The sequence below is a fragment of the Scardinius erythrophthalmus genome (assembly GCF_964197995.2).
Source record: "Scardinius erythrophthalmus genome assembly, chromosome: 14".
In the NCBI taxonomy this organism is placed as follows: Eukaryota; Metazoa; Chordata; class Actinopteri; order Cypriniformes; family Leuciscidae; genus Scardinius; species Scardinius erythrophthalmus.
The window spans coordinates 25,991,819-26,135,997 of NC_138234.1; the positions used below are offsets into that span (position 1 = coordinate 25,991,819).

At 37.8% G+C, this 144,179-nt stretch overlaps 9 protein-coding genes across 15 annotated transcripts in view; 4 read left to right on the forward strand and 5 right to left on the reverse strand.

Annotated features, from left to right (window-relative positions):
• Nucleotides 1-36,463: 36,463 nt before the first annotated feature.
• Nucleotides 36,464-70,979, forward strand: b3galt2 (UDP-Gal:betaGlcNAc beta 1,3-galactosyltransferase, polypeptide 2). Of its 3 annotated transcripts, XR_014031562.1 has the most exons (5): nucleotides 36,464-37,211; nucleotides 46,263-47,900; nucleotides 69,267-69,363; nucleotides 69,451-69,724; nucleotides 70,283-70,979. XR_014031562.1 is itself a non-coding variant. In XM_081384702.1 (2 exons), the coding sequence occupies exon 2, from the start codon at nucleotides 46,523-46,525 to the stop codon at nucleotides 47,834-47,836; it is 1,314 nt and encodes a 437-aa protein (XP_081240828.1). In that variant the 5' UTR covers nucleotides 36,464-37,211; nucleotides 46,263-46,522; the 3' UTR covers nucleotides 47,837-49,874. The 3 variants fall into 3 exon arrangements, 2 of the variants coding, with proteins under 2 accessions (XP_081240828.1, XP_081240829.1); XM_081384702.1 differs by lacking the exons at nucleotides 69,267-69,363; nucleotides 69,451-69,724; nucleotides 70,283-70,979 and having other exon boundaries at nucleotides 46,263-49,874; XM_081384703.1 differs by lacking the exons at nucleotides 69,267-69,363; nucleotides 69,451-69,724; nucleotides 70,283-70,979 and having other exon boundaries at nucleotides 36,499-37,077; nucleotides 46,263-49,868.
• A 13,151-nt stretch (nucleotides 70,980-84,130) lies between these two features.
• On the forward strand, nucleotides 84,131-87,022 carry glrx2 (glutaredoxin 2). 3 transcript variants are annotated; one of them, XM_081384355.1, is made up of 4 exons: nucleotides 84,131-84,178; nucleotides 84,791-84,854; nucleotides 86,141-86,317; nucleotides 86,462-87,022. In XM_081384355.1, exons 2-4 carry the CDS (start codon nucleotides 84,792-84,794, stop codon nucleotides 86,627-86,629), a joined length of 408 nt encoding a protein of 135 aa, XP_081240481.1. In that variant the 5' UTR covers nucleotides 84,131-84,178; nucleotide 84,791; the 3' UTR covers nucleotides 86,630-87,022. The 3 variants fall into 3 exon arrangements, with proteins under 3 accessions (XP_081240481.1, XP_081240480.1, XP_081240482.1); XM_081384354.1 differs by lacking the exon at nucleotides 84,131-84,178 and adding an exon at nucleotides 84,182-84,348; XM_081384356.1 differs by lacking the exon at nucleotides 84,131-84,178 and adding an exon at nucleotides 84,560-84,566 and having other exon boundaries at nucleotides 86,462-86,766.
• Nucleotides 87,023-87,299: 277 nt separating this feature from the next.
• On the forward strand, nucleotides 87,300-95,367 carry uchl5 (ubiquitin carboxyl-terminal hydrolase L5). The gene is made up of 11 exons (XM_081384342.1): nucleotides 87,300-87,548; nucleotides 91,435-91,498; nucleotides 91,586-91,691; nucleotides 91,762-91,887; nucleotides 91,964-92,025; nucleotides 92,111-92,241; nucleotides 92,318-92,381; nucleotides 92,458-92,560; nucleotides 92,637-92,750; nucleotides 93,900-93,998; nucleotides 94,546-95,367. The coding sequence occupies exons 1-11, from the start codon at nucleotides 87,473-87,475 to the stop codon at nucleotides 94,588-94,590; spliced, it is 990 nt and encodes a 329-aa protein (XP_081240468.1). The 5' UTR covers nucleotides 87,300-87,472; the 3' UTR covers nucleotides 94,591-95,367.
• A 4,821-nt stretch (nucleotides 95,368-100,188) lies between these two features.
• Nucleotides 100,189-102,455, reverse strand: rgs2 (regulator of G protein signaling 2). The gene is made up of 5 exons (XM_081384956.1): nucleotides 102,337-102,455; nucleotides 102,163-102,249; nucleotides 101,911-101,972; nucleotides 100,990-101,156; nucleotides 100,189-100,910 (listed from the first exon to the last, which is right to left on the reverse strand). Exons 1-5 carry the CDS (start codon nucleotides 102,420-102,422, stop codon nucleotides 100,731-100,733), a joined length of 582 nt encoding a protein of 193 aa, XP_081241082.1. The 5' UTR covers nucleotides 102,423-102,455; the 3' UTR covers nucleotides 100,189-100,730.
• A 5,655-nt stretch (nucleotides 102,456-108,110) lies between these two features.
• rgs13b (regulator of G protein signaling 13b) lies at nucleotides 108,111-111,295 on the reverse strand. Of its 2 annotated transcripts, none has more exons than XM_081384958.1 (5): nucleotides 110,831-111,295; nucleotides 110,635-110,694; nucleotides 110,460-110,521; nucleotides 110,141-110,307; nucleotides 108,111-109,019 (listed from the first exon to the last, which is right to left on the reverse strand). In XM_081384958.1, exons 1-5 carry the CDS (start codon nucleotides 110,905-110,907, stop codon nucleotides 108,831-108,833), a joined length of 555 nt encoding a protein of 184 aa, XP_081241084.1. In that variant the 5' UTR covers nucleotides 110,908-111,295; the 3' UTR covers nucleotides 108,111-108,830. The 2 variants fall into 2 exon arrangements, with proteins under 2 accessions (XP_081241084.1, XP_081241083.1); XM_081384957.1 differs by having other exon boundaries at nucleotides 110,460-110,524; nucleotides 110,831-111,065.
• Nucleotides 111,296-114,276: 2,981 nt separating this feature from the next.
• LOC308701921 (regulator of G-protein signaling 21) lies at nucleotides 114,277-118,404 on the reverse strand. Its single transcript, XM_081384400.1, has 5 exons — nucleotides 118,277-118,404; nucleotides 118,086-118,172; nucleotides 117,685-117,737; nucleotides 116,152-116,318; nucleotides 114,277-115,850 (listed from the first exon to the last, which is right to left on the reverse strand). Exons 1-5 carry the CDS (start codon nucleotides 118,351-118,353, stop codon nucleotides 115,671-115,673), a joined length of 564 nt encoding a protein of 187 aa, XP_081240526.1. The 5' UTR covers nucleotides 118,354-118,404; the 3' UTR covers nucleotides 114,277-115,670.
• Nucleotides 118,405-119,354: 950 nt separating this feature from the next.
• Nucleotides 119,355-122,160, reverse strand: LOC308701920 (uncharacterized protein). Its single transcript, XM_081384399.1, has 2 exons — nucleotides 122,095-122,160; nucleotides 119,355-121,765 (listed from the first exon to the last, which is right to left on the reverse strand). Exon 2 carries the CDS (start codon nucleotides 121,754-121,756, stop codon nucleotides 119,834-119,836), a length of 1,923 nt encoding a protein of 640 aa, XP_081240525.1. The 5' UTR covers nucleotides 121,757-121,765; nucleotides 122,095-122,160; the 3' UTR covers nucleotides 119,355-119,833.
• Nucleotides 122,161-122,786: 626 nt separating this feature from the next.
• Nucleotides 122,787-124,287, reverse strand: uts2d (urotensin 2 domain containing). Its single transcript, XM_081384410.1, has 5 exons — nucleotides 123,902-124,287; nucleotides 123,701-123,805; nucleotides 123,557-123,594; nucleotides 123,148-123,241; nucleotides 122,787-123,034 (listed from the first exon to the last, which is right to left on the reverse strand). The coding sequence occupies exons 1-5, from the start codon at nucleotides 124,065-124,067 to the stop codon at nucleotides 123,009-123,011; spliced, it is 429 nt and encodes a 142-aa protein (XP_081240536.1). The 5' UTR covers nucleotides 124,068-124,287; the 3' UTR covers nucleotides 122,787-123,008.
• A 5,479-nt stretch (nucleotides 124,288-129,766) lies between these two features.
• ccdc50a (coiled-coil domain containing 50a) overlaps nucleotides 129,767-144,179 on the forward strand; it is a 24,543-nt gene continuing 10,130 nt past the window's right edge. The window contains exons 1-3 of one of the 2 annotated variants that reach the window (XM_081384962.1): nucleotides 129,767-130,160; nucleotides 140,541-140,603; nucleotides 143,398-143,527. In XM_081384962.1, the coding sequence (XP_081241088.1) occupies nucleotides 130,112-130,160; nucleotides 140,541-140,603; nucleotides 143,398-143,527 (242 nt within the window). In that variant the 5' untranslated portion in view covers nucleotides 129,767-130,111. The remainder of the gene's footprint in view (nucleotides 130,161-140,540; nucleotides 140,604-143,397; nucleotides 143,528-144,179) is intronic. The other variant, XM_081384963.1, reaches the window with a different exon arrangement.

A 144,179-nucleotide genomic window follows, 5' to 3' on the forward strand; every position in this document is an offset into this window, starting at 1 on the left:
AGACTCCCTCTGTGACTGTTCTGGTGGATCCAGTGCCGGTGGTCCCAGTGCCGGTGGTCCCAGTGCCGGTGGTCCCAGTGCCGGTGGTCCCAGTGCCGGTGGTCCCAGTTCTGGTGGTCCCGAAACAGAGGAGAAGAAAGACTCCCTCCGTGACTGTACCAGTGGATCCAGTGCCGGTGGTCCCAGTGCCGGTGGTCCCAGTTCCAGGGGTTCCAGTGCCAGTGGTCCCAGTTCCGGTGGTTGTCCCCGAACAGCCCGCTATCGTCCCAGAGGCCGTGCCCGAACAGCTCGCTGTTCTCCAGGAGGCCGTGCCCGAGCAGCCCGCTGTTGCCATAACGGCTGAAAAACTCTTGGATTATTTTTCGACGCTATTCAAGATCCTAGAGTTTCCCAGGAGTATTCACGTCACGTCTGCCGAGTCTGTGTCTTTGGACAGGATGGCCGCCGCCGAGGCTGTTCACGTCACGACTGCCGAGCCTGTGTCCCCTGACAAGATGGTCGCAGTCGAGCCAGTGTCTGTTCCTGAGCCGGAGCCAGTGTCTGTTCCTGAGCCGGAGCCAGTGTCTGTTCCTGAGCCGGAGCCAGTGTCTGTTCCTGAGCCGGAGCCAGTGTCTGTTCCTGAGCCTGAGCCGGCGGCGTCCGTTCCAGTTCCTGAGCCGGCGGCGTCCGTTCCAGTTCCTGAGCCGGCGGCGTCCGTTCCAGTTCCTGAGCCGGCGGCGTCCGTTCCAGTTCCTGAGCCGGCGGCGTCCGTTCCAGTTCCTGAGCCGGCGGCGTCCGTTCCAGTTCCTGAGCCGGCGGCGTCCGTTCCAGTTCCTGAGCCGGCGGCGTCCGTTCCAGTTCCTGAGCCGGCGGCGTCCGTTCCAGTTCCTGAGCCGGCGGCGTCCGTTCCAGTTCCTGAGCCGGCGGCGTCCGTTCCTCCGCCCTGGCCGCCCGAGGGGTCGTCGTCTCCGCCCTGGCCGCCCGATGGACTGTCGTCTCCGCCCTGGCCTCCCGAACTGTCCATTTTCCCTGCCCTACCCTGGTCTGTCCTTCCTGTACCCCCTGTTTCTCCCTGGTCTGTCCCCCCCGTCCCTCCCTGGTCTGTCCCCCCCGTCCCTTCCTGGTCTGTCCCCCCCTGTCCCTAGTGGAGCGTCTGGTAGCCGCTCCTTAAGGAGGGGGTAATGTCACATGCCTGTCCTGTCTCGTGTAGCACATGTGGTGTTTGTGTTTCTGTCTCTGTTTTGACCCCACCCACCTTGTTATCTCATCATTGGTTTCATTTGCCCCACCTGTTGTTCCCTCATCACCTGCCTGATTTGTCACCTTTATAAGTTCCTTTGTGTTTGCAGTCTGTGTCGGATCGTGTGTCTTGTCTACGTTTTTCCCAGTGTTATGTTCCTGACTTCTGCCTGCCTTGTTTTCCCCCACGGGGAGTTTTTGTTCATAGTTTTATTTTGTTTATCATTTAATAAATATCCTTACCTGCACTTGGATCCTTGCTTCACTTTTTGACGAACCGTGACACCAACGCAGACTTGAAGAAATTTCAGATCCACCCTGAAAAAATAAACTGTACAAGTCAATGAAATGATGTTCTTTTTTTCTGCATAATTTATACAAAAATAAATGAATAAAAACATCAAATGTTTCATGATAAGAATGTTTTTTTTTATTTCTAAAATAAATTCATCTTGATATTTGTGGGAGGCATAAAGTCAAAATGTGAAAGCAAAATACATTTTGAAATATATTTTTATAAATTTAACAAAATACATGTTGTAGTGCTATTTTAAGTATTTCATTTACGTTTCTTTTTTTTTAGGTTTAGTTCAATTAATGAAAATAATGTTTAGTTTCAGTTAAAGATAACAACACGAGGTCAAGTATCTTAAAATATCAGATTTGATATGAAAATTTGTCCTTTTTATGACAAGGTTACTTCAGGTTGTAAAATGTGGTGTGGTTTGACTCCTCAAACAATTCATAATATTCATTATATATTTGAGTCCAGAATAAATGTTGTGATGTTATTTCCATCAAAAGGTGCATCAAGTTTTGATCAAGATCTTGTATTGTCAATGCACTGTCTGGAAATGAATTGCTCTTATATTTGCACCGGTTGCCATAGTGGTAGGGATGGCATGCTTCTGTTTGAGGAGTCAAATGAGTGACTGTTACAGGCTGATGAAACAAGCAAACACACCGGTTCATTATCAGGCAGGATGGAAGGGCAGTGGTGCGGGTTAAACTGGGTGAAAGGGTGGCAGTACAGAAAGGAAGAGTGCTGACTTTTCACCCACGATACACACTAAAGAGCATGAATTGGTATTTGCTGGGCTGCGGAAATTCGTCCCAGTGGTTTGTCGTTATTTGAGATGGCAGCACTGCATACTCAAATGCGAAATTCCGCTTTGCATAATGTCTGGTCTGAGAAGAAAAACGGAAACATTTCCAGAGTTTTCCAGCAATTTCATAATTTTTTATAATAAACTTTGGGAATTCTTACACATTCCTCAGGAGTATAAATGGAGAAAAATGTGCAGAGCTTGCAAAGATGGTGTTATTTATGGAGTTGTATTGAAACCGGCTGTTTACAATAAGTTACGTTTAAAATTGCTTAAAGGGATGGTTCAGAGTAATTTCAACCTAGGGTCCTTTGCACCATGACCTCGAGCCAAACAAGGCCTTTGTTTGGCATCTTGTTCTATCTTTTAAATCACGCTGCAGTAGTCTGAGGTAACTGTGTCTGACTATCTCACAACAATCCTCTGCTCAGTCACGTCAACAAAGTCAACAAAGTTTCATACGAGAGTATAAAAACGTTTCGCAGAGTTTTATAAATGCTTGTATTTTCAGATCAACACTTAAAATGTATTTCGAATATCATCCAGTTATCAATCAATTTCTATGGAGTGTTAAATTCACTAGCTTTTCCCTTACACTTGTGAGTTAGGCAAAGGACTTTTGCAGGGTTTTCCCCAAATCACAGAAGTGACCTCGACGTCCGGGTTAGCGGTAGCATAAGTGAATGGGCGTGGCTTCTGGCTATATAAGCGGACCATTTCGCCATAGGAATCAGGTTTAAATCAACTGAAGCGACAACACCTGTACCAAGCGTAATAGCACGGCAGGGTACGCAATACGCTTTCCCTTACTCTCAGGGAACCGAGGTTACGTTAGTAACCGAGTACGTTCCCTTTCGAGAATAGTCTCTCGTATTGCGTAGCTATATGCTATGGGAATCCATTTTAAAATGCCATGCTATCAGCTTAACACTTCGCCCCTTAACTATCACCTAGGGCTCGAAGCCTGAGGTTAATATTAGAGCTAAAGTCAAATCCAATGGGGGCTGGACCATGTCACCTTTTGCCTGCATTAGGAGGTCCTTCTTCAGCAGTATTGGCCAAGGAGCTGTTTCCAGCAGCTGCGTTATCTCAGGGAAACAGACCTGGGTCTTCCAGAGAGGGGCTATTAGGAGGACAGCACTCTTGCTCTTCCTGATCCATTCGATGACCTGAGGGAGTATCGAGACCGGAGGGAATGCATAAAGAGGGCGGCTGGGCCAGTCGTGGGCCAGCGCGTCCCTGTCTTTGGAAAAGAAGATTGGGCATTGGGAGTTGCCTTCTGAGGCAAAGATGTCGACCTCTGCCTCGCCGAAAACACTCCAGATCAGCTGAACTGTCAAGGGGTGAAGAGACCATTCCCCCGGGGGAACGTTGTCTCTGGATAGCATATCCGCACCCTGGTTCAGAATGCCTGGCACATGCACCGCTCTCAGCGAGCGCAGGTTGGCGTGTGCCCATAAGTGGAGGAGTTTGGCCATGGTTTGTAGGTTGTTCGACCTGAGACCACCCCGGTGATTTATATAAGATACCACTGACATATTGTCTGTCTGGACTAAGATGTGGTGCCCGCCAGGTTTGGGAGGAAGGCTTTTAAGGCCAGAAAAAAACACTCTCATTTCAAGGCAGTTGATATGTAATCGCCTTTCCGGGCTCAACCAGAGGCCGGAAACAGGCCTGCCCTCGAACAGGGCTCCCCAACCTAGGTTGGAGGCATTTGTTGAAATCACTTTCCTCCTCGAGACCACTCCCATGTCCACGCCTGATTGTTACCAGTCGGCTATTTTCCAAGGAGCCAGGGCTCTGAAACAGCCGTGGTTCACCTTGATGCGCAAGTGGCATGAACGCCATGCATGAGCCTGTACTCTGGGCTTTAGCCAGCGCTGCAGGGGACACATGTGCAGTAGGCCCAGTTGGAGTACTGATGATGCTGAGGCCATAAGGCCCAGAATCCTCTGAAATGCGCTCGGAGAAGCCCTTCACAGCAGGACCGAAGAGGCCAGTGTTAGAGACTGGGGAGTCCAGAAAGGCAGTCTTGTCTGCATCCTTAATCTCCATCAGGTTTAGCCAGAGGTGGCGCTCTAGCACAATCAAACTGGCCATACTCCTTCCAATAGCCTGGGCGGCGGTTTTAGTGGCACGCTGGGCTAGATCAGTGGCGCTGCGCAGGTCCCTAAAAACCTTGGGGTTAGGTCCAGACTCATCCATGGAGCGGAAGAGTTTAGCTTGGAACACCTGGAGGACCGCCATGCTGTGCAGGGCCGATGCAGCTTGGCCAGTGGCGGTGTAAGCTTGGCCGGCGAGAGCTGGAGGTCGGGAGGCTGCCGTCCGCTGAGCTGCTTGCTGCAGGTCGCTCGTTCCGCTGCAGGGGCTTATCAACAGCCATTCTGGCGGGCTTCGGTGCGCGCAAGACGCGAAGCACCATGATTGGCTCGCGCGCATCAGGCGCTTTGCCATAGGTTCATGCAGTTCCCGCAGCACAGAACAATGAGTGCGCTAGTCAGCTCTGTGCGTTTTAAAATAAAGGCTTCAATATTCTTGAGAAAAGGAGTTTTCCCATATATAGCGTCTAGCTACACAATGCGAGAGAAGGGAACCTATTTGTACTACTGTAGAAGTTTGGTACCAGTCCGGGCATTATTAATGGGGTCATTTATGAGATACAGCCTTGGATCCATTAGTGCATGCACTAAGCCATTCGTCTGATATCTCTAAATAAGCTCTGACTTTAATTATGTTCGACCAAGGGAAAAAAAGCTTCTGGGGGGTGCTTGGCTCGAGGTCATGGTGGACCCTAGGTTGAAATTACTCCGAACCATCCCTTTAACTTATTTTGATGAGTTAAAGCAATGTAAAAACATATGTTGTCATTACTTATTGATCATATAATTTTTTACGGTGTAGTTGCTTATTAGCATATATATATATACATGTATGCTGTTTATTAGTATTAAACCTAACAACTACCTCTAAAGTGCGACCAATTTGGGTATCTTTAAGTTTCTTAAATGTTTTTTTTTTTTCACATTTTCCTTTTCAAAAAAGTTTCTCACAACATCTCCTTTGTGTTCCACGGAAGAAATAAAGTCATAGGGGTTCGCAACAACATGAGGTTGAACAAATTATGTCAGAATAAAATTTTTGAGTGAACTATCCACAAACTGTAGTTCACACTTTACCATTGGAACAGAACGTCTGCAGTCCACACTATAATCGAATCCTTCACACGGGCCAGCTTTAAGCAAACAGAGTGAAAGATGTCTTTCCAGGGAAGGCTAGAATTGCAGTACTGAGTGATACCTTTTAAGCTACTTAATTCTTGATGAAAATCGATGCTCATTGGTGTCAGAGTGGAAAATGGATGAAAAGTGAAACCACTGAAACAGAAAAGGCAGGGATGCTAAAATGATACAAGTATCCATCTAGTACTATCTTCAGATTAATAGCTTCATACTGACCAAGAACTTTTGACTTAGGAAATTCTAACCTTTTACGAAATGTTCTGTCTCTCGCCAAAACCATTTCATTTGAATATTGAGCTTTTAGCAGGTAATTCTAGTTTTTCTTGCCATTTGTAACAGCCTTTGCAATTACGCAGTAATGAGCGGCTCAAAAAAGGCATCTAATTTCCCTCCATTAAAATTTCTCTCATTGTGCCCTGACACTAACCCTCTTATAAGAGCGATGTTTCGGAAAATCGTGCCTTGTTAGTTGTCATTTCCACATATAGATCAGGCCGGTTATTGAATTCTGTTAGATTGCCTTCTCCATTAAAGAATGTGTAGTAAGAAAAAGTATAGCACTTACTTAATGCAAACCCAACACAATATATTTAGAGTTTACCATCATTTGCGATGAATATAAATAGTCAAAGGATGCCACAAAAACTCTATAATCTTTTATATATAGTTTTGTGCACACTTAGCATCTTAACCTTAAGATGCTAAGTGTGCACATCTTAGAATCACGCCTTAATCACATGTCCTCATGTGGTTTTAGCTGTTGCAAGTACACATCCTGTTTTTGTCAATGTACAAACTGTATCTAAAATGAATGCAATATATAACAGCATGCAGGTTTTCATTGCTCTCTCATTGTTTCTGAATTCCCCTGAGCTTATATTGGATGATATAGGGCCATTCTATGGATGACATAGGGCCATTCTGTGTCAACTCATCCAGTGGTCTCTGGTTACATTTTTTTAATTTTGTTAAAGATAAATTAGCATTACATGTTGTTATTTGGCAAGCTTGATGTATAGGGGATTGTAAAGGCATGTTACTGTAAGCTTTGTGTGACAGCAGTTTTGACTTGTTTAATAAACAGCAGTGTTTATTTAAAGGGTGTAGGAGTACGTCAAACCATATGGCCTAAATAGACTTTCAGACATTTCAGATCCACCCTGAAAAAATAAACTGTACAAGTCAATGAAATTATGCTCTTTTTTCTGCATCTATTCATTTATACAAAAAAAAAAAATGACTAAAAAATAAAACCAACAAATTACTATACTTAATGCAACTGTTTTTATATATTTTGGGGGGCATAAAGTCAAAATGTAAAATTACATTTTGAAATATATTGATAAAAATAAAAATAATGCATATTTTGGAATGGGTGCTATTTTTTATATTTTATTTAATATTTGTTTCATTTTATTTCAGATTTAGTTCAATTAATGAAAATAATGTTTAGTTGTAGTTTAAGGTAACAACAATGTCAAATATCTTAAAATATCAGATTTGTCCTTTCTATGACAAGGTTATATATCTGAGTTCAGAATAAATATTGTTATGTAGAAATGAAAAGCTACACACTCCATATATTAGGGTTAAAAGAACTGTTTCCAAACATATAACATGCTAGAAACATAATAATCACTAATGATCCAATCATAGACTCTTTTTTTTTCTTTTTTCTTTTTCTTTTGCCGGGCAGTGTACTGTACGTGACCTAATGAAGAAATGAGGAACATGGCAATAGAAGAAAACAGAAGGCAAACACAAATGACAACAAACTAAGTCCTTGAAAACAAAACAAAAAAACACCACAGATTGTGAGACTGGCACACTTCCTTTTTTAAAAGATTTTGACTTGATGATGTCATTGACCCATAACCTCCCCCACAGTCAGTAACCGTGAACTTCCGTTGCACTGTCTTGAAATGAATTTCTCTTATATTTGCACCGGTTGCCACAGTGGCAGGGATGGCATGCTTCTTTTTGAGGAGTCGAATGAGTGACTGTTACAGGCTGATGAAACAAGCAAACACACCGGTTCATTATCAGGCATGATGGAAGGGCAGTGGTGCGGGTTAAACTGGGTGAAAGGGTGGCAGTACAGGAAGGAAGGGCGGATGCAACACACACATGCTTCAAACGTTCAGAGTGACTGACTTTTCACCCGCAATACACGTCTGCTGCCATGAATTGCATAATGTGATTTTTTGTCATTCAGTGAATTTTGTTATCTTGAATTTTGTTCATATTTTCTGAAGAAATGCTATATATAATGCTATGTTATAAGTAATGAAAGGCAAAATATTAAATCCCATTTACTGAGTAATCCACTATTTTGTAAGCAAATTTACAGGGGTACTACTTATCGGTTCAAAAAACCACCCACAAAACCTCTCACAATACAACTTTAACATAGTAGGATGTCCTGTTACTTCATCCTCTACAGTAAAAGACCTGGGTGTTATATTAGACTGCAACCTGTCTTTTGAAAATCATATTTCATATGTTACAAGAACAGCCTTTTTCCACCTTAGAAACATTGCTAAGCTACGTAATATGCTATCAGTTTCTGACGCAGAAAAGTTAGTTCATGCATTCATGACCTCGAGACTAGATTACTGTAATGCGTTATTAGCCGGTTGTCCTGCATCCTTAATAAACAAGCTACAGTTAGTCCAAAATGCCGCCGCTAGAGTTCTAACTAGATCAAGAAAATATGATCATATAACACCGATTTTATCATCCCTACATTGGTTACCTATAAAGTCCCGTATTAATTACAAGGTATTGCTACTGACTTATAAAGCCCTAAACGGCTTAGCTCCAGTCTATCTAACCGATCTTCTATCGCCCTATAATCCATCGCGCTCTTTAAGGTCACTAAATTCGAGGCTTTTGGTCATACCTAGGATATCCAGATCCACCAAAGGAGGGAGAGCATTTTCACATTTAGCACCAAAACTCTGGAATAGTCTTCCGGATACTGTTCGTTGCTCAGACTCGCTCTCCCAGTTTAAAACTAGATTAAAGACGCATCTCTTCAGCCAGGCATTCATATAATACTTTTAATCCTACAGTTAAATCCGACCTCTAGTTCATAAACGCCAGAGGAGAACTGGCCCCCGACTGAGCCCGGGTTCTCCCAAGGTTTTTTTTTTTTTTTTTTTTTTTTTTTTTTTTCTCCATTAGGTCACCTGATGGAGTTTTTCGGTTCCTTGCCACTGTTGCCTTTGGCTTGCTCAGTTGGGGATATTTGGGGATATTTAATTGAATTAATCAATCAACGATACTATTGATCAGCATTACCGAACGTAGACGTTCCACTAGAAACAAACATTGATGTATTGTTCTAATTTATTACTGTGAAGCTGCTTTGATACAACCTGTGTTGTGAAAAGCGCTATATAAATAAACTTGACTTGACTTGACTTGACAGGGGCGAGAAAATAACTTTAGAAAGATGGAAACATCATTATTTTATTTTTCAGCATAGATAGGTAGGTCTGTAAGTAAATTATGTTGTCGTAAGCAATACTTGTTGCATTATGTGCCAATGGTGACATTTCAAAAATGGGAAGAAGCACTTTTCATGATTTGTCCAAAGTTTGCATGCCTGCAACTCAAGAAGTGTTAAAGATACATATATGCATACATAAATACATACATGACATTTAATATTTTGGCATTTATCGCTTTTGATGTTTGCCTAAATCAAACAAAATCAAATATTTTTGCCGCAGGGAAGGGAAGTTTCCAAAAATGTGGTTGATTTGACACGGAATGACCCTTTACTCTTCCTCTCAAAGTGGTTATTTATTAGAAATATACATTTCTTGTATTTCATTTGTATATAGGCCTATTTGAATTAAAATATATAGATTGTACTGAATGTCACCTTGCTTATTTTGCTCAAGATAAGGATTTATTAAGTCCACATGTCATACAAACAAGATACTATGCTTCTAACCACAGGTTTAAAGCTGTCGTTTCCAACCACACAACTTTGAAATGCTGTTTGCCAATTTCCTTTGGAACTATGGTTTTGGTGAACACCGACTTGTTGAACTATGCTGACAGCGGTGGAACTTGCGACCACAGTTGGTTTACTATGCTTTTGGGAAACGCACCTCTGAGCCGTGTGAAACATGGTTGGGTGAAATATATTTCGCAACAATTTCAAGTAGGGAAAAAAAGGTAAAGAAAGGGCTGGTCCAACTCTTCATCTCATTTCCAAAGAGTAATTTATTCTTCTTTTGAGAAGTTCTCTAAGGGCATGTGCCTCTATCCTTTGATAGCATTACAGTGATCACAGTGTTACTGTACTTCCCCATGAACGCTTGAATGAGATTGGTCTTCACCGCTGGCGCAGTCAATCCGAACAGACCTCTAATAAAATGAAAGCCGAAGAGAGGAGCCCTTGCTGGCTGTTAAAGGACCAATTAAGAGAATATGCCTTTAGAAAAACGAAAGGGTGAGCGAGCGGGAGAGAGATGGGCTCTTTTTTCATCTTTAATTCATTAATTTGAGGCATGTGGCAGCTTCAGAGCATGTACCCTTTCAAGCTCTCACCAATTATAGATCCCTTCGCTTTCTGTCTTTCTAGAGGTAAATGTGAGGTGGGAAAGAGGGACTGTTTTTTCCCTCTGTGACTCTCCTTGCTATGCTAACGTAGTATGCTACAAAAAACATGTCTATAAAGCCACCATTACCCTTTGACATTGTAGTCCATGGTGCATATCACAGGGTCCGCAGAGTGCCTAGTAACATTTATAGATCTGACATTGACCTTAACTGATGCAAAACAAGGAGCCTTGAGCGTTTCTTAAAGTATTAGCACATCGGAGTTTGAGCAGTGAAGTGGGTGGATAGAGGCATTCAACCAATCCAACTGTGAAAAAAGAGTGAGCTGAGAGATGCAGCACAAGTCGGCATAACAGATATACTTTAGACTCCAGTGGCTGAAACATGATTGATTTTTGTGTGTAAGTGTTCCATGATCATTTAGATGCCACATGCTAATGCAACAATGCAGCGATTCACAAATGGGTTCTTGGAAAGTTTTCAACACCAAGGACAATAAATATCTTTCAGTCATGAAACTCTAGAGGGCACATGGCTGATAGGTTCTTTACATGCAATCTGCAAGCAATCACATTATTACGGCATGACACAAGCTGATTGGCTTCTGCTGATCCTGCAGCCAATGAGATTGCTTGGTCAACATTTAAATTGTCTGGTTCAGTGTTTGCTGTAATCTAGTCCTGCAGTGTGTTATCAGAGGTCCTCTTAACCCCTCTTAACATGGCTGCCGCCATTGTATGTATTCTGAATGCCAGATTCTACGCTTACGAGAATACTTGATTAGTTGGTGGAAGTAATTACACATGAATGAGCACATATCATTTTGAAAGAACAAAGTGTTCTTGCTAAGAACCAACTTAAAATGACACAGTGTAGCTTTAATGTTGACACTAGTTACCATTCTTGGTGCGAACAGGTCTTTAGTCAAAATGTAATTTAATTTGACCCTATTTTTGCTTTATTAATGCAAGTTCCTGGTCTCGTTTACGTATACGTCGTACACATGGAGTTCATGATGAGGTAGCGAAGGAGACGGAAGGAGTGCCCTCTGGTGGTGATCATTGGCACTTCAGCTGGCGGACGTGACAGCTAACAAATATTAATTTATTTAACATCTTAGACATTCCCTGATAACAGAGGTAGTGTCACTAATAGAGAGGTGTTAAACGATGTTTTATTAACAAAGTTAGGGAGGAACACATTCAGAAAATTAACCTAATTAACACGGGAGGAGCTCATTCGGTTAACCACTTCAATTAGCATCAAGAGGTATTTCTACAGCAGACTTACCTCTGTTCTATGATCGTTTTCTGATCCCTCCACCACCACTAATAAACTAGGCTATTCCTATCCCAATGGGATGTGGGGGCGTACTCTGGGTTCAGGCCAAATTCCGAGCTCGGAGCCCTCCACTCAGCAAGCAAAAATGCATAAGCTTTACTCTATTTAGTTATATGTAAGTGTGAACTCGTGAAATGAGCTGTCTCGTGAAGGCTGCATCCTCCAAAGGCCGTTTTTGAAGGCCGATTGCATCACAGCGGCGCGACGAAGGATGTCCCAATTCAAAGGCTGCACCCTTGGATAGTCGCATTTGAAGGCCGATTGTGTCACCGCGGCGTGATGAAGGCTGTCCCAATTCAATTCTGCATCCTTCGAAGGCCGGTTGCGTCATCGCAGCGTGACGAAGGCTACCCTGATTCAAAAGTGACGCCAAATGCACCCTTCATTTCCCCGTGAAAGGAAGGATACATAAATGGATCCTTAGCAGCCTATCCTACCCTATCCTACCCCAAAAGTCATTTTAATAAAAAAAAAATTGCGGCCGAGAGTTCGGTGGTGGACAGCAAATTCACATATGTAAGTATTATGTTTTCATTTACTCATAGCAAGCGAAACCACAGTTAAAAGCCACACGTTTTTCTTTCTTCAAAACTTCATCTTAACTCCTTCGTCACCATTGCGTGGCTTCACTTGTCCGGTGGTTTGAGGCAAAACTTGTGCTAATATTAGTTGAATAATTGTTTCAGGGAGCAAAGAGCAGACAGCTCAATTTATTAAATTGCGGTCTGAAAATGATCATTTCTTTACGGGGGCAAGACAACAACCTATTTGTAATATTTTCACTAGTCTGTCTCACTTGTGCATTATAAGAAATATCACTCACCCCATAAAGCCCACAACAATAAGAAAAGCAGTAGATAAGGCAATGGGGTTTCACTTTTATGTGTTTTTGTAGTGCTGTCATGCAAGCTATGTCTACAAAGGTATTTGAGTATCCAGAAAAATGATTTCTGAAGTATTTTGTATGCATGTCCTGATATGTCATATTTTGCAGTGTTAACAATGCACTAATGTTAAGATTGCACCCCTGTGTTAATATTTTTTAGAGTACCCTTTTCTGCTTTTTTAGAGCAATTCTGGAGAAAATGGGTCTGCTGGGGAAGGGTAACTCCCATACAGGCAAAAAAAAAAAAAAAAAAGTAAGAAAGTTAATACACACATCTTTGCTGAAATGTATTGTGCTGTTGTTGTTTACAAGCCATGGTTAATTTGCTCTGCCTTAGGATTGCAAGTGTCCTGAGCAGGGACGGATTATGACTTGTAAAGGCCCTGGGGCCAGTTATCTCCAAAGGCCCTGTTTTCAGGCTATATGCAGGGGCGTTTCTAGGGTTTAAAAACATCAGGGGCTGGGGTTATAAGATAACATGATTAACTCAGCCCTGGCACTGTAGCCACACCAGCCCACGAAGTTGGTTTCAGCAACCAATCTTTAATGTTAATATATAAATTGCTCATTTGCCTCTGGACACAAAAAGATTGCACTGGTGTTAACATCTATGCAAAATAATCCTTGAAAGATTTCTCATTTAAGGCCATTCCTGTTTGGAATATGTGATTGTGTATTGTCAACAATAAGCAGAAGCATTCTGCATTTCCATTTTGTACTGTGGATCATTCATTACAACATTTATCCTCATTCTCATGGTTACAAATCTGTTATCTGCTTGACAAATAATTTATGCTACTGCCCACTGACATGCTTTTAAAGCTATTGTTATCCATTTTTTTTTGGCCTTCAAACACCTAAAATGCACATATGCAGGTCCGAGAAATCCAAATTGTAGAACCCCCCTAATACCTCACATTTCAATGTGCGTGTTTGTGTGGTAGTGGGCTGGTGTGGCTACAGTGCCAGGGCTGAATTTTTTAACCAGTCTGCCCCCTGCATATCGAATCATGTTATCTTATAACCCCAGCCCCTGACGTTTCGGGCTCAGCCCCTGATGTTTTTAAAACCTAGAAATGCCCCTGCTTTTGATATGAAACATAGTCTCAGCGGGTTTTGGCGGGTCAAAGCTCTTCTTTAGTTAGTAAATAAATTTGAATGAACTATGTTGGAAGATACAGTAACTTGCTGAAATGTATCACGTCTCATGTAATCACTCAATCAGTGCTTCAACCACGAAAATAGGTCAATAAAACTACTGGAGAACAATATGTCACGTAGCGTAACATTTACCTCGGAAAAGCCATGACCACAGCATATAGCTAGAAAAATTAACATGTAGCTATATACGGTACCTGATATTTATCCAAATTAATTGTTGTAAACATTGTTACATGTTGTTACTAAACTTAATGAAATTCTGTTTGGTCAGCAAATGATTTGAGAATAACAATACACTTGTGATGAAATTTTTAAACAAGGGAATTGTTTAATTTGGACGATGGGGAATTGTTTTAATTTGGACTCTGTGCATGCTCTTTGAGCCAGTGACCATAGACCTGCATTAAATGACTGACAGACAAGAACGGTTTGACCTAAAAATATCAAAATTGAAACTACTGCGGAAAAAAAGACACCTACATCTTGGATGCCCTTGAGGTAAGCTTAAACATACCAAAATTTAATTTCAAAGTGAACTATCCCTTTAACTTATAGAGAGAACAGGACTGGCCGAAATCTCTTGCTGGAAACTTTGATTAACAGCTGATATCATCATCATAACCTTAAATGCTAAATTCAATGTGCTCTACCTTAGTTTTTCATGTTATGTTAACATAAGATCAGCAGATCTTATACAGATTCTTAAATTTGTAACTCCACAGGGCCTTCATATTCACATAGGGCCCAACAGTAAGTTCCAGGGAGCCCTTATAGTCCAAGAGCCTTGTTTAAGAGGCCTTGTGTAGGCTATGGGACACATATATTACAGCATTAATAAACATTTGTTTTCATTGTTAATGGGTTTTCTGAGCCAAACTGGATTGCGTGGCCTTAAACCCCAGGGCCCCCCCCCCCCGGGCTTCTGGTAGTCAAGGGCCCCTGGGCACTGGCCCCTAGGCCCGGTCAGTAATCCATCCCTGGTCCTGAGACATGTGAGGGTGTGAGTGGGAAACCCACTGCTGAAACTTGGCCCTGGTTTGTCCTCATGGATGAGGTGTTGGGACAGAGGCATTGCACCAACCCCCCTGTCCTCATTGCCTCAATCGCTCAATCCCTGAGGACACACCAGGGCAGAGTTCAACAGTGGGTGCCCATGGTAAGGAGGAGCCAGAGGGAGCAGCACCAGCACCAGCACCACCACCACCAGCAGGAGCACCAGCAGCAGCAGGAGCAGCAGGAGCAGGAAGGCAGCGAGACAGAGAGGACGAGTTTTTGGACTTGATCAGAGAAGACATGCAACTACAAAGAGGGCAGAGGTGAGGAGAGCACAGGAGAGTAGGGAGAGGATGGACAGGCTGTTTTCTCTTCTTGAGAGAATGATTGAATAATAAATTTTTTTTATATATATATATTCTTGTTTAACTTTTTTTTCACTTATTTTTTAAAAGGAAAGAAAAATTCTGTGCATTATTTACTTTTATGCAACTTTAAATGTGTAAATAAAAGAGAATGAATTGTTCTGGACATTGTTTATTTTTTGAAATGACAGTCATACTTTCTACATGAAACAGATTATTCTATACTTTCTTTTTTTTTATAAAATTGGTAAATGAAAATCATTTGTTCTATAGGCCACATAAAAGTACTTTTTCCAACTATTTACAACATACGTTAAACATATCAAAATAAACATTTAAATTTACAGTACATAAAATAAGAAAAAAATGATGTAGACTTGTATTGGGCTGAGCAGGGGGACCCTGGTCGTGCCGCTGGACCGGGATGGACTCCACAATAAATACCCTGGTAAGGCCTCTCTGCTGGTGGGACATCATCTGGGATGCTCTCCAGAGTGTTTGAGTGCATATTTCCACTATCCACTAAGTTGTCTAACAACAGGTTTGCAGGGCTGACTCAATCGACGGCAGCCGTGTCACTGATTTTTTTTTTTCAGAAAGAGAAAAAATACTTTTTTTATATTTCTGAAAAAAAGTAATTTTAATAACTATTAATACCGCATTGGGGAAAAACTACAGCTGTGTCCCATATCAAAGAGCACATCTGAAGCGCTCGGACCGGTCTAGCCTACAGAGGAATTATTCTTGTCGTCTGTGACAGCTGCCGATGACGAGCGGGAGTAATATTCAATATTCGATTTTATATTCAAACAGGGTTGAAAACCTGTATGTTCACCGTGGTCCATTTGTGTACATAATAAAAAGAATACACTAGCCTACAAAATCGCATCAAGGTAAGATATAAGTGAACATTTGAACCTTTGAAAAAAAGAAAAAAAAAATATATATATATATATATATATACATATATATATATATATATAGGCCTATGTAAGTTTTATTTTATTTGTAGTGTTTTTGCGCAGCGCGTCTGTGTTACACGTCACCTCGTAGGCTCACTATTGGCCGACGCCGGTCATGTGTGTGATGCGTGATGACGTGCAACACAGACGCGCAACGCAAAAACACTACGAGGCCCAGAGAGAAGGAAATGAAAAGTGGAATAAAGTCGTTATTTTTGTTTGTTTTTGCGCACAAAAAGTATTCTCGTCGCTTGATATACTTAAGATTGAGCCACTGGAGTTACTTGGACTATATTAACGATCTCTTTAATAACTTTTCTGGGCCAGCAAGTTTCGGTCACATAGCAGCCTACGGAGGAGTGAGACATGGCTCAGATTTAATCAAAAATATCTTAATTTGTGTTCCGAAGATGAACGAAGGTCTTACGCAGTTGGAACAACATGAGGGTGAGTAATTACTGACAGAATTTTCATTTTTGGGTGAACTAACCCTTTAAGCCGTTATCTGCCCTGTGGAAGTGGGGTGTAGGGGCTTCGTAGGTTCTGAGGAGGTTTTCAGGAGTGGTGATCGGTAACATCTGGTTGCGCAATTAGGAAATCCTACGAAGAATACATGATGCGTCCTTCGAAGGACGCATAGGCTGTATCCTTCGAAGTCTGTGGCCTTCGAAGGATGCAGCCTTCACATTGGGACACAGCTAAGGTCTCCAACAAAACTTACCACCAAGCAGAGTAGGCCTACGTACGTGCAGTTGCGTGATTTTGCCTAAAGGAAACCTGGATTATCTGTGTCTTCTCTCGCTCCAATATCACGCTTCCACACTATCACGAACATAACGCATTTTAAAGACAAATAATGAAAAATTATTTGTTAAACACAGTGTTAATATACTAGTTAACAGTCTGGAAGAAAACAAAATACCACAAAGTGGACTTTTCACACGTAAAATACTAAATTTAGAACAACTGCGTGGAAATATATTAAATGAGACATAAAATATTTATACATAGGCCTAAATGTCAATACAATAAAAAATTATTAAAAAATACAAAAACAGACAGATTATGTTTATCATTACGGAATTTTCTTCTCAGTCGATTAATTCACCATGTTTATAAAGTGATGATAACGTGATGATGGGAAGTAATGAAGCATGTGAAGCCGTAGTTTCCCTCTTTTTGTTTTGCTAATCCTTGTGGATTTGAAAAGATGTAAAGAATGTAATTGCAAAATCAATAAACCCAAATTTAGGCCATGGAGGTTTTTATTTTATTTTAGCCCATTTAAAATAGCAAGCTAAATTTAATTTACTCAGTTTGCCAGGAAAACACTTAGCGAGATGAAAAAGAGCAGCTAATAGCCGTGTTGCCTGCATGCTTGGTCTGTTATTTCTTTGTAGATTGCACATGGCAAGGGTGCAGCAGGGGTCAGTGCTGGAAGCAGGTAGTACAACATGCTTTTAACTGGACCTCCGCATGCCCAACAGCTGGGTTTATAGTGCACCACTGGCCTTAGCAATTTAATAAAGCGCCCTTTGACTATCTCAGACTGGAACAGAGCTTAAAGCCAATGTTTATGTGGCATATATGCACAATTTACACAGCAATGACCAAAATGATATGGGCCGGAAAAAAGGAGCATATACAGTATAGGTGTAACCTGAGGACGTGCATCGGAATGTGTGGAGAGAGAGAGAGAATCCAACCTGCTGTGCTTCCACCAAAGGCTGAATGTGGCTATTTAAATGTCTTCTGATCGTGCCAAACGGGAATAACTAATTGTATATTTCAAATGCAAAGCAATTCCACTGAGGGAATTCGGAAGAACTGCGTGAAATAGGATTTTGTGTGTCGGTTCCCAGAGGATTCCAATACATCAGCATGCCAAACACTCTTTACTCCGACTCACATGACACAAAGAAATAAAAACAAAAATGAATCCTAAAATAAATAAATAAAAAATTCTTTGCAGTCATATCTAGATAGATAGATAGATAGATAGAACACTGTATATTTTGTTTACTGTACACTGTAAACAAATATTTTCATGATTTGTCATCGCAACTTTTTTCTTTTGTCAAATCAACTTACATAATTGATATGGTTCAGATAACATAATATTTTGAGTTTCTGTTGATTAAACCAATCTACTTCTTTGTATTAACTCAATTTTTTTTATTTCATTGAACTCAAAAATTTAAGGCAACCAGTTTACTTATTTTTTTAAGTTAAACCAACAGTTATTTTTTACATGGTTTGTTTATATTGCAGTTACTCAATTAATATATTTTTACACAACTATTTACAAATAATGACACAATACAATTTTACATTCTCTAACCATTTTTATTTTACTGTGTAGTTTTCTAAAATAATTGTGGCCATTTAAACTTGCACACAATATAAGATCTACACAACATTTCTGTTCCTCTGTCTGAGCCAAGTCACTTATTTCAACTTTGGAAAGCATTAACGAACCTATAAAGAGACTCAAAGCAAAGAACAAGTACAGTATGTACTTCAGGCTAATACTTCTGGATCTGCTTCTAATAGCTCTCGCATTGCTTTGGGTGTTTGTGACTTTCGATGAGCGACTGTGTAGTCCTAATAACATGCAGGCCCCAAATGAACCTGCCTCGTGAGATGCTTTATGAGCTCCTTATACAGCAGCGCTTTGCAATGCTCCATTAGTGCTTAGTATAAACTGTACACACTGTCACACAATACAACAATCCCTGGAAGCTGGTATTCTATGAGGAAGCTCATTAAGCTAGAAGATGAAAACCTAATGGAAATAACAGCTAATCTCTCTCATGGATGTGAATGCTTGGTTTGGGGTCTATTCCACAAAATGCAGCTTGCTCCTCTTTCTCACTTTGCTCCCTGACGATATAGCGTATCTATCTTGAGAAATACATGAGAACACGATGTGTAGGAGGTATTTTTCCCTATTAAGTTATTGAACTGCTCTGGGTTCAGTCAAAATAGGAGTGTGAAAACCCTCCTCCCAGCAAACAGGATGGAAAATCGCATGGTTTTTTATTCTTCAGGCTCCTAATTTCATTTCTACAGAATTCCACAGTGATCCTGAACTTCAAAGCCACTGGAGTTTGACTAATTTTTCACTTTGAGGGCCGCTATATCTGCATCAAGATCTACTTTTAGACTCGAGCTGCAGCAGGCCTGCCAGAATTTTGTGCTTATTGAATAAAATGGTGAGTACGTACCCAGTATGTTATCATAAGTTTGTATTATCAATATTATGCATACTGTACTTTGTACAGTATTAATAATATTGATAATATTATTATATTGATAATATTATTATATTATAAATTACTTTAATTTTATTGTTCTTGTTTGGCAGCCAGTCATTTGACCATATTTTTTTTTAAGATTTTTTTTTTTTAAATAAAGGTCTATGATCGTGATAATTCAGGAAATACCTGTAAAATAACAGTGTTGTTCAGTTTATTTAATTTACTTTAATGTTACTTGGTTTTTCAGGGTCATTCAACCATTTTATCAATTACCTGTTTTGTTACCGTTTAATTACAGATTATATTTATAATTTTACATTTTTATGTAATTTAAGAAAACAGAACAAATACTGTATGAAAAATAGGCTACAGTAAATTTTCTGTATAAAACATGTGAATTACTGCAATTTGTCATTAATGTCACAATACCTAAAATAATAGCTGAATTTTTATTTTACAGATATTATTTGTAATTTTACAGAGTTTTGAGTACAATTTAAAATTAAAGAAAATGAACATAAAAAAAATCTTTTTTTTTTTTGCAGTAGGATATATAATAGATTTATTGCACAAACCATTACATAACTCTATTTTTGCCAAAATCATTGCGGGTCCAGCCAAATAACATTGTATTGAGGCCTTGTATTTGGTTTGCTGTTTGCCTTGTATTTGGTTTGGTCTTGCGATATCAGCACTTTCTTGTGCTTGTTACCATATCAAACCAATGGCTATATGTGATGCGACACTTCCCGTGCTGCCCGTGCTCCAATTTGCATGCTAAAGTCTGCGAGTCTTCTTTAATCTCTGCTCTTGATGTTGAAAGCACAAATGCTGGGAAAGAGTAAACAAAGGACGAGTGAGGTCCGGTCAGTCACAACAGCTCAGCCCGAGTGGAATATGAAACGCTCAACATGTTGGAGGTCTCTGCTGATGACAAGTGTGTGTCAGATGTCATGATATTTTGGGCACTGAAAATGCTTGTGTACACACGTCCGCCCACAAGATAAGTATACAGGCAATGAGTAGATACGCATTTGTATTATGTACTGGAAAAAAGTGTACATTAGCACAACATTTCCGATGATTATTCTCCAAGGACATTTGTAAAACAGCATCACAATTGTTCGCAATTGTGTGGTTAATTCCCTTCATCTTCATCGGGCAAAGAAAACAACTGATGCAGGGAGGAGATCAAAGTCCAATTTTATTTATTTAACCGCAGACAATCAAATAATTAATGAAGAGTAAAATGAATCATCCATAATCAGGATTAAAAATGAAACATAAAATGAACAGTTAAAATCACTTCTAATATTTCTAAGTAAAATATAATTAAAACGAGTATAATATTTTTAGCCTAAAGATAATTAAAGTTGGTTGAGAGATCTCTCTTTGAAAAGACAGGTTGCGAAGGAGCAAGGTCTGAGTCCAAAGGATAGACTGTCCTACAAAAATTGATCTCCCTATTATACAGTTGCTTTCGGAACAGAGCTAAGTTCCTCTTTTCATAGTATAGTGCATCGAACCTAAGTCAGTCAGCTACATTTAAAGGTGCTCTAAGCGATGTCACCAAAACATTTTTTGTCACATACAGCAAACATCTCCTCACTATCCGCTAGCTGCCTGTCCCCTGAACACACTGTAAAAAAAAAACGCGGTCTCTCTAGACACCACAGGCTCCACAAACGGCAACAAAAACAAACTGGCTCACCCACACCACGAAACACAACAAACAGTGCTCCAGCCAATAACGATAAGAAGTATTTGAGGGTGGGGTCTGGGGGGTTAGTGCGCGTGCACATGAAGGGGGTGTGGAGGAGAGAGAAGCATGAAGAGGGAAGTTTGAATTATGGCCGACACACGACCAAAGAGACGACGCAACATGACATCATGACTTTGCGTAAACATACACGCCACTTTCAAGTCAAGTGGCGTGTTATTTATACGCATTTTGAGCTTTCCGCGTGTATGTCCACGCGCGTGTATGTGTACGCCGTTAAACGGCCGAGTGATTCCGCGTGTATGTGTACGCCGTTAAATGTCCGAGCGAAACGGAGGAAAATCTATATCTACATCTGGGGAGCAATATTTTTTTCCTAGGATGGTAGGGGAACACTCATAAATGGTATTAACCCGAGTGATGGGTAGGTTTAGGGACGCGGTTGGGGTAGGTCATATATATTTATATACAGTAATGTAACGTAAATCAACGGCGTTGATAAACACGCTGAAAAGCGATTATGTGTGTTGATAACACGCCAAAAATGGAAATACGAATTGGCGTGTCATACATACGCCATTTCATGAGATCAGTCTGGACGACGTTGCGATGAACAAATTGCAAAGAAGCGGGACAAGGATAAGGAACGCGCAAAGTCTCGAATTTACATCGGAAAAACCTTCGAAAGGTGGCGAGAACTCCCCCGGCCTCGATACTATCGAGTATCGAAAAATGACTTGTTCGGTATCAGATTTCGATACCTAAGGGGTTAACTCGTCAACGTCAGTGCTCAAACAAATACATATGAAATGCACAACGACACACCAAAAGTCGCTCACGCACATACACGCAAACTCTACACACACGAGACGAGCGGAAATCTCCGCGCACATACTCATACAGTATGAGACACGTGCGCGCACACAAACTGTCCACGCACAAACTCATATGAGACGCGCACACACACACACACACACACACACACACACAATACCCTAAAGATGTGGAAAAGTCGATCAAAAGTATGCCTACATTTCTCCAGGCTCGATGCCAACAGCGCGCGATGCAGTAGGCTATTTGCGGTAAAATAGGCTAATTGCTGCAAAGACCGGTACCGCGACAGATATGATGAAGTTTATGGAGTAAACATAAGAGCAGAAAGTTGCTCCGTCTTCGACTGGTAAATGAAGAGATACCTTGTTGATCACTCTGACAGTGTTTATATTGCAATAATGACCTACTAAATGTGCACTGCTGTTCAAAAATGTGTTGATCAGTCAGACATTTTTTTTTCTCAGTAAGGATGCATTAAAGTGATTAAAAATGGCCTTAAAACATGTGTAATGTTACTAAAGATTTCTGTTTCAAATAAATGCTGTTCTTTTGAAATTTTTATTCATCAAAGAATCATGAAAAAATGGGTCTAGTATACAAGTTAGTACTAACTAGGGTCTAGCTAGCCTCCGTTTTGTTTGACAACAATTCAAACGTCAACAAGAAGTTATGACTCCCGGCATTGCTTAGAGCACCTTTAAGGCATAAAATGTTATAAAAGAAAAAAATTTAACATCTATTTCAAATGATAAATTATTAAAAAACATAAGCAAGAAACATCTTTTTTTTTCTTTTTCCGATTCATCAACAACAAATATCAGCAACTTTTATATCAACATAATGAATAATCAGACCTGACATGGGCAATCAGTGAATTGACAAATCAACCAATAAACCACTGAAATCCCATGAAAAAAAATGAAAAAAAGTTCAAACTTCCTGAACAAGCTCAAGGTGTTTCAGTTGCGATGCCTGCGAAAGATACTACGAGTATCACTTTGATCGTATCCAGAATGAAGTAATTTGCCAGTGATGCAAGCTGACAACCGACGATAGAGGAACAGACACAGCAATGGCGGTTTTAATAGTTTGACTACGTCTGCAGAATGACTGATATCAGATTACAATACCGATTCCTCTGGAGAACACAACCTTCCAAATGGAAAGTCCAGCCAGTGGCACCAAAGAAAACGTAGTGAGGCAAGTATAGGATACAAGGAACCACCGTATCGACCTCAATCAAGCAAGGTATATTGGCATGGACCGTAAAGCTTGGAAAAGCATTGTGTAGCCAGCAAGTCCGAAATCCTACGGCACCCACAGCACCGTACTGGTTACGCCACTAGCTAGGATCAAGAGAAAGATACATGCTCAATGCCCGGTACACATAGGATTTTTGGCTGTCTCAGATGAAAGATGACCGATCGTGTCGATTTCTGTGGTCGTGGCTCCTAAACGGTGGTCCTACGTCGTACAGTGAGAGAGGTTCAAAGACCGTGTCACGGTCTTGCGACCAAAGATTAGTTAAAGATAAATTTTGCATTATTATTCACAGTGTGTTTGCTGCTACGACCTATACGTCTACTGACTAGCCAATAAAAATGCAGCATGAAATGGCGTATTGATCGACGAGACATGGCGCTAAAACTTAAAACTGCTTAAACTACCTCAAGCTCCATTAGCTAAATTGGCATGCCAAGTTGCCCTCTTTTCCCAAGCCCTACCCGCATCCATATTCTCTTCTTTCGCTTCCTCCTCTTTTTTTCAGCACACATTAAAAACCACAATTGCCAAAGTGTGATTCGTCTTGCTCTATTTGTTTACAAGTAGCGCATGCTGATGGCGTTTTATTCTTCTATATAGGCCTACTAACTTGCGTCGTAGCCTACGATTCAATAGGTGCAATCATCGTACAGTCTACATACATGAATAGGGCTCGCAAAATTTCTAAATCGCTGGTAGCACGTCGGGCAGGCACTCTTCAGATTTTGGTAGTCCGAAATGAATTTTACTAGCCCAGATAAAAAGATAATTTTTAATGTAGAATATTGTTTAGGAGTCAAAACAATGAATCAAAAACTTTTTCAAAACACAAATATCAACAAATATTAATCTGGTTCTAACTGAACTGAAATTTGTGTGACCAGTATGAACATGAATCAGTCTGTGTCGGTGGCTCAGCCCCCAATGAGGGTATGATGAAAAAAAAGTAACTTTTTAGTTTAGGGTCTAATACTCACTATTAACTTGTTTCATTAACATGCAGATGGCAGGGCTTTTTCATCACTGAGGTCCCGAATGTGAGGTAGGCTAGTCAGGGGGGTTCAGGGGCACCCCCGAGAAAATTTTGATTTCTCTGATCTACATATGTGCATTTTAAGATGTTTTGAAGGCCAAAATTGGATAACAATAGCTTTAAAACCATGTAAGTGGGCAGCTGATTATTTTTCTCTCCTCATCAGCATCACACTCCTATTCTCTTTGTTTTTCTCTTGCTCTGTCTCTTCCCCTCCTAAAGCTGAGCTTTGACTGATATAGGCTTTTCATTTTTGTCTGTCAGTGAAGAAAGTAGCCTAAACATAGTGTCAACTGATAGGTTGATTTATGAATCATTTTCTCAGACGCATTAATTTACTGAAAGCTACTAGGAAAGATAGGTAGCCTAACTAAGTTTATTAAATTCATTCACAATATGTGGACGGGACATTCATTATTGATCTTATTCCTAATACAGGGCCGTAGACAGGGCTTTATAATCAAAGAGGTCCTACATTTAAGGTTATTAGGGGGTTCAAAATTTTTATTTCTCTGATATGTCCATTTCAAGACGTTTGGAAGGCCAAAAAAAAGGATAAGAAATTGCTTTAAAACCATGTCAGCGGGCAGTAGATTATTTGTCAGTACCTGCTCTCACTTCTTATCCATCACTCTTTCTTTTTCTCTCAGTCTCCTCATCTTGCCCTGTCTCTTCCCCTCCTAAAGCTGAACTTTTTTAATTTACTTAAGGCTACAAATTGAATATTAATTCTCAACATGTACACATTCATTATTAATCTTGTGCCTAACATGTTGAAAACAGCTTTGTTAATGCTGTTAATGTCCCCTCACAATGACAGTAAACTAATTATTAGTCACATTACATAGGCCTATTTTCAGTTCAAAATGACGAAATTCGACAAAAGTATATTCGTTTGCCTGATTATTTTTGTCATTCGTTTCACATTTATGACCTAAAAAAGCTGTCAAATATGATATGTTTAGTTTAGCTACTTACATCTTATCTCGCACTTGACCGTAAACTGAAGCGTCAGTCGTTCTGCTCAAATTCGCGCTCAGCAGCTTCTGTGAACATAAAGCCCACCTACTTTGATTTGATTGGTCATCTCAAATATTCTGACATTGACGAGCAGTGACAGACCAATGAGACTCAGATGAACACACACACACACACACTGTCCTCTGTTTCTGACGTGCGCTCTGCTCTGCACCGCTGCGGATTTTAAGATGAAGAACGCGCTGAATCTGATTTTAACAAGACTGAAGCGAACACTATTTCAGAAAGCCCATCGGGCAGGCAGGTTATGCATTTTGGTAGCCCGACTGGAAAACACAATAGCCCCGGGACGTCGGGCTAGCGATTTTGCGAGCCTTACCCTTAAAAATACACTGATGAGCCAAAACATTATGGCCAGTCACAGGTGAAGTAAATATCATTGATCATCTCCTAACAAGGCCACATATCAAGGTCTGGAAAGATCATAATCAATGTGTTGGATGCAGGAGAAATGAGCAGGAATAAAGATCTGAGCGACTTTGACAAAGGCCAAATTGATATGGCAAGGCAGCTGGGTCAGAGTATCTCTGAAATGACAAGGCTTGTAGGTTGCTCCGGGTCAAATCACAAACCACCACAGGGTGTTTTCAACTTGAGCGCCTCATTTTCACAGCGCTATATGCGCAAGACTGCTAAAGGTTACATCTACACTAATCCAGATACATTCTTTTTGTCTACATTTTGGCCTTCCATCCACATTGAGACAGCGTTTTAGTCCTGTGAAAACTGAGCTTTTTGGAGACGCCATGGCGGCGGCGGCGCGCATAGACGCAGCGGCTCTAGGCTTTTCCTCTTGGTGCTTTCTTAACGTGTTTTTGTTCATTTGTTTGTTTGTTAGTTTGTTTGTTTGTTAGTCGCAGGCACCAGTTCTACAGTCGACACGATCTGTTGATAGTCTGATTACAGTGCAAGTAAGCCGTTACGAGTGACTTTGTGCACCTTCACAACATAACGGAGGAAATTGCTAGATCACCGGGCTCTCCATGGATTGTTGTCAACACCAACAGGAGTACTCGCAAGGCCAAAGAGGCAACCACACAAACCACCACTACCCAGCTTTTTACTCATAAATGCCAGATCCATCGTGAACAAGTTAGATTAACTGGATTTCTTCGGACAAACTCATCAGGGATTGCTGCACTCTGGTGATAACGGAGACATGTCTGTCCCAGCGAAATAGTGTGTGGCCTGTTAGCTCCATGGCTGCATCCGGGATTAATGAGTGCAGCCATGGAGCTAACAGGCCACACACTATTTCGCTGGGACAGAAATGCAGACACTGGTAAGATGAAAGGAGGGGGGTTATGCATTTACGTCCACAATAGTTGGTGCACCAACACACAAGTCATTCGCGTCTCCAAAAGCTCAGTTTTCACAGGACTAAAACGCTGTCTCAGTGTGGATGGAAGGCCAAAATGTAGACAAAAAGAATGTATCTGGATTAGGGTAGATGTAACCTTTAACAGTCTTGTGCATATAGTGCTCTGAAAATGAGGCGCTCAAGTTTGACCCTGAGCAACCCACAAGCCTTGTCATTTCAGAGTAGGGTTGGGTACCGAAACTCGGTTCCAATAGGGAACCGGTTCCGACGTAAACGGTAGTAACCAGACCGACTAAGAACGAAACTTTCGGTGCCTGATTTCGGTGCCTGACGTTTTTTACCGCCCCCTATAAAACATCTCGCGGCACGAATGATCCAATAATAAAACATCTCCAGTTAACCAGCAGAGCATTCATTTAGTTCGTTTGTTAAATAAGAGATCTAGCGCTGAAATGTGTTTTTTAAATCAAGTGATCAAAGTGCTCGTTGCCGCTGCGATCAGTGGAGCGGATACAGTGTTTTCTCTTGGCTCGCGCACACACTTGGCTTCACTCGGACGCGCGCTTCAATACGTTGCGGAGATCGGTCTATTTATGAGGCGCCGTCTATATGATTATGTGCGCGGAGAGTTTGTGTGTGTGTGTGTGCTCGCGTCTCAGATGAGTATGTGCGCGGAGAGTTTGTGTGTGTGTGTGTGTGTGTGTGTGTGTGTGTGTGTGCTCGTGTCTCAGATGAGTATGTGCGCGGAGAGTTCCGCGCGTCTCGTGTGTAGAGTTTGCGTGTGATGTGTGTGTGTTTTTCTGAAAAATCTTTTTCAGAAAAACACACACACACACACACACACACACACACACACACACACACACACACACACAGAGGTATTATTTTTTTGATAAAGTGTGTGCGGTTTAGTTTTCTTAAGTACCGTTTCAAGAACCGTTTAAGCACCGGAACCGTTTGAAAAATACCGAGTAGGTACTGGTATCGGATAAAACCAAACCAATACCCAACCCTATTTCAGAGATACTGTTCCCCTGATTTGGAGTACCTGTAGATTAAATGCGTTTTATCTCCCGCGAGACTTTTCTGTTGTGATGGTCACTGCCGTTTACATACCACCAGATGCTAACGCTAACACTGCTTTAGGCATTCTACACAGCTCTATTAGTGCACAACAGAACAAATACCCTGATGCTGCCCACATAATAACCAGGGATTTTAACCATGTAGATCTAAAACGGGTCCTCCCCAAGCTCACACAACACATTAAGTGCACCACAAGGGGAGTTAACATACTCGATAAAGCCTATTCTAACATTAAGAGAGGCTTCAGGTCAACACCATTACCACACTTAGGACATTCAGAACACCTATACGTACTACTCACCCCAGCATATACCCCCCTCAGAAGAAAAGTCCAAGTCACCTCAAAGACTATTAAGACGTGGCCTGAGGGAGCCTCATTACAGCTGCAGGATTGTTTCAATAGAACCAACTGGGACATCTTCGAGGACAAGGACCTGGAGGTTTTTACCACCACAGTACTTTCCTACATAAACACATGTGTTGACAACGTTACAATCAGCAAACAGTTTTGAATGTACCCTAACCAAAATGTACCCTACCCGGCCTTCAGGTCCGGCGATAGAGCACTATACAGCTCTGCAAGAGCCAGCCTGAAGAGAGGCATCAGAGATGCCAAAGGAGCTCACAAGAGGAGGATTGAGGATCACTTTTACAACAACAACCCACGGAGGGCCTGGCAGGGCACCCAGCAGCTCACCAATTACAGAAGCATTACAGAATCATCTACCGCAGACGGAGACATCGCTTTGGCAGAGAAATTAAATTGTCACTTCGCCCGCTTTGAGGTGAGGAGCAGCCACCGACGCATCTCCTTCACCTGACGGCAACAATAGCTACACACTCACTGTGCAGGAGCATGAGGTGAGGCGGGTGCTCAGTAGAGTAAACCCGTGGAAAGCTACAGGTCCAGATGGGGTCACAGGCAGGGTACTAAAGGACTGTGCGGCACATCTCTCAGAGGTCTTCACAAGACTCTTCAATCTGTCCCTGTCCAAATCCATTGTTCCACCATGTCTCAAATCTGCTAAAATAATTCCCCTGCCCAAGAAACCTACCATAAGCAGCTTAAATGACTACCGCCCTGTAGCACTTACACCAGTGATCAGTAAGTGCTTTGAGCGGTTGGTCCAGCAGCATATCATAGCTAACCTTCCAACCACCTTTTACCCATACCAGTTTGCCTACAGAGCGAACAGGTCTACAACAGATGCTATAATCACTGCTCTCCACAATGCACTATCCCACCTTGAACACCGGGGGGGCTATGTGAGGATGCTCTTCATAGACTTTAGCTCTGCTTTCAATACAATAATTCCTGGGAGACTTGTCACCAAACTTATGGATTTAGGATTTTACTTCCTGACCAACCGACCTCAAACTGTAAGAATAGGTCCACACATCTCCACCCAACTCACACTCAGCACCGGCTCCCCCCAGGGCTGTGTGTTGAGTCCCCTCTTCTTCTCACTCTATGCATACAACTGCACCACCATACACTCTACCAACACCATAATTAAGTATGCGGACGACACAACCGTGGTTGATGTGGGTGGCGAAACGAGTCAGCCTATCGGGAGGAGGTCCGCGGACTGGTTGAGTGGTGCAAGGACAATAACCTCATCTTGAACCACTCCACATTAATGGGGAATGTGTGGAAAGGGTTCCTGTCTTCAAGTTCCTAGGTAAACACAACACAGAGGACTTCTCTTGGACCACCAATACCCACCACATGGTCAAGAAGGCCCAGCAGTGACTCCACTTCCTAAGAATCCTCAGAAAAAAACATCTGGAGGAGAAGCTGCTGGTGTCCGTCTACTGCTGCTTCATTGAAAGCGTGCTGGCCAACTGCATATCCACCTGGTATGCCAGCTGCTCAGCAGCGGATAGGAGGGCCGTCCAGGGCAGAGGTGTCAAAAGTATTCACATTCATTACTCAGGTAGAAGTACAGATACTAGGGTTTAAAAAGACTTCTGTAGAAGTTGAAGTATCAACTCAAGATTTTACTCTAGTAAAAGTGTAAAAGTACTGGTTTCAAAACTACTTAAAGTATAAAAGTAAAAGTAATGTAAGTAAAAAAAAATGCCATTAAGGACAAAAGCTTAGGCCGTGCCACAGGGGCCTATAGTGCACTACCCCACCTCCTCAAAAAAACATTTTTCTAAAGGCCATAATGAATATAATGTTATATTAAAATGTTAATGTTGAAAATTTTGCGATGCACTAGGCTACCTGTTTCAGCCGCATATATGCCCATTGAAAATGAACGCATTTTAGTACAATGCAAATGCATTAAAGAACCATATATGTGTACTACTGAGCATTAACATGTTTTTCTTGGAATGGAAGATATGATGACTAGTTGCCTGTTAGTGCAACAATGTTGCCAGTTTGGGACAGTGATTTCCAGCCCAAAAGCTCACCAAAACCTGCCCACTCCAAGAAAAAAAAAAAAAAAAAACATAATTTTACTGCTAAAACAATTTGATATAATTTTATTACCATGTCATTCAAGGTTGATAAGCACCATTTTTATCTCCTTAAAACAAAATAACGAAGATAAAATAAAATAAAACAATTTTCCAAGAAAACGGATGAAAACAGGGCAATAATTAATAAGAATTAGCAAATATGACTAAAATGTCCAGGTGGACACTGTCAAAACGGCAATCAACAAATGAACCGGTGACTTTAACCCCCAGAAGGCTATACATTGCAGAACCTAACGATGAATATAGCAGTCAAAACTGATTCATGGTTGATTCAAACCTTTTTCAGCAGCTGTCAGGGACAAGTGAGTGCAGTCTGGACGGTGTAAAAGTTGCAGATGATGTGCACATGACCATGGACAGGAGTCTTCTTATATTTGATTTCAAGTCATTCAACTGTGCTCTCCTCTCAGAGTTATATTCACCATAGAGCCCACCACATGTGTACGTTTTTAGAGTTGCTCACTATCTCACTCTTTACTGTAGAAACAACTTACTGTATAGTATGCCACTTTGACATTAGCGATCATATGATGAATACAGAAATATATAGCTACAGCTTATCGAGCGAAATCGCGTCTGCCTGCTGATCGCTGATTTGCTAAAAGTGCGTGCTCGTCGGTGACGTCAGCACCAACGATGAATCCGGAATGAAAACAAGCCTAAATGAAATAGGAGTAAAGATGCTATTTTTAAAATGTAAGGAGTAGAAAGTACAGATAATTGCGTGAAAATGTAAGGAGAAGAAGTAAAAAGTCGGCTGAAAAACAATTACTCCAGTAAAGTATAGATACCCAAAATTTCTACTTAAGTAGCCTAAGGTAATGAAGTATTTGTACTTCGTTACTTGACATCTTTGCTCCAGAGGGTCATTAACACCGCCCAAAGGATCATCGGCTGCACTCAATCTTCAGTTCACCAGATCTGGCATCATTCTGAGACCCCTCACACCCCGGGGGATGAGACACCATATTGATAGCCTATAACATTCTTGTTTTTAGATTCTATTTATTTGTTTGTTAAGCACCGAGAGAAAATTCGTCTAATTTCGTTGTACCCTGTTCAATGACATTAAAGAATTCTATTCTATTCTCACAAGTGGATACATTTGAAAAAAAGACATGGAATGCTGATTGAGTGCAACCTGTAAGAGGTGACCAGTTCGCTGGCACCTACGCAAACATTTTCTGACCTTCAGCAGTCCATTGGGAGTCTATTATGTGTTTTTCATGGTTCTGTCTCTCAGAAATGTTGATAATCTGATTTATTTGCTCTATTCCAAAACTTAATGGGCTGACAATAAGGAGGCAGTATTTTAAGCTACCACAAGGATGTTTCAAAAGAAATCACATGTATCTGTGATAAAGGCAATCCCAGAATGCATTGCAATCAGGTGAGAGAAACGTCATGCCAATTATAAATAGAATGTCAGTGTTAATTATAAATTTACTTCTATTTTATTCAGTGTGGCCCCCATTAAATCTCAGTACACTGCTACGACACTGATATTCAATAAAGTTCTGCAGTTATGACTTTTTTTTTAGGCCAACCCAGAAGCTTGAATCACCAAGGCTGCTTTGACAAAAACGCAACCGGATTTTTCCACTGCCTTACACTGCAATTTGACCAACAAAATTGTATGATTCTTACAACTTTTATGCATTTTGAAGCCTAAATACAATAGCCAGAAGTAAAATGCTAAACGAACTACACCATGACTTCAACGTCACCAACAATAAACTTCCAACAACTCTTTCCAACTTTATTTAAAAAAAAAAAAATCATTTTCCCTGAAAGTTAGAGTTATAATAGTTTGCAAGAGCATGATTATAAGCACAACGAGGCTGTGAAAGCGAACTAATGAGTTTCAATTAACCTGTTCACCGTGATGATGTTTAATGTCCCTGACTATTTCTGTAGTCCTATTAAGCTACTTGTTAGCAACCACCTTTTACAAGACAAATAAAAGCTTTAGAAAATCATAATAGAGCATTACTTATAATACCTTGTGATATTATATACAATGAAACTTATGTTCACCACAGACCTTATTTCAGGCATTTAATTAAAAAAAAAACATTGACTTTGGGACGATGGAACCAGAAGTGCTAAAATGCTAACTGTTGTTTTTTTTAGGCTTGAGGTTTTGGCCTCCCTGCAGCACTCTATTCTTAAGTAGATAAAAATGTTAACAACATGTTAACCTCAAACTGGAAACAACAAGGTCAGAACTGGTCAAGCCTATGCCGTATTCCCACTGAAATCTTTACCTATCACAGTGAGAGCTGTTCAAACTGTGTAGCATGCTTGAGAGTGATGTGTCCATCCGTTGAACCCTATAAAAGCTTTCATTTCTAAAGGTCTTTTTTGAAGTAGGTTTATTTTAGAACAGTAGATTAACTTAGCATGGCGCCAGCTATGCCAAGGGCATGGGTTCAATTCCAGGGAACACACATGGAAACAGAAATGTACCTTGAATGCCAATTATCTGCCATGGATCAAATAAGATACAATTTAGTGGCAACACACCAGTGGTAGACTTTTAAGCACTGCTGTTTGGAAAGATGCTACATAGCTACCACAATTATTATTCCTTCCAAGTGCCCTGCATAGAAATTGATGCCATTTGAAACTCACAATGTGAGTCGCGTCTCCCATGCAGAGTGCTATTTGTGTGCCGTATCAGAGGACGAGCGAGTTATTATATTTTGATTACGCATTACAAACGCATGCAACAGTTAATTGTTCACAATAACACCAAGAACACGCGTTAAGAAAGCCCATTTTCATTTCCATTAGGATGCTGCCTTAAAAGTAGCTATTTAGGCAGTGAGGCAGCTCATTAGGTTTGGAACAGAGTTGGCGAACACAACCCATGCGAATGGAAAGAAATCCGAACTGGAACAATACACTGTGTGCCAAGGAATGCTGTATTGCTCAAGATAAAAGTTTGATACCTCAGTTTGTGTTTATTGTTTAGACTGCAGCATTTTAGGTATATAAGCAAACTGACTTTTAGTGATTCAAAGTCAGTTATGCTCTTTTTTTGCCTTTTGGTACTTAATAGGAAATCTCACCCTAAATATATCACGTTATTAACACGCAGGCTTCTGATCAATCAGTTTGTGGGAAAATCAATCTGTCCAGAATCACCTCTTTCTGACTAATATGCTCACGCTGGTCAGGTACCTGAGCTAATGGCTCCCAAAGCACTTCTGTCAACGAGAAAGCTTCTATTAATTATTCAGTCTCACTAAGGCTTTGAAACCACAGTGATACCTTGCGTGGTATTCACAACAGTCTGCACTGCAGCCAGTGCTGACACAGGGCAAGTCAGCTTTTAGTGTATTTCCCCCTGGATTGGATAATTAGAAAAGGGTGAAATTAGACACCTTAGAAAATGTGAAATGTGTTGCAGGCTTATAGACAATGGGGTGGGATTGGGGCTAGTTGTCACACAGAGAAGTTGGCCCACGTTGTTCCAATTTGAAACCGTACGCCGCTCTCTACGCAATAATTGGTATTTATAAAAAGCAAACTTGACGGGAAAATGTGCGGTCCTACACGCAAACTCTGACCCAGGCGTTTGCACAAAAACGGGTGAAATGAGAAATGGCGACACCATCGGCAGATGGAAGAAACACGTGAAAGTGTGTGAAACTGTAGACCGTAGTTTAAAAGAAATGGCAATACTGCCTCTCATAAATAACATGAAGACTTCACAAAGCAAGTCTTACAATTAACAGCCTACACCACAGGCTTGTGCACAATTCAGAATTGAATTGAGAATGACTCCTTAATTCCAATTCAATTCCTGAATTTGAATTGAATTTGAATTGATGTCAAAAACAGGATCTAGAATTACAATTCAAATTTGAATTAAAGGAAGCAGAATTGCAATTCAATAAAAATTCAAAGAAATTCATATACATATTTCAACACTGGACTTTTTAAGTTTCAGAAGTCCCTTACAACTTCACTCTGCACCTTTTGAGAGAATCTTTAGTGTTGCAGGAAAGATATTCAGACCAGAACGGTGCAGACTCAATGAAAAAACATTTGAGGAGCTATTGAGAATTAAATGCAACAGTGTTGCTCAGTAATTTTTTGCATTGGAATAAATGATAACTGCATTTACAACAACTTTGATTACTTTGAAATGAAAATTACATTGGAACAAAACTAATTAAACAACATTGAGGGGGTAATTTATTTCAAGAATTTGATCAATATCTATTTTAGAACAAAATGTATGCAGGGTTGAGGAGTAAATAGTTAGGCTACGTGAAATTATATTTCTGTTCTTAAATTACAAAATTAATATAATTGTTATTTAGTTGTATTACTGAGGTAAAATGTTTAATTCAATTAGTTACTAATCAACTTAAAACGAAATTGCTTTGCATTGATAAAGTTATCCAAATAAAGTAATCCAAACCACATTTATAATGGGTAACTAATAACAGTAAGCAATAACATTTCCAAAGTAACCTTCCTAACACTGAATGCATGCGAGACTCAACACATTCTTTCTGTTGTGTGACTGTGTGGAATTTCTTTGAATTGCCATGAATTTAATTCCACTTCCTGTCATTCAAATTCAAATTCAATTCAACGTCCTGTGGGGCGGAGTAAATTCAATTCAAATTCCAATTCATGAATTGAATGGAGGCCAATTCTGAAATTCTGAATTTTGCACAAGCCTGCTACACCAACACCCGTTTGATCGATCTGCAGTGTAAAACAAACAAAATCAAACGAAGATTACAACAGAAATGCAAATTAACATATATTTGCAAAAAGATATAAAAATGTTCTGCAATAATATTAGCATGTTATGCAATTCATCCTAATAACACATCTGTAGCTTGTCAGATGCAATCAAATAGATGGTAATAAAAAGCCATGATGCCATCACAATGCTTAATGATGCACAATGGCTGATCATGTGCTTCACGCCTACGTGTGAGTGAAGTTACGTTTCTTGGTTTTCCTCTCTGTGTTTGCCATGATTTCGCAATCGATGAATATTAACTTTTGGGCGTTTCACAGACTATTTATGGGCAACTATGGGCGTGACATGAAGCCGCAAAAGCTGCGCTACATTTAGAATTTATTGTGATTTATTAAGGGAAAACTAGTTATTTTTCTCAAGGATTGGACACTTTAGTCTAAATGGAAAATATAGGCTTTAACTGAGATATGGTCCCTTAAACTATAGACTTCAATGACCTCTATTTTTTTTAACACGTTGAAGACCTTTCTCAAACACAAAACCAGTCCCTATTTCATTTCTGGAAGCCGGGATAAATAGGCAAGCACTGTTAATGGATTCAGATATCAAATAGGCCTACTGACATTGAAGAATACATGAAAAGAACATTTCAGTAATAACACTGGTAACTTCTATAACAAAGTAAAATCTCCAGAGAAGTCATTCAACTCATTTGATATTTAGAAGGAAAAATATTGATTAATACCTTGACTATAATCACTCATTACACATTGAAGCAGCAGTGGATTTCAAGCAACTCCCTTCACATGACTTTGAGTTCACCACAGACCTTATTTCAACCATTTAACCAAAACCGGAACCGAAAGTGCTGAAATGCTAAAACTGCACATAACTGTGAGCCGTGGTGCGAGCAATTCATTCGATTCACATGACGTCACTGTAGCTTTGCGCCGCCATCTTTGCGACCGCGACCGCGGCGGTCTCAGTAATGCCTGCATGTTGTGCAGTTGGCTGCAACAGCCGAAAGAGGAACCCTGAACTGGTATTTTATTCTATGCCAAAAGAAGAGAGAAGAGAGAAGAGAGAATCATTTATTTAAAGGACTTGAAGTCATGTTGGTTTGTGGTTAATTATATTTCCATTATACTCTCAGTGGCCAACATTATCGACAGATATCACAGATAATTAATGTTTTGTCTTCATTTTATTGTTGGATCTGTTTAAATGCACTTTATCATGGTAAGTTAGTAAGATTTGGTGTTGTTTTGAATATAACTGTCTGTCTCTCTGTTACCTACCTAAATCTAATAAATATTTTTATGAAGTTCATAAAGATATTGTCTTCGTCACATGCGCTTTAGATGTTATTTTGTGTAAATAACGTTAACGTTAGCTCTGCGGACGATGCATAATCTCAGCCTTGAAATGCATATTAAAGGACTATAAATGATGAAAATAATACATGGGGCCTACTAGTAGTCCTATAAAGTGGGACCAATGATTTTATAGTTACGTTAATCACGGACGGCTTGAAAAGTAACGTTAATTGTAAACAAAACAAAAATCGCTGGTCAAAGATGTTGGAATCCCGTGAGAGGAATGACAAATGAAAGTCCACATTTATTTTAAAGCACAAAAAAACCCGGTGTCACAAGTAGACACTTAACGTTACTATAATATTTGAAATTTTATGAATAGCAATATAAAATGACTGTCGGCTAGTTTTGAATGGTCGTCAATGGAGACGGATCATTATTGCCCCATGATAGTGTAGTAACGACATCTACCAGCAGGGGCTAACTGTTGAAGCTAACCAGCCAAACCGTGGCCCCTTGGCGAGTTAAATCCATTCTTCCACTGAGGAGGAAGAATGTGTGGGGGAGTGGGAGTGTTTCTAAATGGATCACGTGGGATTCTCCTCTAAGTAGGCAGTGACGTCGCAGGGGCTCAGTCAGTCAGTCCTGCTTTCCCTCCCTCTACCCCATTCCCACCCCACACATCATTTGGAGAAGAGGACAGGCTTTGCTGTTTTCTCCTGCACTTCGGGGTCGTGTTCCGTTACACCAGGCACGGAGAGGCCTCTTGCAGCCGTTATTCTGACAGGAAGAACCTCCCTGCTCGCGTGCATCCGCTGCCTCCCCCGTTATACTCCACGGACATACCTCTTCATAATGACTGCAAACGCGCGACGTAGAGTATGACCGTTGAAGTTCTGTTTATATATAAATTCTCCGTTCCCGCCTCCCGCTGCTGTTTATATTTGTGAAGAAATTACAGGAATTCGCATCAACGGACGAAGAAGTAGCGGTCTCAGGGACAGTACCACAGAAATGCATGGGAGATAAAGCCTAATGTGTACAGTGCCAGACAACAATAGCCCCTGACAGATGGAAGGAGGGGTTGCGCTGCACGAATTCAAGATGGAAAACGAAAGAATGAGCTTAAGTTCTTGTGAGTAACAGTGAAGAGGTGGTTTATCGTCGGGGTTTTTTGTTTTTTTTTATTTATTTGGCTGAAGGGAATGATGGCGCGTGGTGCGGGTCGACAGACGGCGCGCGCATCTTTCCACTTTGTCACAGAGTGAGGTAGGTCTCCAAATATATAGATATCGCATTATAATGTTGTTTTTTTCCAAGTCGAATTACTCTTAAGAGTAACTATCTTAATTATAAACACCATAATGCATACCGAGGAAGAAAAGGGATCACTAAATAGTTCATCACTAAGTTGTGTAAATTAAAGGACATTGCAGAAAACTTGATTCAAATGCTTGAGCACTGTCTACACCAGAAGTCACACACACACACACAAATACAATGTTAATTTGATCGTAGTTTAACCAAGAATATAAATAAACATTGCATTAAATGTGACTGCTATGGTACCAGCTGGTAAAGTATGGAAACACCACAGCTGCCTGGTGAGATGTAATACAAACCTTGAGAACAAAATGTGAATACTTTGGCTACACAATGATATTAATGATATGAATGCACTAAAATTAAAAGCACTGTAACATTGTTCATTGCAGGGACTATGGCAGATTGTGACAGTAATGTGCGTGAATCAACAAACCTATTTGCTCTCATGGGAGATGAGACGTCACATTAGTCACATAAGCCATATGACATAAAAACAATTGAAACAACCTGCTGAAGTATGCAAGGGCCAATATGTATGCTGGCATGCTCCAAGTATCTTGTACAGATTATTCTGCAATATTGTGTGTGTGTGTGTGTGTGTGTGTGTTTAATTTGGCCACAGTTCTCTTTTAGCAGAATTTGGGGGGATGGTATTCATTTCAGTCCAAGTTAGATGACAGATGCTCTGAGAATAAAATGCATTCAGCTTCATCCTCACAATGTGCGATTCATTAAATTCACATTTCAAAGGAACATTCGCAAACTTCTATATGAGGTTTATAAAGACCCTGGCATTTGAGTAATGGATGGAATTATATTTAAAACGACTATGTACCAGTAAGGGCCATAGTGAATAGTTTAAGAAAACATTAAAATGTGGTGTCAGATGTAGTATAAATATGATGATGATAACACTCATGATAAGTGTTTTCACATGGGACACTCAATGTCAAATGAATCATTTCTCCAGGGAGAATCACTAGTGCATATGGAGATGTATTGAATCTGGTGCGCATTTGTTGTGATTGTACATTGCATTTATTCCCCTCCATTTATTATTTGTTTTATGCCATTCAGAATTTCAGGAGGGTTTTTCATTAGCTTTGACATACTAGTTTTACGATTTTTTGCTTCAATCTGTATGCTCAGATTAAGGCAATATGTTTGTTTAACAACACTGAACATATTACTGTACAAAAACATTAATGTGCAATGCAAATTTTTCACAATATCGAGCTCACAAATGGATGTCATTGCAAATGTGAATCCTATTAGACAAGCATACCTGTCACTTATTACACTGAAACCAACATTTACACAGATAGCCAACAGAAAAATTTCAACAATGCATTGGTAATGAGAAATGGTTTTGAAAAATCCTAAGCAAAATCCTGTGGGAGCTGTGCATTAAAAAGCTCCTGCATTTATTATTATAGGGTACACTGATTGCCGAGTTATGCTTATCTCCATCATAATTTCTTTGTTTGCAGGTGTTTCCTATTAGAAGTCTAATAGTCTCATGTTGCTCTTCTAATTGCTGACCGCTGTGGCCACATCATGCTCTTAATTTACGTAACTGTTTGAAATGAAAACTGAAATTAAAGCAGCTGATTTTAACACTTCATCTCTGTCGTTAGCAAATACACAACTATTTATTTATTCTCGTGTTCCTCAAAACAAGCATGTGTTAGCTTGACAAAAAAAAACCCACCTAGCACCAAGTGAGTGCAGTACGTAGCGTTCTCTAGTGAGGCTCTCATTACAGGATATCAAATGGATGACAAAAGAAACCTTTGGAGCATTTCATTCGCTCTGTTCTGAAGTGTGTTAACCTTTAAAGTAAAGCCAGGCTTAGCCTCTTTCCATCTAACTGTAATTGCCCACGCTGGGCGAGCACATTTGGTTGAAAAGGTTATCATCCTCTGATCCAGTTGTTGCAACAAAACAGGGAGACAAACATTTAGGTGGTAGGTAGGTAGGTAGGTGGGTACAATGAAAGCACATAGAACTAGGGTACAAAATAGGGCCTGGAATTTATTTATATTTTTCAATAATAAATCAGTGAGAAGAGACGATAAAAATGTTGGTCGTCAACCTCAGGCCATCACACTAAATGTTAATTGAGCTTTGGTTTATGGTAGTTGATGTTTGCGCATTTCTGCAACCCTGTTACTGTGTAAACCCAGTTCAAAACCCTAATGTGCAATTTTTTTTTTTTTTTTTTTTTTTTTTTATACAATAAACGTTACTTAAACACTACTAATTATGGGTGTAACGGTACACAAACATGATGGTTTGGTACGTATACCTCGGTTTTTACATCACAGTTCAGTACGGGTTTGGTACAGCAGGGGGGAGAAAACTAAACACAAAATTACTTTTATCTTTTTTTTATTAAACTGTTTTTTTAACAAATGCTCCTCTGTGTTTAAATAAATTCTATTATAATTAATAATTATATAATAAACAATGCTTAAATAAAAAAACATGCAAATTGCACATATGGCAGGTTTTGCTTTACCTACAAAATCTAATTATAAAGATAATTTTCCTACTCCAATTACAAAAATATCGGCCGATAGTGATAATTTGGTTTTTCTTATGGAAAAAAAAATCTCGCCCAAATAATGCTGCAAATGCAAACTATTCAGAGAACCCTCTCGTTTGGTACACTATAATATTGGTAACAATTAACAACAGAGGTATTATATTAAACTGCTATTTATTTTCAGATAGAATAGCCTAATTACACCCAAATAAAAACTGAGATGTTACACAACTCAGTTGCACATATAAGGTAGTTTTCATTAGCACTTGTCTTCATGGAAAATTTATTCAAACATACATGTATAATTAACTGTAAATAAGCTCCTCTCTAGTGTTTTTTTATATCTATCTAACAAACTGAACATCAGATACCTTCAGTAGCACCTCACTGCAGTACACGAGATCCAGGGGGCAGAGTTGGATCCAGATATAAGGGGTGGAGATTGATAGGTTTAGGGGTGGGTTTAGGGATCAGGGGGTGGAGATGGGTAGGTTTAGGTAGGCTATATGTAAGGTGGGAGGAGTTGGATCTTTCCACGGTTGAAACACTGATTGAGTGATTACATTAGACATGATACTGATTTCTGTAAGTTGTACTGTTTCTTTCAACATACCTTCTAATGTTCATTCATGTTTTTTCGAGCTGTAACTTGTATTAAAGAGGGAGAGATGACATCGATCTGTCGCGTCACATTTAAGAGCGTCAAAACGGCATTTATTGTTTGAATTTTGTGATAAAATGGACAGAATTTGAAAGATGACACTTTGTTTCTTTTTAGAAGTATCAAAGCACAGAGCTATTTAGGGCTGTCGCGGTGAAGAAATTTATGGGTGGCTCAATAGCGTGATATGCGGTATTACCGCAGTTTTTTTTTTTTTTTTTTGCAAACCTCATTTATCCTGATTTTAGTGCATATAAAGTTCTATTGTTGAGTTGTTATTATTATGTAGCATATATTGTTGCTAACTGACAGAGACTTGTTTTAAAACATTTTTGTTTATTGTTAAATGCCAAACAGCAAAAAGAACATGCCTTTTCCAATTTGAAAAACGAAAGAATTCTAAAGTGTCACATGAAAACAAAGTGTAAATGAAAATTCAGCGAATAAACAAAATATTACTTTAGCTTGTGATTTAGACCTGGGTTGTCAAGTCTTTGTTTCGCGTTAGGAAAACCAACATATTAACTTTATGTGGTTTCAGGGAGGATCGCATAGGGGTAACAATGTTCCCGGCGGCACTGGACACCCTTTCTGATGGTGTGCTCGTTACACAAATACACATGTATTTGCTTGTGACTTTGGAAAGCAGCGGAAATCTACACTGATTATCGCGCCACCAGGACAGTGGATTTGCGTTTGGAGCCTGTGGGCTCCTCCTGTAGGTTGCGCGTGAGCTCGTTATCTGCTCGAGCACTCTTAGGTATGGACGCTGACGCGGAGGTTGTCCGTGACTTAAGCACCAAGAGTCTTTTTCTTTGCTGGCACCACCGCTTACCTTTCTTCTCCAACCACTGATGTACTGGAAGCGCTCCCTTCGTCCTCCACTCCCAGCATCTCTTCGATTAGTGCAGATTTTGTTTCCGAGTTGGCGAGTTGTTCAAAATCTTTCTTTTTAGTAAACTCTGTGTACACAAACAATGTTCTCAATGCTCAAGTTCATGTGTAGAGCCCCTGGTGATACTTAGAGCAAAGTTTCATGTTGTGTCGAGCCTTCTTAGAGTTTTAAAAATAGCGATTTTTGATACTATCATAGAAGTGCCACCATAGCACTCCCATTCAAAAGGCAATTTGACCGAAAACGAAAATACGGTCAAACTTAAAATAATAATAATAATAATAATGCGTTTATTTTATATAGCGCCTTTCAAGAAACTCAAGGTCGCTTTACAATAAAGTACAATATACATGACATAGAAACAAGACATGAAACAATACAAATAAACCGAGATGGATAACATAATAGAAAGTGGTACATAAACATAGAAATCAGATCATAAAGTCAGGGGTCAGGAAAACAAGTAGCAAAAAGATATGTTTTAAGTTGGTTTTTGGTTTTTAAAAGTGGTGTTTCCATTCTAATTATGCTTTTAAACGAAAGTTTGCCTCGGATAGATTAACAAAAAGACCCTAGGTTGCATTTTGGCGAGAGTTACCCTTTAAATTAATCTGAAATTAGCCATAATATATATATTTTTTATATATATCCTATTTGAAATAATTTTAGTTTCAAAATATTTATGTTTAAATGAAAAATACATTTAATCCAGCAACAGACAAGTAGGCTTGTAACCGTATTTTATTGTTTAATTTTTATTTGTTTCATTCATATTATTTCATTCTTATTTATTGCCTATAAAGGCCTAATAACATGATCAATAAGTTATCAAAAATCTTATATTTCATAACTTACCAGTATGAGGTCATGCTGAGGGATTTGAAGTTCCTCTTGTGCTTTCGCCAGATCTCTTTTCTTCAACCAGCTCTGAGAAAATGTACTGACCAATGTGTGACACAGGCCCATTGCTCGTATGGCAAGCCGTTTTAACTTTTATTCATTTCCAGGATATGAATTCTTATCAACAATTCAGTTTTCACTAGTTAAAACGATAGTTATTGATATCAGAAATTAGATTTCTACTAGTAACAATGGCAATTTTTGATATCAGAATTACATTTCCACTAGTAACAATGCTAATTCTTGATATCAGCATTTACCTTTTCACTAGTTAAAATGATAATTCTTGATATCAACAATTGAATTTCAACTAGTAAAAACTATAATTCTTGATATCTGTAATTGTATTTTCACTATAATGTCACCATAGGCTATGGCAAGCCGTTTTAGCTTAAATTGTACCCAGCGTTACTCGTCGTAGTTGCATTTTTACTAGTAAGAATTCAATTAGAGAGCTCTACAATTCAATTCTTACTAGTAGCAATTACAATTAGAGAGCTCTCTAATTCAATTACTACTAGTAAGAATTACAATTACAGAGCTCTCTAATTCAATTATTACTTGTAACAATTCCAATTAGAGAGCTCTACAAATGAATTTTTACTAGTCATATGTCTCCATTGACTTCCATTCATTTTTAATTATGGAGCTCTACAATTGAATTGTTACTAGTAAGAATTACAATTAGAGAGCTCTACAATTGAATTGTATATCAATTCGTTTCATATCCTGGAAATGAATAAAAGTTAAAACGGCTTGCCATATTGCTCGGGCTGTGCGGTTCTTGATGCTTGTCATTGCGTTTGTCACTGCCAAATTTAAATTGTGACCAAAACAGTTCAGCCACGGCCAGTTCAACTTTTTCACTGCTGCCACGATGTTGGGCCTGTTTTCTGTAGTGATACAGGCCAGCTTCTTTTCATCCAGGGACCTCTCTTCAAATGCATGATTCCGAAATATTGTCAGACGTATGGTTCTCGGGCATAAACACTGTTTTGAGGCAACGTGATTTCAGAGTCCAGTCCAAGCTCAGATAATGAGCCGTTAGACTCATATAAGGAGTCATATTGACACTTGACCACATATCAGTAGTAGTCGACATTCATAAGCTCGCTTTTGATCGATGTCTTTACCGTGTTGTACATTTTCGGCACCGCAGTCTCTGAAAAGTAGGTTTCATGCGCTTCGATGGCTGGATGACAGTTAGCGAGATGAGACCTCAAATTCGATGTATTGCCGTGTGTCACAGGGACCTTTTTGCCCCAGATTTTGCATATTGGTTCATCTTAATTTGCTGGCTCGCCCTTTTCATTCGGTTGAAAGACGAAATGTTCCCAAACTGGCGACGTTACATTAGGTTTTGGGACATGAGCGCCTGAAAAAATCAACAAAACACCGGATGCAAACAGTTGGTGGGAAAACGACACTCGTAACGCTCTTGTATTCATTATTAATTTATTTAACATTCAATTCACAATTATGAACAAGAAATGAGAAAAAAAAGTGAACACTGTGGTTGCTTTCCTTCCTCTGCAGTTAGCTTGTCAATAGCGCGGTATTACAATTAGGGCTGTACTCAACCAAAGAAAATCTTGGTCGACTGAAGTCCTGAAGTTTTCGACTAAAAATCGACTAAAATCGACTAAAAATGACGTTAGAAAAAAAAACGTTAAATTAATTAGCTGCGCACTGTGCGCAGTACTTGGTAGCCTTGTTGTCCGCCTAAATGAATTATAAATAAACATAAAAAAAAACTAGTAGGCTATTTGCAGTATTAAATCGTTTTTGACGTAATTAATTTGCACTGAAATGAGTCTGACACACGAGTCTGTCGGCTGTCGGCTCTGACAGCGTTGCATCACGTGCACCTGCACAATATCATAGCCTATGATTTCCGAAAATAGTACTATGTTGTCAACTAGTGATATCATGACAAGAACTTTTGAGGAATATGTAACATAATTTAGACAATTGTTTCTGTCATATGTATTATAATAACTGACAGACTCTATAATTTCAGCCGCTCTGTGCAGCTCGCACAGAGTGAGGCTGAACCTATTTTTTACAGTCTATGGGCTGAACATAGGAGCTCAGCTTCGCGGCTGAGACACGAATAGACTATTAACTTAAAGCTTTTACTCTTAAACACAAAAGGCACGTCCACTTTAATAAAAAAAAATAATATTTATTAAACAAACCAGATCAAGTAATATTCAGCAAACCTTCTAGTAGCCTACTTTCTTCAATCTGTCCGTCTTCTCCGGTGAGTTGGGCTAATCCAAAAGAAGTGAAAACAAGGGGGGTGTTCTGAAGACAGACTGTTACCTGTGAAACAGGGGTGCTCTGAAAACACCCCCATTAGCAATTAGTGCTTTCCACCTGATGAAATGAACGCGGCAAAACTGATGAAATGAACGCGGCAAAACTGATTACCGGTAAATGAACGCGACAAAACTAATGAAATGAACGCGGCAAAAAATCGACCAATCAGAATTTTGGTCGAGCCAGAACGTATCGACCAAATAATCGACTAATCGACTGGAAGAATACAGCCCTAATTACAATATTGCAGTTATCGCGACAGCCCTAGAGCTATTTGCGATTATTGGATGAGAGGCGCTACAAATAATGTTTAGTACAGGGAAAAACCATGGATCTGGCAACCCTGACTTAAACTACAGGTGATTCAGAGGGTCAAATAGATCCTGCTTTTATGTAGCTGTTTTTAGCTGTTAATGCGTTATTGTCGCATTAACTTGCCCTAAATTCAACTCGAGAAATTTTCTTCTCACACAGTGTGAGTTGCAGTCGGACACGTTTGTCAGCACTCTTTTGATTGACAGGATATAATCGCCACTGATCATCGGCTGTTTTTAAACAGTCTAATAAAATAATAGTCATGTTGTCATTGGTACATTGTTTCATAGTGCACAGGTGTCCCTTGTCTTGTCATTAGTCTTGTGCATATTTAAGCCCTCATGTTTGCCTCTTGTCCTTGTCAAGTATTGTTTCACTGTAACCTCTGTTTTGAGTTTCATGCCATGCCAAGCCTTTGTTTTATGTTTGATATTTGTTTGGGAAATAAACTGCACTGTTATAAGTGCATATACAAAATGCTTCTCTAGAGTTAATTTCTCTAGTTAACTAACCTGCTGTCGACACTAAATGCCTGAGATAAATGTGATGCTACGTAACTATACATGTAATTATAATATAACTCGAGAATAGAAAGAACCTTTAAACATAGCTCTGAAAATGATTCCGAACAAAACACGACTTTCTAAATCACAACCTCTGCTTTGCCTTTCTAATAATTTTCTTCTATTTTTGTTCACCATTACTGGGCAGAGGTTCTAGAATCTAATAACCCCCGGTGTGAGAAAGCAATGGTTAAGAGAGGAAATTGCTAGCAGGGAGGCCTATCCCTCTGGTGCAGTGTTGATAAGTTTAAGGTGGAGGGTGAATAAGGGGTGAGGGCTGTTATCACTCGCAGCTTCTGGCTGCGTTTCCTGCAACATTGCTTGCTGGAGCCTGAAAATTCATTTTGACGGATACTTCCCCTCTCTGGCTGTTAGAGTGCATCTGGGTGGGGAGGTGGCTTCGAGGGCCTCTGAGGCAGCAGTGTTCACACTGAATGCCATGTTGTGCAAACCTGCAATTTAAACTCTCATGCAGGGCAGTAAAAGTTAGCTCATGATATGCAGAGACCCCTGTTAGCAATCTCCCCCACAGTGTTGCCATGCACAGCAAATGTAGGAGTCTGAAAAATCATTGCGTTGCTGCTGTAGAGAGAAGGTTTGTGCTGTCAAAAACCTTGTTTGTTATGAAAATCACAAATGAATCATGAAATAATGAAATGAATGCCAAAATTACTACTACTGTAGCAGTATACGGCTCATAAATGTAATTTAGGATCTTCTGCCATCCATTGTACATTATCCATGCGACACCACCCAGTATTATTCATTGTTTTTCTCTTCTCGTTCTTAGATCACAGAGACATCAGTCGGAGGAAGCAGTCGTCCTTCAGAAGGAAACTGCCCCAAAGCATGACCGTCTGCCACTGGAGAGGGTCAGAGAATCGCATCCCTGCAACTCTCATGAACAGTTTGTCATCCCCCTCGTAGGTCCACCTGCGGCCCTGAACACACCCATCTGCCAGCTCAGATAACCCTCAGGCTGTTTGCGACACATGTTTGATGTGATTGGTTGTGACCGCCGCGCTTTGCTAAGCAGCCCCACTCTACATCATGCAGTGGCGTCGGCGACACTGCTGCCCCATCAAGATGACCTGGAATGTCAAGCGGTCACTCTTCCGCACACATGTAGCAGGCCTTCTCTCGCTGGCCTCAATCTTCGCCCTGTTTCTCATCTACTGCCACCAGGATTTGCTGCAGGGCCGGAGTTGGTTGCGAGACAACCCTTTGGTCTACACCATGCGGGGTTTGCGCCCCCACAAGGAGCGTGCGAAGGGAAACCAAAGCTCACTGCGTAGCCTCTGGAAAGACAATACTTATGTGCTCCCCAAACCGTCTGTTAACTTCAATTTAAGTTCTCACCAGGCTGAGATTACTGCCCGGGGGATTGTGGGACTGGAGATCTCGCCGAGCAGCAACAACTCAAACACCAACAGCAACACCAAGAGCTTGCACAGGGAAATGGGAGTGGGAGGCCGTCTGGCAGCCCAGCCTTATCACTGGCTGCTTAATGAGCCCTACAAGTGCAACGAAAGCAGTCCCTTCCTGGTTTTGCTAATTGCTGCGGAGCCAAGGCAGTTGGAGGCAAGGAACGCCATCAGACAGACCTGGGGCAACGAGAGCGTGGCGATGGGTTACGGGTTCGTGCGGCTCTTTCTGCTGGGAAGGATACCTAAAGCGTATCCTCAGAGCTCCATTGACGAGGAGAGCTTGCAGTACCGTGACATCATCCAGCAGGACTTCTTGGACACCTATTACAACCTTACCATCAAGACGCTGATGGGCATGAGCTGGGTTGCTCGCTATTGCCCGCACGCCCGCTATGTCATGAAGACGGACAGTGACATGTTTGTCAACACAGAATATCTCATCCAAAAGCTGCTAAAGCCAAACACGGCACCTCGACTGAATTACTTCACAGGCTACCTAATGAGAGGCTATGCTCCCAACCGCAACAAGGACAGTAAGTGGTACATGCCACCAGAGCTGTATTCCAGCGAGAGGTACCCTATCTTTTGCTCCGGGACAGGCTATGTATTCTCGGGGGACATGGCTGCGAAAATCTACAATGCCTCATTGAGTATCCGTCGCCTTCATCTCGAGGATGTGTATGTGGGAATCTGCCTGGCCAAACTGCGGATCGACCCAGTGCCACCACCAAATGAGTTTCTCTTCAACCACTGGAGAGTGTCGTACTCCAGCTGCAAATACAGTCACCTGATCACCTCTCACCAGTTCCAGCCCAACGAACTCATGAAATACTGGAATCACTTGCAAAGCAACAAGCACAATCCTTGCCTTAACATGGCGAAGGATAGGAGTGGGCGACCGCGCCATAGGAAGTTGCAGTGGGAAGGTCTTCGGTGATTAGCCAGGGCTCAGGGGTGCAGTAGTGTTACCACAGCATGTGCAAATTTCAGCAGTATATGAGGTAGGGAACAGCACAGTGTTTTTTGGTATTGTCAATTACAACTATTTTTTTAATTTCAGAGAGCTGTTATGTATTGTAAACCTGTCTTTTTAAAGGGAAGCCAGAGACATTGATGTGTGCAGTATCTAGCATGCACTACAAAAACAAGACGATGGTGGTACCACCATTTTCAGGTGCCAATTAACCAAGACATATTAAGAGGTTTCTCTTCAAGCTAACACCTGACTGATTTTAATAAGGGCCAATTTTATTGGGATCCTCACTGTTTCTGTATACAAAGGAAGAGCAATTGGGAATATCATATGGTGGTGTATCTGTACTGTGACACATTTCTTTGAATCTCAGTGATGTCCATCCTTGACATTATGAGATGATGTTGATTTTTCTATCTACCTAAAACCTGCAAATGGTTTACAGTAACCAAACCAAATTAAAACAGTATGTATAAAAGATAATATATGAGATTTAAATGCATCATAGTCAGATATGATTAAAATAATATTTTTCAAAGCTTTTCATTGACTAAATATACAGGTCTGCCCTTAAAGAGGGTACGTTAAAAATATTTATTAAATGTATTTCTTAAACATATTGTCTCGGAGGTGTGGTCATTTAAATAATGGGATATTATTCAAATAATGTATTACTCGGCATGAGCTGAAACCCAATTTTACTATGTGATTATTTAGATCAGACACATTTCTCTTAAGAAATACAACCACATTGTCATAAATAATGCACTAGTAAGCAATGCAAAACATGAAGAGTTGAAAACATCTTTGGTTACTACCTCAGTGACCCCCATGAAATTTCCATCAGCATAGAACTAAAAAGGAAATCTGACATGAGACTTTAAATCTGATAAAATAAACATTACTGCTAATAATTCACTTCTAATTGACTTTTACAGACAGTTGCACCCTTCATTTGCAAAATTAAAAATGTCTCTGTTGTCAAAATTTGCATAATTCATGCAAATTTCAAAGCATTATGGAGAAATATCAACATTCAAATCACCATTATGTACTCATTAAATTAAAATGAGGCTTGAAAAATCCTAGACTTAGTCCCCAGATGGAACCGAAGACTAATGCGTTAATGATAAAGTGGATAGTGTTGCTCTGGGTCAAAATATATAATTAGTGGGGGGGCTTCACTACACATTAGCAAAGAGTAATCCAATTAAATTGACGCTGGCAACATTTGAAGGGTTTATTTATCATTTTCATTACTCATTTGTCATTCTAATTTTAATTAACCACATATTCGAGTGACTACGGTAAGTGCTAGATGCAGAGTTTGTGCATCAATTACAGGTGACTTTTCCATATACCTGTTGTAAAAATAAGTTTCACAATATAAGTTATTGTGCCACAAATGAGTCACTTTCCAGTTCTACTAGTCTACTTGGGTTCACCTCCAGTAACTGTTTTGAAGATAAAAGACGGAACTTTACTCTAGAGAAAGAATGGAATAATTTACTTGCATGCTTTAGAGGTTTCATGTCACTTCATCTTTATAAATATAGTAACAAAAATAAGAAGTGCTGAAGACTAAATATTACTTAAAACGGATCATTTGTGAAGTCATATGGACTATGCACAAATTTCTACACTCAAATATGACAAGGTAACATTTAAAAAGTGCAAATTGTCCTGAGTATCTGGAGATTTCCATGACCTCATTGCTTTAGACCCTAAAAACATCTAAGAATTACTTTCTTGCTAGACAGAAGTTAATTTGCACAACAACGTGCAATTCCATTGCAATGCATCCATTAAATCCTCATCTCTTGTTAAGCATTTATCTCCCTCAATTAATAGGAATCAAAGTCGTGGCCAAGGGCGAGAGAATATAACCAACAGAAGCAGCTTTCATTCCGCCGCGCCCTGTGCAATCACAGAGAAAGATTAGCGCACTTCATCCACAACACTTTGTCCCACTGATTTACCAGAGAGAGAGAGAAACCAAGAGAAAAAAAAAATAACTGGGGGCGAGTGATGAATGAACAGCAAAGAGGCTGTGACTGATCAGTATTGAAAACCTGTGCTGCTCTAAACGTGTGAAAAGTGAACCTGGGAAAAGAACTCTGATGTCCACCATGATGGAGTGGCTCGCCAAAAGCCCGGACCAAGAGACGCGTTTCCAGAAATATAGCGAGTACCAGAGTATGATGAATGTCCCAACTTCGCTGAAAGCCAATATCACGGCAGCGAGATTGAAGAAGTGAAACTTTCACTGATTTTGCGTGGTCATTTTTAGACATACAGACAAAGCAAATTCTGTTCTTTATTTATGAAAATGTTGACATTGCGAATTATTCAGAAATAACAATCTGGCTCCATTACTACATTAAGTGCAGTCAATATCAATATTTTTGGCAGATATTTTGAAGTAAGTTAATACCTTAGGCCACATTATGCCTTGCTGACATCCATGCTTTTGAGGTGTAGGCTCTTTTCATGTGGAAACGTGCGAGGAATTCGTGATCGCTGTTGGGGCATGTACAAAACAGCGCTAAAAACTCTCCTTTGTACTCGCTGAAAAGCAACCACTGTTGAATCACGCAGAGTGGCGTTTCAGTAAATAAAGTAACAAGACATGCTGTGTGAGTAAATGTACCTTTTTAATGGAAATATCCTCTAGTTCGGATCAGGTAGAGCGCTTTTCCCTCACAAGGATACCTGACCATGCAAGGTATGGACGCCCAAGAATGTCCTGAAGAATTTCAGTCAATTTAGCCTAGCTACAGTAAACCCACTTTCCTCATTAAGTCATTTTCACTCTCACAGCAAATGGGAGCAACATATGAATATATACCATTGAATACTAAATTGGAGTCAGTGGCTTTCATTTTCTCTGGATCTAATCATTTATTAAAAAAATTATTCAAATGCAATTGATAGATAGGTACATTAATTAAAAAAAAAATTGTGGCGGCCCTGAAAGTGAAAAGAGGTGATAATGTGCAATTTTCCTGATATCAAAATGACGAATAACAGCTTTGTTAAAGGAATGGAATTCTTGAAAAGAAAAACTGATGAAGTAATTTGTATGAAAGCTTGTTTTCCGCCACAAAACAAAACATTTTTAAAGATAATTGCGACTTTTTATCTCACAATTGACAGTTTATATCTCACAATTCTGACTTTATAACACGCAATTGCGACTTTATATCATGCAATTGTGTTATAAAGTCAGAATTGCGAGATATAAACATGCAATTCTGAGAAAAAAGTCAGAATTGCGAGTTTATATCTCACAATTCTGACTTTATAACAGGAAATTGCGACTTTATATCACGTAATTGACATGTTTTGTAAACTCGCAATTGTGAGAAAAAAAGTCGCAATTACCTTTCTTTTTATTCTGTGGCGGAAATACGCTTCCATAAGTTTGGGATAATCTTTTATCATTATTTCTTTAAAGAAATGTTCATTTAAAAAATACCATTAAAACATCAATCTATCTATTACATTTCAGCTAGATTTCTGTATCATGGACACTCTTATTTGCTATTGAGTCATTAGGAGGTGAATAACCTGCAGTAGAACCGAGCAACCGAGTACTTTTCTGCTCAACCAATCCAATTCTATTCCATTCTGGAGCCGATATTCTTGTGGATGTTTGCCAAAGTATAACTAGTGAGGGAAGATACTCCTAGCCCAGCACTTAAGACCATCTCCTTTAAGGAGCAACACTGCACAATTTCTCTGACCAGTAATGGCTATGATTTCCAGGAGATGTCCGAATGGAAAAATCAATGTGTTGATCTGTTTTGACGTGTAGAAGCTGAGAAGGACTTGCTTTCATGATAGGAACCCTGCTATAAATGGCTCTTAAAAAAGCTGACAAAATGCTATTTTTGACCACGCCAACAACGGCGTACCCCTCATACCCCTGTATCTGTTCAAACACACAGTAAACAAGCTTTAGATCCAACATAATGGCCTCATGTGGCCGTTTGTTACTTCTGGCTAAATGACTTGCTGCCTCAGAGGATCATTCACACAATATGAACCCTTTGTAACCCAATGACAAGCTCACATTGATTACATTTTTTCATCAAATGTCAGCGACGACTGATGGCTGACATTTGTTGTAAATATTCCAAACAATGGCCTCCTTCCACAATGTCCTTCCAGATTCCAGGGAGATGAAACACAACTGATTATCATGGACGATGTGTACGCCGTTATCAAAACCAAACGCGCGAGAGATCTTCATCAACAGAAAATTATTTGCAATTAGCCCAATTAATGGGTGCATAATGTTTGTGTAATTTCTCATATCCACCTACTCCGGAGCAATTTTACACAAGATATTAGATGGTAAATAAGAGGAGATTTTACATATTTGGTTCCTGATAATTCAGCATGTTTCAATTGAATCTCTTCTAAAATGGACATTTACCTTTTATACATTTTTGTGTGCATAAAAAAAAAAACGTCCATACTGCAACATGAAAAGGCATGCAAGTATATTTCCCAAACGGTTGTTAATTATTCATAAGAGTATTCATAAATATTGAATAAACATTCATTTGACTCGAACCTTGTATTTGACATGCATTTTCATTGAAGACTGAAACTGAATCTTGGTTATTTGTTTATCATGGTTTAATTCAAAGCTGACAGATATCCTCACATTTATGACATTAAAATCACATCTTGACAAGAAACAAGCTATAAAATGGTTGATATTCCAAAGATTTTGTGGGCACAGTGGTTCAAACACTTCAAGTTCTCATTAATTTTTTATAGTGCTTTCGATTGATTTAGTGGTCCATGGAGTCTGTGCCAAAGCGACAAACCCTGACCATTTCTGTTTACAGAGAATTCATAATTTATATCGCTTAGTATTAATGTGAATTTGAGATCATCCTAATAGCTCAAAGTCTTTGAGAACACCCAATCACATGAATGAAAAATCCTCACAATATGTTCATATTTTCCTGACGACACATGTTCTGATACACTCGACTGCTCTGCTTTGAAAACTCCCAAAAGGAAGAACCCCTGCTATTCTCAGCTGTCATTTATCTAATTGGAAAGCATATTAATACTCAAAAAAAAAAAAAGCGTGCTGGAGGATTGGAAAGCCTTACATCTCACTTCCCATGACACACTGTTCATAGGAGTGCACATGGTAACACAGACCCCTCAACAAATTCAAGCTGGCAACTCAAGCAAGACTGCAGGGTTGACTGGTTCGCTAGCATGTGTAATATAACCAGATAGACAGCCAGGATGTCAATCTAGCGTCGTGCAGAACTTGAGAAATGCATCAGGGGTTCCCTTGAGGTCTGTAAAAGGTCCACAGCTTTCATTATGCAGTCTAGAGGGGGTTCACTTAAGCTTGTTGAGTAGTGAGACGCAGGAACCGTATCAAGAACAGTTCAAACAAGTTCAATCATGCGCTAAATGCCATAAAAAATTAACTAAATTAATGATTTTTCTAAAGAAGGAAGTGAACTGAACAGTGCTGTTTACAGTTTCGGTCATGTGGACTTTCTTATAACACAAAGTTCATTCAAGCATGCTGTAGTATACTTCTCTTAAACTAAAAATAAGAAAGTGTACTTTTGAGTTCTACTTCTCGGAAATATACTTAACCCTTGTGCGACCATATGGACATTTTTGTCTCTTTCAGTTTTGTATTTTAATCATTTTGCCTTTGTTAATGCCAGCTGCATGAATTTGGGCACAGGTGTATGTGTATTTTTGGAATGTTACCACTTCACCTCCATTTCCTTTAATGAATCTATAGGTACACAAAATAGTTACACTCAGGACCTTAAGGACAAAAATGTCTCCATTGAAATCCATTAAATTTTTAATCCCCAGGGCCATTCAACCATAAAAGGATGCAGTCTTTGTTAGGCTTTCATTCTGTAAGGCTTCAAAATTTACATTTTTACTATTTGTTACCAGATGGTGCCGTTTTCTCAGGTTTGGCCTATAAAGCAAATACTCGCTTTATTCCTGTTTTCTGTGTTTTTTGCTTCTGCATATTATAAAGCCAATTGAATAAATTATGCAGCTATAATTGTGTAGGTGTGTTGGTATGGATGTCAGAGTGTGGTAAAACAATAAAACCAATGTGTGTGTGCGTGTGTGTGCTTTTAATATTTGAGAGAGAAAAACTGTATGTACTGAAAATCACAAATCCAACCACTGTGTGCACCAGTGGATCTTTGCTGGCATAATGCTAATTTTACTGAAAGCTTCTTTTTTTAGACAAAGCGATCATCAACTATTAAACAGCATATAAATCAAAACTGCCTCCCGTTACCCAATGAAGTATTGAACCCATGAAGAGGAAACGACTGTGAAGCTTTGGGGGCGTTAATGGACTCAATCTACTTCATCTAGTTTTTTGTTTAAAATGTTGCTTTTACTGAATTTTTTTTTTTTTTTTAATATGATAAAAAAGGATGCACGAGGCAAAAAAAAGTACAGTTAAAAGTATATTTCAAGTATAAAAAATTAATACCTAATTGGAACATAGTAGCATACTTAAAGTGAAAAAATAATATATAAATAGTAGTAAACAATAAGTATGATGTTATGTTCACTTAAAGAAAACTTACAAGTATACTTAATAAGCCTACTAAACTAGTAGTTTACTGAGAGTATACTTCAAAGTGTACTTAAACTAAAAAAAAATTGACATGTATTAAAATAGTAAACTACTAGTATACTTATAAGTTTACTTGTAGTACAGATTCAGAACAAATTAGAAACGTAGTTGTGAACTAGATATGCACTTAAAGTTGAATACTGTTACTCTTACAATACACTTATATACTAAAATTGGGCCTATTTAGTCCCAAGCAGTTTACTACTGGTACATTGATATTAGTATACTTGCAAAAACTTTCAAATGACGTGTTATGCATACGCCAAAGTCAAATTTTGCGTGCACGCATCACCTTCAATCATGGCCGTAGCCAGCTATGAGGTCACCGAGGTCCGGACCTCGGTCATTTTTTTATATTCAAAAATAAAATTTCAAGCTCTCTGAATGATTAATTAGCCGTTTAAGCTACGTCATATGTGTGTTTGCAATTCATGTCGCTGAGAGAAGGAACAGTGAACGGGGCTTGAGAGCGCGTTGTGAGCTTACAGTCTATGGTTGTGAGTGAGGGCGCGGGTGCAGCCTCTGTGTTGCCAGATCCACCTATTATACGTCTTTTGGACTCGTTTTTCCCATTTATTGTGACACTTTAGGACGTTAATAAAGTGGAAAGTTGAATGTTAGGGCTAGTGATATATTAATTTTCTTTTCCAAAACACAAGCTTTGAACTTTTTTCTCATTATTATTATTTTTTTGTTTTTTTTTTAATGTTTTTCGTGGCATTAATAAAAAGAAGAAGCTTAGACAAACTGTAATTGCTGACAGGAAGATACCAAATTCGGTAAGACAAACGCAATGATCATGATTATCTGTAAGAAATGTAGGCTACAACACTATCAAAAACAATAGCATAATACAGATCTGTATCATTATTCTAACGTTATTTGTAACTTGTTACGAAATAAAAAGTCTCTCACCTAAAAAAAACGTACTTTCCTGTCCCGTCAGTCTCGTTGCGCGTCCTCTTCAATTACACGCGCAAATGCGGCAGAGCGCTTTATGTCACTTTATTATAAATAAAGCGCAAAAGAAACTACAAGCATGATGCAACAACATCGTAGTTGATGTCAATTTGTAAGTCATGAAATTACCAAAAAGTGCCAATAAATTCCGCAACTTACTTCATGTTTGGAATGATTTACATGCAGGTTTATGTTCATTCAATTTTCATTCTATTCATCAGGATCAGTGGTCATGTTCATTAACAGCTCATGTTAGTATTGTGTATTTACCATGGTTACTGTTGTTTCCTTAACCCAAAAATGCCACTTATTTTCACTGTGTTTTTGCACTATATTTCTAAATGATTGTGGTCTGACATACCAACTTATTTGTATTTACAAAAACTATTTTGGAACTGCTATTTAATAGCCTTATACTTTATTCATCATCAGTAGGCCTATGTGTCATATTCTTATACAGTATATATATATATACATATAATATATATATATATATATATATATATATATATATATATATATATATATATATATATATATATATCACTAATTGTTTGGCATACTAAAACACCAGTGATAATGTAATGTAGACAAACTCTATATCATAACTAAAAAATAAGTTTGAGCCCCCTTTAATGTCCAGGTACAAGTCAATGTTTTTTCTTTTTGCACAGTTCATGGGTTGAAGCCCGTTGAAGCTCTTAATTTTGAGCTCTCAAAGAGCACCAGATTGATGCATTTAACCTTAAAATGTACAAAATTTTCTTACGGGGGAGCATGCCCCCGAACCCCCCTAGAGGGACAGAGGTCCACCCATCATAGTTTTACAAAATCCTATGGGAAAGAACGATCATTTATGAAATTTACTCCAGCATAGTACAACAAAGTTCCTTTTAAGTCAGTAAACTAAAACTGTTAATGCAAAATTCAAATATCCTTCGACAAACTATACATTTGGCCTGCCTAAGGGGGGCCTACAACACATTGTGCCCAGGGGCCTCCGAATTCTTAATCCGGCCCTGCACCTCACCCCGGACCTCACTAATTTTCAAACCCTGGTTACGGCCATGCCTTCAATGTCACCAGCGAGGCTCAGTTCGCCCAGTTCACCTGATGCGCGTACATCTTCAAACAGGTAAGTAAGGGCAACAGTCCTTTTTTTTAATAAGATCACGGTGTTAACTGTATTATATTAATTATTACAGTGTTTCTGCATCACGTTACATGGGGTCATGTGTCAAAATGGCAACAAATGCGTTTAAATTAGTTAGTGAACAGTTGGCCGCTCTATATCTGCTTCTACTGTAAACAGACCTGTTGCAGTTTGAAATTCGTTTTTAACACACTGCATGTTTTGCTAACTATTTCATATATTTCTTTCGCTGATCTGAACTTACAAATGCGCTTCAAGAGTTGTCATTTACGCTCTGAAGTTTTCGTTTACGCTCCCAGAGTTTTCGTTCGCCGTTCTGACACATTTTTCTCATGGGGGCGGGGCTAGTAGCAGTGTGTTCTCATTGGCTACTGAGTTTTTTATTGACAGCTTCTTGACCTGGAAGTGAAGACGTCAGTGTTGTGTTTATGTGTGGATGTGAGCGTCTGTAAGCACAGCTTTCGGTTTCATTTTAGTGATATTAAGTTATGTTTGTTTTTTAATTTTATCTGTAGGCTATTTACCTGCTGTTACTACTTTGTTGACAGAAGCTTCTAGGAGCACAAGAGATCTATTCAGTCTATTCAGGTGTAATTGTACATTAAAGTACTGTATATAATACTTAAAATATTGTATAGTGTCCATTGTTTTCGGAGAATATTTGTTTATTCCTGATGATTCTTTTGCATGTTAGGCTCTGATTAGGTTGAGCTGTTACAATTTAAAGAGAATACTAGCAAACGTGTGTGATATATTCAGCCGTCAAGAAAGTTTCACTTCAACCAGGTAATCAATGTTGGCAACCATGGCCATCACACTACTCATTGCTAGCATATGCATTTACACCATCAAAATTAATGATCACTTAAATAAGAGGAATTTAAACAATATGGAAATTACAATCGTGGCCTGCTGTCAGATGATACATACCTCAAAGGGCATTTCATTACAAATGTCACCCAAAGAATGTTCTTGTTGCCATTTTTTTATCATGCTGATAATTGTATTTAGTTATTTCATTTAATTAATACTATCTTCTAACATTTAAAATTGTAAATATATTTTAACAATCATCAACCGTTTCAATTGTGACTTATACAACCAGGTAAATAAATGTCATTGAAAATATGAATTCAAATAAATTTACATTCTTTATTGTCACTAAAGCATATACACAAGTATCAAAGTGAAAGTCTTGGATGCAAATATGTTGTGACAGGAAACACCAGAATCCACAAAACATACTATACATGTAATGCACAGTATTCTCATGATATACATTTCTATACAAAATAGTTTACATTATTAGTATTTTTCTTATCTAGCCTATTGTTTGACTTCAGAAGGCATTGATTCATCCACTGAGATCGCATGGATTACCGTCACGGACACTGTGTGTGGTTTTTAAAGCGTCTTTAGGACTCACAGAGATGGATTACTTCCCTTACAATCTTAATTTATGTTTATCTGTAGAAAGAAAGTAAAATGCATCTGGGACAGCATGAGGGTGAGTAAAATAAGAGAGAATTTTATTTTTGGGTGAACTATCCCCTTAACATTCATATGCTGTTGGTATGCTAATCCAAGATCAGCATAGACTAATAAGAATAAAGTGCAACTTCTTGTGTACTTGTGAACTGTGTTTGTTTTAGAGGAAATTAAAATATTTGCTATTTTATATTAATATAAAATAACTCAGGTGTTTGAAGATCAAGATCCCAGTCAATCAAAGGCGATGTGTCTGAACAAAGTAAGATTATTTTCTGACAGGGACAGTGGATATTCTGGTACTATCACTCCATCCTCTGTGTCAGCATCACAATTTTGTTTATGGAAAAGTTGCTCCACGTCCTGGAAAATGAGAGAGGAAATGTATTATAATCTAACAATACAAACTGCTTTGAACTCCCACATACAGTAACAAGTTGCAGACTTAAAATATTTATTTCAAACAAAGTATATAAATGTTTTAAGGGACAGTACTAAATATTTACCTCAGAGTCATGCAGCATTTATCATCTGTAATACTGTTGTGTAACCAGTAGATGGCCGTATAGCCCTATATATAAACATATATCCATGGCTGTGTATTCCCTAGTTGCTGGATGTTTTCAGTCATAATTACTTGCATGTATTAAGTTTTTATTTGGACATATATTTATTATTAAAGAGTATTAAAGATTAAACATTTTTCTCAGAAATGTTCATTTGAAGTGCAATTTTTTGCATTATTATTAGTCAAATATGGACACTTAAAAAGCATTTTGTTACTCGTACTAGCTACATATAATAGCTTTATCAGTCATCTGTATCACACAAAAGTAATCAGAATATTGCGACCAGGGCGATACTTCAAAATAATTGAGTGTTTAAGAGTTTTATGTACAGAGACGTGTTCTGTGGTCAAGTCGTGTCTCTCCTCTTTCAAAAACTCTGCATCGCAAATTAATTAGCAATTGAGAAATTCAGGTTTAAATAGCTTTATTGGCATGGTAAAAAAGGCTTTACATTGCCAAAGTTGAATCAGGCAGTGATTGACAGCCCTCTGGTCCAATGGCATCGGTCATTGACTTATACAGTAGGCTACTTTTTGTACTGTAGGCTACAGTACAGATACTGTACAGTACTCTAGCCCAATGTTGTTACTGAAGACCATACTAGACAGCATTGTCATTTGCATCCTTGTTGGATTTGAAATGGGTACATTGACAATACGTAAATTGGTGATCTAGTAGTTTATTGTCATTGAAAGCTGGCAAAGTGAATGCAGATGCTTTTCAGAGGAGCTTTCTGCAATACGTATACTGCAACTCTGAAGTGGACCAACTTCTGGGAAAGGAGCCATTTGTTAGTCCAGCCTGTAGCCCTGAAATGGTGGTTGTTTCAGAGGATGGCAACAGAAAACTCTACAGGTTCCAGAAAACAAACCAGTGAGTTTTGTGTGCACATTAAAAACATCCAATTTAGTTAATGAATTTACTTGCTATTAACATTATCATAAGAATATAGTTCTCATTTTGTTATTTAAGCTGTTGATGCTGTAGCTGTTGAATGTAATATCTATGTTAGACTTTGAAACCTTTACAAAACATTAGACATTATTTTTTTAAACAGTGTGGTAACACGGGGGGTAACAGTGTAGATAGCAGCTTTCCCTATGGGATTAATATCCTGCCATGATTCAAAACTGAAAATAAAGTTCTGAAAGGTTGAAACTAAGTGTACGAAAACTCAAAATCTTACAAAAAACAGTTTTGCAAGATCGAAAAATAAGATTTGCAAGCTTGCAAAATGTAAAAAAATAAAAATATCTCTGCAAACATTATGTTGTTTTTGAGATTTCCTTCTTCAGAACTGCAAAAAAAAATTTACGATGTTGCGCAAACAATTTTTCAGAGTTTCAAATTTGTCAGTGTTCTCCCACTGTATTAGTTTGTTTTCCAGGGTTGAAACCTTGTAAATGGTGATCTGAAAACTGGTGTGCGAATGTGTGAAAAAAAAGTTTTGAAACTCTGAAAACAGAGTTTTGCAGGCTTGCAAAGTGGTAAAAAAAAAAAATCTCTGCAAACATAATTTTGTTTTTGAGTTTTCCTTCTTCAGAAGTGCAACACTCTTTTTTACGGTGTTGTGCAATCATTTTTTCAGAGTTTCGAATTTGTCACTGTTCTCCCAGTGTATAGTTTGTTTTCCAGATTTGAAACCTTGTAAATGGTGATCTGAAAACTGGTGTGCGAATAGGTGAAAAAAAGTTTTGAAACTCTGAAAACTGAGGTTCGAAAGGGCGAAACTTATTACATTACATTACATTTGCACTCCTATTGCATACTATTTTTTCAGAGCTGAGTTTACAACACCCACTTTGCGGAGATACGGCCACACAGTTGCGAGCTTGCGACTCACGTGATTTGTGGCAGCGTTGTCACGCAGCTCTGCTCTGAAACTCTGAAACTCAGACTGAGCGAAAATGAAGCTTCGCAACTTCGCAACTTCAGAAAAAGCCTGGAGGGAGGGCCGTCTGCTCTTGGCCAATGCTTTGATGTCTGCTGACGTACAGTCCAGTCACAAGTCGTATTTACTGGAAAGGTGGGATTGACCGACTGCTCCGCCAATGACGAAAGCCAAAGTATTCATAAACTGATTGCACACTGGCACGTCAAAAGCGTGCGTTTCAGCCAACACGCGATTTGCCAAAAGCGCGCGTTCTTAATGTGCGTGGCCACGGAAACGTGTGATCTGCTATTTAAAACGATCTGCTATTTTATGATTAATAAAAATGTTTTTAACCACTATTTTTAAGACTGCTCCTCCCTGACACCCGTGGGACACTTGCCATTCTACATTTATAACAATAATATCTTAGTCTAAACCTAAAGTAATCTTGAAAAACTACATATAATTTAAAAGCTTTCAGACTCTATTATTCATATTTGAAGACTAATTATCAAAAGAAATGACAGCAGTAGTAGCCTGGCTAACGTCAGTACCTCGTCTCATTCTCAAAATCTGGTCCATGGTGTCCAGGCTGCCTAGCAGCGTGAAAAACAAGGCAGCATGGGGAAACCCAGGCTACAGCAGTAGATAAATGCCTATAGATTCTTCATTTGTGATGTGCAGGCAAACTATAACACGCTTTGATTCTTTCCGTACATTTTTATATGTGTTTTAGAGATTAAATTCAAATCAAATATTAACATTTCTGCCCAAACTATTTCTGAATAGGATGTCTATTGTCTACTTCATAAATATTTGGAATAGTATGGAAATATAAGGTTCAGATCACTAAAAAACATATATGGAAATCGAAGAGTCATCGGTGGAGTCTGGATGTCATCTAGTGGAAAAGTTTGGTACTGCGCACAATAAAATCTTTCCTAAAGCTCATTTATTGAGACATCAACCTAAAATCTGGCCCAGAACTTGTCCAGATATTAGCACTGATTTTCTTGAAGTTTTAGGGTTGAAAATGGTTTGTAAATATATATAAAAAACAACATGTTACTTCATAACTTTTTAAAAATTTAATTTAACAACTTTGTTTTACTTTACTAATCTGAGAAGTGTACCCTTTTAGTACCCTGTTCGCAGTGCATTAAGTAATGTTAACAAATACTATAGATTTGTTACTTTTTATTTTAATAATTAGTAAACGTTGTAAACATTAACAAAGATCAATAATATATGAAACCTTATTTTAAATTGTTACCGAAATTTCAACTGGAAAATTTGCGAGATGTGTCTCAAACGAAGGGATTAGGGGATTGTCCGAGGTGCTGAAATAAAAAACTGTCTGTTTTCTTTCTTTCTTCTTTTTTTTCTTTTCTTTTTACCTAAATGATAACTATTGGATTATAATAACTCACCGATTATAATCCTCTCCTCTGTCAAATTTGCCATCGATAATTCCATGCTGTTTTGCTTGGGTTTAATGATAATACAAGAGTCCTAAACCACATATAGGGACAAAAGCATGACAGACTCAAGCAATGACGCCGTCGACGTGCGATAGGAGAACAGGGAACGAGCACGTTCTTTTCGCCTGTTTGGACACTTCACACACGTTTGCACATGTTTGGTTTACCTGTTTACACGTTCATAACATGTGGTCTGACGTTAGCCAGGCTACTACTGCTGTCATTTCTTTTGATAATTAGTCTTCAAATATGAATAATAGAGTCTGAAAGCTTTTAAATTATATGTAGTTTTTCAAGATTACTTTAGGTTTAGACTAAGATATTATTGTTATAAATGTAGAATGGCAAGTGTCCCACGGGTGTCAGGGAGGAGCAGTCTTAAAAATAGTGGTTAAAAACATTTTTATTAATCATAAAATAGCAGATCGTTTTAAATAGCAGATCACACGTTTCCGTGGCCACGCACATTAAGAACGCGCGCTTTTGGCAAATCGCGTGTTGGCTGAAACGCACGCTTTTGACGTGCCAGTGTGCAATCAGTTTATGAATACTTTGGCTTTCGTCATTGGCGGAGCAGTCGGTCAATTATGGAACGCCGTTGGGGACAATACATATTATATGCAACGCGTGAAATTTGGACGCATTAACACGCACAGTTTGTACGCGTCTTTTTGGTCCGTGTAAACGCGAACGTTTTGTACGTCTAAACGCGAAGTTTTTTGTCATGTTATTTAAAGACACGATCGTTTGTATCGCCTTAACGCAACATTTATGGCCGTGTATTTTTTTGTTACGTGTTTCTAGACGAAAGTTTTCGTCGTGTAAACATGACATTTTTGAACGTGTAATATTTCTGAGTCTTATTTGATGTGCGACATGAAAAAAGTTTTTATTTTTTACTTCAAATATTAGGCATAAAAAATATTGAGTTGTGTTGTACTGACTCTTGCATTTCCCACAATATATGTGGTCTTTTAGATTTTGTATTTGAAATTGGATTTATTCACCAATTTGTTGCATTCGTGCCTAAAATTGTCATATGGTGTGACATAAAAGTTATTCAATATAAAATGAAAATGGGATATACTCTCCCTTAGTAACTAACTTCAACATACATTTTTTCATTACTATCTTAAGATTTAACATTTCTTTTGTGCAGATTAATTAGATTTTGTATTGTTTTTCTAAATCATCATGCAAAGTAAGTCATCTCTCCTCAGCCTTTCCAGATATTTTAGATTAATTATGTTAAACCCGGTTATAAATCTATGAAAATGCTTGTGACTCTTGCTGATACTATTTCTCTTGTGTTCCGTTGACTTTTTTATGATTTATGATTAAAGTATTTTTACTGGCACAATTCTGAATGTCACACCAAATTATATAGTGTCACGCTATATGATGAACTGCAACACTCCACGATTTGTCAATGTAAAAAACCTGTTTTTTATTTGCATTCATCATTCAATTAATTCAATTCAGTTAACTTTAATCAAAAAAACATACTAACATTCTTTTAAAACTTTTAAAATTATAATAAACTCATAAAAATGAGTAAATCAAACACCATATCACTTCAAGAACATTAAATTAAGTATAAAATTGAAAAGAAATAATTTAATTGTATAGGTAATTTAATGTTCACTATTAAACATTCACTATTATTATTGAATATGTTTTGAATAGTTATTTATTCTTCATTAAAAAAGGTGTATGTAATATTGTGTGACAAATATATCATATGGTGTGACAGAAAAACACTCACACCGTATGATACAGTGTCACACCATCTGACGTTTTGTTCAGTTAAGCTAATCTCTTGGTTAACTAAAAACAGCTAGCTTATACTTAGCATGTAAATTGCCACATGGCAGGAATGATTTTTAAGAATTAATAAGTTAAATTTGTATAAAAGTGTTTAATTTTATGTAAATAATGTCACACCATAAGACACAAAACATTGACCACTAGTGAGCATATCAGATACAGAGCTTTTTAATTAAAAATGAAAATGCCAGAACTCAACTCTTGACCTTGCAAACCACTCCAGAGATGACACTGTAACTTCCTGGTTGAGTGTGGACCTCTTCATCATAATGATGTCCAAATTATTGCCCGTTAAAAATATAGATTGCAGTATCACACCATTTGACGCCTATTTTACGGACAAAATGTATTTGTCCAGAACTTGCTTTAAAATCATACACAGATATCAACACTTTCTGTGTCTGTTGAAATGGCCTAATTCTGTTACTTAAACTGTAAATCTATCAATTATTTATACTTTGCTGATATATATTGTCATATTAGTAAGGTCACACATATCCCGGACAGTCACACCACATGACAATTTTGATGTTTAGATAAAAATTTGAAGTAGAGGTCTTTATACACCTACTACAGCTATGGTATGCAGTAATGTCAGAGGAACAACATGAAGATATATATTTTTAACAAATACCCATTTTTAATAGGTTATGACATCATGGACAGGTAGAATTGCATGTCATGTCTCCCACCCACAAAAATTTTTTTCTGTTTTAGTTAAACTGGTGATAATTTAGAGTCAATGATTAAATACATTCAATGACTGCATGAATTAACATTATATTCTTTTGTAACGTTAAAGGAATTTGTCCTGTAGGTAAAGAAAACGACCATATTTCCCTTCTGGTTAATACATTCGAGGTGTCTATTTGGACCACTGCAAATAGCCTACTTGTTGGCAGAACTAATTACACTAGGCCAGTCTACCCTATATGTGGAAAAAGTCACCTCTTTAGTCAGCGGTTGTGGCGTAACGTGTAAAGGGAGACCGGGGTTCTATTCCCACTGACAGCGCTTTTTTTTATATAACTTTACAGTTATTAAACGCATTTGTTTTCAATAAAAATGATTTGAATTAAAATTCATTTTAATTCATAAAAGTTACATTTAGGGTAAGGTTCGGGGTAGCTCTAGGTCTTTAATATCTCAATAAGTTGCCATGATTTTAATATTGTTTTATAAATCTAATGATCTACTGTCAGTTATATTGCAGGATGTTTAATGCACAACAATACTGATGAGCAAATAGTAACGTTATCTGTCACTATTTATAAGTAAATAGCATCTAAATGTCTACTGAATCCACAACTGTTGCCATTTACACTTGGACTTGGACTGGCTGCCCCACAGTTTACGTAGTCCGCCTGCTGTAGTGATTCTGTATGTTTATGTGTCGTATGATTGTGTCTGTGTTTAAATGTTGAATAAAGATTTGTAAATTGTCATAGGCTATGGTGCTTTGTTTTCTGCTTTTGTATTTGCCTTATTGTTATAATATAATTGTTAAATTTGTGATTGTTACAATATATTGTTGTTATTAGATTTTTATCTGACATATACAGTATACATACAGTAGCCTATATGTGTATTAATTATTTCCAGTCAAACTGACATCCCGACTTCAAGGAGCATTCCAGAGTCTCTCATACCAGATTGATGCTGGCCCACTCGGAGATTACTCCAGTCATTTTGAAAAATCAATAGCCACAGTATTTAGTATTTAGCCTTTGCTAACTTTATTATTCATTGTATTTATTAAAGTTGAATGATTTATGGCATTTATTGGCACTATTATGTATAATTATTGACACCCCACCGTGGACCTCACTAATTATTAAACCCTGGCTATGGCCATATCCAGTGTTGTATGTTGTATATGTTAACATATGTTATACATGTAGCCTGTTATAAGAGGATGCCAACTGAACGCAGTCTGTAAAAGTTCTTTGACAGTTAAATAAAAAAATTCTAAGAGCCATCGTAGAGAGTCAAGTCAAGTCAAGTATATTTATATAGCGCTTTTCACAATACAGACTGCATCAAAGCAGCTTCACAGCATAAACCAAAATAACACAACAAGGTTTGTTTCTAGTGTAAATTTATTGATTGATAAAATTAAATTAAATATTCCCAAAATATCCCCAACTGAGCAAGCCAAAGGCAACAGTGGCAAGGAACCGAAAACTCCATCAGCAATCCACTTTTCCACGTTACCGGAGACAAAAAACCTGCATGAGTACAAACGGGATGAGATGCCACAGCATGACACAGCACTGACATCACAACCAACGTATAAATGCATCATTGACTCTAAAGTTTTACGCTTGCCTATGTACATGCCAACGTAAAATTACGATCTCATTCACGAACAAGTGTTACGTGTGACGTTTGCATAGGTATTTGCTTACCTAACAGCACATCATCCCTCACGGAAAGAAATGTCGTCTGATGTTTATGTATGTATACAGCAACGTGCCATCGCATCACAAATGCAAATGCAATCCTAAATAGAGCAACGCTATTGGCTGTTGTGCGGTCTGACGCGACACCCGAACATATACTTCGTATTTACGCGTACAAACTGTGCGTGTTAATGCGTACAAATTTCACGCGTTGCATATAATAAGTATTGTCCCCAACGGCGTTCCATAGTCAATCCCACCTTTCCAGTAAATACGACTTGTGACTGGACTGTACGTCAGCAGACATCAAAGCATTGGCCAAGAGCAGACGGCCCTCCCTCCAGGCTTTTTCTGAAGTTGCGAAGTTGCGAAGCTTCATTTTCGCTCAGTCTGAGTTTCAGAGTTTCAGAGCAGAGCTGCGTGACAACGCTGCCACAAATCACGTGAGTCGCAAGCTCGCAACTGTGTGGCCGTATCTCCGCAAACTCAGCTCTGAAAAAATAGTATGCAATAGGAGTGCAAATGTAATGTAATGTAATAAGTTTCGCCCTTTCGAACCTCAGTTTTCAGAGTTTCAAAACTTTTTTTCACCTATTCGCACACCAGTTTTCAGATCACCATTTACAAGGTTTCAAATCTGGAAAACAAACTATACACTGGGAGAACAGTGACAAATTCGAAACTCTGAAAAAATGATTGCACAACACCGTAAAAAAGAGTGTTGCACTTCTGAAGAAGGAAAACTCAAAAACAAAATTATGTTTGCAGAGATTTTTTTTTTTTACCACTTTGCAAGCCTGCAAAACTCTGTTTTCAGAGTTTTAAAAACTTTTTTTTCACACATTCGCACACCAGTTTTCAGATCACCATTTACAAGGTTTCAACCCTGGAAAACAAACTAATACAGTGGGAGAACACTGACAAATTTGAAACTCTGAAAAATTGTTTGCGCAACATCGTAAATTTTTTTTTTGCAGTTCTGAAGAAGGAAATCTCAAAAACAACATAATGTTTGCAGAGATATTTTTATTTTTTTACATTTTGCAAGCTTGCAAATCTTATTTTTCGATCTTGCAAAACTGTTTTTTGTAAGATTTTGAGTTTTCGAACACTTAGTTTCAACCTTTCAGAACTTTATTTTCAGTTTTGAATCATGGCAGGATATTAATCCCATATATAAATACTATTATTATTGTTCTTGTTGTTATTACAGTTGTTATCCAAAATACATGTTATTGTAGGAGTCAAAAGTCAGGGTTCTTTGATGTGAGTGTTTTTAGCCCAAGACTCCGAGGTGTCCAATTTTGTTGAGGAAGTCCAGGGGGCTGTCAATCAGGCTGAGAAACCGGTATCTCAGGCTTATTTTATAACTAATTATGTGTGAGATGGCAATGGCAGGGTGAGAGATTGCGAGGGGGAGATTGAGTCGCGACTGCCGGCAGATTTGAAATAATACGGCCACCGTAGGAGTTAAAACGCCCTCGGAATGGGAGGGGCTAGAAAGTTATATTCAGTTGGTGGTCATAAACAATTTCACCGCTAGATGGGAGAAAATCCTACACAGTGTAGCTTTAAACAGTCAAATTTGAGCCTAAAAGTCCACCCAAAAGGCATCACACTATTACCCCCATGTAGACATTGTAGGAGTGCAGGACCTCAGCTATGTATATGTAGTTTGAGAATTTACAGTTAAAGACCCAAGGACCAGATATGATTAATTAAGACCCAGAGTCAGAAGTGCAGTCAATCTAAGACAAGAGTCAGAATTATAATTAATTGAAGAGAATTTTTACCGAAGATAGTTTGCAGTTTCATCAACAGAAGTCAGCTTCAAGACTCACTAGGTGTGTCGTAGGCCACCCCCTGTAGAGGCAGTTTTACATCACAATTATACTCTTTATGAAGGTCTAAACTACTTCATTACTTCAGGTTGAATGATTCTGATTGGCTAAGAAATAGATAGTTCATCTCCACACATGGACTGATAGGCAGAAGCATCTATTCATCAATGACACCCAGACCCTGAATTAGGTACGGGTTGATCCCCTGTTTTACAGACAGTAGAAAAGACCTCAGATGTGACAGAAAGCCTGAAGACAACGCAGGACCAGTTGCATTGCTGTGATGACATGCTAAAACAGTGGGTTGTTGATGTCAAGCAGTGGGCAAGTAGCGGCAAGGACAATGGAATAATTTGGTTGTAAATCATAGAGCTTAATGTTAAATTATGGTGTGGGGATGGGCACTATTTGATGGTCAAGTCATAAGTCTCTTCAGTTAGTATTTTGACTTAAAGAAATTAAACTTTTTAGCAATGAAAATAGAATGATTGGTGCAACAATATCATTTGAGTTAATAAATGAGAGGCCAAGCACAATGTGCCAGTATGACCCAATATCCAGGGCTCCATGTTTGCAGCATTCATGCATGCTCAGTTTGTAAATCTGATATTTTCAAAAGGCACTTGTTGGTTCATATTCTTGGTGCAAGTATCTCAGTTGTTTTCTACTATTTTCTGTTTCCAATGAGCAGATATGAACATTTTTACTTTCACATGTTACTTCTGTCAGTTTAGAGGATACACTTTTATCATCATTGGAAGTTCGGCCTATTGGTGGAGCTAGAATAAAGCTCATGGGGTCACCAAATTTGATGTGTGGATATTGGGGACATAATTCCCCATAAATTACTTTCATAAGGAAAGACAGTGGACAATGGACTGCCATAAACTCTGACTACAGAAAAATGATGATAAAGATATCACACAGAGTAGATGCCTATGCCTCTTTGTTGCTTGGTCCCTAATTGTTGCAGTCAGTGGAGGTCCAATACGTTTAGAGAAAACATACAAGATACAAGATAGATAGCTGTCCAAATTAAATATTGTCCTAAAGTATGTCTGTAGCTGCTTTATTATGTGCAAGAAACATAACTTAAGTGTGTTTGAAACATTAGTTTCTTCTTCCTTTAGGAATTGCAGCAGCCAGTCCTGTTGATGCTCGTGGTTTACAGATCTCCATCGAAGCACTCTTTTTGTCAGAAGAAGCACTACCTTTATAGACAGAATGGTATGTATTAGTAAATGTAAGTAATGCATATGTAAGTTAAGGCAGCTCTTTTGTAATTTTTGCTCTTATTACATATCGCAACAAAAGGCGTCTGAGGATTAGTCAGAAGATTGCCCAAGAAAAGAAACGCTTGCTAGAAGAGATCCAGAGATACAACCAACAACCTGATGGTGACCCTGTGGACACAAACTCAGTTTGTGACTCAGAAACTCTCCAACAAAGCCGCAGAGAGCATGATCTGGCCTTGGCAGGAACAGAACACTTGTGAAGGAGATGATGCAGCACTGTCAGTACCTTAAGGACTCAGTAGCAAAGGTCCAGTCACTGATGGCCACCGTTTCAGTGTGCACACAAACAGGAAGTAAGTGTAAATCAAACTGGCTTTATGCACTTTAAAATTAATAGGTCAAACTATTTTCAATTAAAAGCAATCATGCTAGTATTGGCTCAAGAACTAAGGATAAATTCCCTTCAAAGACTATTTGATCCAATTATGATTATTATTTTTTTCAATTTGAGAATTGCCATAACATTTATAAGCTCTCTCTGATTAAAGGTGGCGCAAGTGTTATTTCAAAAACGCTGTTGGACATTGAAATCAACCCAAACAAACCCGCCCCTCTCTTCAATGCTCCGCCTCCAAAACTCAGGCTCCAATCCTAACAGCCCTGCTCCGAGTCAGTCTCGAACCCCCTGCCAGCCAGTCGAGTACACTAACAATGATACTAAACACCGCATTCCCTCTTGCTTGTTCTCTCCTCCGCCCCCTAATGCTGATTGGCTTTGTTGATTTTTGTTCCTGTGTCGGACCGACGAACTTCCAAACAGTGTTTTACAAATATCGCTCACCCTTCCTTTAAATGTTTAGTGTGACGGTAATTCCATTACTCTTCATTACTCTTCATGTGTGAACTTATAGACTATCCGAATGGATTCATAGAGGAGGGTTCCAAGAGCCTCATCAGTCTACTTAAAAGAAGACTGCAAGACCTCCGACTCAAACAGCAGACTGTAGCATGCACGTACAGAGGCATTCTCGAACCAACCAACCCCTAGGCTGGTGGAAGAGGAGGAAGGGGAATTGGATGAAGAAATGGACTGGCAACGTGACATCAGCTCTGAGGATGAGGATGATGCAGAGGTGGGGACTCAAGTTAGATTGAAAGTGATGAGATTTGTTCCAGCAGACAACTGAATTTAAATGGAATGACTGAATTTATTGAAGTTGAAACTGACTATAGAAATATGCACGCACACACTTGGTTTGTCATAAATGCTGTTTTACACTGCTGTAATTATCAGTAGCCATAGCCAGATTTAAGTATTGTTTCTGTTGTGCAAAAACCTTCTATCTTCAATTTTTTGTATTGATAGTTTGCACAGTTCTCCATGTTGTATGCTTTCTCTCAAACGTGGGCCCATTTTTGTTTATTCACATCAATAAATAAAAAGGATTTTCTCTGTCAAATGCATAGCATCTATTGTTATCCATTTTCTACTCTCTTTTATGTACTGAAATTGTAATATTCATAATACTCATTGTAATATTGTATGCAACTGATGATGTCTAAAATGTCTGATAATGAATATAAACAGAGGGATATTGAGGCTACACCATAATATAATCCTGGCTATTTATGACCATTCAGGTGGTTTGGAGGGGCTAAAGCACTTCAAAAACAACCACTTTGATTGTTGTCGCTCGATTGAATGGGCTTTATCAGTGGTTATATCTCAACCTCCAATTGCAAGAAAAACACTAAAGTTTCAAAAACTACAATTCCCTATAGCCACGCCATGTCGTAGTTCTTCTGGTTTTCAAAGTAGGGTTGTAAAATAGGGTTGTAAAATGATATTTCTACTGAATATTTCAAATATCTAGTACAGCTAAACTAGTAAATACACTGCATCTAGATGATCTATGTTAACAAAAAGTAAATATGTTTGTTTATATCAGATATTTGAGCTAAAACAGGAGTGGAGCGCGCAAACTCCGCCCATAGTACAATGCACTTCCGTACCTTTATGCTATCAAATAAATATATATTAAAAGTGATAGCCTTAACATGAACATATCGTTTTGTTGAGTTATCAAGTTGTTTTCTGTGGGGAAATGTTGTATATCATTAACGGTTGTCTGTGAAGAAAATACTTCCGGCCAGAAGTATGTAAGCTAGTACGTGGTTTCAGCTTTAGCAGCGTCGTCAATAGCAACCACCATAGCAACCAACTAAAGAAAAACTAAAGAAAATATACATTCACTGAACGAGGACTGTGAAAATAAAATGCACATTTCTCACTAGAAAACAGTTCACATTTCATGAAAATATAAATTAAGTTATAATATAATAATAATAATATAAATTACATAAAATTAAAATAATAATTAAAGAGTTCCAGGCCCTGTTTTGAACATATTCATTGAATGTGCCAAGAATCTATTTGCAAATAAAGTTAAAGACCATTCAGTTTAACAATTCAGGATTTACAAAAAGTCAACACTGTAAGATCCAGTAAATGACATCCAGCTTTTCCAACTATTTTTTTTTCCAATGTTTTCTAAGAGACAACAACAATTTAAGTACAGGCAAATACTTTAAGGGTCTAACTCTTCTTCTGCCTCTCTTTTTTGTCAGTTCAATAGATTGTTCAATTCTAATGGACACATTTTGCAATGGGAGTTACATATTCATTTTGCAATGACTGTACTTTTACAATGTCCAAAAGTTAAAAACACAGCACATCGCAAAATGCATACAAATCACAATTAAATAAATAGTCAATATTGTTAGTTATAATTATTTCAGTTTAAAAATGTAAAAGTGAGACTGAAGATTGAAAATGTGGGATATTTAAGGACTAGCTTCAAACCATTATTTAATTGTTTGTAAATTTATTTATCCATCCATCTTCCCGAGCAACACTTATGGCTGTTCCCCCCTCTATAATAGACACTTTCCTTTCATTCAATTATTTTTCCTCGGATTCCCCATTCGTGAGGCGGCTGTTGCAGAAACACTTGATTAATTTCCTTAATCTACTCCGGATATAGTCCAACACACAGCTAAGGAGCCAATCGCAAGCTCATTCCGGACCCTTCCCGTTTCTCCATCTCGCAGAACTTATTACTATGCACGGCAACCTTTGTTTTGCGAGGTCAGGCTCCAGAGGTGCGAAGCTCACCATCTTTCCTCTCCATCCTCCCCTCCACTCTTGCAGATAATGAAGTCAACTGTTTGAAAAAGGAAACGGCACCGTTCTTGGTTTTATGATAATTGGCCCATCTGTCTTCCCATAAATAAAGCGGATCAGCTCGATGTGTTTGGTGGGAAGCGGGGCAGGGCGTATCCAGGAATGACAGGGAAAACAAATGACTTCCTCCACTCGGAAAGATTCTTCAGGCATGAACATGGCACGTTATGTGGAGAACGCGTCAGTGAGAGGCGGCTGTTTTTGAACACATCTTGCCCTGCGTTAGATCACAAAAGCACAATGAGCATTTGAAATGCACGTCTGTGGAACAAACAGCTATTCTTGGCTGTTTATCTGGAGAGGGATGTTCATGGGTGGGTGACGGCTTCAAATCTCTAAGCCTGAGGGAAGACGGTTGGGTGCAGGTAGCCTTGGAGTAACTGGGCTGTTGCATCGCCATGGTAACCAACCACTGATCTGCCAAGTTGCGGTGGAGGGGAGTGGCAGTGACAGAGAAAGTGACAGACACATCACAGTGCACAGGAGGCGAGGAAGAGAGTGAGAAAGACAGATAGAGAGAGCGATATGTGAAATGGAGACAGACACCTGTGGGAAGAAAAAGGAGAATGTATGTATGTGATTCATACACATGTTGACTTGGCAAGTAAAGACCACTGTAGGTGAAGTGTGTAATTGTTGCTCCCCTAGTGGCTCTGGAATTGCAAAAAATAATTAATTTCATTCATAATACCCTTATTCATCCCATATAGAACTGTGGTTCCCAGAATACAATATCACTTCCACAATTTTGTGTGAGGTCAAATTTGATCACAACAGACATTTTCGTTTTCGCACTGGAGGAACCTTTTCATAGTTCCTAGAACTATTGGCTCAAGTAATCGTTTTTTGGCGTGTTCGAACCGCAGGAACTACGATTTTAGTTCTAGGAACTCTTTTGGAGGAACTCATTTAGCTCCTCCTTCAGAGTCAGGTCTAACCCAGCACTAGTAACTACCAGTGACGTGTACACTAATTTGCCGAATGCACGCGAAACACTAGCCTAACACCCGCCATTTAAATAAAATCTGTGTAAACACACAGATTATAGCCTATATATTTACTCAACTAACTCTACGAACATGGAAAACAGTGATAGATGAACCTCTCAACCTTTACGCTGAGGAGAAAATCCAATGCAACTTTGAGGGGACCAAGCAAAACATGATGTATTTCTGCTCAGCTAGCGACACTGGACATCAATCTCACGGCATACGCTAACTTTTCATTACTGTCTACTTTCTATGTATAACAGTTGTATCTAATAACGTATTAGACAGATCGTAAACTAATGAACACTTAGAATGCAAGCACTGTTTGTTTGCTCAGGCTCTGGTGTTCTCATCGCCGTCAAAATAAAAGTCACAACAACAAGCGCGGCTTACGTCACTTCAGAATTCCAACTGGCGGTGCGAATGCAACCAGGAAAATGTTCCTAGGGGAAACATTAGTTCTTGGGAAACCATCCTGGTGGCTAGTACCTAGAACTAAGTTCTAGGCTGACAAACTAACAACTTCCTTGTTTCGTCACAAAACAGAAATGGGATTCATTTAACTGTCCTTGTTACATGTACTAATGTAGTAATAACAATAAAATATGCATAATTACATGTAACTTACATTAAACCAAACCTAATCCTAACCCTATAGTTAGTTCTGTGAATTTTTGCAAGTGAAATCCAGTCAATTAAAAAATTTGCTCAACTTTTTTATTCATCGCACTATATGCCTAGCTCAATTAACAATGCACAGCCGCAGATGGTAAAAAAAAAAAAAAATTATAAAATAAATGTTTGTGTAATTTTTTTTATTGATCGTGGCAGAGTGTTTCATCAAATGATAATAACTGATATGCATGTACCTTTGATGTGCTAATAAATAATGCTATCAGTGGCTGCAATTCAATTTGTTTTTTTTAAGTTTAGACAAATATTTCCTGTTAGAGTTTAGCCAAAACGGATATGACTGAAATAACAAAAAGTCCTTTCAAAGACAATATTTAGTATAGAGGCAGTGCTGAAATGTTAAAGGGGTGATTCGAACTTGCTTGTCATTTAACTCTGATGTGTTTTACTGTGAAAAAAAAAACAATTATTGAAGCCTCGATAAGGAGTTGCTGCAAGGTCAACGCAATTCCTGGCTGAGATAAAGTAGCCGAGCTGTTAGTGGGCAGCAGGAGTCTCTGAAGCCAACTGATAAAAGCTCCAACGCTGAGGATGCTGAACGTCTTGGGTGGAAAGGTATGATAACATTGACGGGCCTTTAGATCACCTATTTGGAGGGCTAAGTGAAGGGCTGACAAGTCAAGTGACAGATTGATCCGATTGAGAATACATTCAAAGCGTGCGTACAGTGTGAAGACGAGATGGTTTATCTAGTATATTTCAGGTCTCCGCTTCCTCCTCCATTTAGGTTTCTTATTTATTTATTTTTGTAGAAGTAGGCTACACCAATTCTGTTCAAGATGTGCCTGTCATATATGTGTGTCTGTCCCTTTAACATACTGATGTCATTTTAATTTTCTATTCTATTTCCCATGTTAGCTCCGCCTCTTTCCTTTTGGTTTGGTTTTCAATTGGGAGAGGTAGGTTACTGTTAAAGTACAATGATTTTGAAATTCTAATCTTTGCTTTAAAAGTAAGCATGTGTATTTTTCTCAATTGATGCATTATTTGAACATTTATTGGATCATTTTAATATTATATTTTATTGAATTTCATCACATGTAACACTACTAGCAAAGTGATTTTTATAAGACATGTTTATTTTGCTAATTTTGTTTTCTTATTACATTATTTATTATTATTTAGTGACTTGATTTTTTATTACATTTAACTGTGTACAACCTGTCCACTAACTCCAAAGTTATTTGTTTCTAGTTTCGATTCACAACAATTTGTGAAAATCTATTTAAAAAATAATCAAAGAATCATTTTCAGGGAAGAAAAGAAAATCGCAACTTCCATTTCATGCCGACTTAGAACTGACGTGACGTAATTTTAAACAAAATCAGGCCGAAACAAAGTTCGTATGGAGTTCGTTTTGGAAGTTCGAAACAGCTTGCCAAAGCGAACTTTCTGGAAAAGTTCACTCCGGCTGGTAACACTTTTGTACTACCATTGGTCCATGGCGATTACGTTATAGGTGGGTGTGCGCTGAGGCTCCGCCTTCTTTCACATCGAAACCTTTTCCAGTTCATTTCTCCTCATGAGTGAAAACGTGAACACAACGGAGAGCTGCTTTATAGTAGAAAATGTTGTACTTCTGATGAAATGAGATACTGACACTGTTTTTCATTTCTGTCAGGACCACTATCGGCAAATACGATTGACAGTTAGCATACAGTTTGGATTGGCGGTATGGTTCTGTTCTGGGAAGCCTAGCATGGGTAAGAGCAGGGAGAGCAGCAGTAATCCCCCTTTGGGTAAAAAGAACAGAACAGAACCAACATGAATGTACTGCAGATATCATTAATTGATTTTAATGTACAACATAATTAGAGAATTTTAGTCTGATTCAAAGGGGAATCAGAATGCCAAATCCTGACTGACGAGAGGAGGAGCTGGGGATGGAGGTAGTGGAGTGGCTAAGTGCTTTTGTTTGGCAGAATCGTTCAGTTTATGATACAAGCGTGAAAATTGGCATGAGCAGTCTCCATGGATCACTTGACAAGAAAATTGTCCGAGCCACTTGAAATTTCAAGATGGCGGCCATTTTTCAAGATGGCCGACACCTTAGTGGAGCATAATTGCTCCACTAAGGTGGTGGCCATCTTGAAAAATGGCCGCCATCTTGAAATTTCAAGTAGCTGTGGGTGGCTTATTGTCTAGTGACCATCAGAGACTGCTCATGCCAATTTTCATGTTTGTATAACCAAATAAACCACTATATCACTTAACTGCTCCACTAAGGTGTCGGCCATCTTGAAAAATGGCCGCCATCTTGAAATTTCAAGTAGCTGTGGGTGGCTTATTGTCTAGTGACCATCAGAGACTGCTCATGCCAATTTTCATGCTTGTATCACCAAATAAACCACTATATCACTTAACTGCTCCACTAAGGAGTCGGCCATCTTGAAAAATGAAAAATCTTGAAATTTCAAGTGGCTCGGACAATTTTCTGGTCAAGTGACCCATGGAGACTGCTAATGCCAATTTTCACGCATGTATCATAAACTGAACGATTATATCACTTAGCCGCTCCACTAAGGAGGGTAATTCGCTCCTGTGAACGCGATCGCTTTTTGCTCGCAGGTTTCTCTATAGAGCTCCCCCTACAGCTTCGGAATAGATATTTGACAACACTGTCGTCAAAACTCGTTGGCGACTCTCCCCCCTCCCATCTTCTCCCTCTGGTCATGTGCATTTGTTTTCAAAGAAGCCGGCGAACGCACAGAGCCATGTCCACTGAGGTTTGTATGATACACAGAAGGCTAGGATATAAATGTATGTGTGCAGTGCCGTAAAGCAATTCGTTACATTGCGAGACCTGATATGACGCAATACTTCCTGATGCCAAAGTTGCAAGGGTGGTTTTTCCACTCACGGGCACTAGGGGGAAGCGAGACGGCCACCATTCAATCCGAAAAAAGTCATATAACCATTACTATGACTCCGAAGCTGTTCAGGTAAGGTTAATTAAGCTAAAAAAATAACTGCATAGTTCCCCTTTAAAATGTTTGCTGTTTTCTCAGTTTTGTTGTGCGTTTGTTATTAAGTGGACAGTGCGCAGCACATATTTACATATTCATCGAAACGTCGCTCTCAGCAGTGTGGGCAGCGTCAGATGTTCGCTACCAGTATATCACTGGTCATGTATTTCGAACTTCGTTTTACTCCTAAACGAAAAACGGAAAAAAACTTTCTGTATATCCGGCCTTAAGAGGGTGCGCCACTCTAAAAAGTTATGCCCGATTTGAGGTTTCTCGCTCGCCAAGACGTACTTCTCATCCAATCAGAGTGAACCTAAAAAGTAATGTTTTTAAGCATAGTGCTTCTTTGTTTCCAGAGGTTTCCAGAGAAAAAGCTCTATTTCCGCTGTTCCATGAGCGCCACCTACTGTCAGAGAGTGGATTTACATTTTCTTTCAGCCTGTCTCCCTTCTTTGTTCAGACCAATGTGAAAATCCGACCAAATATTTGCGGTAAATTTGAATGTAAATGGATAATAAGCTAATGTGCATTCTTTTCTCTGACATTAAACAGTAACATGTTTACAAAAACTCTTTCAGGTGTATAACACCTCTTAATTTGAGAGTTATGATACAAGATTTAAGTATTGTATAACATGAGTAGCTTTTTTACAAAGTAGCTCTCAAGGTTATAGAGACACTAGCGTACAGAGTATGCATTAGAAAAATAGCTGATGACAAAATTTACATCATGCACACTGTACGCATACCCTAGCGACATGTAAAACTGAAGTACTTTGGGCTTTTAACATCTCAGATGAAGAAGATTATGAAGACTAACAACCGAGTCAATTGTGATTGTTGTTTGTAAGAAGTGGCCTACATATGTTTTGTCCTCTATCAACTGCTGTGTTTCTTGTTTCTTATTTATCCATGGGGAACTCTTGATACACAGCAGAACCAGCCTTATATCTTTTGAAAAGCAGTGAAGCCTCCATGACATATTGCTTTTTCCTCCCAATCAAAATATGATCCACACTTTTTTTCACACCTGGTACTGTCCAATTATAGCAACGCTGCACTCGGATGGAGGTATCTATTTCCCCCAGCCCCTCTTTGGAGTGTATTTCATTTGCCGTCTTGAATGGACACCAGTGGATTACTGCGCTCAAGAAGCTGTGAAATCCCTTCTGAGACCTTGAACAACCAGGATCACTAGTGTGTGCCCTTTCAACAAATGCCACCAAGGGCAAACGTCCCTCATGAATACAGAAGAGAAACCCCCGCCGTACACCACCACTAAAACACACTGTGTGAAGCCCGTTCACTTTATATTACTGTCTTTTTTAAAGTTAACCGTCAAATTCATATCCCGCTTGAGTCGTTTTCTGATCCCAGCAATATTAAAATTTTTATATTTATCAGTTTCTTTTTTTATCAAAGTTATCTCCACTCCTTTGTCTCCTAATTTTGCATAGTTATTTCCTTTAATTCATGTTCCTTTATTGTTTATTCAGTGTCCTTTTATCTTTAATTTCTGTTCTCTTATATTTGATCTAATTTCTTATGGCTCATATTTCTTTTCTCAGGAGCAAATAAATCAGATTCATGGTTGAGCTGCTTTATTTGCTTATTTGAACTTTTTAAATAGTTAAGACAAATTTGTAGATGAGCTGTTATAAAGTCACTGGAATAATCTGTGCATTAAAGCGCAAGTAATGTGTGAGGATTGGTGAACTTTCTGGCCCGTGCAGTAACTTTACTTGCTTGTTAATGTTAATATACTTGATTTATATGCTGATTTACTAAATATTCAAAAATATTTGTTTAATCGTTTACTTACAGTTCTTACGGCGTCTTTCTCTTTCCTTTATTTTCTTTAACGGTAAACTGATTACTGAAAATTTGAAAAATGTAAAAACTGGGAAGGCCTGGGAAAGGCGTGGAAATGAGTAAATCTTAAAACGACAAAGTCAAATTTTTTGTTTCGCGTTAAAATAAAATAAACAGAACTTTTGTGAGTTAAAAATATCAGGAGTGATCGGATGAAATTCCAAAGATTCAGAGCTCATACAAATGGAAAATTGTATGGGAACACTGCAACTTGCATCACAAAGAGTAGAAATTATGGATTTATTATTATTATTATTATTATTATTATTATTATTATTTTTACTGTGCCATATAATACATTGAATTATACAGAATCCTACTGGAATTGTTGTGGGCCACCAGATTTAGAAATATATTATAAAGGCAAGCAAAAGTCACATAAATAATAATTTAAATACAGTATTCTCTAAAATACTAAAATTAGCATTACTTTTTTTGCAGTACAAGTAAAAAATAAATTTTACGTGTAATTGTTTAAATTTTAATGATTCATAGATGACGTCCTCATAAACGGAAATTCTTAGCAATCTGTATAAAAAAAATAGAAGAAGAAAAGAAGAGCACAATTTGTGTTTTGTGATGCAATTGAAAATAATAAATCCACATTTTATTAATACTTTCTTAAAATAGTATTAAAGATTTTTAAAACGTCATGGACAAGTCACATTGTTGCTCTCCTTTGGGCAAAAAAAAAAAAAGAGCCAAGAGCTAAGCCTATTTAAGCCTAAGGGCTATTTAATGGTCATAACCATTTTAATCACAAATCACTTTGTCAGGAAATTAGCAAGAATTGCACAATTACTGTAAATAAATTAACTGAATAGCTTCCCCAACTTGCAGACAGCTTTTTACAGGAAGAAAAGTCAGTGTTGTTCCACTCAATGTTAATGGCTTCAAACAGTTCATAAGCAGTTGAAAAATGTCTCCCAGTTTGTTTGAGGTCAACTTGAGACCAAATATACACTATAAGGTTCAAATCTGGACTCTGACCAAGGACAAACAAGAGCCTGATGGACTTGTTCCCAAGCCACTTCTTGGTTGTCTTTGCAATTTGGGCAAGAGCATTGACTTGTTGAAAAGTAACATCTGATCGTTCCTCTTCAGAAAACAACTTTTCAATAGTGGGAAGCATGCCATTCTGCAATATTCTCCTGTACTCCGAAGCATTAACCCTTACGCAGTGTTGAAAACCCTATAGCACCTTTGATGATCCCGGATCATCATGATCTTCACTGTGCTAATGCATTTATTATTCTATTCCACAGATTTTCGAAGACCCCTCTCTGGAGCATCATCACTGTGTTTCATCACTCCACACACAGCTTCCCATATTCTGCCCAAAACTTCACTCTGTCTTTGATGTTTTTCTGAGACAGCAGTTGCTTTTGAAGTAGTGCATTGACTAAATTTTTGCTAATTTCCTGATAAATTATTTGTGGTTAAGACAATTAAAGGAAACGTAAAATCAACCGCATGAAATCAAAGTTGTAGTTTTTGGCTTTTAGTATGAATATGTTAGTCTTACTGTTATCTATAAGTTGGTGTGCGCTAAAACAATGACAAAATTCACATTAGGAAGATATAAGCATTGAAAACTTACAATCTCTCACTTCCACCAATACGGATCAAAGATTTCTAAGAGCTTCTCGTCAGATTTACTGTCCAATCAAATGCTCTCTAGAATCTTAAGTTCCGCCCCCCTATAAATAGACACTGAAGCTGTGGCTGAAATCTGTCACTTGTTCACACATTTACTATTTTCTACATGGTTAAAGTGGGGATAGGGAACGATTCAGACAGTGTAAATATGCTTTCTATTAGGGCGAATGTCTTTTGCCAATTGATGTCTGGTTTCACATTAGTGTCACGTGGTCCAGAGACACGATAGCACAGAGCGGATCACATATGCGAGTCAGCGCAGACCAGAAAACGTATCGGACCCATTTGAATTCTGCACAGAATGCTATATTTTAATAACCTGGTCCTACCAGACTCTCCTACATTTCATTTGTACAGAGAGTCTGGCCACTCTCCATTGACAAGCGTTAACTTCCTTGAAGGCGGGTACTCTGTTGAAGTTTAAAACTATTGGATCTGCCCAGAGCCACTCTGGATCTGCCATAACCAATCGCTAACGTTTGGTCGTGACGTAACCCTACAACTCAAACTAGCGCACGACATCGACGTCATCGTTCTCAGCCGCTCCCTCTGTTCGCTGATTGGGCGAACCCGCAAATATACCGCAAACTCAGACGACATACTGAAGGAAAATGAAAATTTTCGGAAGTACGTAGGAGGGCGGAGCCAGGCTAATATTTTAAAGCATTATGGAGGAGATTAAGAGGGGAAACGGTTAGAGATTAGGAGGAAACTGCGGCTTTAATGAGCTCAACAGCTCTGGCTGAGCTATGATATAAACTAAACTCTATTGGCTATTTTTAAAAAGGGGAGGAGCTGTTTGATATGCCCCACCCTCTCTTCCTGTTTCAGTGGAAATTAGTCAAAACATAGACCCCTTTTCAGTTGGTAAACATGGTGACTTTTTTTGTGGGCGGAGCTTAGGTGGTGGCAGACGATCCCCTTGGCCGCTTCACTAACATTAGTTTGCGAGTTTTGTTAGCTTGTTTTTTTAATAATGACCGGAGAAAAGCCTACGATCCGCAGTTCTGCCTGGCCAGACAGAAGACGACAAGTGACATTACGGCGCAATTTTAATGTGAATATTTTCTAGAAATAAAAATTCCAGATACAGCATATCAATTTTTTAACTATGTATTTGATTACTCTTTCTTACCAGGTTCTTCAAAAAGTCTAGTCACAATCAATCAAAACAATGTATACAATCATAGATGATTCACAAATAATCACAATTTAGAAAACATTATGCGATAAAATTTCAAATTGGAGCCTGTACTCCGTCGATTCTTGCACCCAACAACACAACAAGATGTGAATCTTGCCGAATCTGTGCTGGTTTGTATTGGCCGCCTCCAGTTTTCCCTTTGTTTTGCCACCAGCTAACGCCGTGACGTAACTGTGACGTCGGCTCGAAATTGGTCTATTGAACAATGCTGTGCGTTTCAATGCACTTCAGTGGGTCTGTAAAATCTTGAGTAGCCAGGCCATGCAAAAGTGATATTAAGTAAATGATGATGCTGTACACAGAGCGCAATTTGTGGATTTAGCCTATTATTTTTAATTGTGTCACAAATCATTAAATTAAAAAAAATAGATCCTTCTAGAATTTTCGCTGTTGTTTACTTTTAAAACTGGGATTTTAAGGCCTGGAGAAGTCATGGAAATCAGCCATATCTTAAAAAGTCATCTTTCTCCCCATTAGATAACGTATCCGTCTATAATGTAGAAGTCTCAAGCCTATACCTGTGAAAGTGCAGGTTGTGGCCTTCAAAAACAAGCCCTTATGTGACAAAGTGCGGTAACCTTCTCTAACAAAATGCCACAGCTTATTGCCGAGACGAGTCTGTTGTACCTTCTCCGGGAGGAGACCTTAGTTGGCTTTGACAGGAGGGAGGAATCGCGGGCAGTTCAGTGAGGCGATACTCCAGAGATTATTGGAACGGCACCCTCTCCTCCTGTGAACTCAATTGAGGCGTCATTCCATCACCGCGCCAAATCATTTAAGAGCGAAAGACGGACTGCTGCAAATGACACGAGGCCGATAAATAAAAAGACGCGCGCGTTTCCTTCGGCGGGAACGGTTTTAATAAGGCAGTGAGTGTAATCAGTGGCTTCACTAGGGCCAGGCATGATTGTCCGCCAGGGACGGTGATTTATGAGAGCAGGCGCAGCAGTGGCTTCTTGCTTGATTACATGGCGGCCCACAAATGCATGCAGCAAACAGATATTAAATCAGTGGGGCATATTCCGATGACACCGCTCTGAAGGGAGCGTGGGCGAGGGGCGTCTGCTGCTCGGTGTGAAAACCCTGCTGGGGGCGGGGAATTACGTTTCCAGGGGTTCTGATGAGTTTCAGTGCATGGCGGGTCATTACTTGTCATGAGGCTGTAAATAGCAAGGAGGGTTTCGCCATTATTATGACATGTGGGTTACATGCGGACCCTTGAAACTCGCTAGATGGGAAAAGGGCGAATGGAAAATATTAAAGGGCCTATGTGTGGCTCTGGCTCTGAAGAGTGTGGGGTGAACTCTCAATGTGCTTTTGCATCATAAAGGCCTATTTTTTTTTTCTTCAAAACTGCAATCCAGAGCTATAGAATAGGCCTGTTTAGTGCTGTAATATTTCATATGGAATTCCTCATCCTTGGGGTTTTCAAACCATTTATTGTTGACAAAGCTGGATAACTGATGCCGTTGTTTACAAAAAAAAAAAGTGACAAGAACAGCCTTAATTCTTTTTTGGTTAATTCATAAGGATTAGTGGGTAGAAAAATCAATTGCCTTTTTATTGCAAACGGCAATGTGCCGTCTTTTGTGAAAAAACAGATTAGGGAGCAGCATTAAATCACTTGTCATAAAATGTGGGGGGAAAAGAGAGAGAGAAAAAAAACATCCTCAAGAAACAATAATTTCTTGTGTCGGTTCTATGCATTTTACAGAATGGCACAGTGCCACCCAATGGATCCAAAACGACACTTAATTCTTTCAGATAAAAAAATCTAACTTTGAAGGACAAGGGAGATGTAACTACACATTAGAAATTTATATAAAACACGCTGGTGTAGATGGACCATTTACTGTAGTTTGTGATTAGAAGGCATTTAGATTACTGTTGCGAATTAGCTGCATGCCAGATGCCAATTCTTTGAATTATTAATAGTCTAGGTTAAAAAAAACAAACAAAAAACTTTTATTGTGCACATGTTTACAATGAGACAATAAATGGTTCTAGGATTTAAATGCGGATGAATGGGAATTGGGTTTATGAGCCACCATGGCCCCCTAGAGGAAAACAAGTGTCTCATAATGATCAGGACAGGCTGGTACAAATAGTTCAGAGACCCGTGAAGGGCGGAGACATTAGACGGTGCTTTTTACGTCATACTAATGTGTTTCCGGTTGAGAGGTACGCGTGTGTTTTGGACTTTGGATGAAAATAGAAGATATATATTTGTATGTAAAACCACTGTAATTGGGACAGTCTTTTATTTACAGAGCGGCGCGTGTCGTTTTACACTCCACGATGTTTACGAGAGGCTGTTTATACAAATACAAACAGGCTTATCAGATTCTAAGGTCATTATGAGGACAATTAATATTACATATTTTAACATGATTGCATACATTAAATTAAACTAAGATTAAATTCAAGGCCGTCGTGTTTTTTGTCCGTTCTGGACGGTACGAGTTAACCTACTTTAAAAACGCTAGAGTCTTTAAATGTTTAAATCCCCCCTGTATGATCTTATTAGATTACAGTCTATCTGTGTGATCCTGTTTACTTGTTTCAGCCGGTAATAAGACAACAGTTGTTCGAACATGACTGACTTAAAATGCCAGTCTAAATCTCTTGTTTTTGCACTAACTGCATTTGCTTTCCTTGTATCGTTTACATGTATTTTTTACAAACCAGTGATTATTACAAGGTCACCACATGTGTTCATCTCAGTCTGTTTTTGTGTAAATGGTTGTGTGTGGTTTTCTCTCAGTTTGAACTCAATTCATGTCGTTTATCTAGAATGGGGAACTTCACGTCGTCTGCGCCTGGGTTGTCGAGCACAGCATGTAATCAGTTTGTCCAGGTAAGATTGTTCCTAGGCTGGTTTGTTTTGGTTCAATAGATCACCCAAAAATTTAAATTCTGTCTTAGTTACTCACTCATGTCGTTTTCTTTTCTGTTAAACACTAAAATTCCTTGCGTCCCAGATCATTAAGATTCATTGAATCATTTAGAACTGTTTTTATTAACCGGATCAATTGATTCAATGAAAAGGTCTGCGGAATGTGAATAACATCTTAAAGGGATAGTCCACCAATAAATTAAAATTCTGTCATCATTTACAAACCCATGTCGTTCCAAACCAGAAGAAGTTTTAAAGAATGTTGGTAGCCAAACAGTTTTGGTCCCTCCCTATTGACTTCAATTGTATGGACTGAAAATACATGTAAGAAAAACGGAAATGGTCCTACCATCAACTTATATTTAGGCTGCACAGTTAATCAAAATATAACCAAAATCAATATGGCTAGGTGGATTTTCAAATCGCAAAGGCTGTAATTTAATTAAATAGATATGCGCTAGAGTTGTTGAAAAACAATCGTCACAAATTTTTACATTTCAGTACTGACTTGGTACTTCACGATATATGCATTGAACGGATTCTTAAACCCCTCTGATTGGCCATTGTGTTGATGCGCTCAACATGTATGTCTGTGATTGGCTACAATGATTTTCCTTTCTTTGTAAACGCTCGGTGAAGAGCGTCAAATATGTCATTGTTGATTAGTAGCCAATCACAGACATATATGTTGAGCGCGTTAATACAATGACCAATAAGAGGTGTTTAATGATGTCTTTACTAACTTTCTGGGGCTTGAAAGTGGTAGTTGCATAGTTTGTCAATGGAGGGACAGAAAACTCTGAGATTTCACTAAAAAGATCTTCATTTGTGTTCCGAAGATGAACAAATGTCTTATGGGTTTGGAATGACATGAGGGTGAGTGATTAATAACAGAATTTTCATTTTTGGGGGGGTGAACTAACCCTTTAAGTGCTCCTTGCGGTTTCTGACGAAATAAAAGCTGAATGGCTCAACGTTTGAAAATGAAGAAATTAAGACAACCATAAATATAGCACCATCATATTAAAGTTATTTTTTAAATTATTATTATATTTTTCTCAAATACTAGATTTTTACTGGACTTCTGAAATATTATTATTATTCAGTATAGTCATATTAACATTTTGGGCCAAATTATGCAGCAAATTTGAAGTTTTTTCCCCCCCACTTAACTTGCAGCCTTAATAAATATGTTTTTATTCAATAATTCATTCATTCTTTTTTTTTTTTTTTTTTTTTTTTTACAGGATGTTGTGTCCAGTAACTGTGTTGTAATATTCTCCAAAACCACATGTCCCTACTGTAAGATGGCAAAGAATGTCTTTAATGAGATTGGAGCTACATATAAAGTTGTTGAACTGGATGAGCACAACGATGGCCGACGTCTCCAGGAGACCTTAGCACAAATCACAGGTGCCAGAACAGTAAGTCTTGCCATTTGTTTACATTTACAAAACCATTCCCATTCCTGGATGCTGATTGGAATTTTGAATGTGATTATATATAGGTAGATACATTGTTTTTTGTCAAGATGGTATTGTTGACGATAGTCCTTTTAACTCTTTCAGGTGCCAAGAGTCTTTATTAATGGGCAGTGCATTGGAGGCGGCTCAGATACAAAACAGCTCCACCAACAAGGGAAACTTCTGCCTCTTATTGAACAATGTCATCCATGCTGTTTGAGTACCAGCCCTGAGGGCTCGGGCGATGGTCAATATCAACCTAATCAGTCATAATGTTTTATAATGTATATCTATACTTGTTGGTCACCCTTGAACAGCCCAAATACAGGTTAAGTATTTGTGTCTTAAAATGTATGCTGCTGTAACTGCCTGATTTGACACTGAGTTTTGTTATTTTGCATTTTCTGGGACTCTGGCCTTGAGTTACAGTACCTAAGCATTCATTTATGTACAGTATACAGGGGCGTAGTTTGTGGGGGGGTTGGGGGGGAGACCCCCCCAATATTAACCCCCCCAATATTTAAATCTATGCATTACAACCCCCCCAATATTTATACCATGATCACATGAAAAATATGCAGACCCAAACTTCAACCCCCCCAATGTTCAAACCAAATCTACACCCTTGACAGTATACATGTATTTTTAAATAAAGTATTAATGTTTTTTTTTTTTTTTTTTTGATGTAAGCACACAAACACCCAATGGTTTGAAATAAAACCTTATTTTACATCGTAAACTGATTATTGACGACTAGAATTCTGTAGGAATATCAAATCGTCAACCCAGTTAATAGTTTGAAAGCCCTGTTATATCCCAACATCAACATGTATTAATTTAGCGTGTTATTTTTTACACAATATGGAGTTTATTACCATTTAAATGCACTATGTTTGTTTAACGATGGAAAGTAACTTTTGGAGTCAAAGACACTCCTAGACACACGGAGGCGGAAGCGCGCCTCACATGTTCAAGGCACCGCATGAAGCAGAAGAATGACGCTTGTCGAAAGGAATGCCGGGAAAACTACTGTATTTGTGAATGAGTCTCGTTAGCCTCGTTTAACCGCTACACGAGAACAGTTTTCTGTTTGCAATAAGTTATATAATTTCAGAAATGGCGGGAAGCGCTGGGGAATGGTGTCTTATGGAAAGCGACCCGGGAGTTTTTACAGAGCTGATAAAGGGCTTTGGTGAGCACTCAATATTTTCTTATATTAGCGGTGCGTCGCTAGTTTTGCTTCAGTTCAGTGATTTTGGTCACCAATATGATTGGTAATCATAGGGTGTGACTGCCAGCCTGCCATGTGGTTCCTGGTTTAAATCCACATAAGCATATTCTTTGAATGGGCTCAGTGTATGAGTCAGCGCTGCACTATACTTGTTAATGAATGCAGAATGACAGCTGCCTCACATTTGGTCATGTCTCAAAAAATATTGAGCAACCTACCCAGACGGCATTTTTCAGCATCCTTTACAACTTGCGGTTTTGGATGCGTACAAACATTTGTATGTATATTCAGACATCATATGGCACGTTCCGAACATTCGATTCATTTTTTTGTGTTCGAACATTTGATTCAGTATATTCAGACATCATATGGCACGTTCCGAACATTCGATTCATCTTTTTGTGTTCGAACATTTGATTCAGTATATTCAGGCATCATAGGGCACGTTTTGAACATTCGATTCATCTTTTTGTGTTCGAACATTTGATTCAGTATATTCAGGCATCATAGGGCACGTTTTGAACATTCGATTCATCTTTTTGTGTTCGAAACATTTGATTAAATATATTCACGCATCATACGGCACGTTCCGAACATTCGATTCATCTTTTTGTGTTCGAACATTTGATTCAGTATATTCACGCATCATATGGCACGTTTCGAACATTCGATTCATCTTTTTGTGTTCGAACATTTGATTCAGCATATTCAAGCATCATATGGCACGTTCCGAACATTCGATTCATCTTTTTTGTGTTCGAACATTTGATTCAGTATTTTCAGGCATCATATGGCACGTTCTGAACATTCGATTCATCTTTTTGTGTTCGAACATTTGATTCAGTATATTTGAGCATCATTTGCATTTTCTGAGCATTCGATTCATCTTTTTGTTGGTATTATTGTTTGAATACAAACCTTGAATTCAGTATATTTGGACATTAAGACCCTGGCAACTTATTTGTGTCTGTATCTTTTTGTCTTTTTTGTTTAGTTTTTTCCATGTTTATCTGCATTGCTTTAATACTTTGTAATGTTCAATAAAATAAATAAAATAAAATAAAGATATTATGCGCACGTTCCGAACATTATTTTTGTGGGCGGCATATTGTTCAAACATTTGATTCACTATATTTGGCCATCGTTTCCATGTTCTGAGCATTCAATTAATGTTTTTGTCGGTATTATTGCTTGAATACAAACTTGAATTCAGTATATTTGTCCACTATTCGCACGTTCCAAACATTCAATTAATTATTTTTGTTGGCATCAAATTGTTCGAACATTTGATTCAGAATATTTGGGCATCATTTGCATGTTCTGAGCATTTGATTCATCTTTTTGTTGGTAGGCTACTCTTGCTTGAATACAAAACTTGAATTCACTATATTTGGGCATTATTTGCACGTTCCGAACATTCGATTTATATTTTGTCAGCATTATTTGCCACTGAATTTTGTGTTATTTGGGCATAATTTGGCATTTGTTCCGAACATTTAATTCATATTTGTGTGGGTATTATTGGTTCAATGTGTTTGGGCATCATTTGCACATTCCGACTATTATGTTGATATTTTTTTCTAACATTATTGGTTGTGTACAAACATTTTAAGTATACAGTATCTGGGCATCATTCACACATTCTGAACACTAGTCGTATTTTTATGGACATTATGGATGCATTCAAGCATTTCATCCTGTATTTTTGGGCAACTGTCTTTTTAGGTATTATTGGTTGCATTCGAAAATGTATTTCAGTGTATTTGAGCATAATTTGCACATTCCAAACAGCATATTTAGTTGTCACTTGCACATTCTGAGCATCTAATCAATGTTTTTGTTGGCATTCTGCTCAATGTTCCTCCAGCATTATTGGTGCATTGGAGACATTATTTTTGACCATCATTAGTACGTTCAAATGTTTTGGACCATCATTAGTGCACATTTAAAGAGATAGTTCCCCCAAAAATGAAAATTAGCCCATGATTTACTCACCCTCAAATCATCCTTGGTGTATATGACATTCTTCTTTCAGACGAATATAATCAGTAATATAAAAAATGTCCATGCTCTTCCAAGCTTTATAATGGCAGTGAATGGCTGATTCTGTTTTGAAGTCCATAAAAGTGCACTTTCAAACAGCCACAAAAGACCATCTACTCTCCACCTAACGTGTAAACATAATGGGAAGCCCGCTAGCAGGGCCTGAATTTCATTTTGGAAAATGGGGGGGAAATCCCCCCTTAGGTGATTCTTATGGGGGGGAATTTTTAATTTGAGGGGGGAGTTTAGACTTTTTTTTTAATTACATTTATCTCGCCTAAATGTATGCTTAGCCTACTCATTGCATTTTTACAATGGGGTCATTTTGTTCTTAAGAATTTACACAACTCAAGGAAGCTTGATTTCAATCTTTGAATTAAATTGAAAAAAGTAGCACAAATAAATACAATAGAATAAAGATATCAATAAAGAGAAATAAAGAGAAAAGTTTTTGCTTAGGTCTAAAACTAGTAGGCTATTCAGAAATACTACAGAGACTGAATAAAGTAGCCTAATCAAATGTAAAATAACACTGGGTAGTATTTTAGTCCTGACTAAATTAAATTCATAGGCTATTAATCCTGATTCCTTAAAATGAAAGCTATGTTTTGTTGTTTTGACAAACAAATTAATGACAGACACATATGGCTGCTGTCCCTTTAAGAGCTAGTGCACGGATCCTGTTTTCATTATACGGTCACGTGCGATTTATGCTTATTTAAGACATAACCGACTGTGTTTAGATTAGAGGATACTCTCCAAGACCGAAATTGACATCATTTTCTTGTTTTTGACTGTTAAAGCGATTTATAATCCACGAAAAATAACTTTTGTTACCCGCGAGCTGTTTGTGAGGCTGCTTTACTCTATGTATGTGTGCAGAGAAAAAAGCATCTCTCAGACAGCGCGCAAGTACCGAAGAGTTTAAAATCGCGTGACTGTTTAAACTGGTGAGACTTGAAAAGACGTGCAAATGGTAAACTTTAGTTACTCGTGATGCAATGCTGGCCCGATCGACTCCCGAAACGCGAGAGTGTATTTCCGCCGCCTGCTGCGCGCTTAACGATTGCATTGTGCAACCCATTTTGAGAGACGCGAGATAGAAGACGCAGCGCCGCTGAATCACTCACGCTGTTTGTGAAATTGCGTCTCGCAGACAGTTTTAAAATGACTGATTTGATTTTCCATCTGCGTGGATTAATTTACTAATACAACCTGAACCTACATGCTAAAGTGAATCAATGTTTGCGGGAATTTCCCGCATTATAAATGGGAGACCTGCGGGAATGATAAAAAATATGCGCAATACCCGCAATCCCGCACCGAAATTCAAGCCCTGCCGCTAGCCAGAGGGGATTTAAACTTTACCGGCTGGAGACCCAAGTTTGGTTTGAAAATGAAAAATGTACCAAACCCAATGTTCTCTCACCATTCCTGATTTCTAACACGCACTCACCGCGTTCGGCCTTGCGTTTGTCAGAGCAGAAATGAAAGCTGTTGCTCTCAGTATGTTTTCTGTTATCTCCGGTCGCATTCATATGTAAATTGTGTGATTTTTATTTCATCCATTAGATTGAAAGATCTGAAAAAGCCCATACATTTACCCACCCATAGACCCTCCCCAAGAAATAGGACAGAAGGTTTCGAAAGTGGACAAAAGAGACACCAGGTGTAAACTGAAGGTGTCAACTTGTGATCCGATCGACCAAAACGCATTTAATACCAGCTGTAAACAGGACTTTTGATTTCGCAGCATTTGTGGCTTTCGAATGTCATGCAACACTGATTTCTCTGTTTTCATTAGGATGCAAAGGTGCACAGGTGGAGGAGATATGGAGCATGGAGCCAGAAAACTTTGAAAATCTCAAGTAAGCAAATGTCCATGAATCTATTATTATACGCAGTGTTCTTCCAGCGTTCTAACTGCAATTGAATATGCGCGTGAATCATTTCAGGCCCGTTCATGGTCTGATTTTCCTCTTCAAGTGGCAGCCCGGGGAGGAGCCGGCGGGGTCTATTGTTCAAGACTCAAGGCTGGATCAGATCTTCTTTGCCAAGCAGGTGAACGATCAAATCCTGTTACCAAATGTAAATATTTGGACATTTCTGAATGCGTACGTGCCCGTTTCAGGTCATCAATAACGCCTGCGCGACCCAAGCGATCGTCAGCGTGTTGTTGAACTGCACGCATCCTGATATGCTCCTTGGGGAAACGCTGACAGAATTTAAAGAGTTTTCGCTCAGTTTTGATGCTGCAGTAAGTTGGCGCATTTATTTAACTGGATACATTTCATTATTATAGTTTATGAACCTTTTCTTTTTTTCTTTTCAAGATGAAGGGTCTTGCTCTCAGTAACTCTGAAGTTATCCGACAAGTTCACAACGGCTTCGCTAGGTTGGTTATTTGAAGCCTTTTTCTCTTTTACCATATGACTGATATCATGTATAATGTTTTTGCCGTTTTCTTTTTTCCCCCGTAGACAACAGATGTTTGAGTTTGACGCGAAGTCGTCGGCGAAAGAAGAGGATGCTTTTCACTTTGTGAGCTACGTTCCTGTCAACGGGCGACTGTACGAGTTGGACGGACTTCGTGAAGGACCCATAGACCTCGGTAGACGGAATCGACGTTGAATTGTTGGTTTTGCGCGGTTGGTTCATGTTCTTAAATGATTTTGTCACTTCCTCAGGTGTGTGTAACCAGGACGATTGGATCAATGCTGTACGGCCCGTCATTGAGAAACGAATACAGAAGTAAGCATCAAGCTGATGTGATTTATTTTGAGTTGTTGGTGTTTCTACAAAGCTGTTTAAATCATTTGGTTTTTAGATACAGTGAGGGAGAGATTCGATTCAACTTGATGGCCATTGTTTCGGACCGCAAGATGATTTACGAAAAGAAGATCATTGAACTACAGGCTCAGCTCACAGAAGTAAGACCTTCCGACTGTTAAATATTGGATTGACAGAATGAGGACGCTTGCTTAAAGACGTTCCTGCTGTTCACAGGAAGAGCCGATGGACACAGACCAGAGCGGGAATCATCTGAGCTCCATCCAGTCAGAGATCGCCAAGTATCAGCTCCTGATTGAAGAAGAGACCCAAAAACTTAAAAGATACAAAGTATGTACATGGGTGTTCCCCTCAGTGAGCTTTTAAAGAGAAACTTATTTATAACTTACACTGAAAAAAATCATTTGTTGAATTTAATCCATTTTTTAGCTACATTTAAACAAATGCATTAAGTTGAACTAAAATTGTTCAACTTAATGCATTTGTTTAAATGTTGCTAAAATCAATTGTGTGCAACCACTTACGATATTTTTTTTTTATTAAATTCAACTAATCCCTTTTTTTAGTTTATTGTATGATAGACCTTTCTTTATTATTATTATTATTATTATTATTGTTTTCCACATTGATCCTCTAAAATAACTTTTACTTTACTTTATAATATAATCATATTTATTATAAGTTTTCCTCATTTGTTTTTTGTAATGTTAATTTTATTAACAAGTAACATGTTACAAAATATGCCTTTTTTATTATTACTGTTGATTTCCTCATTTGCTCTTTAAATACTAAGTTATGTTAAAAAATTGAAAATGCACTACTTTATTATGAATATAATAAACAAATTATTATTATTATCCTCTAATTTATCCATTCAAATGTTAATTTTGTTTTTAAGTAATATATGTTATAAAATATGGAATTTAAACTTTTAATAATTATTAGTATTATTAGTATTACTGTTATTAATATTAATAGTAATTGTTATTTTTCTCATTGGTTCTTAATTTCTTATTATTTTTAAGTTATGTAAAAAAACATCAATTTACTGTATAATATAATGATGATAATAATACATTATTATTATGATTGTTTTCCTAATTTATGCTTTACAGTTAATTTGTTTTAATAAGTAAAATGTTATAAAATATCACTTTTCTTTTATTATTATTATTATTATTGTCGTTTTTTTCTCATTGGCTCTTTAAAAACGTATGCATGTTATAAAATTTAAAATACACTGCTTTATTGTAATATAATAATAATCATCATTATTATTATTATTATTCACCCTTATTCATCCTTTCAAATGTTATAAAATATATAATCACTTTTCTGTTATTATTGTTATTCCTAATTGGTTATGTTACAAGTTAATTTTATTAATAAATGATATGTCATAAAATAACTATTATTATTGGTACAAAGTCGCTTAAATTATAAAAACGTTGAAAAAAATGCATGTATTTATTTTTTAAGATTGAGAACATAAGAAGGAAGCACAACTACCTACCCTTTATAATGGAGTTACTGAAGACGTTGGCTGAATATCAGCAGCTGATTCCACTGGTGGAGAAGGTAAGTACAGTCAGAGCCTGTGTGTGTGTGTGTGTGTGGAGTACAGTTAGAGCCCGGTGTGTGTGTGTGTGTGTGTGTGTGTGTGTGTGTGTGTGTGTGTGTGTGTGTGTGTGTGTGTGTGTGTGTGTGTGTGTGTGTGTGTGTGTGTGGAGTACAGTCAGAGCCGGTGTGTGTGATGGTGAATCTCATCATACCACTAGAGGGCACGATTGATGCGTTATTTCTACTCTGCCTTTGAGCTTGAAGTGTTTCCCTCTCTTTGTAATTTGACTGCATGAAACCTTACGGTTAGTTATGTTATTTGAACAGTACTATGCTTAAAGATTAAAGAGTCAACACCTATGTTTAAAAGCTTAATGCAGTCCTGCAGTAATAGCACCCATATAGTACCATGGTGCATTTGCGTTTATTCACCCAGCCCATTGTTGGAAAGGCTGTATGACAATCTAGTATTCAAATTCAAAATACTTGGAATTCTACATTTAAATTCAGTTTCTTAGAAATGAATGTAAAAATGTCTTTTTCTGTCTTTCCTGTGTTTCTTCAGGCAAAGGAGAAACAAAGTGCCAAAAAAATACAAGAAGCCAAGTAACCCCACATTGTTAGACCCCGTTTAATGTTATGCCACGGAAACACTCGATGTGCTGTTGTCTTCTGTATCCCATAAAAGGAGCGCCTGGAAGTGAAGTCGAGCGCGGTGCTTGATGTCATTTCCTTCATGTCTGCATGCATGTGAAGAGATGTTTAAATAATGTCTTATTTTCATATAAATTTCATTTCAGTAATATTGTTGTTTCATGTTTTGTTCTTGTTAGCGCACAGTAAAAGATGATAAATGAGTCTTAAATTACTGTAAAATACTGTACAATAAAGCACTAATCTATTATTACTGTTTAATAATTAGGATGGTACATTTTAATTTAAATGATACACATGTGAAAAGTCTCTTCTGTCAGTAACAAATCAATAGAGGAAGGTTTTTAATTATATAATGTATCATAAATCTGCACTAATAACATGGAAAATGTCTTCCTGTCTATTAGGCAAAAGCAAACTGCTTCATGTTTTCGAAGAATTTGTTTGCTTTACATGGCAGCTTCATGCTTCTCATGTTAGCAAATAGAGCTGGTTTTTGTCCTGATGTTTCCTGTCATCTGGGATGTTTAATTTGGGAATATGACGCAGACTCACATGGGTAGACAGACAGACTGCGGTCAGGCTTGTTACAACCGTAGCAACCAGTGTTGAAACGGTATCTTTATTTCCATGTACCATTCCTCAGAAATATCACATTAGCTAGTCACTTTTTTGCTGACGATACTGTTTTTGTTTACTTTGACTTTCAAAAATGAAACTACTGAGAAATACTCACTGGTGGAGTGATGGGTAATTTGCTTCGTAGTGTTATTTTAGTATTATTTAAATACTATTATAGTATTAATTCATATTTTAAATATTACAACATTCAGGTTCTAGAAGTAAAAACTCTATTTAATTTCTTCATAGGGAAATTGATATTTAACGATAACTTATAAACCTTTAAAGTCTGCCTTACTGTAAGCTACAAGGTTGTTAACTGATAGTATTTGCTTCTGTTGAAGCCATTAGCCTACATTTAACAGCAGAATTCCTGGTGAAAACTACATTACCCATAATGCTGTACAGAAAATGTAACCTATTTCAGTCCAGACATGCATAATTTGCCAGAGCTCTTTAGCTCCGCCCACTCCCATGAGGCACTGCGAATAACGTTATTGATTAAAGGTGCATTGCGCAAGTCTCTGAGTTTTTGCAGAACTATGCCCCCTCTGGCGACAAGCGAAACTGCAACACTGCAACTGAACGCGCATGACGCCCAGTCTCAAATTCCGACCCGAATCCCTCTTATTTATTTTACTGTACAGGATTATAGAGGCAATCGCAATGATCAGAGAAGGGCTCATTCAGCCCATCAGGCAATTGTTTAAGCATGTATGGGTTAGAAAAACGGGTATTTTTAACATGAAATGTTGCGCAATGCACCTTTAAGGCTGCATCCGAAATCGCATACTTCCCTACTTTATAGTTGGTGAAAAACAGTATGTGATAAAAGAAGTATGTCCGAATTCATCATAAAAAAATTGTCAAAAAGTCCCCGGATGACCTACTACTGGCAAGTGTACATACGAGATGGACACTCTAATATCCCATGATGCCACGGGAGAGGATTTGTGAATGGCAGTGAAGCAATGCAACTGACGCTGGTAGGTCACATGATAATGATTGACAAACTGACGAAAGTAGTTCGTCCAGAATACATTCATACTACACACATTCATCTGAAGTGGCGCTGTGCAGATCTGAAAAATCCCTATGGGATAATATGGAAAATGAAGAAAAAAATATACTTCTGAAAGCAGGGCCACTATTAGCTTTTACTTTTATATTTTAATTTTATGCAGCCTACTTTTGTCAATGTATATATAGGCTACATAAAAATTTAAATATAAAAATAAAAGCTTTTTCAGCAATGAAAAACTGAAATAAAAATAAAAAATACATTATATATATCCCTATTCTATATATATATATATATATATATATATATATATATATATATATATATATATATATATATATAGCTGTCATTTATTTTTATTTCAGTTTTTCATTGCTGTTGGTTGCTAAAGCAACATTTCAAGCAAAAGTTTTTCCTCCATTTTTTTTACACTTTTTATTTTAATTAACGAAACTAACAGGTTTTTAATAGTGTTAAATTTAAAGCTGAAGTGTAGGCCTACTTATTTTATGTTAAAATATGTTATGCTGCCCGTCATGCAGAGGAGACGTCAGAAATATGTTTGTCCAATCACCATTTTGCAGTGCAGCTCCGGTTGGTGACGTGCGTTAGCATTTCGCGCCACTTTCTCTGTCCCGGATTTATTTTTTTTTTTTTGCCTTATCCGTGCAACATGAAGTGATGGAAACTTCAGTAAGTGTTGTTCGAAAGCGCTGAAAGGGTGTTTTAATAGTGTACAGCGTTAAAGCAGACACTTAAATCAAGTTTGGCAATAGTTTTGTATTTTTCATCTGTTCTTGCAGTTCCGAGACAGTCGTTTGTGACTTGAGTTTCTATTTTTTGCCGAACTGTTTATTTACATTCTTTCAAACAACCAGACCAGAAGTGATGTTAAAGAGCCGTGATAACCGTGTCACGATACAGTCTCGCCCGCAAGAACACGCTATCGTGTAGGATTGCCGTCACTGTGTAGCTGATAACATCCTATGATGATAATAACAACAGCTCAGCTGATAAACCGCTAATAATGCTTTCGTATGTTAGTCGCCATTACCTGCTTTGTGACGCGCATGTAGTCTAAACTCAAAACAATGTGAAACATCTCACTCTTGCCAAAAATAATGAGTAATGTTGTTATAGTGTGCAAGTTTGTGTACATGTGCAAAAGTTCCTAAATTCCAATCATTTGAGTTATCTACATGACTAACAGGAATCATGTGGCAACAGCCAAAAAAAAAAAAAAAAATAAAAAAAAAAAAAAATATATATATATATATATATATATATATATATACAGTATATATATTCAAGCGTATTTTGGACACTGAAAAAAATATGAATGTTATTACGGCATATCTAATTTTAGGTTTTATCTAATGTTTATATATTTAGTAAGCCCCAAAACGTCACATGAATAATAATAATAATAAACAGACCTTGTGTTTATATATTCAGTGGCTACAAAAAGAATGTTAGTCACACTGAACAAATATTTTTGTTGTTACATTTATTTTAAATGACATGATTTGTGTTTATGTATGAAGTAACCCCAAAAAAGTATTGTTGGATACTTAATACTTTTAAATTAAATACTACACTTATAAATTCACTTTTAAGTTATTAGAAATTATAGCATTTAAATATAGGCTACATTGAAAAGTATTTAGAATAAGTCACACTTAAAGCGTTTTCATTTAGTATTATTATTATTTTAACAAACAATACTTGTATTTAAATAATTATGCATACAGTAACCCCAAAAAGTTCTTTTGGACACTTAAGTCAGACAATTTATTACTATATCAAGTTGAGTGGCATATTCAAAGAATTGAGCAAAATTCTCAGAACTAGTTTAACTTTTATAATGCTTTTTTTTTCCATTCAACTGGCTGGTCCCAAGGTGGTTTTTAGTGTGTATGAATGAACTAGTCCAGGTCATCGCATTTACTACAGACATCATGTGTCACTTTTAAAAAGTATTTTTGCTTAGAATGTTTTATTTATTTTTTTAAATAAAGGCCACTTGCTTTAACATTCCTATATTTTCTTTCAAGTGTGGCGTAAGTGTCCCAATACATCTTGAAGCCACTGTAGATACGAAGACAAACCATGGGAAGTGAGTTGAGGAAAGCCAGCAGTGTTGTAAATTGCGAACACGTTCTTGGACGGGTCAAACGGGCCGAGTGTTTGGTGTCTGTTCAGTGTCCGACCGCTGTGAGATCATCTACAGGAACAGAAGGAACACGAAGGTAAATACGTCCCCACGTACACCCAAAAAAACATTTAGCTGTATCAAATGTGTGCAGGTTTGCCACTGGAACAAAACAAACGCGTTAAGTGCAGGATGTTCTGCTCTCTATATTTGCTTTAAATGTTTGTCTTTAAGGAGAAGCAAGTTTTGTTATACAGGTAGGCCTACATCTCATGCCTTAAATGGGAAGATGATAAACTCTTACACACCCTGCATCTCAACTTTACGTGGAAGTGTGCAGTAATTTATGGATGCATTGGGTGAGTTTGCTGAGATAATTGCAGTTTGGTTTTGGCTAGTGAGACTAAACTGGTAAAACTGGTTATGGGACATTGAACTGATCAGATAATATACATAAAAGGGCATTTAGGAGGTCTTATCTTTGCAACTAAAAAAGCTTTAAAGGTGACAGCAGAAAATGGTGCAAGTTTGGGCTGGGACTGTTTGTTGAAAATGTTTTGCAATCCTGTTTTGCAACGCAAGTGAAATTACACTTCAACTTTAATATTGTAATAATCGATATCATCAACTAACGTATATTGCGAAAGGACAGTTTGTGTAGAAATAAAAACATACTGAAAAGTGCATTGATGTTATAGCCAGTGTTGTTTAATACTATTTTGTTTAAATAAAAATAAAAGATCAAATTGTTTAGGCATCAAAAATGATAATGTGCAGTAAGAAAAATGGATATCCATATTGAGATTTGTTAAAGATTATATTTAACAGTATTATTAAATTATTAGTGTTTTAAAGGGTTAGTTCACCCAAAAATGAAAATTCTGTCTGTAATCACTCAAACCCGTAAGACTTTCATTCATATTCAGATCTAAATTAAGATATTTTTGATGAAATCTGAGAGCTGTTTATTCAACTATACCCTTTATTCAACTATTCATTTTCTTCAGTGTGGGCCTGAGTGAGTTCACGTAGTGTAACAGCGCAGCGCTTCTGTACGTCAGAACGTAGGCTCACTATTGGCCGACGCTGGTCATGTGTGTGATGCTGGCCAATAGTGAACCTTCGTTCTGACGTACAACCCAGAAGCGCTGCGCTGTTACACTACGTCAACTCACTCAGGCCCACACAGAAGAAAATGAATAGTTGAATAAAGTCGTTATTTTTGTTTGTTTTTTTGCACACAAAAAGTATTCTCATCAACCCTGTAATACCAAAAGTATTACAGGGTTGGAACAACATGAGGGGGAGTAATTACTGACAGAATTTTCATTTTTGGGTGAACTATCCCTTTAACTTTAAGTGAGTGTTGGATGATGGTATAGGTAAGGTATGATGGTATGTAAAAACAAGAGTATTAACAATTATGTACAATATCGGTATCACAGATAAATAAATAAGAAACTAAAATCAGCCAATAACACAAATACAAATAACTTTTTGCCTGCGTCTTTTATATGAGTCCCCCAAAAATTCTGAAACTGTAAAAAGTGAGGAAACCTGTTGCCTTAAATTGATTAAGTAATAAACTTCATGTGTAATAAAAAAATGGAGTTACGTGAACTTGACAATTCCACATAACTTAATTTTTTCAATTACGCATGTTTATTTACTTAATTTTAAGGCAATGGTTCCTCACTTTTTTAAGTTAAGCCAACTGATCACTTTTTACAGTGTAATGGAATGACAAACAAACATGTTTTAATCCAAATTCTCCTTTTTATTGTTTTTGTTATTATTAGTGTTTTTAAAGAAAACCTTTACATGTGTTAGATTACAGCAAAGGTAATCTAAATGTAAAAACAAAAAATAGGGGAGATGAGCATACAATTAAATATGTAATATACCGATAAAAATGTAAAAAACTTATACAACTTATTACACTTATACAAAACTTATACATCTCCTTATATATACACACACACATTTCTTTTTGCTTGCATCTGCTTTGCTGTAAAATCCAGAAAAGTAATGAAATGACAAATAAAAAAAATGAATCCAAATGTATTTTTAGCTCTTTCATTGAAAAGCAAAAAAATCCACAAAATAGTACAACTTCAAAACATTGATGCTGCTTCATTGCAGTATTAATATTTCACCTGACATTCATCTTAACTATATACAAATCTGTGCAAAATATGCAATATCACTGAAATCTTAATAGCTCTATAAGAACATGAAAAAGCAGATGCGTGTACATTCTAAAACGGACCAGCCATTAGTTTAAATACAACAACTGAAAACATCATTGCCCTCCTGCAGCAATTCTGCATAGTTGACGGTAGAGTTCAGAGTCCAGGAACCGAGGGTACGAGTTGTGCTCCATCAGGAAGTGAACTCTGTTCTGGGCTGCTTTGAAACTAGACTGTGTTGGGATCAGAAGGCTTTGGTGGAGGGACTCCTTGGTGTTGAAGTCCAGGTTGACCTAGAGAAGGAAGAATTGAAAGAAATGAGAACGTGTGGCACCGCTTGATGAAAAGGAATAAACGTTGATGAAACCTCACCTCCTTCGGAGACTCTGGCTTGACGAATTCTTTGTATATTGTTTTTGCCCTTGATCGGAGTTTTGATCTCGACCCGATCTTTCGAAACTCTTCGCAGGCCAGCCAGAACTCGATATTCTCCTCGCAGTGTTCAGACTTCATGAAGAGGCGCAAAGCAATCGTTCCATCTGAAATATGAAAACAGTAATGAGATCAGTTGGCATTATAATGTGGTGTATCCCCCCCAAACATTTTTTTTTGATAGATAGATAGATAGATAGATAGATAGATAGATAGATAGATAGATAGATAGATAGATAGTCAAAAGTTTGAAAACATTACTATTTTTAATGTTTTTGAAATGGTATCTTATGCTCATCAAGCCTGCATTTATTTGAGCAAAAATTCAGAAAAGAAACTGTAATATTGTTAAATATTACTTCAAAATAATGTTTTTCTTTTTTTAATATACTTTAAAATATTATTTATTTCTGTGATCAAAGCTGAATTCTGAAGGATCATGTGACACTGAAGACTAGAGTAATGATTCTGAAAATACAGCTTTGCATCACAGAAATAAATTACATTTTATAATATATTCAAATAGAAAACTGTTATTTTAAATTGTAATAATATTTCACAATATTACAGTTTTTTTCTGTATTTTTGATTAAATAATGCAGCCTTGATGAGCATAAGAGACTTCTTTCAAAAACATTAAAAATAGTAATGTTTCCAAACTGTCTCTAGGTGTGTGTGTGTGTGTGTGTGTGTGTGTGTGTGTGTGTGGCTGTGTGTGTGTGTGTGTGTGTGTGTGTGTGTGTGTGTGTGTGTGTGTGTGTGTGTGTGTGTGTGTGTGTGTGTGTGTGTGTGTGTGTGTGTGTGTGTGTGTGTGTGTGTGTGTGAAGATAAAACTTGTGAATATTTAGAAATATCAATTACATTTGCTGCTCAACATGTTGTCCAGAGATTGTGCCCATTGAGTAACTTCTTCAGTAGTTGGCCTGTGCGGATATAAAGACAGACATTTAAATTCATCTTAATTTAAATCAAATTAAAAATGTAAAAGATTTAATGTTGAATTAAATAATCTTTATTTAATAATTTATAATTTTTGATTATGTCAATGATCCCAATTTATTATACTACATAGTAATTAACAAAAGCAAATGAACAGTTTTTCCATATGCTCACCCGTATAATTTTCTCTGTGGCGTGGTTTGGCGCGATTCTCTCGTGGGAAACGTCTTGAACAGCATTCTTGATGTCCAATTTGTTTTTCTGTTAAAAAGAATCAACAAACATTAGCAACCACATGCGTATCGCTCGGCGTAAACCAAATGCAACTTGATAAAATGCACATCTCACTTTATTTCGCTTTGTTCTGTAGTCGTTTCAGGGTTGCTGAAGTAGATCGAGGGATCCTTGCTCAAATCTGGTGCGGAATTTCTCATTTTAGCCAATCTATCCAAGACTATCAATTGAACTAAAACAAGTTGTCTTGAAGTGTGCTGCTTTTATACCTAAGGACTCTGTGCTGTGGGCGGGGCTTCATCAGCAGGGGAAGCATCTGATTGGTTGCCTTGCATTAGCATTTGATTGGTCATGTACTTGTGCAAGTCTTGTTGGCAGGAACACTGCAGTTCTTTCTCAAAAAATCTTTCATCAAACAAAACCTAATGTTTATTTAAACTGTGTGTGTGTGTGTGTGTGTGTGTGTGTGTGTGTGTGTGTGTGTGTGTGTGTGTGTGTGTGTGTGTGTGTGTGTGTGTGTGTGTGTGTGTGTGTGTGTACACTAAACTAATCTAAAAACATTTCGATCTCATATTTCCCATAACTTCCATTCGTGCAAATATTTTCTGATGCCGTTTTTATTGTAAAAATAAGGAGTAAGTATACGTGTAAGTTTAGAGATGTACAAAACCTGAGTAACTTGTAACTCGAGGATGTTAACTCAATATCCGTCTAAGGCAAAAAGTACTGAACAAACTGGAATGTTCCCAACCGACATTCCACATGTTTCTATTTTTGGAAGGCAGTGTTTTAATTATAGAAACTCTGCTAAAAATAGCTCATGTCTTTGTCACTGTTTTAGTGACTTTGGACGTGATTCAAAACACAAAACTCTCGTAATCTTTGCCGTCTTCACTTTTTGACTGCAGATATCAGGCTAAACTGCTTGATGCACAAGTTGAAAGATTTTAGATGATACAGAAACATGCATTACCTGAAGAAAATCTATCATATTTAGATGTGCACTAACTCTCGTCAGGCTTTTTTAAGGGGGAAAAACAGGGCTTTAAAACCTTCATTCAGAATCAAGGGCCTCGCTAATAAACATATTGTGCTGTGGTGGAAGAGTAAACATCTGTGACAAGATAAGTCGTGTTGGAACCTTGACTTTAAAGTGCTAAATTAGATCAACATGTTTGCAGCTGACAGACTAGCCGTTTTTAGTCATCCTTGAGCACAAGTGTTTGTGTTCTCTTTTGAGAGAAGAGCTTAATGCATTAGCGTACGCCTTACGCATCCATTATCTTAGACGTAGCACTTAATTGTGAGAAATGCAGCGCAGAAACTGTAGCTTGCATGACAAAATGCATGACTAGATGACAATGTCTGATGTAACTCAAATGTCAGGTTTTAAAAACCACATGCCACAAGTGCACTTCTCATTTCAGAGAGCAAATCTGTACAATTTGTACAGAACAGGTTTCCTTGCTTACAAGTACACGCTCTTTGGAACATTCTCAAAGCATGCTAACATGATCATCTGTGTGTGTGTGTGTGTGTGTGTGTGTGTGTGTGTGTATTTACAAACTTTTATGTTAGACGCGATTAATCGTGACCAGGGCTTGACATTAACAGCCACCACATGCGGTTGTATTTCAGCAGTGGCGTGTAACGCAGTCACTTCTACTAGACACTTTGCCGGGTTGAATTTTATATAATATATACATTTTTAAAAAGGCATCTGAAATAATAAACTAAGTGCAATTGAGTGTTGTCATAAATATAGATTTCTCAATACATGTCGATACTGAAATATCTGAAACGCTTCCAATACTCACTTTCCACCGAATAGTTCTTCTCTCTCTCTCGCATGATCTCTCCGGCAGCCAGTAACACACAAACCCGCCTCCATTCACTCACTCGTTTAATTTGCTCCGTACGAATATTGTTGCTGTTACAGGGCTTGAATTTCGGCGTGGGATTGCACGTATTGTGCATGATTTAAAGCCGCCTCTCAGTACTAAAGTGAGTTATTTTAGCTGATTATTGCTCTTAAACAGTCAAATACACACAAAACAGTGTCATAATAGCGGTCTTGACGAGTATTCACGTAAACACGGTCAGTTATGTTTTAAGTGAACATAAATAGTTGAGAAAGAAAACGCATGTGTAACAGTATAATGGAACTGTGCGTCAGGTCTTAAAGTGACAGCAGCCTAATAAACCTGCTACCAAATTATGAGATAATATAAAAAAATATCTATATGGCAGTTGTCAAAATTGTGGCCAGTGAAAATGCCAGTAACTTTGGAAAAGCACTAGCCACAGTGGCTGGTGAGTAGGGTTGGGAATTGAAAATCGATTCCAATTCTAAAAATCGAATACTTGAGGTCAGGAATCGAATACTTGTTATAAAATAAAAATTTCGATTCCTTTGTGGCCATTTCAATATGACTTTAAACCACTCAACCGTGAGAAGACTCGAGCGCTGTTTTCTGTGCTGCGCACACATCCAAAACGTGCGTTCAGAAAAAGTGATTTTAATGTGATTTTAAATCACGTCGAGCGCTGTTTTCAGTGCTGCAGGCATGTGTTACTATTTTGGATCTGCAAATGTTCCTTGCGTAAGTGTTCTTTAGCCTATTGATTTTTGTTCATGATAGTCAGCTACAATTAAATGTTTTGCAATAAGACTAAATGTGAATGATATGTAAGTTATTTTTGTTTTTTGACAAGCAGAATCGAAATCGGAATCAGAATCAGGCCTATATATATATATAACTATCAAAATGTGGGATAATGTCTCATGCATTTAATGTTCCTAGATAGAACACAAATGAAAGAAATGAAAGTTCTCAGTTGAACCTTTTGAATATCCAATATGCATGTGTTAGTCATGATGCACCGTGTAATTCACCTGATCCTATTCTCTTTGAACATGAAATACTGGTTTTCAGCCTTTGGTGCTCGAAAGCGATCACATCCCTGAATAGCACAAATAGAGCGGTTTGTTCCTGTCACCAGTGTGGCATCAGAACTATGCATGTTTCCATTCGTTTAGTCAATGAGATGCAAATATAGATTTGTGTACGTGATTAGTGTCAAAGCCTGGTTGTCAGTGCAGTGCTAAAGAGGATATGGAAAACAGCTTGATTTGAATGTGGGACTATTAAAATTCACATGATCAAGTTGAGGTTTTCATGCACTTTCAGTACAAGTATGCCAACAGGTTTTGTGTGTGGTTTCTAAGGTGTTCTGTGTGGTTGCTAGGTCAAATTTAGCCCACGTTCAATGATATTTTGGTGTATCTTTCCACATGAAACATCCTCCATGGCTTTATACGTGAATAATTTGCCTTTTGCAACACAATGAGCACTTTTGACCACTTCCTATTTGTTATTTCATTACAAATTGTACAGATGTATATCTGCAGCTCATGCAGAAGGTTTTTTAGTGAAACTCAGCCGATCAGAAGATACGCGTTTTTGGGAAAAAGACACACTAGGGAGACCTACCAAATGAACTCTCTGCAACTCTGCTCCATATAAAGTCCATTTTTATGAGCCCATCTGTATCGTCCAGCTTTGCAGATGCCAGACCCAGTGTTTTTAAGAGACTTGGCGTCTGTTATGGTGTTCAGACTGTAAATATCAGTGAGCTCCTTAAGTGGTTCACAGTGAGATTGATGCCAAGTTTCCGTTCGAATTGACGATAGTCCAAAAGTTTTACGCACAAGGTATTTCCCAGCAATGACACAAGTGCTGTACTCATGGGGGACTCCAAAAGTACCTCAACATGAAAACAAGAGCACTTCCTTTTGGTGAGGGTGCATGTTTTTGACATAAAAGAGGTGAACGAATTCACTTGCTTGGTGAACATTTTTGTGTGTGTGTGGGCCTATGTGTGCAAGGACAATTCAGGGAGTAAAAGTACAGCTGTTCGGTTTGTCCTAAAACAGAACTAAGATTTTTTTTAGTCATGTCTGTGATTTAGTACTTGAACAGACTTTCATATAATGTTCTACAACATAAATTAGACACAAAACCACTGTGTTCTTTGTAAACACAAGATGCTAACAGGCTAACAAGCCACCATTCATGTATTAATTAATAAATCAAAGTAACAAATCAACCACGACCTAGCATGTCCAACTTGCTAACTAAAACGCAATCTCTGAAAGTCTTCTGACCATGTTTGTAGTTGTTTTGACCCCTTGCAACACACTTTTGGTCATCTTTGATAAGCAGTTTTATGCTAGCTATTAGCTCTGTTCCAAAAGCAAAGTGCCTTTTAAGGTAGCATGCTAAGTGTCCTAAATCCTGTTATTGATGGGGAACAGTCTATACAGGAAACAACATAGAAGACTCAACACACTTTTGACGTCAGTGGAGTTGTCAGAGGAGTTTGTGTGTTGCTAATGCTAGAGACAGTTTCTGAAATGAAGCAATTGATGCATCGATGAGCTTTGCTTGCTTCTTGGATATGGCAAATTAGCGTTCCAGATTGACTGTAAATTGACGTCATGACTGAACGGCTCTATATTTAAAGCTCATGTTTAAAATTCATAACAAACTAAACTGGGCATTAGTGTTCTGCGCGAGAAACCATGAAACGAATGGGTGAAGACTTCTGTCCCTAAAAGGAGACACAGTTTTCCGGTCACAGTTCTGCTTTGCCCTTGACCAACACATTTAAGTTTCTCCAGCAGGACAGTCCCTGCAATTAGTGTGAAGTGTCTACTAAATGGCAAGTCTCACAGAGGAAGGCTTGCGTCACAAACTACGTTGGCAACATTAGGCATGCAATAGCAGAAATGTACGAGTTGCAAGATCTCATGACTTTTCAGTATCTGGTGCAATGCACACTTCTCTGGCACTTATGAAGTCTGTCTTTCTTAATTCCCTGTTCTGTGGGAACTGAAACTCATCTGTTCCTGTTTCAAAGGTAATTGTTTCACTAAATAGTCATGGGATCTCGTCTCGGCCAAAGGGTTAGAAAATAAAATAATTTAAACGAGTTGACAGGACCTGTAAAGTTCACCTTTAGTGGTGCTTTTGGTGTTTGATGCAATATCTGTAATGGATGTACTGTCTTGTTTTCCTGTGAGGACATCTAAACATCCTTAAAACATTGGGTAATAAGACATTTCACCCAATAGACTGACATCATATTGGTTATTTTTTATTAATCGTATCAGGTGATATTGTTTCTGTATGGTTTTTAGATTTAGATAGCAATAACTTAGGGATAGTGGAAGTTTTTCGGAAGATTTAACCCTTTAATGTGTGTTAATTGCATTTAGAGAAATATATATTTATATATCGTCCAGTTATCGGTTAGAATATGAAAGTCAATTATAAGCTTATTGTGTCGGCCATAAATATAAATACTTTTAGATATACACTTATCAAGGATAAATAAAATGTTATATATATATATATATATATATATATATATATATATATATATATATATATGAAGAGTTCAGATGCAAAAGCCTCTAAGTGCCATCTGAAATTTTCTTCTAGAATGATCATTTTTATCAAGCTCATATATTTAAGTTCAGTAATTTCACTTAAATGACAATTCATAGGTAATTTTCATTGCCATTTAAGTGAAATTACTGAACTTAAATATACGAGCTTGATAAAAATTATCATTCTAGAAGAAAAATTTATTCATATATAAATATATATATATATATATATATATATATATATATATATATATATATATATATATATATATATATAATATTTATTTTTTATCTTCTAACTAAAACGTAAGATATTTAAGTGGAAACGAGACAAAATACTGAGTAAGAAAAATAGTTTTCAGTAATTCGCAAAAGAAAAGCAAAGGAAACTGGGTGAATCACTATGAAGCAAACCAAAGACATAAAAGAAAATGGAGTGAAAAGTTCAACAGTGTCCAATCTTTATTTTATCGTCCTCAAAAATGACAAAAGTCAACATCCAACCAGTGGCTGTGGCTAATAAATAGTAGTATACCTTCATTTAAATTAAACGTTATAACATTACAAGTAATGCCTACGGTTTTTGTGTGTGGCACACATGCTACAACTGTACTTGTTTTTGTTTTTTTTCATCTTGACCTCTCTAGTAGGTCATTTCTTTCTTTAATGTTATACATCTGTGTGGCAATTAGGCACTGATGTTGAAATAGGATGGTCCTATGTCAAGATCCTCTCAAAAAAGTGTCCAAACCACCTCAACCAATAGGCTGAGGTAGTTTTTTGTTACTAAAGTCATTGTAGGACATGGCAAAGCAGTTTATAAAGATCTTCTGGAAGTGCCAGGAAAAGACGATAGTGTTGTCCCCACACTGTAGCTTCGGAAACCACCGGAAGGGCTTGAAGGAGCTGCTTCCTTATCTACACAGGAAGCACCCTCAGTTGAGAAGCACTCCTGGCATTTCAGCAACACGTCGGACTTGTGTTTCTTGTCATTTTGCCTTGATATCAACAGCATGTTCCCAACCATTGCTCCTTTTCGTCTCCTGCTAGTTTCAGAAGTTCCACACGGCGGGGGGCGCGAGCTTTGGGGTTCTGGTCCTGCACAAAAACCAGACCGTTCCAGTTTTAGCATTGGTGTGATATATCCACACAGTCATCCTCGAGCATCATCCGCAGCAAGGGACTCGAGGAGGGTCTTGTACATCTCAGATCGTAGAAATCTGGGGTAAGAGTCACGTTCCATCAGACCGAAAACGATCTTCTGAGCCTCGTCGAAACACTCTGCCGTCGGACTCCTCACATTTCTCTTGATTTCCTCCCGTGTGTGATAGTCGATGTTTATCTGTGATGCAAATGAGAGGCATTTACACTATCCCTACACTGGAAGCAACCGATTATGAGATGTACTGCCCAAATAATCATAAATTACATTGGAAATATGCAAAATGAAGTCGTAATTTAATTGCGGAGAGCCTGGAGAATTGCGAGAAATAAAATTTTAAATAAAATTATTTACATACTGTATGCGTAATACATTGCAAAAGAGATAACAATGTACCACGATTAGTATAAAACAGTATTATTGTAAAACAGTATTAGTATGTGTAGGGGCAAATGTGTAGGTAAGTGTAGTATCTTATTAATTTCACATTCAAGTGCTGTTCCTTATATTTGTTTTCCAGGTATCGAGATCCTCTGCTGGGGGCCTACAAATTAACTTAAAATTGTTAACTTATTTTTTTATAATATTATATAATATTAATATTTTCGAATAATTATAGTAATATAATAAATAAAAAAGAATGGTATATAAACACATACATCATTTTTATCCATTATATTATATGTTAATTAGTAAGTTTAATATTTTAATAGAATATTATAATTAAAATATTATAATAAATTAATAGTAAATGAGTATAATGAATAATTTATAATATTTTTAATAATAATATTCTAATAATTATACTAAATATTTTTTATTTTATTATATTTATAATATTATTATATTAATTTTATTTATTATACTATTTATTATAATTATTAAATGAAGTAAATTATTATTACAGTAAATAATGAATTATTTATAATAATTATATATATATATATATATATATGAGAGGGAGATTTTTATTTATTGTATTGTTACTGTATATACAAATAAATATGAATAAAAATTACTTTTAATTATTAATTATTATTTTAAAATAATATATTATATTATATTGCTACTGTGTACATATGGTAAGATAGAGATTTAAATATATTTAAATATAATATATCAAAATAATTCTTTTTTCAAACAGAAGGAGAAAATAAAGGTGTAGAGCAGCACATAGAAAACTATAATTCAACTGAAAGCATATCGTGACATTACAGGCACTTCTAGTGTCGACATCCTCATTGGTTATATAGAGATTTACAAGCGTATAGAGACAGGGTGTTGTATGGTTCCTCCTTTACCTCTTTCGGAGATTCTGCTTCGACGAATTGCTCAAAGATTTTCCTCGCCTTCGAGCTCATCTTATGGGACGAAGTTATCTTCTTGTAGTCCTCACAGGTCAACCAGAATTCGATGTTTTCATCGCTGAATTCTGACTTCAGAAAGGTGCGGAATGTGGCCATGCCATCTGGAGGGAAGCAAATGCGGGTGCGCGTCAAAACACGAAACCAGCACCTCTTTAATTTACTAGTGTTTTAGTTTACTCTCGCCTCAGCAAGCCAATGCCAAAAATAGATATCAGTGCTTTGGAAAAAAAAAAAGAAAAAAAGAAAGACTTACATTTGGAACCGAGAAGCCGTTCCAGAGACTGGGACCATTGTTGGGTGTCTTCTAAACTTAGCCTGCTGAGATCAGACGGGTTTGATTAGTTGACCATAACTGGATTAGGGGCAATAACTCTTGTTTGAACTATTTTGGACCTGGTGTCCTTATATGTGTGTCACTTTTTCCTTACCTCTCCGGAGCAGATGAACTGGTGAACATACACTTTAGTCGGCACATGAGGTTCTTTCCTCTATGGAGAGAAAGTCAGCTTTGTTGTCGGCATTTCATGATTCACACATCCAAAACCTACGCTAAAGCATCCTAGGACTCATAATAGATTCCCTTGTGCTGATAGTTGAGTAAAAATGCCTGAAGATCACACTTACAAGGTCTTGTTTCTCCTGAAGTCGTCTCTGTCCATGTTGATGTGCGTTGGGAGAGGTTGTGGGATTAGGCCAGGCATGGTAGAGCGAGGGCTTATTGCCCAGAAATCCACAGCCGCACGGTCCTGCTAGTGATCATGCTGCACTTGGTGCTCTACAGGTTTCCCTTCTGCGTATCCGGCTCTGCTTTTTATGCCCTGCGACGGTTGCTACGGGCTCGTTTCACCAACAGGGACTCGGCGAACCACAGCAAAGAGGAAGCCCCATCAAACCCTTCCCCTCCTCCCAGTCAGTTGCTCGTGTGCGAAAAGCATAGCCTGCTTCTTCATATTTTTAGACATGTAAATATACACGTACCTGCTGAAATAGCTGATAAGCAAATTACAACTTTGCATGTTTTGGCTTTTTCAGTAATCTATGGACGTAACAGGTCCAAATTTTAGTGGCGCACAAATGAAAATAAGAGTCAAATGAGATGGTTGGACAGCTTCGTCTTGTCTTTGTTTTGCTTTTTATTAGCATATAGGGAGGAATCCTTCTCCAAACATAGATAATGAGTAACTAGCTTCACCTGCACTAAAAGACAAGAGTTTTAAAGCCTGGAGAACAGATGCTTAAGTTCTGCAAGATCTTTGGGTCTCTAGTTCTTTGGAAAACCGTCTATGTTCTGGTGCTTTAAAGAACCCAGAAACAAACATGCTGATCTGAAGAACCTATGATAGATCTTTTAGAAACTCCAAGGAAGCATATTTCTTGGAAAGAAAAGAGTTATTTGCTAAACAAAATAGTGCTTTACTATTACTTATTAACCCTTAAATGCATGAATGTTTCACCAATCATTATTACACATTCAGGTCTTTAGCGACCCGGATCTATATCTAACACGGATGGATCTCTACCTGTCGCGATGATATGAAACTCTCCTGATATAAGAGTAACAATTACAGAAGAATAAAAATAAAGCATATTTTGGAGCTTGGAAGGGTTCAGTTTTATACCATCATCACTGTCCTCGTCAGAGCTCGTTTCCTAGTACATTCAGCATCTGGCTCATATTTACGATCTAAAACATATTTTCAAAACTATGATTTTCAACATCTTCAAAATCAATGTTTTGATTGGTGACAGCTTCATCACCAGATCCACCATCAAGTGACAGTGACACTAATATTTGATTGCGTTCAGTACTTGCTCTGCAGTAAATCACTGATGATACTTCCTATTCTTTTGTTTTCTGCCTGTGGTAACTATGAGTGAAACGTCATTTCGTACACATCATTGTGTATCAGATATTGTCACCTTAAGGAATAAAGTTGAATTGCACTTATTTATCAAAGATTCAATTATTGTTGTGCAGAAAAATATACTTACACTGTTACACACCTCGGGTCGTTAGGGACCCTATACAATAAAAAAAAAAAAAGTTATGTTATTTATTAATAAAAAGTCACCAACATGCAGGAACCTGCTGAAAAAAATTATATAATATTATAAACCCCAGCAGACAAAAAGGTGTTTTTATGACAAGACAAGATTAGTTTAGGTTGCATGTATCATGTGGTGCAACTCTACAAAAAAAAAAAAAAAATGATATTTATAAAAAAAAGTCTTATGAACAAAAAAAAACCTTCAAATTTTGTTCCTATCAATATACATATATATATTTGACAAAATTTGCAACACATCAAAGTCATTTGGTGCAACCAAAATGCTGGTAAAAAGCATATTTTATGATAGACTCTTGTCATGACTGTGTAAAGTCAGTATATCTCTGAAATTTTTTGACAAGAAAAAAATAGATTAGGTTGTAAAATGTCTTGTGGTGCCACTCCAGAAAAATACATCATGAAATGTATTAATTAATATTGATGATATAAAAAAAAAAATAAAAAAAAAATAACTAGATAAAAATAGGTATAAAAACTTTTTGGGAAACAATGATTGTGTTGTGGACACTTGTATTCAAAGTGTATGGAAACTCTATGCTTGATGGTTACATCACATGACATTTTTAGTCATTAAATTGAAACTTTTCTTGAAAAAAAGTATAAAAGTTTTGGAAAACCATATGAAACAAACTTGAATACAAAAAAAGTACATTCTAAAAAGCTGGATTTTTAAAAGATTTCCTTTTTCATGGTCACTCATAAATCATGAACCCTTTCAATGGACCATTTCTGTTTTTTATGTGCATTAATCCAGTGACTTTGCTAAGTTTTTTTCTCCATAAGTTTATTCAAAAATGGATCTAGGCAGTGAAGTGTTCACATTAGACTCCGTGTGTTAATGACAGCGTGTGTAGACATCCTCAAAGTCACCTGACCAGCGCAATCGATCTCACTGCTCCACACATACTGTAACACTGTCAGTTTCTCCATTGTGCAATTGAGCAATTTTGTGCCTCTGGCAATATCAGCGCCTGAGAACATTACTCATTTCCTTTTAGTTGCCATGGCGACTGTTTTGGCAGCAGATGTTGGTCAGATTAAGTGAGAGATTGGTCTGGGTGTCATTCTCTGGCTGAAACCGACTAATAATAACAGACACATATTGGTGAAACGGTTTGTCAATAATTGGTGCATCCACTGGCTGGATAATTTCAAGAGGGGAGCTTTCATTTAACTGTCGCCTGTGTAAAATAATTTCCTTATGTCTGTGTTACCACATGATTTCACATCAGTGTCACTTCTGAATGACAACATTTGTGTTGCGTTGAGATGAGAAGTGAATGTATGGGGGAAATTCAAATAATGTATGATTGAATTAGTTGTACATGGTATAAGCAGCAGCAAATAGTGTCCAGAAAAATCAATTACTTATACTCTCTCAACTAAAAAAATAACTGTTAGTGTCATTTTAGCACTATTATCTTTATCATCACTATCATCTTTATCTAATTATCATTATTATCATACATACATTTAAAAAAAAAGTCATAATTTTTTCAAGAAGTGAACTTACTTTTTAAGTACAATCAAGCAATATCTCCTGCTTGTTTATCACTTTATTTTATGTTTTGTCATGTTTGTCAGTAGGAGACAATCTTAAAATGTCAATCCTGTTATCTTTGTGATTTATATTTTATATTATATGAATGTGTAAGGTACAGTGAATGTTTAGAAGTAAATAAAGACATTTTCAATATCTCAAGTGTTTCTTTTAAACGGCAGTGAGATTAAATTGAAAACAAATTGAGCTTTCTAAGCTGTTGCTTCTCAAATTTCAACTCACTTTACATATATATCAACTATATATATATATATATATATATATATATATATATATATATATATATATATATATATATATATATATATATATATTATCATGATGTTTTGAACTATACATCAACAGTTGTCGGATTTCTATTTTCATTTCTCCTCAGCTATTTTAAGAGAAACATCTGAGACAAAGTTGATAAATATAACAGAACTCCATTAGTCTCCTGAGCTTTGAAAATGTTTTTTAATGTCCAAATTAAACATTTCCATGAAAAACCCTTCATAAAATCAAATGCATTCAGTGCATTCAGTAATACTTTTAAATTAAAAAGCACCTTAATCCAATAAACATGGAATTTCTTTCAATATGACGAGGACAGTTATTTCTTAAAAAACAGTGCTGTCTTTGTTATAGAATTGCTTTCCCCAAGAAAGGACATACACTGAGTGTGATATATCGTGCGTCACACGACCATTGACATTCACTGTTTTGGTGAAATTCGAGGTTAGTCAAACATAGTTATGCTTAGCAGCTCAGAATTGCCTTTTAAAGTCTTGAACCCTCAGGATGAAAGTTTTTGTCACAGTGGGGGTCAGGCGGTGACCCGGATTATTATTGTACTTTATGGCAGCGTCTCTCACTTAAGGCTCGTCTCTGCATCAATTCGCTCGGGTCGAACATTTGACCAAAACACAATTCTTCACTGACTATGGGAAACCTCAGTTTTCTGCTCATAATTAGTCAGTGTCCACAGACTGTCTAAATATAGCTAATCTGCTATTTACTGTATGCTTCTGTGTTCTAACCATAAAGATGGCACGACATTCACTCATACTTTGGACAGATGAAGATATTGAATGCCTGGAAAAAAGTATATTAAAAAGTTTAATTGTAAGTTGGATCAAAACATTATATCTCATGTAAAATGAAAAATGTTTACTACCAATTGTGTGCACTGAATAGTTGATCTACAATTTACTATAGAACTTTTTCTTAAAATTGAAAAATCCATATGACTTTAGGTTGTTTCTTGCCTGTTATGATTATAATTAACACTAAAACAGTAGAAATACGACAGTAACAGGGCTGAATCATAACCTAAAAGATCATACAGTTTATTCGAATACGGTAAAGTGAATGTTTATGCTGTAACTGGTCCCATGTGGTCTCTCAAATATTATGTCATAAAAGTTGTATACTATAAAATAATGAGCAAAATGATGTTTGAAATATTTTGAAAAGGAGACACCATGACACAAAATCTTGAGATGTCACAATACAATTTATCAACACATTTTGTCTGATATGGTCTTACAGAAATCTTCTTTCAAGATCAACTTTTATAGAAAAAGCACCCATTTCACAGAGCAAAACAGTCCATCTCTCAAATAACAGTGGAAATGTACATTCATTCTAGATCATTTCCTGTAACAGTGACATTTTATTTTTTTCTCATTCATCTTATCACTCAAAACCAATGAAGTTGAGCATCTGCACACCACATACACTTTCTGTTCTCCTCAGTCATTTCCTCTAAACCACGTGCATATGTCCTCTTTCTGTGCGGCCGCTCATTAAGAAACCTTTTTCCAGTGAATTAGCTGTCATCGGTACAGTTGGTCTACATTGGTTTCCTGGCTGTATTCCTCAGGTTCTGATAGGCCTCAGATTTGAGGAACCTTGGGCAAGAGTCTTTCTCCATCAGTCTGTATATTTGCATCTCAGCTTCATCAAAACAAGTGAGGTCGGGCTTCACCAAAGATCTCTTGATCTTCTCACGAGTGTGATGGTCGATGTTGACCTGTGAAAATGTAACATTCAGATCTATGAAAGTATCTATGAAAACTAATTTAAATGGTGTTTGTTAAGCAAATATACCAGATGCAAAAATTCAGGTTTGTTTTTCTGTTGACCCATTATTAATGCATTTTAGAAGAAATCTGGTGCCTTGCCCAACTTTTCAGTTACCATCCCAAATATTCAACTACCATTGCACCTATTAATAAACTTTACTATGATGCAATGGCGTTTCAGTCGTAATGCATTGAACTGTTTGGAAAGGCCCTACTCTTTTTAATGTTTTAATAAGTGCACATACTGACCTCTTTTTGAGCCATGGGATGGAGAAACTCTTTGTAAATATCTGCTGCCTTGTTAGAGAGTCTGCCAGATGAAGTCATTCGCTTATATTCCCTGCAGGCAAGCCAAAATTCAATGTTCTCCGCACTAAACTCAGACTGGAGAAATGAACGAAAGGCAGCCAGGTAATCTGTTCGGAGAAGAATGTTATATATATATAATATACATAAAGTCTTAAAAATAAAGGTTCCAAAATGTGGTTTTCATTGTGATGCCATAGAAGAACCATTTTGGGTTCCCTTAAGAACCTTTCAGTCAACAGTTCTTTAAAGAACCATTTATTCTTAGAGTAAAGAACATTTTAATAATATAAGGGTTTGTTCACACTTGGCTGGTTCAGTTAAAATAAAACAAACTTTGGTGCGATTGCTCAGTTAGGGTGTTTACATTTGTATTCCGGTTCTCTTGGTTCTTTTGGTCCATATTAAAAAAGAAAACGATACATTTAGTCCTGGTTCGCTTAACATTCACACTGTCATTTCTAACACCGAGAAAAAAAAAGAAAAAAAAAACGCTTTTGTGATGTATATTTTGGGGTCAGTTAGTTTACATTCAGTATATTCAGGGGTCAGTTCACATTTTCCTTTTTAGGGTCGTATCTTGTGACATCACATCCTGTTTTTGTGTTGCTTATATGGTCCGTGTTGTGTTCACATTACAGTCGAACTACACCAGAGTTCATTTGAAAGAGGACTGAGACCAATCTTTTCAGCAGTCTCAGTCCACTTGTTTAGTGCGCACCAGGGTTCAGACGGCAGCGCTCACACTTATTCAAATGAACCGCACTAACAGAGCAATCGCAATTCGTTTTAATCAAACCAAACCTGCCAAGTGTGAACACACGCTTAGTGCGGTTCATCTGAATAAGAGTGAACGCTGCTGTCCAAACCTTGGTGCGCACCAAACAAGCAGACCAAGAAAGCTGAAAAGGTGGACCTAAGACAACTAACTAAAAACAGGAAGTGATGTCACAAGATACCACCCTAAAAGGACAGAATGCTCAAGCATATGAGCCCATAACAGTTCGGTACAGGTGTCAGAACCGCTTCTCCTTGCAGCAGATCTTCGTCTATGTGCAACGTAGGAAGTCCTGGTGATGTTTTGACTTCTTTATGTTTTAAGCTCTTCAGCTTTATAAGTTCTCAGCTATCATACGCACATACAGCAAACGCATTTAGCCAGGCACATGGCATTGTTTTTGATATTCTGTAAGTTCTGTCACAAAATATACGTCCTTAAAGCCGTTGCTGTTGTTGTTTTTGTATCTTTAGGTTCAGTCTTAAAATGACTGTGTGAACACTATGCTCAGGACTTTTTTCTTTTTGGTCTGGACCAAAAGACCCAAGAGAAGCAAACTACAAGTGTGAACACATCCTAAAAAACTTTTTTTCCACTAAAAAAAAACCTTTTGTGTAATGCAAAAGTTCAATGGATGGCAAAGATTCTTCATGGAACCATCAGTAAAGAACTGTGTGTTGAAGAGTGGTTGAACTAACCTCTATTTTCTAGCAGATCAGCAAGCTTTGGCCCATGTGTCAAACGGTCCTGTCTTAAAAAGATGAAGAAATTAGTGCTTAAAATTAAATATTTCTGCCATCTATAGAGATATAAAACACTTTTAAATACATTTGACTTTTTTTATTTTATCTAAATGTGGTGCGTCATGCAATAGCTACTATATATTTTGTTTAAATTTACTCACATTTTTCTTATTTTATGAAGACTACATGGACATACTGTTTGAACTAATATTTCCGTAAATGAAATAAATAAAATTGTCACACCGAAAAACCATTTAAAATGTTCTATAAAGGCAACAACACTCTCTCCTATAGTATACATTCATATATGGTTTGACCTAAAAATTGACTACTTATGCAATAAACAATAAACTTACTGATAATGAGACACTTCAGTCTTTTTCTGAACTAAAACACATCTGATATTGTTTTTCTGCTTTTTTCTGCTCAACAGGACGTCCAGTCTATGTGATGAAAAAAAAAAAGCACTTTTGTATCCATCAAGCATATCAGTCGATTTAAGAAGTTTACATGTAGGCGATGCGGAGAGACAAGCAAAATTGTTTACGTCATTGGTTGTTTCTTATTCCGAATAAGATCCCTGAACTCGTAGATCCGAATCTTCGAGAAAAGCATTTTAGGCATCGTGAGGTGGCGGGAAGTATTTATTCAGAATGATCTGTGTTTCATGTTTTTGACAGACTTTTCCCATCTATATACGGTCGCCAGGCAGATAGAATGGGATGTTTTCATTCCTGGACATGTTCACACAAATCTCTGGATGCCATTAACACTACGAATCTTCCGCCGGATATCCATGACTCATAAATATCACAATATTAGGTCTGCTTTCATGTTTGCTCTTGAATTGGAGACGCATTATGATCATTTTCTTGTTTCTATGACAGCACGACATTTGAAGATAAAAATAATGTGATAAGGACGAACTCGGGTCGCCCATAGCGCAACAGTTGAGAAGCTGTTGTCTGCTTTTTAGATGAACGAAGGTACTTCTGACTAAAAGTTGACGTGTAAAATATCTTGTAGTTAATGTAGGAGAGTCATTGTTCGTTCTGTGAACCGGGTCACATCCTGCTAATGTTGTAATAAAATTCTTCATGGGTTTGTGATTCATTGGTGTACACCTTATCAACAAACACTTTCTTTGAGTTTCATAATCACATCAAACGTCAATGTTAGGCTCTTTGATGCGATAGTATCGTTGGTCATGTGAGAGTGGTAAGAATGTGATGACCTGATGTGATGTCATGATTGCTGGGTAAGCTAAACTAACTATTTTAGTAGCTACAAAATGCACACTTCACTTTAAGTAAGCTTTCCCCCAGAACCTTAAACAAACAAATGAATAAATAATAAAAAATGGCCTGTATGATAGTGTGCATATTTGCAAATAATTTGAAGTGTGATGTCTATCCTCATCTAAAACAATTAAAACTTAAAATAAAAAATAAAAATGATATCTAACTAATTAAAAATAATTTATTTGCTTAAGGAAAGGCTGTTATATTGTTGTTGTTGTTGTTTGGCTGCTATATGTTAGCATAAGACTATTTTGCCCTAGAACTTCTGCTCTGTATTGTTTAACCACCAGGTGGCATAGGCTACATGACAAAGAAAACACTCTTAAGGCACAGAAACATTTTATTTGGTCTTACAGATAGATAACATGTTCCAAACACCTACCAAGGGTGTGTCCATATCAGTTTTGTGAATGTAAAGCATTGAAATGAAAAGACTGCAGAAAGGAAAACTTAAAAAGAAACAACTGATTCATTGTAAATGGCTGCATGCATGAATGCTTACAAAATGATTACACATATATGGTCATGCTTAGCTTTCAGTATGTCATAAAATCAAGTCTCATTATATATCGGTGTACACATACATAATTCTGAGACCATATTGAAAACCATGAGATTAATTTTCATTGACTCCTGGAAACGAAATGCATTCAGCTTTTCACATCAAATGTTGTGCTGAACATCATTTGAAATGAAAAATGCAAGATAGAAGCTTGATAGACTTTTGTATTCCTCATAAATATTTGTAGAGTGGAATTAGTATGCATAATAATGTGAAAACACAACTTAACTTTAAGCTTCCTCTAGAGTTTGACTTTGAAGCTTCGTACTCTTCTAGTCATTATTCTCTGATTGTCTCCCATAGTGGCTTTCTGTAGCATCCACATGACCTTATGAAGCCGATACAAAGCATACCAGGTGGCCACAATCAGTACTACACCTGTGACTAAGAGAACAATGTACAAAGCTGTCATGAAGCCACTAAATGGACCGGTCGACGGGACAGTCCACAGGTACACCCAACCACCGTAATGATTGTTGTGAACAATTTCAGGTCCATTATCCAAAACTATTTTTTCGTAGAACGCCAGATCATTGTTGTAGTCGTTGCCTTGTTTTATGTAAATATGATCAGAAGTAGGAGAAAAGTGAGAGGCTGTTGTTACAAAAGTGCTTGTAATTGAAGGTGCAGTTGAAGTCGCTGTAGTTCTTCCATTTGTGCTTGAAGCCGTAGACGATTGTGGGGTTGATGTTGCTGGAACCTGTGTTGAAATGATGCTTGTAGTCATAATCATTGTCTGGGAAACAACCTGGCCACATTTGAGCTCTGCATGGGTCAATGTTTGCAGCGAATGGTTTTGTAAGTGGTACGGTTCATAGCATGCTACTCCTTTGTCCGAGTCATTGACTAGCCTTGGGTTGTCGCGAATCCATTCTGCAATACCCATAATGCTACAATCACACTTCCATGTGTTGCCGCTAAGAGAGAGAACATTCAGCGCCCTTGTGTGTGTGAAAACATCTCCGGGGAGATACTTTAGATGGTTGCGGCTCAGGTCCAGTATTTCTAGTCCTGGGGTATTGCAAAAGATAGTTGCTGGGAGAGACTCAAGCTTGTTATCATTAAGCATTAGAATTTGAAGACTGGTCAAATTCGAGAAGAGGTCCGGCTCTAGCGCCCGAAGGTCGTTGTATTTCAGGGACAGTTTATTCAGGTTGGGCAGACAACAGAAGAGGTCTTTTGGTAGGAAGTTCAACTTGTCGTTCAAGTGTAAATTGAGAAACTGTAGGTTTGTCATGTTAGCAAAAAGGTTCCAAGGGACAGTGACAAGACTAGTATCGTAAAGGTACAATTCTTGGAGCCTCGGCATGTAGCCCATCAGCTGGTCGGGTAGGGAGATCAAGGGGTTCTTGAAGAGGGTGAGCATGGTCAGGTTGGGTAAGTAGTAGAAACTCTCGGCTGGAATATACTGGAGTTGATTGCCCGACATTGAAAGGTTGAGCAGGGATGGCATGTGCCAGAAAAGACGCGGAGGAATCTCTCGGATCTGGTTCTTATGAAGCAATAAAAAACGCAGCTTGCTTAGATGGTCAAAGGAACCACTTTCCAGAGTCTCCAACTGGTTGGATGAGAGTACCAGAGATTCGAGTTGACGTAGGTTGTGAAAAAGCGTCTTAGGGAGGTTCCTTAGTTGGTTACCAGCTAAGTTTAGGTAAATCAACTCAGTCAAGTTCTGGAAGACGTCGGCGTCCAGCTGGGAGATGCGGTTCTTGCTCAAATCCAGCTCTTTTAGGTTGGCCAACCCCTCAAAGAGTTTTGAACTAATGGAAACTATTTGGTTACCATCTAGCTGCAGTTGCTCCAAGTTGCTCTGCTCACTAAACACCTTGGGTGGGAAGACCGAGAGTGCGGTTGATGACAATTTGATAGACAGAAACTGTGGAGCACCATAGAAGGCTTCTGGTTGAATTGTGTCAATAGCGCTATGCGTGATCATTAATCGTAGCAGAAGAGAGAACGACTGAAAACTTCGGTTTTTGAGGACCTTTATGTTTGTGTCTTTTAGCAAGAGTAGAAAGGTTGTTTTCGGGTCGAGAGGGGGGATGTCGCTGATGTCTCCACTGCATTTTGCGGCACCCCTATTATTACAAACGCACCCACTGGGACAGTGAGCGCTGAGGGTGAGCTGAGGCACAAGCGGAAGTAGAATAAACGTGAACCACATACTCTCAAACTAGGGAACAAATATAGGTACATGTTAGTATAAGAATCACATATTTGCAAAGCACGTGTCTTCATTAAACAGCTGACCAATAATTATTTTACGGAAAAATAAATTGCAGCATATAGGCTACTTCACTTGTGATTAAAAAGGTTATTCTGATATTCCCCTCCAAAAGACCGACCATGCTTTAAAGGTATAGTTCACCCAAAAATTTAAATCTTATCCATACAATGGAAGTCAATGGGGTCCAAAACAACTTTGGAACTAAAGAAAGAAATTGTTTGGGTGAACTATTCTTTATGTTACCAAAACAAATTAATTAGCAATGTTGAACTTACCTCTCGCAAGTATTGAAGACTGTCTGAATGAATTGGATGCGTTCATGCTTTTAATAACCATAATTTGGAAATAGCTCTTCCCTTTATACACATATCTTGCTCTGCAGTGCAGCCCACATGGAAGACTGCATCCGTCCTGATACGTTTTTTTTTTCTTTTTAATCAGATTTGCCAGTTGAATGCCAGTAAAATAGTTTTAAAACTCACAATATGATGTCTTTTTCTTGTGTGTGTGTGTGTGTGTGTGTGTGTGTGTGTGTGTGTGTGTGTGTGTGTGTGTGTGTGTGTGTGTGTGTGTGTGTGTGTGTGTGTGTGTGTGTGTGTGTGTGTGAAAAGGAAGTATCCAAAAAGATAAAAAAATTACCTAATTCTTGTTTGGCAATTTTCAAGTTTGAATTTCCTTAAAGAGTGTTTCTAATTCAATTATTTATGGACATTATTTTATGTCAGTAATCCTCTCTCTTCATATGTTCATATGTTTATGGTAAGGGAAAATATGCGTCACATTTGGAATGTACAACACAGTCTCAACACTAGAGGGAGGCAAGAGCTCATATCATTCAAAGCAGAAGACAATCAGTTCTATATTTATTTAGAAATTACAAATATTCCCATACAAATATTCACTCATGCATTTAATTATGAGCTCAAGATCACTAAAGAATGAGATGAAAGAGTAACATCAATCAATTGCACTTGATTTTTTTTTATTGATATTGCATTTAAATAAAATACATTTTTGTTTTAAGAGTACAGTCATGAGTACATTATTAAATGACTATCATGATTATCATGACACATTATGAATACATATATAATTTCATATCTAAAAATGTTCTGATTTTTTCATACATATTTAAGGCAATAGATTATTTTGCAGATTTTCTTGCTCCTGGCTCTTCACTTTAAGATCCTCAAACACAGTATTTCCAGAAACAGGCTTAAAAATAAAATAGAAAAATTAAGCATTTGTATTTATGCATTTGACAGACACTTTTATCCACTGCATTGAAGATATCATTTTTTTGCGTTCATAAAAAAAGTAAAGCTCACCATCATCTCTTTTGCTGGTCATAGATCTCACTTTTTCTATAGCATTTGACACCAATTTTCTTTCTAGATTTAGCTCCTCTTGAAGGACTGCAAGCTGAAACGAGGATTTCTGACAATTAGCTTTCATAATCATTTTTCTTATTCAGAAATTTGCCGTGCTCGGTAAATTACTTACAAATTGTAGTCCATTACTGAATACAAATTACATGTTGAAAATTGTATTTAGGAACGTAATCTATTACATTACACATTTTAGGTAATATAATCAAAGTACTTTTAGATTACTTTTCTGTTCAGCAGAACAACAAAATTAATACAGGTTTGGAACAACATAAGGGTGAGTAAACGATGACAGAATTTCAAAATACACTTTTTCCCATTAATTGCACATAAGCAAAATTAAACATACCTCCTGCAGCTCTGTGATTTTTCTGGCCAGCCCGAGCCCTGTTATTCATCAAGAACATATAAGTAAGTGCTGTTTTGTATAGTATAAGATGCTTAAAATTAATTTTCAATTTGTCTAGATGTTCAGATAATCCTGTTAATTTACCTAGTACATCGTTTTCTTGGACAGGCATGATGTTTTTCCGTAGTAAAAATGCCAAAATCTGATTCTGGATGTCAGAATCGTCCTTTGAATGGAAAACCTGGTTTTCTGTCAAATTGGAAATATCCAGTTTAGCTTACAATCAGCCAACCAAGAACTTCATTTAAATCTGTCAGTTTAAAATAGTAATAACAATGTACTCACCTGGACTTGCGAGGCTTCCTGTGTGAACGTTGAGAGCACCAATCAGAAGTAGAAAAGCAAGGCGTGGAAGAAGGCATCCTGAGGGTTTTCTGTCCATGGCACTGAGTAAAAGCTGGTGTGTATTTGCTCCTATACCTGACCAAACGCTCGACTGCTGGAGACTCATCAGATGGGATACTTTTAATCAGGCGTGAAGACGTGAGAATGTGTCATCGCTGTAAATCAAAGGTGGAAGGGCGTACGGTGTGTCAGAGGGCGATATCTAAAGAGGGTCCGTGACAGCTGGGACTGATGTTCTGATGTGGTCTCAGGGCCAACGACTAGCGATCAATCAGAGGCGGTGTGAGGACAAGAGTAAATCACCAGCACTACTGGGTATCATTCATCTGTGGATGGTAAAAGGTTCTTGGCATTCTTCTTTTAATTTTACTTAAAGTAAGTGTGAGTCAGTGACTAGAATATCAAAAACACTGTAATGATGGATACAGTATAATATGAATGCAACGCTATCTCACGACCAATTCGTACAAATTCGTACGAGTGATAAAAAAGTGGCTAATTCGTACGACCTCACTCGTACGAATTTGTACGATTTGTCTAAACCCACTTGATGGGTAGGTTTAGGGGCGGGGTCAGGGGTAGGTCATTCGTATGAATTCATACGAATTGGGCAATTCGTAAAATATGTACGATTTAGCAAAAATCGTACGAATTCGTACGAGTGAGGTCGTATGAATTCGTACGAATTAGCCACCACGTAGAATTCGTACGAATTGCCGTGAGATCAGGCTGTATGAATGATATAACGCGTCTTTCTTCAAATTTGGTGGCTTTTCCAATATGATATATGAATATGAAGACTTAAAACATTGACATCCATAAACATCCATTTCATAATTAACAGGCATATTGTGTTAAAAAAAAAAAAAAAATCTGGGTAAGATATTTTAGCCTTTTAACAATTTCCCTAACATCAGTGACATAACAGTTATTTTAAAAGTAATTATAATATTTCTTAAAATTAATCATAAATAATATTTCTTCAATTAATATACTATCTGAGTTACTCTATATTTACCATGAAAATATTTTTTTTTTTTAAATAATTTTTTCAAGAAAAACATGAAAGATAACTTTTTCATGATATAATCTGTATTAGTGCTGCCGATTTATCAATTCTAGCATAAAAGTTTGTTTATATAATATATGTGTCTGTGGATATATATTATTATATTTATATATTATATGTGTGTGTCTGCACAACCATGTGTGTATATATATATATATATATATATATATACAGGGCTTGACATTAACACCCGCCAACCCGCCAAATGCGGGTGGATTTTGCTCGTGGCGGGTAACACAGTCACTCCAACTAGCCACTTTGGCGGGTTGAATAATTGTAGTCTTTTCAAAAGGCATCTGAAATAAGTGTGACACTACGACACTACAACTCCCATAGGGCTGTCAACGAATATTCTAAATTCGAATATATATTCGAATAGTTTTAAAAAACAGAATTTCGAAGGTGAAAATTAATATTCGAATGTGGAAAAACGCCCGCGGTAGCAGAGGCACGGCTGTCTGCTTTGCGAGTGGGCGCGCTGCCTGAGGGGTCATTTTATTTAATGTTAAACAGAAACATTACTAAAGTGTAGGCTACTGTACTGACTGAATAGATATCGCATGAATAAGGTAGGTTAGATACAGCAGTTTCATGCACTGCAGGCTTCCACTGGTTTGATTATTTACCGTTTCATGTCAAGGAAAAGTTCCATGTTTACCACAGCACAGCTCGCTCGGAACGTTCAATGTCGGTTCTATATACTATAAAACTTCAATTAATGTTAATAATATTTGTTTCAATCACTGAATAAGCCTGCTATATAAGAGTCGCGACCTTAAATTGCTTGCACAAAACTTTTGATCAGCACTCAACATTTGCTTATTGTTGTTGTTCATTTAAACTGTTATGAGGCGAGTGACGCCTCATTCGCGCCGCAAGACCTCCAGACGCGCGTAAACGCGTCTTTACACTCGCGCCAGACGCTCTATTCGCGTTTGGTGCTGAGGGTGAGGGCGAGAGAGAGAAAGAGTGCCTGCGAGTGAGCGAGCGAGAGTGAGGTCTGCGATCTTGGCCATTAGTTGATTTACTTGTTTTTCTGTAGGTAATACGTTGTCAAATATGTTTAAACTTAAATAAACTACCTATACAAGTAGTTATGTCTCTTTGTATTAATGTGTCCTGTTATTGACGTAATGCGCTATGACAAAATGCGCAACCAGATGTTCGAATAGTTCAAATATAAGCTATGTGGTTTTTTTTAGAGGGAATATTCGAAGGTCATTTTTGAGCAATTTTGACAGCCCCAATGAGTATTGATCGCTAGTGACCGACAACAAAGAATCGAAGAGACAGCTAGCTGCCCTGCTGGAGTTATGTCGTATGCCGGTGGAGCAATGTGGCGACATATAATACATAATACATGGTTTTATTTAAAAAAAAGGAGCTTTACACACAACCTTATCAGAGCTAATGATAATGACCTGTATTGTTATATATTTATGTAGTCTTGATTTGGGTGTGTACAGTGGTTTTACATTTAAAAGGGTTGTAAATCTAGTTCAAGTAAATTTTAGCACGCCATAGTCAACTTTTATCAGGTTATTTCACAACAACAAAAATGTGGCTAGTAAAAATGCTGTGTGGCTAGTAACTTTGGAAAACCACTAGCCACATTGGCTAGTGAGCAAAAAAGTTAATGTCAAGCCCTGTATATATATATATATATATATATATATATATATATATATATATATATACATACAGTTATTGCCAAAAGTATTGGGACACCCCTCCAAATCATTGAATTCAGGTGGCCTGAGTAATTACTATTTCCAATCACTAATTCCATGGCCACAGTTGTATAAAAGAAAGCACCCAGGCATGAAGACTGCTTCTACAAACATCTGTGAAAGAATGGGTCGCTCTCAGGAGCTCAGTGAATTCAAGCGTGGTACCGTGAGCAGTTGCCACCTGTGCAATAAGTCCATTTGTAAAATTTCCTCTTTACTAAATATTCCACGGCCAACTGTTAGTGGTATTATAACTAAGTGGAAGCAATTGGGAACAACAGCAACTCAGCCATGAAGTGGTAGGCCATGTAAAACCACAGAGCGGGTCAGCGCATGCTGAGGCACGTAGTGTGCAGAAGTCGCCAACTTTCTGCAGAGTCAATAGCTACAGACCTCCAAACTTCGTGTGGCCTTGATTAGCTCAAGAACAGTGCGTAGAGAGCTTCATGGAATGGGTTTCCATGGCCGAGCAGCTTCATCCAAACCAATGCAATGTGCAATGCAAAGCGTCGGATGCACTGGTGTAAAGCAGCCACCACTGGACACTACAGCAGTGGAGAGGTGTTCTCTGGTGTCACGAATCCCACTTCTGTCTGGCAATCCTATGGATGAGTCTGGGTTTGGCGGTTGCCAGGAGAACGGTACTTGCCTGACTGCATTGTGCCAAGTGTAAAGTTTGGTGGAGGGGGATTATGGTGTGGGGTTGTTTTTAGGGGTTGGGCTTGGCCCCGGCCCCTTAGTTCCAGTGAAAGGAACTCTTAATGCTTCAGCATTACAAGACATTTTGGACAATTTCATGCTTCCAACTTTGTGGGAACAGTTTGGGGATGGCCCCGTCCTGTTCCAACATGACTGCGCACCAGTGCACAAAGCAAGGTCCATAAAGACACGGATGAGTTTGGTGTGGAGGAACTAGACCTGCACAGAGTCCTGACCTCAACCCGATAGAACACCTTTGGGATGAATTAGAGTGGAGAAGAATGGTCAAAAATTCCCAAAAAACACACTACCAATACTTGTGGAAAACCTTCCCAGAAGAGTTGAAGCTGTTATAGCTGCAAAGGGTGGACCAACTCCATATTAAACCCTACGAAATAGGAATAGGATGTCATTTAAGTTCATGTGCATGTAAAGGCAGACATCACAAAAATTGTCTACATGTTCAGATAATCCTGTTAATTTATCGTTTTCTTGGACAGGCATACACACAAATATATTATATAAACAAACTTTTAATTTAACCGATTAATCGATTTGACAGCACTAATATATATATATATATTGGGGAAAAAAAATATTTTTCTTAAATCTGAACGTTGAGACATATGGAGGACATGTTAAACTATGAGAAACACATATCATGCCATCTCAGCATGTTTTTATGATTAAATAAAATACATTTTTATACGCATTCCACCCCTAAAATGTCAGGCCCTGTCACAGACAAATTTGTATATGTAAGAATGGTTTCCTAATGAATTTCTTTGATACAGATAGCATTTTCTTATTGATCACATGTCCCTGATTGTATCTAACATGGTTTTATAATTCCTTTAAGAAATATAAGTAACTTTTCGGTCAACTGTAGTACACAAAATCACAGAATACCCACCAGGCACTCATATAGTTGTAAAATAACTACCTTTACATAGGAGATTTTTATAAAAACATAGTAGTGGATATATACCCCCACCTATGTTTTGTGTTCTTTATTTAAGTTTTGATTGGCATTTCTTTTTTAAATTATTATTATAATTTTAATGTTAAAGTAATATTAGACTAGTATTGGGTATTGGGACAGCCCTCCAAATAATTGCATTCAGGTGTTTAAATCGCTTCCATGGCCACAGTTGTATAAAAATCAAGCACCTTGGCCTTCATTTTACTATTACATGTGTTAAATACATAACATATGCAATAAATGTAATAAAAAAGAACAATAACATTAATTTGTAAGGCCGTGTCACACAGGAATGTGACAGGGCCTGATGTGACAGGGCCTGACGGTTGGCCATTTTAAACTGCCATTACTCAGCCTGCTAGCATGCTAGCATAAAAACTGTTAACATGCAAGCAAGGAATTTCAATAACCTTTTTAGACATGTTTTGGATTTAAAACATTTTCATTATTTTCTGGAATGTTTAACCGTGACAGGGCCTGACCCTTTAGCTCGTCTTCCTAAAAAAAAACATACAAAAACAAGTTTAAAATCATACAATTCAATGAAAGAATTCAGCCTTAATCAATGTAAGCTTCACCTGGGTCAAATGATGTCACTTCCTCTGAGTGATACCCTTAAAGGCGTATTTCACACATTTTATGTAGAGTTTTATGTAAACGTGACAGGACTGACCAAAACATGGGGACAGTTGTAAAATAGAATTTATTTGTAGAATTTATATATAATTTTATGTTTTTGATCAGTTGATGTGAATGATAACAGCTTAAACTTGTTATTGATGAGTTTTTTTCTTTTTTTTTTTTTTCTAAATAACAGTTTTAGCATAACAAAACTATGAAAGCTGTAGCTCCAATTTGGCTGAGGACAAGGGCATGGACAGGATTTGTAATTTTCAAAAGTGTTTTTAATAAAGAAAAAAATATCTGAGAACCTAATGAATGATATATTCCTTTACAGAACAACTCACAGAAATCAACTATGAGCCAGTTTTAGACATTTTTGGATGAAATACTTTTTTATTCACTGTAACAATTCAAGGACAGACAATGTACGTTTCTGGTAGAATGTCCCATATATATATATAGTGTGTGTGTGTTTGTTTTGATATAAAATGTTGGTCTGTATTACTCATACAACAAGATTATTATAGTTTAAACATCTTGAAATGTGAAATATTTACCGATATTAAACCTAAATAAATATAGATAGCTTTTTTTAAAACAATAATTTCATATAGTTCTTCTGACATGAGAACTGAAAGAACTCGAGGACTGCGCAAGTTCAGTGGGTGCGTTCGCGTTTGTTTGCTCGCGTACGCGCGCGCGCTTCCCTGCGTGTCAGAATGTAAGCGCGTGCTTGCGTGGCATGTCCCGCCCTGCTATCCGTAGCAAACACAACACACATTGCTCAGCTTTTTCCCAGTTTCGTGTGTGCGCGGGTGAGCTCATCTGCTGTGGGTAGAGAGAGAGAGAGAGAGAGAGAGAGAGAGAGAGGGAGAGAGGGAGGGACGGACGGACGGACAAGAAACATCGCTTGGCCACATAAACCAATCAGAGCGACACATTACCGAAGACATCGATCGGATTTATTTATCAATCTGACGGAAACCGCCACCAGTCTGTCAAACAATAACCTTCAGAACCCCAGAGAAACATTAAGCGCCGACGACATGGCTGATTTCAGTATTGATAAGAACAACCTGCCTGGCGTAAAAGAGGGTGAGTGAAGATGAAGAAGATGAGGAGGGTGCGCGTGCCGAGACATTGTGTGTTTGCGTTCAAATAAACAGGCGAATGGCACGCGCTTGTCTCGCGCAGAGAGAAACGCATTTAACGTTAAACCTAAACGCACGACACGAGCGCGAGCTTCATTCAGAGATGGTCGTTGAGTCCTGTCAGATGATTCAAAACGTTAAATATGATTACACTGTGTTGAAATATGAATGGCTCAGTAAATTGGTCATCTATTATAACATGTACGGAAATATTTCCGTCAACACGTAACGTTACTGAGTCGTCACGCCGTTATTAAAATATCTAATATAGAAAGAGAAACCGATTGATTTCTGGCCTGTTTTGCCTTAAATATCATATAATATATGGCGTAGAATGGCTAACAGTAGCTTTAGTTGGTGTGGTGTGTATTGGCGGATAGCAGTGTGAATTCTGGCACATGTGTTGAGATTCAGCATGAAATCTTCTGCATACTGAAGATGACTGTGGTGCAACACAAGCTGTTGGTGGCTGATCATCTTATTAAAGGAAAAGCTTGCTTTGCAGGATTTCAACCCACTAATTTTAACCTCATTTGATGCTTAGGGAGGATTAATGTGTCAGTATTTACAGACCTTGTCATTTCTGCCCCCAAATCCTGTGCGTGATAGTCTATTATCTGAGGTTCAGAGTCAATTATTGGTCTAAAAAGTGCAATAAGTAGTTATAGTAATTGGAGACAGAATGTTGTTTTCTAAACTTCCTTTTTATTTGATTCATATAAAATAAATGATTTAAACTGAAATATGGTCGAGAAGGGTCAGGGACAGGCCAAATTCACAATTTAAAACAAATTAATTTTCATTCAGATTCAGTTATTGGTCTGAAACCGAAATCCAAATATTGGCCCCCTAGTATTTGTAAGCAATTTGGGACCAAATGTTGGTTTCTAATTATTAATTTCATTTGAAATAAATAATTTTACCCTAAATGCATTAAAAGAGGTTAAAGTTGTGGTCACATTTATACTTATAAGGTGAAATTCAAATGGCTAAATGCAGTCATTTCAATAGAAATATGTACAATCTGGAAATTTGCTTGTCAAATCATTTCCCTGTGGTGATTTTTAATATCTTCACAGTTTAAGTTTAGACTAGTTTGTTGTCTAGAAGACCAGTCTAGTTTGTTAAACTTTTAGGGATGCACTGATACCAGGAACGGGGTCAGGCCCGATACTACGCTCTTGTACTCATACTCATTAGATAGTTTTTCCCTCTTTTCCACCTCACTTTTAATTTGCTTATGAATGCAATTCATGTTTGAATGCAATGCTTCTAATCCGCATTAGCGGCAATTCGGGCCTGGCAAATTGGTTGAATGGTGGGTTAATTTTTATGCATTTGAAATACAGGTATCGGTACTCTGTATCGACAAGTGCTAAAAAATCTAAGTATCGGTCGGTTTCAGACTCGTTCTGGAAAAAGTGGTATCAGTGCATACCTACTTTGAACACAAACTTGGCCAATAAATAGCTGCTCAGTCTGGAAGTGACCTTTGAGTAAGCGGCTCTTTATTCATTGTTATCTTATGGATAATAGACAATGGATCTTCTTTTCCCACAAATGTTTCACTAATGTGACTGCCTTCAGGTGGGACATGCCAAATTCACCATTTTCAGACATTTGATATGCTTAAAACAAACTACTTTTCATTCAGATTTAGTTATTGGTATGAAGCTGAAATTCAAAAATCAATAAATCTAGTTAATTAAGGACCAAGTGTTTGTCTCTAGTTTATTTAATTTCAATTATTTTCACTCTGAGACAGCTGAGGAGTAGAACGAACTACTCTTTAAACAACATGACGTTGTGTCTCTAATGCTTAAAAAAAAAAAAAGGCCATTAGACACCAAAGTGTCCCATATTCGTGGAAAGTGGCCATTAGACTCTTTGCACATGTATGAAATCCATTGGTCACAAGATGTGGCAGCGTTGTGAATCATTGAGCCTATTTATACATCTAGAACCCCAAAAGTCTATTGAAAGACTAGTGAAAATGTGTTTTCTCATTTGTTTTGATTTATTGTATTATATTATCTTAAAAAAAAGATAATTTAGAATAATTTCACAATGTCATAGTATTTAGTACTGCTCGAGCAGAGTCGAGCTGCGTAAAAGTGTGTGCAAGTTTATGCAAATGTTGATTTGGATATTTGAAGACGAACGACATTTCTCACTCATGGGTTTCTGTTTGTTTTTCCTTGAAGAATGTCCTTGTAGCTTTCTGTTTTCAGTTGTTCCGTGCGTGTGGATTCAGCATTTTGTTGTGTTGCAGCTGCTTTTTGCTCATAGAGGCAATTTTGGGGATGTTTGTCTGGAAAACTTGCAGGCTTAAAAATTGTGCTGGTTTTGCTGCCTTGCTAAGATCTCATGGGATGCGTTCAGCATTGGTTTCATGTTTGCTTTGGGTAGCTTTCAGCTTTTCCTTGTGTAGCTTCCTTCCTAGTGGTTTCTTGTTTGCCAGTCGCTGCTCAGCTGGTGCTTAGTAGTGCCTTGAGTATCATCATTCTTAATTAATCAGACATTTTAATTGATGTCATATTGTTTGTGTCGCTTTAGGCTGTATTGCATGCTCTAGTAAGGTGTCACATGCTCCCATTTATTAACTATTTTGCATACAGTTTATTTTGAAGTGGAAGCTAGTAGGGCTGTAGTCAACCAAAGAAATGCTTAGCTAGTCGACCAAAGTCCTGTCCTGCACAACGATTAGTCGACTAAAAAAAAAAAAAAAAAAACGCGATGTTTTGCATTTTGATTGAACATTTATTAAACAATTGACATACAGCGTTTATAAAACAACAACGAAAAAACATTTTTTATTTTTTTTTTATTTTTTTTATTGACACCTGGGATCCCCCGCGAAACTGTTCTCATTCGCGCTTGAATAAGGCCGGCGACACACTGCTGGCGTGAGAGTCTCAGCTGCGTTGGGTGTCTGTTTTCATTTCGGCTCCCATGTTAATAGGTTGGAGTTTGCACACTGCTTGCGTGAGACACGCGTCTCAGGCGCGGCTTGAGCCACGTGGAAAACACTTGCATGCTAGAAATAGAACCGACGCCTAAGGCTATGTTCACACTTAGCGTCTTTTTTGACAAGAAAAAGTTGACAACGGCGTTTTTTAGCAAAAAAAAAACGCTGGCAGCGTTCGGTTACAAATAGCAGCCGAGCGCGTCTTTTGTTGCTATAACAACAGCTGCAACAGTAGCCTAGTGCTGTGTGATGCAAAAAATGTCAAGAAAGAGAAAGTTGGCTCTTGCGTTGGCTTTTGAAGTTAACGGGGAGGAGAATGTCGGTTCACAAAGACATTTGTGGGTGCACGACATTATACGGGGAAGGAAACTGTTAAACTGTAACTGTAAACTTCTTGTTGTTCTTGTTGTTATGGAAACGACAGGTCTCGCTACTCGCTTGTCATTGGTCAGCTGTCAAAAAGGCGCTTGACGTAGGGCGTTCTTTTCAGAAAAGTTGAACTTTTTTCAACTTAAAAAGACGCTCTGAGCTGCAGAAAAAGACGCCGGCGGTGGCGTCTAAAAAAGCGCTCAGGACTTTTTTGAAAAAACGGTTTACTCCATAGGGTTATAATGTAGAACAGACGCTGGCAGTTTGAAAAAAGACGCTAAGTGTGAACATAGCCTAAAAGTGTTCCAGCAACGGGAGTGTTCTCTGGCTAGAGCGCAGAACAGCGGAGTTTGTATGGACCGAAGTGCATGCCTGAGCTTGTATTGCTGCTGTTGCTTTGACATTGTGGAAAATAGAATAATAGAAACAAAATGTATTAGACTTTTTACCCGTTATTATCAATCTAAATTAATCTCGTTTTTAATTTAGGCTAACTTAATTTCGTTTTTCTTTATTTAAATTTCGTTTTTTTCTTTATTTAAATTTCATTTTTTCTGTATTTAAATTTAGTTTTTTGTTTCTTTATTTAAATTTAGTTTTTCTTCTTTAAGTTTCGTTTTTCTTTATTTAAATCTACCCTTTACTGTGTCAGTAATTTGTTAGTCAGAAAAAATTTGACTACCTTAAAAGTATTGCTTAAGTTAACAGACTGTGTGCGTTTTATATCACTAGTGCAGTGTCCGTTCTCGGAGAATATAGCCTAAGCCCTGCTCGAGGTGCTCTGCTTCCCGCTCGCGCTGTTCTGTAGTTTACTATTAATTCTGAACGTGTCGCGTCTCGCATGTCTGTCTAGATTGCACCAAATGCGACACTGCACTCCCCTGTGAAGTCGATTGGATGAAAGGTTCTCGAAATAATCAAAATGCAAACGGACAGACAGACACATAGAGATTACTACCTATATTAATTACTGAGCGCGAAGCAGCAGTGCAGCCAGCCACAGGTGCGGTTCCCGAGTGTTCTACGTGGTGCACTAAACTGTGGCTCTGTTACAAAATAGCCTAAATTAAAGCATTTAAAGTTGGGATAAAACATAGGCTAATTATATTTAGAATACAGTAATATATAACTGCTTATAAAAGGAATAAATATCAAGGAGTAAATCAATGAAAATTTCTTTATTGGTGAAAAAAAAAAAAAATTATGCGACTGACCAAGACGGCATCGACCGATTAGTCGACTAAACGACTAAAGTTGACAGCCCTAGAAGTTAGGGTTTTTTTGGTAAGAGATATAGATTTTTGGGGGTGGATAGAAATTGATACTTTAATTCAGCAAGGATGCGATAAATTGATCAAATGTGATGGTTAAGACGTTTATAATGTTAAAAAAGATTTCTATTCAAAATAAATCCTGTTCTTTTGAACTTTTTACACTTCAAAGAATCTTAAAAATGTAATGGTGAACGGTGTAAACGGTGTTCACAAAATATTAAGCAAAACAGGTTTTCTACATTGATGTTAAAGGAACACTCCACCGTTTTTTGAAATAGGGCTTATTCACCTTCTTTCCTACATTTAAATAGGTGGGCAAATGCATTTTTGTCTCAGTGCATGCATTGTTTTAGTTTGACAGGGTCGGCGCTAGCTTAGCTTAGCATAATGAATGGAATCCTTTGTTGCCAGCTAGCATGTCCTGAGTAAAAGTGATATAAAAAAATAAAAAAAACCACCTAATTAATTCTTGTGGCCTGCGTATTCACAACAAGTACAAATAGCGATGCAGATTAACACTAGGCGATTTCCTAGGCAGATATTGACTTGGGACTATATTAGGGGGAAGCACAGGCGAAGCACTGCTACTTGGGCGCAGAGATATCACGCCCAAGTAGCAGTGCTTCGCCTGTGCTTCCCCCTAATATAGTCCTTAATATATAAGTCAGTATCTGCCTAGGAAATCGCCTAGTGTTAATCTGCATCACTATTTATACTTGTGAATACGCAGGCCACAAGAAGTAATTAGGTGTTTTTTTTATATATATATATCACTTTTACTCAGGACATGCTAGCTGGCAACAAAGGATTCCATTCATTGTGCTAAGCTAAGCTAGCGCCGACCGTCAAACTAAAACAATGCGTGCACTGAGACAAAAATGCATTTGCCCACCTATCTAAATGTAGGAAAGAAAGTGAATAAGCCCTATTTCAAAAAACGGTGGAGTGTTCCTTTAATAAGAAATGTTTCTTGAGCAGCAAATCAGTATATTAAAATGATTTCTAAAGGATCATGTGACACTGAAGACTGGAGTAATCATGCTGATCACAGGAATAAATTACATTTTAAAATGTTTTCTAATTGAAAACATTTATTTTTACAATATTACTGTTTTTACTGTATTTTTTTATCAAATAAATGCAGTCTTGATGAGCATAAGAAACTAATTTCACAAACTTTTGAACGGTAGTAGTGTATATTTATTATTAAAATGTTTATACATTCATTCAGTCGGTCAGTGAAAATATTGAAAGCAAAATGTTTTTCCTCAGTTTATCTCATTGTCCAAAAATTGTCTGATTAATCAACTTGGCCAATACATATTGGTTTACCCAGTTGTTTTTAACTGCATCAACTGCTCCAGTTTTCTCATAACGGTAAACCACAGATAACCTGAGAAAGATTCCAGTGAAGGGTTTCCAGCACAGGTTCAGCAAATTGGCCATTAAAACTCTTTCAAAAATTAGAAAAAAAAATCCACGCAACTACCACTTTGACGCCTTAAAAAGTAAAGAGATTGTAAAACTAATATGAATTGAGCGGTTTAGTGCAAATTTTCTGAAGAGACTCGATCGCTTTATATCATAAACAAATTGAATATAGGCTTTACTCGCATGTAAGCCTATACGTTGATCAGCAAACAAACAGAAGCTCAACTGTTCTTTCTTGACGCGCAAGAACAATCCTCATTGGCTCTTGCTGAAGCTCAAACGTGCTGCGTAACACGTGAACGAACCTCATTGTAAGGCTGCGCGATATAACGATAGTCACATCGCAGGATGTGTGATATCAAGTATAGGGATCGTAGTTGATCCTGATTCACAGATTAATTGCAAAGATTAACATCATAGAGTGAACATTTATCATTTGCATGTGCGTTTAAGTCCTGTCTGGAAGAATCTCAAGAATGAACCTCATTGTTTTTTTGCGGAAGCTCAAACGTGCTGCGTAACATGAGAGAATTAACCTCATTGGTTCTCGCACATCAAGCGAACTTAGACTACTTGCTTGAGCTTCCGTTTACCACAGCTAATGTGTTGATGAATGTTTAAATGTGAAAAAAGCCTCATCATTAGATCATATTAAGCAATCATATCTCTTCAGTGTAATTGGACTAAATCGCTTGATTTATATGGATTAGTTTTACGACCTCTTTATGAACTTTTTGAAGTGTCAAAGTGGTAGTTGTGTGGACTGCCAATGGAGGAACATAAATTTAATTTAAAATATCTTCATTTGTGTTTCAAAGATAAACGAAGGTCTTACGGGTTTGGAACGACGTGAGGGTGAGTAAATGATGACTAGACTCGTCAAAAAGTAGCTACTTCGGTACTGAAATTGAAAAAATGTGACTCTTTGAGCACTGTTGAACGGAATCGTAAACGCCTCTGATTGCCCATTGTACTCACTTCGCTCATCGGATATGTCTGTGTTTGGCTACAATGATCATCACTTCAAAATCATGTTGTAAATATACATCAGTGTCGCTCTTTATGACCGAATGGATGACTGAGCGCTTACACAGATACAGACGGGAGCATTTGAAAGCAGGCGTCTATCAGTGGACCGGTCCGACTTGGTACAGAAGTTGTTACTTTTAACTAATGACAGAATAAAAACCTTTAAATAGTCTCCATGCAAATGGCGATGAAGCCCATAGTAGATGCACAGTCAGCACCAAGACGCTTGTTGTCTTTCTTGGTTCTTTCTGCCCAATGTTACTCAGCCGTTATATAGGGCATTAAGATGCCATAATAGTGCTTCACCAACCAGTAGAGTAGAAAGGATAGTTTGTGAAATGTACATTTTGGTATTGGTTCCTCATTTAGCGATATGAATATCCTATAGTCTCAGTTCCGCAGCTTTTTTTGTCCTGGAAAAAAACACTGAAGTTGTTAATCAGCAGCAGATGGACGACGTCTTTAATCACAAATCTGCGGCAATGGCTTTATCTTATCCTCTAGTCTTTACATGTCTCGCTCAAGCTAAGCGAACAAACACAGACTGATGTGAAAATTGCTAGGTAAATTAGTATTGTGCAAATTGTTTTTCACATCAATATTAAACCTGTCGCTAAATTCACTCACAACTGTAGCACACAGTCTGATTATGGAGTGAAACTGGGTGCGTGTGTTTGGTTATATTATTCCCTGAAACAGTAATGCAGTTTTTCTTGCAGACTGAAATGCAAAAGTTGCTTTTATCTGATTCGGGTTATCAGAGCGTGTATCAGTGGCTAGAGGGAGGGTTTTTTCCAGTCACAAATTAAGTACACGATTTCTTCGCTCCTGCACCTGTGTTATGAAACGTGTCTCAGTAGCCGGGAGGCTGCCAGGTGCAGAATCAGGCCTGGATAAGACATAAAAAAGGCAGATAAGAGCATGTTATAGGGCGGATGTGGAAGACGTGGTTTCAGTTTCGCAAGATATTTATAACTGATGTGTTAATGGTGTGTTGCCCTGCAGTTTTAGACAAATATAGACCCCTCAAATAATACAGTAATATATTAAACTGTACATGATTCTATATAGGCTAGTTTCTATTGAATGATTTTGTTTTTATTTTTGCTATGAATATAGCCTTCACTGCTCTTATGGAATTAATAATCAATGAATAAATGTATTTGAAATATACACCACCATTTAAATGTTTGAGGTCTGTACGATTTTTTAAAAATGTTTTTGAAAGAAGTCTTTAGGGCCGATGGCTGGCCGTTGGGCCGTCGGCGAGTGTCTGTCGGGCTGGTTTCTGCTGTGTCTTCCACATGTTAGCTCTAGTCAGGCCCCCATCTATGACACAGTTCGACCGATTCAGCTCTTTGAATCGATGTTGGGGCCGTTTGTGAGACAGAGACTATGATTGGCTGTTCAGTTTAGCGTACGAGTTACCGCGTGTGTCACAGCCTTTATGCGCACTAAGGCTACATTTATTTCATCAAAAATACAGTTAAAGGGGGGGTGAAATGCTTATTTTTCACTCAATCTCCTGTTAATCTTGAGTACCTATATAGTAGTATTGCATCCTTCATATCTCCAAAAAGTCTTTAGCTTTATTTTATTTATAAAAGAAAGATAGGCTGTACCGAGTCTTTCTGGAAAAAAACGAGCGTCTGGAGGCGTGCCGTGTGGGCGGAGCTAAAGCTGTGCTGACGCGCCGAGCTAACAACACACAGAGACATTTGACGCAGTTTTACTCACCGCCAGGTTCAAATCCACGACCGCGAACCTTTATCATTGCGACTGCTCGATCCTTAAGCATTAGACGATCTGCAAATCCGTCGATCTGGGCTTTGTTTATAAAACAATCATCGTCGAAATGCAGGGAACAAACAGTCTTACACAACTCCGTTTATGCTCAGGAAAACAAACTCCATCCACGGGTGCCTTAACGCTGGGTTCTTTGGGAATCTGTGCAGGGTTGTCTTGCCCTGGCAACCAAAAACACACTTCTTTGGTGACATTGACTTCCCAAAAGCCGGGCAGAGCGCTTTGATGGTGTAGCTGCTACTGCTTTCACTCTCTTGCTCTGGTCTATGAGTGCGCGTGCTTACCGGAGAAGTGTCCTTAGGACCCATATTAGGAAATTCCGTTACATCTGACTTCACACAGACCCATACTCGAAAAAAACTTTCCGAAACTTGTGACAAACCGGAAGGACAATTTTTGCCACAGAAATACTCCTTCAAACGTACAATTAAATTTTTGAAACTTTGTCCATGTTTAGCATGGGAATCCAACTCTTTAACAGTGTAAAAAACTCAGTATGCATGAAATAGCATTTCACCCCCCCTTTAAAATAACATAAAATTAAGGGTGCACCGATATGAAAATTTTGGCCCAAAAGTGATCATTCTTTATTTTTGAAAGCCGATAACTCTAAATAAAAAATTTTTGATAATTTTTGGGAGCCTGATTACAAAAACAAAATTCTCACCATTAAAAGCCATGTCACATGCACACAATTATAATGTTCTCATTATATTTTTATGCAGCTTATGTGACAGACTTGCACTGCACATGTTGCACTTAACTGTAAGTTATTCCAATCATATTTCAAGCAATTCAAAACCATCATGGCGAACAGTGCGCATCTGAAGTTTCTCAGCTGAAGGAAATACATTTATCGGCTTTAATATTTAATATATTTTTTCAGGATTGTTTGAAGAATAGAAAGTTCAAGCACAGCATTTATTTGAAATCGAAATTAGGGATGCACCGATGTATTGGCCAATAATCGGTATCGGACGAAAAAAGCAATTCTATTCACTATCAGTCAAAAACAGCCAGTGATCAGGCCTGATTTTATACTCTGTCAAAAGGGGTCAGAAAAACATGTTATATTGCATCTGTGTGAAAAAGATGCAATACCTCTAATTTGAGAAAATCTAACTATCGGTATCGGCAGATTTCGGTCTGAATGATCGGTTATCGAGAAACTGAGTATCAGTGCATCTCTAACAGAACTCTTTTGTAACATTATAAATGTCTTTACTGTCAATTTTGATCAATTGAATGCATCCTTGCTGAATAAAACTGTTAATTTCTTCCCCAAACTTCTGAACCTTTGTGTAAATCCAATACTAACTCATACTTTGTTTGTTTAGCTTTTATCCTGAGGTTTGCATTGTGGACTTCCTGCATGTTCTGAAACTGTGACGTAACTCTTTGTTAACAGTAAATACTCAGATTTCTATCTCTTTTTGTCCGTCTGCAGTGGTTCGGGACTTTGCCGTGCTGGAAGACCACTGCCTGGCCCACAACCTTCAGGAACAGGAAAGTAAGTTATTGCATAACCTGTACTTTTTTAACATGCATGAATGTTATTGCATGGAATCTTATGACCTGGTATCCTGAAGCTGTTTGTTGACACTAAATGAGTCATTCAAAGCCTTTTTTTTTTTTTTTTATATGGTTTTATTAAACAGTGGAACGAAAAGTCCAAACTTAGCTTCCCCTTTTGCTGCAATGTGAGGTTTTACACCTTCACCAGAGATCACATCTGTATGTATTTTATTAGCACTCGTGTGTGAGAACGATGCAGTCGAAAACGCCTCACTGAGCTCTTGAGGACACAATGAAGGACCTAGACAAAATGTGGATGGCTGTTAGACAAAGCATCTGATTCGACATCCTCCAGCTGTGCTTCACAGTCCTCGTGCTGTTGTGAAAGGATGTAACATTGCACTCAAATCAAAAGGAAGTTCCCTTTCCAGGAAGAGTCGGTATCTGTGTCATACCAAAAAAATCTTAGAAAGTTTGTTGCTGCAAAAAATATGGTAAAATAACTGTATGGTTTTGGAAAGATCTTAAAACTCCCTCTTTATGTGGGCAGGTGTTAGAAACACAAGTTCTCTCTTGGGGAATTCAATTATTAAAAAAGTTTCCATTTCCGAAAAGCAAATTCATATTTCTGTGTTATCTCAAACGAGAAGTCCTAAAAAAACTGACCATGAGACTTTATTTTCTCTACAGTAGAGCTGCAGTTATTTTAGTATTATTTATATAGTATTTCTTCATATTTTTTATTAGCCATTATTTTTGTATTTTTAGGTTTAATTTTAAGTTTTAATAATCTTACTGGTACTTCAATCTAATTTCTTTAATTTTCACTTGTTATTAAAGCAAAACTTTTTTTAGCTAATATTTAGTTAACATTAGTTAACTACATTAACATTAACTAATAATGAACTGCACTTATACAGCATTTGTCAATCTTTGTTAATGTTAATTTCAACATTTACTAATACTTTATTCAAATCTTGTTAACATTAGTTAATGCACTGTGAACTAACATGAACAAACAATGGACAGCTGTATTTTACGTTATGTAGGCTAACTAACATTAACAAAAACAGTAACAAATGTATTGCGTTAGTAAATACATGAACTAATGTTTAATAAATGAACCTTATTGTAAAGTGTCACCATTTTAATTAACAGTTTTAATACTTTGTTACCAATAACAACACTGTAATGGAGTGTTAAATCATTAAATCAACAGGCCTGACCTTTCATCAGCTTGCGTGTCACACATCAACTTTGTTTAGTCGCACTGTCAGATGGTGCTAAACCGTCCCAGCTGAATGAAAGCCAGAGAAGGACTCGTAATGTAATGTTCAAATTGCTCCTCGCAAAAAAATGTTGCTGGCTTGACTGACTTGAGCTATATCTATCACATAAATGATTCAATTTATGGATTTTTTTTTTTCTGGTACACGTTCTCAAATATAACGTGTGCTCAGAGTCACAGGATCAATAAAAAGTAGTCAGACTTTGGGAAGATGATGCACTGTGTCAGCTAGAATTGCGTCAATGTCTACGATTCACTGCCGTGTCGATGCAGCACATTGACTCGGCCTTGAAACGGGCCGGTTTGATGTGACCCCTCTAATTGCCATTTCAGAGCATGTGCTCTCAGTTAAGATGTATAATATGCAATGACAGATTATTATATATCATGTAACATGGTCACTAAAAGTTTCGTCTTTTTAATTTTCAGTCCACAGTCATACATTTTTATACATTTTTGAAAAAAATTGCGCAAAAAAAAAACCCATGTTTATTATTATTATTTGTATTAGTTGTTTTTAACTGAATTAGTTGTTTGTTTGTTTTCAAAAAATTGCACAACAAAAACTAATTTATCTTTTATTTTGTTATTATTCATGTTTCCGCATTCTTTTCCCCCACTGAATTACAATTACATTTGAATAGTGTTTAATTATAATTATTCATTATACTTATTGCTATCATTTTTTTAAATGAGCATTATTATGACTAAACACAGAATATTAAACAGTAATTTAGTGAAAATGCTTTTTTAATTATTAATATAAAAGATATATAATTAATTGAATAATAATAAATTGAATTATTTTGACTTCATATTCTGTTTAGTCATAATAATAATAATTAAAATAATAAAAACAGTGATAATAATGATTTTATTAAATTACTAAATTCTTATAGTATTATAGTAATTATAAATTACTATAACTGCAATAAAATATTTTATACAATTTTAAAATTCAAACCTAATTCAGTGATTATTCAGTGTTTCTTTTATTTTATTATTTAAGAAATACTTTTTCTTACAAATTTTTGTAAATATCAGTCTTGCATGAAAATGCTTTTTTCGACCAATCATGTGCTTCAGATTTCAAGATAGGTGGGCAGTTGTGGCCTAATGGTTTGAGAGTCCAGGTTGATTCCAGTACCAGCTGGAAGTGACTGAGGTGCCCTTGAGAAAGGCACCTAACCCCCAATCGCTCCCCGGGCGCCACAGCATAATGGCTGCCCACTGCTCCGTGTGTGTGTGTGTGTGTGTGTGTATGTGTGTGTGTGTGTGTGTGTGTGTGTGTGTGTGTGTGTGCTCTTACTTGGATGGTATAAATGCAGAAGACAAATTCCGCATATGGGTTACCATACTTGGCCTTCACATCTCACACACACAAAAGAAATCTTAAACTTTTGTGTCATTGATTTGCATTAGACATGGTGTGAAGTGAGTCTTCTCTAGTGTCTGTCACATCTAAATGATCTAAAAGGTTTCTCCTCTTCTTCTCTTCCAGTCGAGAGCCACCTGGCCTCTAACGTCCACAAGAGCCGTCTGGTGCAGCAGGACCTGCAGGTGGCCAAGCGTCTGCAGGAGGAAGAGGACCTGCGGGCCAAAGTCGAGAGCAAGAGACAACATCGCCGCCTGTGAGTGACCTTTGAAAACACTATACTTACTTAATCCTCTTCGTCCCGTGTGAGACATAAAGCTATACGAGACCAGAAGGATGTGGATCATGTAGAGCTTAAAGGTCAAACTGTACTGTGTCTGTTTGTGAAAGAATGTGGAGAGGAAGGTCGTTCTTTTCTCAGACCTTCCCAAACTCTCGGCAGCAGACGTCTGATTTCAGATTGTTTTTGCTGTCTGTTAAGATAAGTGGGTGTACTGTAAGTAGGAGTGGATGACATCATGGACATAAACCTGTGTGTGCACTTGTGCTATCAGTCGTTGATAACTCATGTTGTTTAAAGTTGTGTCTCCACTTTATACAGATAATATGTGGAGTTTAGTTTGGCTCCTGCTGCGCTTTGAGCTTGTGTCTGCACACGGAGGCCTTGTCGTCTCGTAGTACGCTGTCGCTGTAAAATGTTTTGACTTGTGCTCATGCCACATTCGGATAAAGTGTTCCTTCCTGCTGGGCGATGTCTCAAGGTCTCTGAGCTGATGGTATCATCAGAGTTTGAGCATGGCAGAGAGAGAGAGAGAGAGAGAGAGAGAGAGAGAGAGAGAGAGAGAGATGAGCCTGAGGGGAGACTCATTCCACAGCTCAGACATTACAGTAGAAGATGTTGTTACGAA

What these genes read in the sequence shown, in the direction of transcription:
- b3galt2 (XM_081384702.1), top strand. Translation starts at nt 46,523, where the DNA reads ATGCAGTGGCGTCGGCGACACTGCTGCCCCATCAAGATGACCTGGAAT.
- glrx2 (XM_081384354.1), top strand. Translation starts at nt 84,296, where the DNA reads ATGTTTACGAGAGGCTGTTTATACAAATACAAACAGGCTTATCAGATT. An exon ending in CATGTAATCAGTTTGTCCAG is followed by an intron (nt 84,855 to 86,140) that starts GTAAGATTGTTC and finishes TTTTTTTTACAG; the next exon opens with GATGTTGTGTCCAGTAACTG. An exon ending in AAATCACAGGTGCCAGAACA is followed by an intron (nt 86,318 to 86,461) that starts GTAAGTCTTGCC and finishes TAACTCTTTCAG; the next exon opens with GTGCCAAGAGTCTTTATTAA.
- uchl5 (XM_081384342.1), top strand. Translation starts at nt 87,473, where the DNA reads ATGGCGGGAAGCGCTGGGGAATGGTGTCTTATGGAAAGCGACCCGGGA. An exon ending in CGCTCAGTTTTGATGCTGCA is followed by an intron (nt 91,888 to 91,963) that starts GTAAGTTGGCGC and finishes TTTCTTTTCAAG; the next exon opens with ATGAAGGGTCTTGCTCTCAG. An exon ending in AAAAACTTAAAAGATACAAA is followed by an intron (nt 92,751 to 93,899) that starts GTATGTACATGG and finishes TTATTTTTTAAG; the next exon opens with ATTGAGAACATAAGAAGGAA.
- rgs2 (XM_081384956.1), bottom strand. Translation starts at nt 102,422, where the DNA reads ATGAGAAATTCCGCACCAGATTTGAGCAAGGATCCCTCGATCTACTTC. An exon ending in ACAGAACAAAGCGAAATAAA is followed by an intron (nt 102,250 to 102,336) that starts GTGAGATGTGCA and finishes TCTTTTTAACAG; the next exon opens with AAAAACAAATTGGACATCAA. An exon ending in CAACATGTTGAGCAGCAAAT is followed by an intron (nt 101,157 to 101,910) that starts GTAATTGATATT and finishes TTCATATTTCAG; the next exon opens with ATGGAACGATTGCTTTGCGC.
- rgs13b (XM_081384957.1), bottom strand. Translation starts at nt 110,907, where the DNA reads ATGCCTGGCCTAATCCCACAACCTCTCCCAACGCACATCAACATGGAC. An exon ending in AGTTCATCTGCTCCGGAGAG is followed by an intron (nt 110,525 to 110,634) that starts GTAAGGAAAAAG and finishes GTCTGATCTCAG; the next exon opens with CAGGCTAAGTTTAGAAGACA. An exon ending in AAGCAGAATCTCCGAAAGAG is followed by an intron (nt 109,020 to 110,140) that starts GTAAAGGAGGAA and finishes TTTGCATCACAG; the next exon opens with ATAAACATCGACTATCACAC.
- LOC308701921 (XM_081384400.1), bottom strand. Translation starts at nt 118,353, where the DNA reads ATGCCTAAAATGCTTTTCTCGAAGATTCGGATCTACGAGTTCAGGGAT. An exon ending in ACTGAAGTGTCTCATTATCA is followed by an intron (nt 117,738 to 118,085) that starts GTAAGTTTATTG and finishes CATCTTTTTAAG; the next exon opens with ACAGGACCGTTTGACACATG. An exon ending in TGATCTGCTAGAAAATAGAG is followed by an intron (nt 116,319 to 117,684) that starts GTTAGTTCAACC and finishes TTCTCCGAACAG; the next exon opens with ATTACCTGGCTGCCTTTCGT.
- LOC308701920 (XM_081384399.1), bottom strand. Translation starts at nt 121,756, where the DNA reads ATGTGGTTCACGTTTATTCTACTTCCGCTTGTGCCTCAGCTCACCCTC.
- uts2d (XM_081384410.1), bottom strand. Translation starts at nt 124,067, where the DNA reads ATGAGTCTCCAGCAGTCGAGCGTTTGGTCAGGTATAGGAGCAAATACA. An exon ending in AGGAAGCCTCGCAAGTCCAG is followed by an intron (nt 123,806 to 123,901) that starts GTGAGTACATTG and finishes CCAATTTGACAG; the next exon opens with AAAACCAGGTTTTCCATTCA. An exon ending in AAATCACAGAGCTGCAGGAG is followed by an intron (nt 123,242 to 123,556) that starts GTATGTTTAATT and finishes TCCTCGTTTCAG; the next exon opens with CTTGCAGTCCTTCAAGAGGA.